The sequence below is a fragment of the Microchirus variegatus genome, assembly GCF_963457635.1.
Source record: "Microchirus variegatus genome assembly, chromosome: 10".
Lineage (NCBI taxonomy): Eukaryota > Metazoa > Chordata > Actinopteri > Pleuronectiformes > Soleidae > Microchirus > Microchirus variegatus.
The window spans coordinates 17,174,596-17,315,909 of record NC_139811.1 but is presented as its reverse complement, the minus strand read 5'-3'; the positions used below and the strand labels follow the sequence as shown (position 1 = coordinate 17,315,909).

At 41.6% G+C, this 141,314-nt stretch overlaps 14 protein-coding genes across 16 annotated transcripts in view; 6 read left to right on the top strand and 8 right to left on the bottom strand.

Annotated features, from left to right (window-relative positions):
* Window positions 1-17,268: 17,268 nt before the first annotated feature.
* Window positions 17,269-20,230, bottom strand: mrpl12 (mitochondrial ribosomal protein L12). Its single transcript, XM_083896753.1, has 5 exons — window positions 20,074-20,230; window positions 18,823-19,018; window positions 18,656-18,730; window positions 18,178-18,312; window positions 17,269-17,797 (listed from the first exon to the last, which is right to left on the bottom strand). The coding sequence occupies exons 1-5, from the start codon at window positions 20,130-20,132 to the stop codon at window positions 17,681-17,683; spliced, it is 582 nt and encodes a 193-aa protein (XP_083752879.1). The 5' UTR covers window positions 20,133-20,230; the 3' UTR covers window positions 17,269-17,680.
* A 555-nt stretch (window positions 20,231-20,785) lies between these two features.
* On the top strand, window positions 20,786-21,916 carry LOC310933304 (methyltransferase-like 26 B; the record flags this gene model as incomplete). Its single annotated transcript, XM_083896754.1, has 6 exons — window positions 20,786-20,985; window positions 21,143-21,305; window positions 21,392-21,451; window positions 21,541-21,608; window positions 21,713-21,791; window positions 21,869-21,916. The coding sequence occupies 6 exons, from the start codon at window positions 20,786-20,788 to the stop codon at window positions 21,914-21,916; spliced, it is 618 nt and encodes a 205-aa protein (XP_083752880.1).
* A 166-nt stretch (window positions 21,917-22,082) lies between these two features.
* Window positions 22,083-30,389, bottom strand: hgs (hepatocyte growth factor-regulated tyrosine kinase substrate). Its single transcript, XM_083896737.1, has 20 exons — window positions 30,251-30,389; window positions 28,977-29,061; window positions 28,782-28,857; window positions 28,570-28,662; window positions 28,207-28,324; window positions 27,913-27,965; window positions 27,696-27,764; window positions 27,432-27,556; window positions 25,993-26,107; window positions 25,805-25,903; window positions 25,625-25,720; window positions 25,478-25,516; window positions 25,230-25,397; window positions 24,901-25,114; window positions 24,650-24,822; window positions 24,424-24,564; window positions 24,141-24,324; window positions 23,853-23,989; window positions 23,588-23,770; window positions 22,083-23,487 (listed from the first exon to the last, which is right to left on the bottom strand). The coding sequence occupies exons 1-20, from the start codon at window positions 30,285-30,287 to the stop codon at window positions 23,374-23,376; spliced, it is 2,319 nt and encodes a 772-aa protein (XP_083752863.1). The 5' UTR covers window positions 30,288-30,389; the 3' UTR covers window positions 22,083-23,373.
* Window positions 30,390-32,854: 2,465 nt separating this feature from the next.
* On the bottom strand, window positions 32,855-34,805 carry cldnk (claudin k). The gene is made up of 2 exons (XM_083896751.1): window positions 34,670-34,805; window positions 32,855-33,799 (listed from the first exon to the last, which is right to left on the bottom strand). The coding sequence occupies exon 2, from the start codon at window positions 33,620-33,622 to the stop codon at window positions 32,975-32,977; it is 648 nt and encodes a 215-aa protein (XP_083752877.1). The 5' UTR covers window positions 33,623-33,799; window positions 34,670-34,805; the 3' UTR covers window positions 32,855-32,974.
* Window positions 34,806-35,382: 577 nt separating this feature from the next.
* On the bottom strand, window positions 35,383-37,572 carry btr02 (bloodthirsty-related gene family, member 2; the record flags this gene model as incomplete). Its single annotated transcript, XM_083896744.1, has 6 exons — window positions 35,383-35,927; window positions 36,439-36,465; window positions 36,563-36,710; window positions 36,796-37,044; window positions 37,129-37,206; window positions 37,303-37,572. The coding sequence occupies 6 exons, from the start codon at window positions 37,570-37,572 to the stop codon at window positions 35,383-35,385; spliced, it is 1,317 nt and encodes a 438-aa protein (XP_083752870.1).
* Window positions 37,573-39,333: 1,761 nt separating this feature from the next.
* Window positions 39,334-40,741, bottom strand: LOC310932515 (GTPase IMAP family member 7; the record flags this gene model as incomplete). Its single annotated transcript, XM_083895842.1, has 2 exons — window positions 39,334-40,358; window positions 40,723-40,741. 2 exons carry the CDS (start codon window positions 40,739-40,741, stop codon window positions 39,334-39,336), a joined length of 1,044 nt encoding a protein of 347 aa, XP_083751968.1.
* Window positions 40,742-42,294: 1,553 nt separating this feature from the next.
* On the top strand, window positions 42,295-51,466 carry rsad1 (radical S-adenosyl methionine domain containing 1). The gene is made up of 9 exons (XM_083897146.1): window positions 42,295-42,576; window positions 43,086-43,219; window positions 43,311-43,515; window positions 44,446-44,811; window positions 45,930-45,993; window positions 46,081-46,228; window positions 46,519-46,573; window positions 46,706-46,809; window positions 48,537-51,466. Exons 1-9 carry the CDS (start codon window positions 42,421-42,423, stop codon window positions 48,631-48,633), a joined length of 1,329 nt encoding a protein of 442 aa, XP_083753272.1. The 5' UTR covers window positions 42,295-42,420; the 3' UTR covers window positions 48,634-51,466.
* A 270-nt stretch (window positions 51,467-51,736) lies between these two features.
* On the bottom strand, window positions 51,737-52,902 carry rasd2a (RASD family member 2a; the record flags this gene model as incomplete). Its single annotated transcript, XM_083896848.1, has 2 exons — window positions 51,737-52,257; window positions 52,362-52,902. 2 exons carry the CDS (start codon window positions 52,900-52,902, stop codon window positions 51,737-51,739), a joined length of 1,062 nt encoding a protein of 353 aa, XP_083752974.1.
* Window positions 52,903-56,786: 3,884 nt separating this feature from the next.
* On the top strand, window positions 56,787-69,613 carry epn3a (epsin 3a). 2 transcript variants are annotated; one of them, XM_083897105.1, is made up of 11 exons: window positions 56,787-57,146; window positions 59,370-60,115; window positions 63,422-63,540; window positions 64,660-64,737; window positions 65,097-65,189; window positions 66,157-66,240; window positions 67,192-67,321; window positions 67,561-67,722; window positions 67,823-67,918; window positions 67,995-68,231; window positions 69,323-69,613. In XM_083897105.1, the coding sequence occupies exons 2-11, from the start codon at window positions 59,530-59,532 to the stop codon at window positions 69,601-69,603; spliced, it is 1,866 nt and encodes a 621-aa protein (XP_083753231.1). In that variant the 5' UTR covers window positions 56,787-57,146; window positions 59,370-59,529; the 3' UTR covers window positions 69,604-69,613. The 2 variants fall into 2 exon arrangements, with proteins under 2 accessions (XP_083753231.1, XP_083753232.1); XM_083897106.1 differs by having other exon boundaries at window positions 69,426-69,600.
* A 1,494-nt stretch (window positions 69,614-71,107) lies between these two features.
* On the bottom strand, window positions 71,108-72,697 carry arl16 (ADP-ribosylation factor-like 16). Its single transcript, XM_083897107.1, has 5 exons — window positions 72,586-72,697; window positions 71,825-71,880; window positions 71,607-71,726; window positions 71,403-71,518; window positions 71,108-71,274 (listed from the first exon to the last, which is right to left on the bottom strand). Exons 1-5 carry the CDS (start codon window positions 72,686-72,688, stop codon window positions 71,109-71,111), a joined length of 561 nt encoding a protein of 186 aa, XP_083753233.1. The 5' UTR covers window positions 72,689-72,697; the 3' UTR covers window position 71,108.
* A 181-nt stretch (window positions 72,698-72,878) lies between these two features.
* fn3krp (fructosamine 3 kinase related protein) lies at window positions 72,879-75,321 on the top strand. Its single transcript, XM_083895979.1, has 6 exons — window positions 72,879-73,101; window positions 73,275-73,426; window positions 73,549-73,640; window positions 73,744-73,826; window positions 74,207-74,329; window positions 74,416-75,321. Exons 1-6 carry the CDS (start codon window positions 72,961-72,963, stop codon window positions 74,752-74,754), a joined length of 930 nt encoding a protein of 309 aa, XP_083752105.1. The 5' UTR covers window positions 72,879-72,960; the 3' UTR covers window positions 74,755-75,321.
* Window positions 75,322-77,189: 1,868 nt separating this feature from the next.
* Window positions 77,190-102,674, top strand: tbcd (tubulin folding cofactor D). 2 transcript variants are annotated; one of them, XM_083896624.1, is made up of 39 exons: window positions 77,190-77,501; window positions 78,400-78,450; window positions 78,548-78,645; window positions 78,762-78,863; window positions 78,958-79,104; window positions 79,521-79,576; window positions 79,878-80,010; window positions 80,774-80,819; window positions 81,403-81,535; window positions 81,759-81,901; window positions 81,988-82,048; window positions 82,175-82,249; window positions 82,378-82,472; window positions 86,672-86,828; window positions 89,653-89,710; window positions 89,807-89,836; window positions 90,104-90,189; window positions 90,822-90,902; window positions 90,994-91,067; window positions 91,363-91,480; window positions 92,677-92,737; window positions 92,838-92,860; window positions 92,965-92,996; window positions 93,126-93,188; window positions 93,267-93,343; window positions 93,464-93,545; window positions 93,648-93,766; window positions 93,994-94,082; window positions 94,678-94,818; window positions 95,537-95,620; window positions 95,892-96,050; window positions 96,908-97,046; window positions 100,884-101,005; window positions 101,095-101,172; window positions 101,265-101,351; window positions 101,439-101,526; window positions 102,123-102,232; window positions 102,346-102,430; window positions 102,544-102,674. In XM_083896624.1, the coding sequence occupies exons 1-39, from the start codon at window positions 77,336-77,338 to the stop codon at window positions 102,562-102,564; spliced, it is 3,570 nt and encodes a 1,189-aa protein (XP_083752750.1). In that variant the 5' UTR covers window positions 77,190-77,335; the 3' UTR covers window positions 102,565-102,674. The 2 variants fall into 2 exon arrangements, with proteins under 2 accessions (XP_083752750.1, XP_083752751.1); XM_083896625.1 differs by having other exon boundaries at window positions 102,123-102,275.
* Window positions 82,863-86,155, bottom strand: znf750 (zinc finger protein 750; the record flags this gene model as incomplete). Its single annotated transcript, XM_083896400.1, has 3 exons — window positions 86,040-86,155; window positions 83,525-84,781; window positions 82,863-83,397 (listed from the first exon to the last, which is right to left on the bottom strand). Exons 2-3 carry the CDS (start codon window positions 84,772-84,774, stop codon window positions 82,863-82,865), a joined length of 1,785 nt encoding a protein of 594 aa, XP_083752526.1. The 5' UTR covers window positions 84,775-84,781; window positions 86,040-86,155.
* Window positions 102,675-134,664: 31,990 nt separating the features above from the next.
* The window catches only part of metrnla (meteorin like, glial cell differentiation regulator a), an 8,551-nt gene continuing 1,901 nt past the window's right edge, over window positions 134,665-141,314 (top strand). Inside the window, exons 1-3 of the mRNA XM_083896590.1 lie at window positions 134,665-135,009; window positions 137,583-137,971; window positions 141,221-141,280. Coding sequence (XP_083752716.1) covers window positions 134,897-135,009; window positions 137,583-137,971; window positions 141,221-141,280 — 562 coding nt within the window. The 5' untranslated portion in view covers window positions 134,665-134,896. The remainder of the gene's footprint in view (window positions 135,010-137,582; window positions 137,972-141,220; window positions 141,281-141,314) is intronic.

Here is a 141,314-nt window from a genome sequence, read left to right as displayed (position 1 = left end):
CTTCATGGTTTGAATGGATCACAGGTATTAGGAGGGTCCATGTAAATCCTCTAAAAACAATAGTTCATGAATTCATTTTCTCAACCTGCCTTTGCCTCTTCATGGGAAAGAGGGACTATTATTGTTTTGATATATTTTTGTAGAGCAAACACGATAGACCTGTTGTAGGTTTTAGCCATAACTTTTAATCTACTAACCAGCACTGCCTTGTGGCTTCCCTATTACACACACATACACACATATATATACACATATATATATGTATATATATACACACACATATATATATATATATATACACACATATACATATACATATATATACACGCATATATATATATATATATATATATATATATATATATCAGGATGTATTATTTATACATATCATGACAATTATGAGCCATGCTTGCCCAGTCCAGCCTGGCCAGTCTAAGAGGCTGGCCATCCAACCAGCTTGCCCAGCTTACCATCCGGGTTTTGCTGGTCTGTCCAGCTGACAAGCTAGACAGACCAGCTGACTCCAGCCTACCAGCCGGGCTTTGCTGGTCAGGCAGGTTGACACCAGCTTAGCCTGACTGGGTGACCAGCCATACCAGCTGGCCAGCGACTGACACACCAGCCTGGCCAGCTTGTCCAGCTTGGTAAACCAACTAAACCAGCCTAAGACCAGCTATGACCAGCTAAGACCAGCTAAAACCAGCTAAAACCATCAACCATCCTAAGCTGGTCTAAGCTGTTTTTTTCAGCAGGGACAGGAAGTGATTTTTATTGCACTAGTAAACCGAGACGGACGCAAAAGGTCGGTGCATGACTGAAAACATAGAGAAAGCATTCAGGAAAAAGTTTCAGACCTGATTTCCACTGCCCAAAATACCTCCGGGTCAAACACTCCCTCAGGCAGGTCTAATAGTATTGCAGAATAATAACATCAACAACGACAAAGAAATCCCCAAAGGTTACCGGACAAAACACAGAGAAGAACAACAATGCATTCCCACCTTCACACCTAGCGGCAATTTAGAACGTCCAATTAACCTCTGCATGTTTTTGGAAAGTGGGAGGAATGCACACATGCACACGTGGAGAACATGCAAACTCTATACAAAAGGCCTTTGGTTAGACTGGGTCACAAAACGGCAGTCTTTTTGCTGTAAGGCAACACTATTCCGCCATTTCACCTGTTGTCGAAACCTGCACCATGTAACTTCTGGTTTCGGGTCCGTGCCACAGAAAGAACAGCATTTTAATGGTGCGTTCCAGAGCCCATCCAAACCAGTTGGACATGGGACTTATCCTACCTCAACAAAAAGTGCACTAGAATGCCCGTCGAAGTGGGACCTCCTACCAGTGAAGTCGGGAGTGAGCAATCTACCCACTTCACCAAAATGACGTCGAAGAATAATGGCGGCGCTCATGGAGTCGCATAAATAGGCTGTAAACTTTACTTTTCTGCATGTAAAGTTGTTTTAAACATGGCAATTTTATCACAAATTGTATTTCATTATATGGCATGAAATTATGTTGTTGCTGACAGTCAAAATGCATTTCAAACATAAAGCGAAAGCGCCACGATCATCCGTTTTGAAGTAGGCACTAGTACAATTCAGGTAGGATAAGTCCAACATCCCATTTGTTTGGATGGGGCTCTGGAACGTACCTTTTACGGTAAGTGACAAAGTTACTTGAGTGGATGTCATGGCAGAGGCAGCACAAACTCAGCTCTTACTGTTGGATTTGTAAGTGTAAATAGTGTGTCATCTATATCTAGTTGTGAGGGCACTCAATCTTCCGGCTCTGTGAGAGTGGTGGGAAAATCAACTCACTGCAATCAGGTGTGTGTGTGGCACTGATTGGTGTTAATTAAGCCCAAGTGTGGGGAGTGTTCATATACCCTGAGTCTCCAGTGCTCTGTGCTGACTCACTGTCTCACCTTCAGAGGCAGAGAGAGGTTCTCCCTGTGGCTTCTTCAGTTGTCGGTGTATCTATAAACACCAACTCACAACTTTGTGTGTGTTTGATGTCAACTGCCCAGTGTTTCCCAGTGTATAACTTGTGGTGCTAGAGTTTGTTGTGACTTCAGCCTTTTGGGTTATTAAAGGTCTCCCGGGCAGCCGTTGCCTTACGTTTTGTGTTTTCTGGGTCTCCTGGACAATTCTGGTTTTGAGTCAGCTGCTTGGCAACGGGGGGTTATTTAATAATTTAGTGCTTTATTTCGAAGCCTGTAGTGGCTCAATACAGTTCCGTTGTTGTTTTTCCCCTTTTCCAATCTATCGCTATTGCAATCTTGGTAACTTTGAGACACGCTTGGGTCCATACCTGCGTTTGAGCTTGCTGTGTGTCAGGCTGTGTTATTGAAGCCATCTCATCCATAAACTAAGTCTACTATATCCTTGGTCTGTACACTATCCTTGTTCTGTCGCTTTTTCTGGGTTAGTTGTTGTAACGATGTAATCACATTTGTATAAAGCGCTATAACACAGGCTACTGTACCTACAGTATCGTTGACTTGTCAACAAATGCACATGTTACAATGTCATATATATTTACTGCAGTTGTAATAAATTATACCGTTTACCAACTGTGGTGGGGGAACCTGAGAGCTAATCCTACTGTGAAAAGCATTTCCTGCAGAAGGAGAAAACCACAAACCTAAAACCACATTGTCACCACAGCAGGAGAGAGCTGCCAGAGCTGACACTGACGCTCCAAAGTAACCAGCTACTGGAACTAACATTTCCACAGCCTCCAACCTCAACTCTTAGAGTAATGAGATCATGCAACATCATTTATCAAAACAGCACGCTGGTCAACAGCAAATTGTTTTTTAACATCGTCGAATTAAGTCAAGTGCCCAATATTTCCTCTCTAAGCTGATGTCTCCAAAATATGACGATAACAATAAAAGCAGGGTGCCAGTGTGTCAAACATCTGCAAGTCGTTCCTGTGGAGGAGCACTTGTAGTAAACCTGTCAGAGTCATTATTAAGTTGAATTTAATTATGTTTCACAGTTTAATAGTGCGAGTGAAGCCGCAGCTGTTTAATTGTTTTTCACTGTATTCCACCGAGTAAATCCGACCAAAACTTCACATTTTCTCGACATTGCATTAAAGCAATGGGCACACTGTTTTCAGACAATTATCATGCATGCTGCGTTTTCAAGACTTCGAAGGGAATTTATATGATTGGCTGTGGCTTTAATGTGAATCTCTAATGGCATCCCCTGAGGAATAAAACAAGAGAGAATAAAAAGCACAAGATAAACCTCCAGCCGTAACTGACTTTAGAGGAGCTGCAGATCTGCACGAGTGAGCTTTGCAAAGCCCAGTGCGACTGCAACTGAAATTAAGAGCAAAACAAGTTAATTGCACCACTGGAATGAGAGGTAGTTTTCACTCTATCATCATCATCAGGCCTTCATGATGAAAAAAGGGAAGGTTACAGGGTTCAGTTTCACTGTTATATGGGGTTGATCTTGATTGGAGCTGCTAAAAGACCTCACCAGAGCGGGTGGATACAAACGGAGACTTAAACCAAATGCCTGTCCGACAATTCTCCCACATAAGGAGCCTAAACACCCGCGTGAAGCGAGTGAAATTCGCGTTAAAAAGCGGCAGAGACAAGAGACGCTGGATGCTCTCCTGAGCAGACAACCCGCGTCTGCAGTCGCCGCTTCACTGTATATCCATATATGGAGACGCAGTTCCCGCACGTACACCACAGGTTTTGTCCCACTCTCGCCTCATCCCGTCTTTCTTGCGCTTCATTTTGATGCTCATTTTGTGAAACATTGTCAGTGCTTTCCTCCTCCTGTATGTTTCGCTCGGGTTCAAATTGAGAAGGCTGAACAGATGACATGTTTATGCTGAACAGTCACAACAGGGTCCCGAAGCCCCCAGTACAACCTTTATACGTCACTACCCAGAGTGCATTGCGACGTTGACAACAATGGCGACCTACGAGTTAAACTATTTTTACAAATTTTATAAAAACGAAGACATCAAGAAGGTTTTTTATATCAATTTATTATAACTGATACTAACATTTATCTTTTAAGAACTACAAGTCTTATAGCCGGGGTTCCTTTTAAACATAAGTGCAAACCCCCACATTCCAGCTATTGTTTTCTTCTGCTTCATGGAAATGTAGACTTAGAATATTTTTATGTAACACAACATGTCACCATCATTGCTGATATTACCATAGTAACACATTTTATTACACCATTTTAATTCCTGATGTGACAGACTTATAGATGAAGTGTTGCTCTCTCATGATTTTAGTTTTCACTGAGAACAAAACATGTTAGTTCTGACTTGTTTTTGTCTCTATCATTATTAATGGCAGCTGTGTGGTCTGTTTAGCTGTCTTCAGATGGCCACTAAATGCAATTTAATTAGAGAAAATAAAACGGACCATGAAATATGAATTATTTCATCTTTGATCTGGACATATTTCCATAAAGGTCGTATGACACATACTCCTGTCATATTTGGGACGAAATCAAAGACCTGCAGATTTGTTGCAGGATCAGGAAAAAAACAATTGTGCGTGTTTTTCTCTTTTTTTATTCATTTGTTTTTATGTGGCATATGCTTGCAAGGTTCTGGAACAAATTTTAAAAAGCCAAAAATCAAAAACAGACTAATGTTCTGGTTTGCCAGTGACAAGACTTACTTATTTGTCTTTAGGACATCCTCCCCTTTGGCTTTAGTTCCTGTTTGTGTGATGATCACTGTGCTGGCTGGCTGCAAGTGGCCTGAGGCAGGAGCACAGAGGCACGTAGGCCTAAAATCACAGTCAAACCTCAAGAGAAAAGCCTGGCTCACATAGTCCATCCCACAAACTTTTCCATAATGTGAAACCGTCGCTCATTCTCTCAATTTTGTTGTTGGTCCAAACCAAAGCACTGTTACCACCCACCAAGGAACAGACAACAAAAGGACTCATGAGAAAGAACGAGAGGCAAAAGCGATGGTGTCAAGTGACCCAATCTGGAAACTGCAAATTTGGTTATTTTCCTGTAATTATAATTTGTGTAATTCCATGTATTTACGGCTTCTCTGTTCCACACATTTGGCTCCAATAAGCTAATCTCAGATATTTTGGATAGGTGGAATGGCAGCGGCCGCTCTAGTTCCTGTTTGAAAGCTATTGTAGATGTACAACCTGCCAAGACTGGCCCATGAATGGTAGCCTACAGGTGTTGCCATGACATTTAAACTCTCAGGGGACTTTAATACAGAGAGGAGAATCGAAGATCATCTAGACTCTAGAGCAAAGGCAGTGGACACAGGTTTATGAACACAGAGGTCTCTGTCACAAAGTAACAATGTGTGTCGCCTTCATTGACCTTGTTGCCCCCACCTGAAAAAAGTGTAATGAATGCAGTGATAATGGTGGAAGATTAGCAAAATTGTATTTTCAAAATGTCAATTACAGTTTAAACAGAATAATTTTATCAGATTTGATCAGAGTAGAGAACACTTTATAATCACTTATAGCAGTTTGTAACAAATAAAAACCGAACAAAAAAGGATGGCTTTCCTTGTACAGTAATTTACAAATCGTCATCATATCTAATTAAGGGCCTACACCAGCTGATTTGTTTTATAGGAGAACGCTTTATGGTTTGATTTGGAAAACACTGGTGGCTAAAGACACAGCTGTCTTTTATGGCATGAGTAGGATGTTGTAGCTGCTGTCCAGGAGGCAAACTGAGCAAAGGAGCGTTCTGTTAAAACAGAAGGAATACCAGCGACAGCAGGTCAGGAGGTACTGTTTTTCCTTGGCTGGCTGCAGGAGGTGGAAAATAAATGCCTCCTCACTGCCCCCCAACTTAAAATAAGGCTCCAAAGTTTGAAATCAAATTCTGAGAAGTGGTGTTCCCCAGAAGAGACACCAGCAGAAGCTTAATAGACAGCAGTACTCAGTACTCAGTCATTACATTTATCTGCTTGAAAATACCAGCTGGAAAATGTCCGTGTTATTTTTGCTGCGCATCAGGTTTAATTTAGTGCCCAAGTATGTAATCCAATTAAATTCCTTTTCATTGCATTACAGTGGTGACAGCTATATGCAGACTGTGAAGGAAATACCATCCTGGTTAAATCTGTTTTCTAACACATTGTTTGACCCAGACAAATATGTGATTCCATTTAAGGCAACACTTGGTATAGATTAATGTTTAACCAACATTTTGGACCAGGACTGCTGAGGACAGGGTCACTGTTTAAGTTAACACACTGTTTTTTCAGTGTAAAGTTACCGACGACCTTCTCTTGTCCTCAGAAGGTCCCGTCTCTGTACTTGATCATAATATTTTATTACAGAGAATGGAGCACACTCTTGAGATCTGTGGCACTGCCCTCTGCTAGTTTGAATCCAACTTATCTGAAAGATTCCAGGTTGCTCTTGTTAATGATAATGCTTAGTGGCATGCAAAAGTTAATTATGGAGTTCCACAGGGCTCTGTGCTTGGGCGTATACTTTTTACCCTATACATGCTTCATTATTAAGAATCACAAGGCATATTACTGGAGCTGAATGTGTCAAAGTCCTAGATGACCTGCAACTTTCTACTCTTAAACTCAGAGAAAACTGAAGTTTTTATACTTGGCCCTAAACACCAGTTTTTGACATTTGATTGACACATAAAACTCATTTCCAGATCAGCCTCCTTCCACCTGTGGAACATAACGGAAATTAAAAAACATTTTGTCCTGAAAGGACACTGGAAAGGTAGTTCATGCATCTGTTACTCTAGATTGGATTACTGCAACTCATGTTCCAACAGGTCTGTTAAAACCAAAACCCTCCAGTTAATTAAATTCTAGTTCTGACAGGAACTAGAAAGAGAGACCATAATACGTCAGTGTTAGCTTCCCTACACTGGCTCCCTATAGAATTTAGAATTAAATTAAAATCTTACTCCACATGTACAAAGGACCTAATGATCAGGCTCCATCATACCCTAAAGAACTAGTTTTTCCTCATCATCCCAACAGATCACTTTGGTCCCTTTGGTTACTTGTGGATCCCAGAGTCTGTAAGAGTAGAATTGGAGGCAGCGTTTCCATTTCTGTTCAGTTTCCAGGCTCCTCTCCTGTGGAACCATCTCCCAGTGTCGGCTCGGGAGGCAGACACACTCTCTGTACTTAAAACCTTCCATTTCAATGAAGCTTATAGTTACGGCTGGCTCAGGAAAACCTGAATCATCTCTAAGTTATGCTGCTATAGGCTTGCCAGGGGAAATCCTGTGGTGCATTCACACTCACTCCTTCACACTCAGGGTATGAATATGACTTTATTACATGTCATTAACCTGCTTTCTCTCTTTAGTTTGTGCCTTTCCACGTTCAAGGCTTTTATTATTATTAGCAGAAGTAGTATTGAGATGATTATTATGCTATGATTAAATGACATTATAGTACTATATATATGTCATAACAGATTCAGAACTGCCTGTCTAAACATAACGATACAACTGTTAGATATCTGCTCTTCTGTTTCTACCTCACTTCTGTCCCTTTCTTGTCCTCTTGTTCTTTTCACCCCAACCGGTTGAGGCAGATGCTGCACAATTTGGTTTTCTTTTACAGAGCTGAAAGATAAACCCGATGTAATGGGCTTGAAATGGCACAACATGCATTTCATGTAGGTGTTCCTCCATCTTGACGTTGCTGTCGCTTGGGATTACCACATCTATCGCCACTGCCCTCTTCAGCTGTTTATCAATGACCGCTGTGTCCACTTTGTGTGTCTGGATCTGGAAGTCCCATAGGATCTTATCTCTGTCATTCCCAACCACCTTTGTAGGCTTCTTCAGTCTCAATCATGGGACCTTCAGTCCAAACTCTGCACAGATGTTTCTGTACATTATTCCAGCCACTTTATAACTGTATTCATCCCGTTGGGACATCGGGGGAAAAGTGCAGTCTAACAGTTTACATGTTTACCACAATATACAACACACTGTATATACATTTTTGCACCAAGGTTTGTGTATTTAAGTTCCATGATGAGAGAGTTCAGAGAGTGCAAAAGAAAAAATGTCTTGGGAACAAAGGTCGCTCTCCTCCTCTGGGTCCTGCAGTCCGGACACCGTAGCCTGCAACTATAATGCTGGAAAAAGAGCGTGGGAGGGGTCTTATAGGATCTGGGCAGCCATGCCACGAACCTGCTGTTCATGAACTGTGGTCAGGGAGCGAGTGGGAAGTCCAATGATCCTATGTACTACCATTTCATTTATCTGGTTTATTACACCAGGTTTATTCAAGGCATGCTTCATCATTAGATACACATGTTGTATTCAAATGCCAGTGCTCATAGTATTTGACAGATATGAAAACAACAACACTGGTAGTGCCCTGATACTTTTGCACAGCACTGTATATATCAAGCACCATATCAGGCTTAAGCTATGCATATTTATTCCAAATGTCCAGATATAGTCTTCAACATCTGCTGTGAGAATTATTCCTGTTTGAAATCTCAAACTCTGTTTTTGTACTCAGGACTGTTCCAAGATATTCAGTATGTCAGTTCTCAGCTTTAAACCAGAGGTTGAGGTCCCTTTCTTCTCTTTTCCCAGAAACAAATAACGTGGAAAAACAAGGAGAAAGATGGGCTGTTTTCATACCTGTGTGCGTGTGTTATCATTATCCACGATCCACTTTTCCAGAATTGTGGTCAATCTGTATTCTATCAGTGAATGGGAGACTTAAGTGGTGAACACACTAAGCCACCGTGGTAAGAAAATAACATCCACTGAAATAGGACTGACGCTCTCTCTGTGTATGTGTGCGTGTGGTGTTAAACATACTGTTGTGTCATTTGCCATTAACTACCTGCAGCATGTCATCATGCTGTTCTTCAGTCTTGGCCACTGATGATAACTGACTTAATGCTAGATGACGTTGTTATGTTATATAACCAACACTGTCATATTATTCAAGCCAAAGAGCTGTTTTACATAAATGCTTGCCCACACACATTAATATCTTCTTGATATCTGTCAGTCAGCAGTTTGGACTATGGTGAGAAAGTTAATCTGTCTTTTTGCTTTAGTTTTTATATCACAAACCCCAGAAGACAGCTATCATCACTCAAATACTGACATTGAAGCTGGCATTAAGTAAACTATGACACATGGACTAATATCAGGTGTCCTCTGAGACTGAGTATGATTAATTGTGCATCACTAGAACGTAAAACGTGGGAAATCAATAATACTTGGAACATCACCGAATAATAAGAAACCACAAACCCACACACTGCGGCTAAACCACCCACAATGACTTTCACAGAATTTAAAAGTCAAAATAATTTTATAAAAATGAATTTTGCTTCGCTTGCCATGAAAATACAGTCACTCTGTAGTAAAGTGTAGTCAAGGTTTTTCTTCATACTAGTAGATGCAATGCTCTTTGGAAACATAGATTTTTAAAAAAGGTTTTAAAACCAAATATCAGGGTTATATAACAAGCATAGTTATAATGTATGATAATAGTAATAGTTTTATTTTACAGTTCACATTCACATCGCAATAATACATTAATGCACAGAATCCAGAGATAATTTGGAGGTTCTGTGATTAAACCATTGACCCTCTGATTAGTGGAAAAACCCCCACTTTATCTCCTAATACACAGCTGTCCACACTGTTAATGTCTGCATCCACACAAACATGAGTCTTCTTTGTGCAGTTCATAATTATTGTAATACAACTGATATTGTGCCACAATGTGAATCATCTGTGTTTGTTATACTGTGGAGGAAAACAGAAGACATCGTCTGTCATTATACCTCGGTGCCTTATGTGGATATGTGAATGCATGCATGAGTCCCTTCTGTTGTGGGTTATGGTTGTGGAGAATGTGCAGTAACATAATTGTGTGTGTGTGTGTGTGTGTGTGTGCGTGCGTGCGTGCGTGCGTGCGTGCGTGCGTGCGTGCGTGCGTGCGTGCGTGCGTGCGTGCGTGTGACTTCCTCTGTGTTCTTTTTATTAGTGATACCTCTTGGATTCTCTTAGAGTTGCATTCATAATGCATAACGTTTCCTTATAATAACTCACAGGTGATGACCAATGACCCCAAAATGTTCCTCAAGGATAATGAAGGTGCAGACTACGTGAGGTACATGACGGATACAAATAATACCACTATTTTGGTGAATTAGAAGCCGAGATGTGGGACTCAAGTCTAAGAGTAACAAAGGTATGATGCAAATTTGAGGACTTGAGACTTACGACTAACGAGTATTTACATTTTTTATTTTTAGTATTATTATTATTTTATTTTATTTTCAAATATTGAGGAGTTACCTTTACAATTTGTTATCGAAACCCGGAAAACACTGGGTTGCTTCATCTTCTATATTCATGCGACTTGACTGCTTGCAAGAATGACTTCGGACTTGAGTCTTGCTTGTGTCTTGAAGGTTATAAGACGATGGTTGAGTCTTTAGACTTGATGGTTAAGACTTGAGAATCGCTTGAGACTTGAAGGTTAAGATTTGAGACTTGCTTGAGAATTGAAGGTTAAGATTTGAGACTTGCTTGAGACTTGAAGGTTAAGACTTGAGACTCGCTTGAGACTTGAAGGTTAAGATTTGAGACTTGATGGTTAGGGTTAGGGTTATGTTTTCCATAAATAATAAAATAATGTGATCATGTGGTGTAGGAGGGGCGACACAGATGTCCCTGGGAAACACAGATTACTGCCTGACTAACCTGGGGAAACATTCAACAAGAGTCACTGCAGATTACATTAAGGGGAGAGAGTTTGTCGTGGGGGAAGATTTTTCACTACTGTTTCAGCTGTAAAGCAGCAATCCAAAAGCAGTAGCTCCTCAGCCCTGGCAAAGGTGCAGCTCAGAGGCCTCTTTACGTGGCCATACAGCTGTTTCCATGTTCTTTGACTTCTTCTAATACTAACTACCTTAGCACTTTGGTTAGTGTGCACCTTCTGCTGGTTATACAATATGTGCAGTCCAGAGAAATGACACACAAACAAAATGATTGCAGGATCACTGTGCATCCCACTCAACACAACACACTCTCCCATGTGATCAGCAGACTTTGCAGTCGTTATGAGTTTTCAGTTTTAAGTAGGCGGTAATGAGGAGGTTACATGCTACATGATCTGTCATCAGGAGGAGCCCCCCACTGGAATGTCTTGTCATCACAACACATGTCACAAAAACAACACATTGGGAGTGATACAGGGAATGAATGATAGGTGACACCAGCACTAATTTCCCTGTCTACATGTCAAATGCTGAGTGTTTATTGTAGCAGTGACGTCTCTGATCTCATGTTTCAGATGACTTTTCTCTGGTGTCGTATTTTCGTTCAGGTGTCGGCTGTTATCGCCTCGTCCTGGTATTTGATTGGCCGAGTTTTTGCAGTTTTGGATCAAGGGTGTCAAAGGTGTCGGTGGGTCTACATTTCACAACTGATGATCATGAGCCGATTAGCGAGGGCTGTGAGTTGCAAATGTGGTTGGTGACCAGATTATTGGGGAAAATCATGAAATGTAAACTAGATCAGGTGTTCTCGTGGGCATCCTCTCAGCTCAGGGCCCTGGCAAAGATTGAAAGGATTGACAATGAAGGTGACGTCCGACTTGTCAAATGCCCTAATTCTCAACTTTGCTGTTTCTGTCAGACAGTGAAACATACCCTGCAAAGACAACACACATAAAACAATGGCACGCCAAAGACTGATTGTTTGGACTGGTCATAAACAAAGCTGCAGGGACAAATAGCTCACATACTGAAAAACAAGAGTTCTTTACCTGTCTGATGGGCCAGTGCACTTCTGGTAGAAGCAATTACAGTCCAAGGTTTTCTCTTTCCAGCTGTGTAAAAAAAAAAAAAAGAAAGAAAAGAAAAGCAGCTGAATGAGAAGGAAAATGTAGGCATTGTGGAAAAAGTGTTTATGCAATGGAATTCATTGGGATTCTCAGCATTTTTGCAACCACTGCATGTAACAAGGACAAATGGTGCCATCCCATAGAAAAATCATAGCCTGCATTTCAGTGTTGTGCTGACAATGGTGTTGTCCTCCATCACATAGATATTTCTCTTGTGTGATGGAACATAAGAACGGAGGTAATAGCAATGTCCAAGCGTTACTAATAATCGTATGGTCTGTTGAGTGCAGTGTTTCCTAATCCTGGTCCTCGTGGATCTGTCCTGCAGGTTTTAGACATTTCCCCACTCCAGCACACACCTGATTCAAATGAGCGGGTTGTTGTGAGGCTCCTGCAGAGTTTGATGACGAGGTGATTATTTAAATCAGGTGTGTTGGAGCAGGGAAACATCCACATGTAGGACAGGAGTCCCAGAGGACCAGGATTGGAAAATGCTGGTTTAGTGCATGAGCAAAACAGTTACTGTTACTGTGATTTAAATGCATCACAGGCAGTCTTTTATTTATATATATATATCAAATGTCTCTAATGTACTCTTTGTCCACCTTTTCTTAGTAAATCTAACTCAATGCATGATCTTCACCGGGAAAAAAGACATAAAAATAGGCTTTATTGGCACGACACAAGAGCCTTTTTGAATGATTTATTAGTTCAGTGCTGAGGAAGCAGATTTGAGGTCAGTTTTAGTGCAACTTTAAGGTTTTCCCATGAGAGGACTGCAGCGGTACAGTAACAGCCACTAAAAACAGCAAACCATAGCACACTGTGATTTTATTATGATTTTAAAAGTGTTACAGCTGCAGTGAGCAATACTATAACGATGTCTTCTACATTCACGTAATGCTGATTACGGCCTATCAGCAGTGTTTTTGATTTATTTTAGAGAATGGTTTCTCACTCCTGGTCCTGGGGGGAAACTGTCTTCCATGTTTTATACTCAACAAAAATATAAACGCACAAACTTGGTGAATGGAAAAGGTGAATAAAAGTAGAATGTCATGACATTTGCTCAGATTCTTGATGCATTTGTTTATGGAATTATTTGCTTTGCTCAAACCCAGTAGTCCAGTGTCACTTGGCCACTCCTATTGACTACAATCTCAGATTGAATATTTCAACTCATGAGTCATGGAGCATGGCAGAGTGGTGGTCAATATGCATGACCCTCCTTATGGTCTGGTCAATAAAAGGGCACACCAAAATGTGGACTTTTGTCACTTGTCAATATGCCACAGATGTCACAAATCATGAGGGAGCGTACCATTGTCATGCTGAGAGCTGGGTTTGAGCATTACAGCTGTGGCAACACAACTGAATGTGCATCATTCCACTGAACCGTGCACATGCTCGCCGGCCACGTGTTACCACGCCCGCTCAGGACCGGTACATGCAGCTCCAGCACCTCCCCGATCGGTTCCGCCCAGCGACCAGAACTGCCGGTGAGACTGTTGGTCTGCACAATAGGGCGGATTTCAGCACAGACAGTCAGGAACCACCTGCGGGAGGTGAATCTCCGAGCATGTCGACCACACCAGGGTCTCGACCTCACAGCAGTCCAGCAGAAATTGATCCTAATGCTCGCAAATTAAAGCCACTTTATTGATAAAGTTGTACTGTTATTTTTTTATAGTTTCTCTGTTTTGTCACATAACAATAACGACAAGTTTTTCTTTGTGCGTTTATATTTTTTGTTAAGTGTAGATGTTGCCCTGCTCCAACACACCTGATTCAAATGGTCAGCTGATTAGTGAGCTCTACAAAAGCCTGATAACGAGCCATTCATTTGAATCAGGTGTGTTGGAGCAGCCACTTAATATGAACTTATAATGAGTTATTTGTGGGGTTTTTTATTAATAGATTAGTTTTGCATGATAAATACATTAATATTGTGAACTATTTCTCATTCCATATCAAAACAAACACTTTTAATTTGAAATTATGTGAAATACTATCATAAATAAATATTATTATATCAAAGTCCTATTTTTCTTTTTTCAAAAAGTCTGACCTTCTTCACTTGGCCTGCTCCCTCATGAACGAACTAAACACTCAGTGAGCCCCCGGTCATTTGAGTTTGAGAAAAGAAGGAGCCTTGACTTTTAACGTTATACAAATGTCAAACAATGCCAGAGAACTGTGCAACGGAAAGAAGAAAAGGTAGAATTTAACATGTGAGTCGATTCCCACCTGCCAACAGAGGGATGGACTGGAGCCACTGTGGAGCGCGAGATAACCTTTTCTCCTCACCATGGTAACAGTCATAGTGTTTCCCGTCACCCTGACTTCCTGCTGTGTCTGTAACATTACACTACAAGGAAGCGGCAGAGGGTCGCTCACACCTGTACACCTTCTTGTACAGGGCATAAGGGGGTTGACTATTGTGATTAGATTACAGCGGACAACTTGAGTGCTTACGTCAGATTGAAACATAACCACAAATGTTCAGTTGGAGAGCTGAATTTCAGATACAAAACACAATCAGTGGGTCTGTGCTGAAAATGCCACTGAGGGAAGTAGTTTAGACACATTATTGCCAAAGTGAGTAGTTCAACTGAAACGTATGAAAACAGGGTAAATTGAAGCAGGGCCGTATAACTGGAAGCTATTCTCTAAGGTTATTCTCATCAGGAAGAGAGACGATGATACAATTTTGGAGGAAACAAAAGTTTAAAAAAAAACACACACACCCACGATTAGGTCAATAAAGTCCGAGTAGATCGTTTTCTTCATTTCCTAGATGAGAAGTTTTTCCTCCAGTGGCAGTTAAATAAAAAAGAAAAATAGGTGTAACTTTTACATTAATTAAAATGTAATGTATGCATGAAGAGGCAGCAGAGGTGGAGGAGACTCCACTGAAATGCCAACGATAAAATTGATTATCCTGCAAAGTGTTAGTATTGGCTTCTCAAAGGACTGTGGGACAGCTTTGTTTAGGGCTGCTCTCATTATCTCCCCTGAACGCTGACAGTGGACGGTCATTATTCATCTTAAATGTGCAATAGACAAAGTTAGTTAAATTTCCCCTCTTGTTTTGGATGGGAAATTGGAATTTTAAGGTTCTCACAATGAGGAGCTCGTCCTCAGCCGCTGCAATCACAGATTTCCTGACTTCTATACTGTACTGACTATATAGTGTGAAAGTATGTCAGCTGGACTGCTTCTGTAGTTGTGTGATTGTGTTACGCCAGCATTCCACGAGTCAAATTCACATCGTTCAATCAAATATAATAGTCACAGCAATCCCGTGTGTGGAACTCCTTACAGTTGACACAGACAGTAACCAGATACCTGATCACAGCCAGAGCGAAGACAAAACACGAGCAGACGGCTATAGGACATGACACGTGTGCGACGATCATATTGTTAATATGTACAATTCAACAAAATTACATGTAGAACTGATACATTCAGGAAGAGACACGTGACTCTTTCATCACTTGTATTTTGTGTTCTTCTGACTTCTTGTCATGTTTAAACTTTTTTTATTTTTTTATTTAACTTGTTTACGGGTTCACATGTCAGAATTTATGGTACAGGCCTGGCTTCTTTTGATACCACCAGGTTTATATACAGTATACTGTACTTTTATGTTCACTCATTAGCATGTCTATTGGAATAATGCAATTTAATTAGCAATCTTCCAACAGTGGAGGTCAGAATTAAATCCGTCAAAGTATATTTTGATAAAACCTTTTTCACAGCAGATATTTGTCAATAGGAGAACAAACAGGTTTTACCACTACCATTAATCAGGGTTCCAATCCAGGTTTGAGAGCCAGAGTTGTCCTATTGTTTGTCTGCTTCTGAAAAATGTGATATTATAATACTGGATGTGTTTTAATACAGTGATATACATCTGTATATGCAATGAGCTGAAACTAATGTAGTGTAATACAAATTCAACACTGACTTCCTTACAGTTATGTATTAGTACATTATTGCACCACACAGATATTTACCAAAGACAAATAGATATAAATGTGCAATATTAAGGAAAAACACTCAACACACTTTTTCTTTTTTTTTTAAAGGTGAGATGCGACTGCAGAAAATATATTTCTTAATGTTGTTTTTTTCCCCCCCAATCGGTATTGCAATGAGGTTGGTGGTTAGATTAGATTCACTTTACACTCTGCCACTGAAAGAAATTAGTTACAAAACGCTTATTTTCACGTGTCCTTGTTGTGTTGACGCAAAGCGACATCAGTGTAACATTAGTTTAGATGATATCACTGGATGACATCACATTAAACTCAATTACTCTTCCCAACACGTCACACGTTGGCATAAACCTCATCGGCTTCCCTTACAATTCATGCCCACATTCAGGAAATCACAGCTTCAATAAATGAAACATGATCATGTTATGAATTAATTAGTCGCCTACTAAAGGATTATTGTGGGGGAATAATCTCACAGGTGCCAAAAGTTTAGTTCCAGTTGTAGTGAGATCACACTTCTCTTTTGACAAGACTACGGATGTAAATCCAGACAGAGTACGCCACCTGGTGGTGATCGACACTCACTGGTGTCTTCAAGCGAATAAAGTAACAAGTAACTGGTGAATACAAGAAAATAGCAACTTAAACAAAATATTTGTTAGATTAAAGCCAATCAAATTAGGTCACACAATTCTTATTAAGCCTATCAGCTCCTCATGGCTACTGAAAACACAACATAATACCCACAAAAAATAGCTTCATAAAATTCTACAGCTCAAAAAATATGGTTGTTCTGCAGTTTGGCAGAATAAACACCTGCCCTGCAGGTGTATGCACACAAACACTCACTCAGTCAGGTCTGATAGTACTGCTTGACAGAGCCCATTTTCAAATAAAGGATAAGACGCACAAATAACTTAACATCAGGTCTGTTCACAAAGACCAATCAGAGACAGAACACTACAAATTCTCAAGTCCCACTGCATTTAGCTGCAGCACATCTAAATTGTAATAGAAAATAAATCCTCTAGCAACAAGTGTCTAATGTTCTTAAGACGTGTTTGTATTTTTTACCATGTAATTAATTGTATGAAACTGGTGCTTTTTACTTTCAGCCCGATTGCAAGTGAGGTAGCAGCCACTCACCCTGTGGGAAGTGAACATTAGAACTCTTATGACCTCTGCTGGTCATTTACAAGACACAACTGCACATTTAAAGCACAACAAACATTACATTCACCTTTCAGTTCATCTCTCATATCAGTTTTTTAAGTTTGCATATCCAGCATTTTACATAAAATCAACAAGAGGAAAGAAGGAAAATATGGAGATTTCAGCTTTAATCACATTATTAACAATTCTATGAGTGATATACAGACTCAGCCCTGACATCCCTCCAACTAAATACAGTAATCTGGTGGTTTTGTTTTAACAGAGACGATGCCTGGTAAACCACACAACCTTTTCTCCTGTGAACAGACAAAACCAGAGCACATTGACAAACTGACTTCATTGGTACACAGGCCGGCATTCCTGTAGCTTGGTTTGCTACACAAATCTGAGACGGACGTGAAAAGGCAAGCAGCAGGGCGGACATTATGTGGAGGCTGTATGCCTGGAAAGTTCAGTCCGAGTTGTTCCGCCCCACCTGACTTGACAGAGAGATTGTATCAATGTCATAAGGCATTCCTTTGTTTCTTTTACTCCTCTCTTCTTTGCCATGTAAAAAAAAAATACAATAATAAGAGAATGAAGGACGAAGTGCATGAGGAGCAAAGTGGTGAAACCATGGGCACACAGGTCTACTCCAACACCACAGTTCCACCTGCTGCTTCCAGGGCTGCTTTCAGTTTCTCAGCCTCTTCTTTGGGTGCACTGGCACGGATTTCTTGGGGAAGAGACTCCACTAGTTTCTTTGCCTGGTTTAGGAAAAGAGAAAAAAGTAAAAAGTTAGTTGCATGATGGAAAAAACTCCTCAAACCAGATGGTTAGACATGGTTTTGAACTTGCTTTATTCCAAGTAACAGATGTGAATTTGAAAGCTATTTTAAGGCAGTAGTTGCTCTATATTAATGTTACGAATTATCAAGTGCTCCAACTGTGTGTGCAGAAGCATCAGCTTGAATATAAAAACTGATTGGTACTGGTGAAGACATTACTTTCCGTGTGTCGTGTCAAATCAATCAAATATAAAGCTTAACTGTAAAAGATTAAAAACTACATTCAGTGTTCCATTAAGTTATATTTCTGCAAATAGGGACCTCTAAAGTCTACACTTCAGTCCTTTTAAGAAACTTACCTGAACCAGATTCAAGCCTTGAATGCAGTTCTTCACTTCCTTTATAAGTTTGACTTTGTCAGTTGCTTTCAACTCTGTCAGTTTTACTATAAAGTGAGTCTTCTCCTTAACTGGTGCCTCCTCCTCTTCTGCAGCCTATGTTCATATGGGGGAAAGCAGCATGTTATAATGTGTGCTATGAAGTAGGTTGGCATTACATTGTAAATTGAAATGACGTTACAATGTAGGCATTTACTGGTTACTGTTATATTCATATTGATAATAAATGGTTTAAATTTGACAATAAGGACTTAATGTGGTACATTGCAAATTAATGATGGTCATAACATCGGTTATGACACCATGCACACAATCGAAATGGGAATGAATAAGTTGAATAAGTTATCATGACATAAAACCAATAATCCTAGACTAAACTAGGCAAGTCTAAAAAGTGAGAATCGTGACACCCCTATTATGTTGTCTTCATAATTCTCACCTGAGGCACAGCTGCACCTGACGCAGCCATCGCCCCCATAGGCATCATTCCAATATCTTGAATGTTCAGTGTTTTCTACAAAAAAGAGAAGAAAAAAATGGTTACAGGATGATGACAACAACTGTCTGAAGAGGCAAACTGTGCACATTTAAAGTTTCGTCACAAACCTTAAGAAGCTCATTGAGATCTGACACCTCTAACAAAGTGAGGCTGGCTATGTCATTGACAAGTTGTTGGATTTTGGGGGGATACTGTTTTGGTGCTCCATCCATTGGAGGCGTGGCTATGGCATCTGACCGAGCTGTACTGGTCCCCAGCAGTCTGAGTGTACACAGGGCTGGTATTTGCCGCTGAAGCTGTTGCCTGGAAAATGAAAAATGAAAGAGCTGAATGGGTGGGAGTAAGACAAGAAGGACACCTCAAATCTAAAACGCATCCACAATGAAATTAGATTATCTACAGCTACGGAAACAGGAGAACATCTCACGCGCCAATTAATCACCCCACAAGTCGAGGTGCAGAAACCTTTGTTCAAAAACTAACAGCAGCATACGCATTCTTTTTATATTATGCATTATATTAAGAATGACACAAAAGAATGATTGATTTTCAATTGAACGGTTTCATAGCACCTCAAAATGTGGCTTGAATCCAATTTGGGAGAAAAACAAACAAAAAAACATCAGCAACCGAACCAGAAGTTTCAGAGACAATCTTTACCCACATCACCATCAGACTTTCGAAATGCTGACACCCCCCAGCTTTCTGTCTAATCGCTTTATAATAAAATCGTGACCCCTGAATCGTGATCACGATCGACTCGTGAGGCACCGCTAATACCTTTACATAAATAATCAAACCTAATTCCAACATTTTGAAGGGATCACAACTGCTCATTTAGGAACAGTACACAACGTTGTGAATGAAGCTGACTGTAGTTTGAGCAACAAAAACACAGATGTCAAGTTTCTCTTTTGTGACCTTGTCAGTCAAAACTATCGCAGCCAAATGGAGGATGGTTCATCTACAGAATTAGTTTTCTTTCTCTTTGATAACAATAAAGGTAACGATGACAAGTGGTTTCTGGAGACGAAAATGCAGTTTTTACTTTTAGGTGAGCATTTTCAAGCTAACTTAAGCACAGAGTGAATGTACCAAGCTAATGCTAGCCAACCTTCTAGATCTAGTAACGCAACTATTATACGTGACTGTGTTTAATCGCTGCAGCTAATGTTCACCCTCTGCATGTACACAGGCTACAAAGACAATTGCGAGTTTAACGACCACAGTCTCCCGCAGTAGTGACTGACGGTCTGCCCTTGAAGGGACAGACAGCCGGTTACTCATAGACCCCGTTACCGCTGCTTCTACACCGGTGTTACATGAATGGATGCTGCCGCTCGAAGGACGTTACGTACCGGTGTGTTGTCGCCGCGGCCCGCAACGCGGTCCGGAGGCAGCGTCGAGTGCAGTACATGCTTAACGTCAACTAGAGCCGTGAATGCCGGTGTTTGTCTCCTCTAAAACAGGCCAGCTTCGTCTCAGCCAGGTCTCCTTCTAGTCCCCCTGCTTCAAAAGCACATGGCGCCTGACCTACCCAGAATACCCTGCGTGTCGTGAACTGTTAATAGCAACGGAAACACACGAGGGTCAAGGGTAAAAAAAAATCAAAATACATACATCCATGATTCACAAGTGGACTGTACAAACTGTGTATGCACAAGTGAGATAATACTGATAGTTCCAGCTGTAATGACTCACAAATCATAATTAAACAGTTGGGTTATGGTAAAATAATTCCATTTTTACATTATTGCTCATAGGCCCCGATTACTGTATATAATCCCATACAATCTCAATATACTTGCAATTCTAGTATATAGACACACATTTGAACTGATTTCTGTATTATTTGCCAATGCTGGACATGGGGAGGAGCAAACAGAGAATCCTCTAAGCCAGGTAATCTCCACAACCATCTGCTGGTACAGTCATCCAGCATCCTCCAATATCCCATTTCCCACTTGACTTCTGTCAACAAGCACAAGAAAAGGTAAGAGGAACCCTCTGAGAGAAAATAATCAATGAAACAACTGGGGCCACATTATAAGAGAGTCTTTCTTCCAGACCATGCTGCTGTCTCCTCAGGCAGAAAGGAACTGGGAGGCTTTATATTCAGTGCTTGAAGATGTATTAGAGGACCAGTCCCACAGGCAGCTCTTTGCCCTAGAGCTGGGCTCTGGCACCGGGCAGCATGTCATACGCTTTGCCCAGAAGATGCCCTTCGTCACCTGGCAACCATCAGACATTAAAGAGGAGCTTCTGGGCAGGTTTGTGTCTTATGTGCATCCGAGTTACCCTAGTGACTGGCGACCACAGTGATACACCCAGCTGTGTTACCATGAGATTCACAGGCAACAGGACACACTTTCCAGCTCATTCAGTAGTTAAAAATTAAAGCTACACTTTTACATGCCTTGTTTACAGTATTAAAGCATACATCGCTGCAACCCATGCAAAGACGATACTGCAACCTGTCCACCTGGATGCCAGCGAGCCATGGGAGAAATGGGCAGGCATTCCTTGCAACTCCTGTGACGTTGTTATTGCCATCAACTTACTGCAGTACAGTTCCTTCAAAACAGCACAGGTAAGCCCGATCATAGAAGCACCAACTGAAGGTGTGGTGCTAATAAGCAATAAAAACAATTCTCTTTGTTTTACTGATTTTCCAAGGGTGTCTTCAGTGGAGCAGGTCAGATCCTCAGACAAAATGGCCTTGTCATAACATATGGGGTACATATGTGCCAACAGTAGTATTGACTATATTATAAAAAAAACTATGGTAAAAACAGCCTCCTATGATTCCCATTTTTTTGTTCCAGGTTTATGCAATTAATGGCATCATTACACCAAGTTGTAATGAACAACTAGATGCAGAGATTCAAAAAATGTGAGTGCAGTAACTATTTTACACAACTACATTGCAACAAGAGGCATTGGATGACTTTACTGGTACAGTATAAAGACACTGCCACATCTTATTCTGATACACAGGAATCCAGAGTGGGGTCTTCCAGACATTGATGTGCTGAGACAGCTGGCCTATGAGAAAGGGATGCGTATGGAGAGAATAGTGAGTTACATACTGTGCTTTGTTAGTAATTTGATTGTTTAATATTGCGTTTTACACCTGTGATGTTTCATTTCCAGATGGAGATGGAAGAATACAACAAATGCCTAATCTTCAGAAAAATGTAAACTGCATAAGGGTTTTGTTTATTGTTAAGTCCAATTTATACGAGACACGCGATACATTTAGGTGAATAAAGGTCATCAATCCAAATGTGTCTTCAAATTCTTTGAAGAGGAAATAAAAAATAAAAAAACAACAGATGACGCAATTGGACAATAAGAACCAGATATTTATTAAATATAATTTCAAAATTACTTTTAAGTCTGACAGATCAGTGTCATGGAATAAAGAATAAGAATAAAGAATAAAAGTTCACAGATGGCAACTGACCAGTTACAGAAATCACTGTTGGGTGTGTGATACATACATGCAACACATGTTCACCCTGCAATCATTCCCACGTTGCTGGAGACAGAGAGTACACTTGACAAAAAGAACACCTACCTGAACTTACTAAGCTGACACCCTCATCTGTGACAGTCACAAATGCACACATGATAGAGCATATAGGATTATATGCTCTTTTGTGTTTTCATGGTAGTCAATGTTAAGCAACATGAGTCTTTAAAAAAAAATAAAAGAGATGCATGATCCTTGGAGAGTTGCTGGGCTGCTTTAAAATGTATATATTAACGGTCTTTAGTTGATTTTTAAGATTTAATGTATTAAAACCACATTAACTGAGGATTTATCAACCATCCAGTTTCATTTGCACTCCTCCCACAATCTATAATCCCCGTTTCATCACCTCATACCGTACATCCTCATGCTCAGGAGTTCAAGCAGTGCACAACAAACTAATGTCATAGCAAATTCCGATGACCAATGTTTGTGTGGGCATATGTGCATAGATGGGATGGAGATGAAAACTACACCTGGAATGTGAAGCTGTGAACATGATGGAGATTTAGTGCCATTTGTTTCAGGGCTTTGACTGTGCTATCGCTGTAAATGTGTCACTTTTTACTCACACACCCATAATCTTTAGTCATAGCACATACTGGTGTCTCTAAATCACTCCCCACACTGCGATTATATAACTTCCATTCCAAAAAACTATTAAAACTTAACATGCAGATTTTGCTTTAGAAAAATATGAGGCAAATGATGGTTATGTCTTTTTTTTCTCCTCAATATCATATTTATTATATTTGTCTTTCACTTAATAGCACTGACTATTTCTGAGGTTAATTTAATAAGGAAGTTCTACATACATGTCAGGTGGAAAGAGGGAAAAAGAGGGAGGAAGGGTTTGGTTAATGGTGTCCTCCCTTGTATCTTCGCCTCACATTCAAATACTCCAGTGAGTGAGAGGCAAGGAGAGCAACAGTTTCGCAACATCACAATATTTCACGTTGCCACAACATCACAGCTAGGGTGGCAGGCAGGAGGTGTGTGTGTGAAGTGTGTGTGTGTATGTGTGTGTGTGTTTCTGGAGGGCATCTTCAGAGTCCAGGGACAGAGGGAAAAACCAAAGGTAGAGAGAGCGTGTAGTGTGTCAGACCCTGCAGTGCGTAGGCTTTCAATCAAAGGAGATGAGCTGTGCCTCCGCACTGCCTGATACAGCCTGAGGGCTCTGCTGCTGTACTGGCTGCTGTTGTTGCTGCTGCTGCTGTGGGCCACCAGGGGGAGCCACCTAGCAAGAAAAAGACCAAGTAAAAACAGGAATATTATTATTAAACACTGAAATAAGCAGATACATTAGGTGAAAATTTTTTTCTGTTGCTGCAACTGACCTGCTGGTACATTGGCGGCTGCCCTGGCATGTACTGCTGTTGGGGGGGCATATTGGGGTCCTGTCCTGGCAATGCTGAAATCATGTTCTGCATGTTGTATGGCTGGTAGCCCATATAACCCATACCATTTGTGGGTGCAGCCTGGGACATGGGAGGCAAACTCTGGGCTTGTGAAACCACATTCTGCACAGAAACCAGGACACAAATTAGTTTGATTTTATGACCAAGTATTTTGGCATAAACTGAAAATGGGTGTCAGCCAGACCTGGTAGCCTTGTGTGGGCGTGGGCTGATAGTTGGAGTAAGGTGGACTTGTCGTGGGTGGACCCTGACCAGGAGGAGGAACAGGCTGCCCATTTGTGCCTGCAGCCTGGTACATGTATGCATTAACCATATTTGGATCTGGGTGAAGAGACAACAGACATGTATATTTGAATAAAAAATATCAGGTACTCCTTGAATAAATATAATACAGTTACTAAAACCTGGAGCTACCAAGAGGATTCCAAATTTCAAACTATATCCAGGTCTATCTATCTATAAGCCTCCTCACCTGTGGCAGTATTGGGCATTGCCTGGTACTGTGGAGGTGCTGTCTGCCCAGGCTGGTTCATATAGATGTTATGCATAGGTGACCCTTCCACTGAACCAGCAGGACTGAAGGTGCCTGGGTAGCTGGGTGGAGCACCAGGCTGGTACACCACCCCTCCTGCCACATTGGGAGGCAAGGACTGCATCTGTGTAGCAGCACATACAGACATGAACATGTAGACAAATTTATGCTGGACGACTTATGAGGGGATAAAATATAGTGTATAAATGCACACGGTGTGTACCTGGGCATAGGGGAGAGAGAAAGCAGGCATCTGAGCTCTCATCTGGATTGTGTGCTTCTGCTGCTCCAGACGCATCTGCCTCTCCTTCTCCTGCTCCTGGAGGCGCTGAATAGCCAGCTGTCTTTGCATCTCCAGGTACTCCTGTATTTGAGTGACAGACATTTGTGAGCACACTAATTACTAGTGTAGCAATTGATGTTCAACTTGGAAAGCCTCATCTCGTTACCTGTTTTTTCTGCCTCATTATCTCCAGTTTTTGTGCCAGCTGAATCTGCCTTTGCCTCTCTGCTTCCTCTGCGGCGCGACGCAGCTTCTCTCTGTGTTCATCACGTAGGGCATTAAGAGCTGCCCTAGCATCGCGAACCTGAGCCAACTTGTCCTGCAGTCCCTCATAGTACACTGCAGAAGTCAAGGTTCAGAGGTTAGACACACGGCGAGACAGACACACACACACACCCCTGAGCAGCTGACACTCACATCTTTTCTCATCTAGCTGGTTGAGGATGTCCAACAGCTGTGGATGCATGTTGTTGATGGACTGGAAGAGGGAGAGCACGGCGCTGTCATTGGTGATGCTGCGACCACGCATGTGGTTGCTCTTCATTCGGTTAAGGAAGGTGGTGACAGCATTCTGTAAAGCCTTCAGAAACTGCTCATGGTTCTCCTCCGACTCCCCGTTCTGGTACTGCTGCTGGAGGCAAGGACGACAAGGAGGCAAAGAGCGTCATTTGTTAGCCCTTTGCCGGTCAACTATACATGAAACTTTAGCATCTTACATTAACCAAGAGTAAAGTATTTCAATATACCTCCACTATGTTGACTGGCTGAACAGCAGGGACATGACTTTCTACAGGCTGACTGATAGGTGGGAGGGGCTCAGCCATTGGCACAGGAGCAGGGGCTGAGGGGGTGGGGCTTTTACGAGTCTCTTCCTGTTTCTTCTCCCAGTATGTTCTGTTCAGGTAACGTGCCAGCTGGAATATAATCAGTATAGTTAGTATGACATAGAATTCCCATTAGTCTGGAGTAAAGCAATATGGAAGAACATTAGTACCTCAGGATCTACATCCTCAGCTGATGGAGCAGAGGAGTTCTAGAGAACAGTGAACAGTTCATGTTGTTAGGTAACAAAACATATTTCAATACAATCAGTCAAAACATATTTGCTAGTGTAAATCATTTCGCCAAAGTGAATTCCTACCACAGGGGAAGTGTAGAGAGTGCTGACTGGTGGTGCTGATGACGTCACTGGGGTGGGATCAGTTTTAGGATACACGGAGTACGAGTTCTTTTGCCTCTGTAAGAGCAAGCACGGTGGTGAGTCAGGTTTTTGTTAACAGGTTGCAAAAGAAAACAATAAAAATGTAACAGTGCAACCTACCATTCGATCCTTTTCTTCAGCCTCACTTTGGGAAAGGGCAATGGCCAGCTGCAGCTCCTCCTCCTCCTGCAGTGCTGCCTCATCTCTCTTGGGCGGCATCTAGAGACAGTAGAGCAGTGGTAAGAAGAGTCTAAAAAACCCATTAAAAAAAAGTGTTTTCTAAATCATTATTATTTCTGAAAAATAACCTGGGACTGTTGGGACAGTGGACTGGTCAGGTACTCCGGAGGCAGTTCAGCAGCGCCTGGGGGAGGGGCGGCTTTCCCTTCAGCTTTCCTCAGTGGAGGAGACAGGGTGGGGTGGCTGGAGAGGAAAGGGGATGAGAGAGGACAAAGAACCGTGTAAATTAGAGAGTATTCTTACTTCAAACACCGAAACCACAACAATGCAAAAATAAAAAGGGAAATCGCAAGTTGACACCACTGTCTGCACTCGGTAAACCTTTCTTTTTAATCATTTGTTATAAAAGGAAATCTTAGGAAGTTTTAGATCCTCATATAGCCGTTGTGTATTTAATCACAAATACTATACATATACAAGAATACATATACAGTATGAATATAAAAGCCCTGCTGGATTATTTGTGCAGAACTTAAATTTGATCAGACTCTTTACAACTGTATTACTGTGTGCCAATTAATCGATTTCACTCCATTTGAATGTTTAGCAATATTCATTTTTAATGAAAATCTATTTGTCTACTACCACCTCCATAGTTCATAGTGGTGCAGCATTGCAGCTCTGCCCCACCAGCACTTCCCCTGAGAGACTAACAAGATGGCAGCAAGCAGTGAAGAGTTTGTTCCTGAAAAAGGGTTTGGTCTTCTCAGTAGCATGCAACTGGTGCGGTTTTGCACAGGGTTTGTTTTGGTTTTAGACATCGAGCAAACCAACGACTTCTGCAAACTTGTTTCAATGCGATTGGAACTAAATGCAGCAGGCAGGTTTGTGTTAGGTTGCAATTTAACACACGAGGGGAATTCATGTTAAAATTTACAGATATAATAAATGTAAATTTGTTTTGAATAATTTATTTGTCCTTTGTATAATGTGATTTTTTTAAAAAGGGAAAAAACATGTAGATTTTGCATAAAAAAATAAAAATAAAAGCTGCCTTATTGTCCATCCGTAACTGTACTGTACACTTTATTTCTAAAATGGCATTCAATTTTGCAATGTTGTTTTTTGTAGGTAAAGCCCTGTATTAGCTTAATGGATTATACTAGTTAAATCATATAGGCCGTGACAAACCACTAAACTATAATCATATACTGGACCCCTTTAATAATAAACAGCGGTCACATTGTTGCACTATTCGCTGATGCTAGTCTAACTGATTAACTGATGGTAGTAAATACCAAGACAAAGTGCAGTTCAAAGTACAAATGGGGATGAATTACATGAGCTTAGAAAATGCAATCCACTATCTTTTAACTTTAAGATAAAAACGATCAAGTTTTCAAGTGTTTAAAAGAATAATTCATTAAAACATGAGCAGGAGAATTTGGTACAATTTCAAAAGTATCACACGACATCAACTTAAATATTTCCACTTTGCTTGAGATAAATAGACTGTTGTGCTGTCAAGGGCCGTCACCATAATTTACATAATTTTCACAGGACTCACTTGTTAAGCAGCTCAAAGCAGGGCTCACACACACGCACTTCTTTCTCAATGCCAAACTTTGGAATGGTGGAGTATTTAGACGAGCACTTTCCACAGAAAATCTGGCCACATGCTCGGCAGTGGTGCTGGAAAATCACAGAACACAAATAAATGTCAACTTCCTCACATGAGCTACAGATATACACACATGCATAAAACGCTGTAACTAAATGAAGGAAACCATAAAATCCACATGTGTCCTAGTTCGTAGAAGGCCTGGCCTACCTTTCTTGTCATAACTCCAAACTGGACTCTGCACCGGTGGCACTCCTCAGCATCAACCCAGTCTGGGGCCTAGACCACAGACAGACAGCAAATGAAAAAAACAATCAATAGCAGATAAAATTTTACGTTTATGGTGTATACTTGACTCTACAGAAAGCCCTTGTTTATTTAACACAAATCTGCAACAGTAAAATAAGAAAAAAACTAAATGTCTCACTCTCTCCGCTGCAAACATCGCATCACTTTCCTTAAACTCAGGGAAAACATGACCTGTTGAGAAAAGAAAACAACAGGTTGTCAAAAAACGAAGAAAAACACATTTTTGTGACAGGATTTATCAAGTTTCAGAGAACAAAAATGCATAATTTTGCATTAAAACGGAGTATTCATAAATTATAATTGGCAAATGCAGGTTATTATGATTATTTTTAATGGCAGTATTGGCCCAATTAATAGGTCTACCTCACTTGAGGTATGTATAAGAAAAAACAATACATGAGCATTCACATACCTTCCACTTTCATAATCTGGTAAGTGTCCTGAACCACCTTGTACTTGGGTTCATTACGGAAAGCGTGAGCCCAGGCCTGGATCAGGTACAGAATCTTGTTTCTGACATTTGGTTCAGTCTGTTGGTAAAAGAACCACAGTAAGTGAAGGAAATATCCATTTACCTTTAAATGATTCCTATTTTTTAATGTTCTACCACTCTGTCGTCACATAAAATGAACATATCTGAGCACAAATGAGTTTCATTTGCTGTTTTTCCTCCATTTACATCATTGTTTTTGACTGTAAAGCAAGAAAATCCAGGACATTATTGTGAATTGTAAAAGGAGTGTTTCTCTCGTCTAAGAAATAAATATTGAATGACCTTAAGCATATCCTTCAGTTCCTCCATGGTTTGCTTACTTGCCACCTCATCATGGATTGTCTGGCCACAATTCTTCACGACTGACTCAAGGACCTAAAAGGGAAAGATGGCATTAATATTCACCACATTTGTCATAAAAGCCATCACAACAAAACAGTGCATTAGTAAATATGGTATAAAGCAGAATAGTAGGTTAATTTTGTAAATCTTACCTCCAGTGCGTACAGGGCCACGTGGGGATTTTTGTCATTTAGCTTTTTCTTAATGGCCCCAATAGCATATTTTGCTCTGCAAGGACAAGATTAAATATTGCTCAATAGTTTTCTTTCTTTCTTCAAATCAAAAATAAACCCAAATTGTCAAATGAATTCGAGTATGAAGGCAGAAGATGGCAGAATTATACTCACTGTGTGTCTCCTTGTCGAATAAGATCACAGATCTGCAGAATGGATTCCCAGTCAGTTTCCAGCAGCAGCTGACTAGTGGCTTTATCTGTAATGAATAAAGTAGATGGTAGAAAAAAAACATGTTTGTGTAAGTAAATAATGCATAATTATTATTATGACACAGAGATAAGTTAAGGTGATCCAAGTTTCGAGTTTATGTCAGTAATGTGTAAAGTATAGTAACCAATATCAATATACTTTATTGTCCCATAGGGAAACAGAGACAAGTGATCAAACACAAGTCACTTTTTGTGTTGCAGTGATAAGAATACATTAAAACAATATTTGGACTTAGAGCATTTCACTGTGGTTAGTTATAAATAATTATCAAGCTGTCTGGACAACATTTCCACACATTTCTCAGAATTAACATACCTGTAATAAGTGTGTTTAGCCAAAAATAACATTGCAAGTTGCAGGTTTATTGATTTATTCACCACTTGTCTCTTAATCTAACTTCTTGTTTTTAACCATCTACACGTACACAATTATTTTTTATTAATTATTTATTACTCAAATAATTTTCAACGGGTTCGATAATGGCTTCATTACTATAGTTTTGTTTCACCAATTTACAAAAGAGCAAGTTCTGTGATTTCTTGGACGTATCACAAAGATGTCATCATTTCTGGGTTAGGGAAAACACCGAGTGACATTTCAGCATTCCCTAGTTCAAACAACAAACCGATTAATCGACAGTGAAATTATTCACTAGATGTTGCCCTACGCTAGATGGAAACATCGCCGACTAATATTATTGCTAGAGTGGCTACATAACACAGAATTAACCTGTTGTTGACGTTAAAAACTAATGACAACGTAATAACTATACAGTATACAGCTGTAAAATTGACGAGTTATTCAGTGTGTATTCAGGTGTGGATTAATAGAGATGAACCATTTGGGTTCTGTTTGATGCTGATATAAGGACTCGGTAGATTGATTTATTGACTAGTAATTCAAAGATTACACAAGTATCTGGTTCGATCGGCTGTTGAGAAAACAAAGCAAGGCCAGATACGACTGTACTCGCTAATTAACATGGTTGCTAAATGTAGGGAGACTTAACTGGGCCCTAAACAAACAATAGCAACGAATCTGTTAGCACGCTATAATTAGCTGGCCCGAGAGCCACAGCCCGAGCGTCTGTCAAAAGAATAGGCTGGAAGACGTCGCACTTTGACTCGCAGTTGGCTAATATATCATGGGTGTTGACGAATGTCCGCGTAACTTACCGAGAAGCCTCTCAAATGTGCCTCCACCTTTCCCCATTTTATACTCGAAGTGTCAAAGTAGCTGTCGAGGGGTCCCGTTTAATCACCGGAGCTTGGCACTTCCACCGCTGTTGTTAGCCTGTTAGCTTCTCTGTTAGCCACAGAGCACAGCTGGGCAGTTTTTCCTACTTCCTGCTTCCGCCACAGAAACAGCAGCAACAGGAAAATTCTTCCTCCAGCGACAGTTACGTGTAACTACACTTCAAAGGTACCAAGGTTAGTACAGCCACAACTCCACCTATTGTTTACAACAACTGGTAGTATTGTAAGACGATGATCAAAGCCGGATTTTTTTTGAATGAATACAAAAATGTTCCTAAAATAAAAAGAAATAAAGAATAAAATACACACACAAAAATATTGCAATATAGAACATTCAGTAATCAACAGGGCAGTGTGAGAATCAGTTAAAATCTTTACAGCCAGTTTCATGTGACTCTGGTGAACTCTTCTTGGTACTTATGTCACAGTGGAATACAAATGGAACAGGTGCAACAGGTGAAAAGACACACACACACAATTCCATTTATTCACAGGTTTGCCAGTGGCTGCCTGGAGCAGTACAATCAACCAAAATTGAGAGAGGAGGAGGGGACCCTATTCTTCACCATCTGACCGATCTGTTCAATGCAAAGGGAAAAGGACAGAGGTGGAAAAAGTATACTAAAATATTGTACTCAAGTAAAAGTACCAATACCTTGATGAACTATCACTCAAGTAGAAGTAAAAGAAGTCATCTGAAAATGTACTCAAGTAGAAGTAAAAAGTAGTTCATTTGAAATGTACTTTAAGTAAAAGTTACTTAGTCACTTTGCGTGGGGTGTGAGGGTAGTAGAAATATGACAAAGGGTTAGAAATCCAAAACTATTTTGGAGCCCACACGCCCGGCGCGACACAAGATATTACGTCACTTTTGGCGCACGCCCTCTATGTTTACGCGCCAGTGCTGGTGCTAATCACATCATCATTCGCCTGGTTCTGGTGTAAATAATTAAATGTGCTGGATTAACTGACATTAAAATTATATCTGTGGAGTAGATAAATTAAATAAACAAGTCCAACAGTGGTTCTCAAATGTTTTATACCAAGCAAAGTCAGCTACAGACTTTTTCCTCTATAAGATAATTTGCTCTCTCATCCTCCTCCTCTTCCTCACATAATACTTCAGACACTGGTATAGTGAAATTAGATTAAGATGGAGTGAGAAATAAGGTGACTCTAATTATTATCGCATTGTTATTATTAGTATTTGTAATTTGTTTAATACGCACTCCAATCAAAGTTCCTCAGCTCCTCTTCAGTGGACAATATTTCTGATTTTACATGCACTGTTTGAGAACCATGGAACTATATATCATATATACAGTATATATATACTTGACACTGTGTTAAATGTAACCCCTTTTTTAACAATGAAGATAGTGCACTTGTCTTACTCTGCTTTCCAATAGCACATATTGTTTTACTGTATTCACAGCTTTACTCAAACCAACACTGGGAAAAAGGCCTGCTTAGGTCATGAATGAGTCACTACCTGGCACATGGAACACTGATGCCCATTGTTACTGTGGTGCTGTATTGCTTTATAAAGTGGCATTGTGTTTCTCTGTCCTCTGCTGTCAGACGCAGAAAAGAGAGAGAGAAAAAACCCTGAAATATCTACAACTATGGTCAGATTTGTTGTTAACAGAAGACAGGGCATTTATTTGTAAGCAGTTAATGTAAATGTATGCATTTGGTTTGAAACACACATATACACACACACACACACAAAAACAATTTCATGTTAGCATGTACTCAAAGCAAACGTTTTATGAAATTGTGTTTCATTTTTACAGAGGATGATCATTTACTTTAGACTAATTGGGGGTAAAAATCTGAAGGATTTGAAAAATGCCTCATGAATAAAGATTTTCCACTTTGTCTTTGTAACATCCCACATTAACACTGATACTCTCAGACAGGCATGTGCACACACAGCACAGGACACATACAAATGGAGCTGTTTTAATATCATGTGATAATATGTATGACGATCGTGTAGCCTTTACCCTCCAGTGATTTCTTATCTTATGGTGTGAGCTGGTTTTGAAATGGTGCTGGGTCTTTATTATTATGAGACAGGGAATACTAAGATTTTAATATTATAAAAGAAGCTATATAACACACTGTATATACTGTGCCAAGTGCATGGACGCTGAGAGAGGGATAGGAGATGGAAAATAGTGGACCTCACACACTCATAATATGGCGCCACAAGCAAATGTACACACACTCCTATTGTTCTATTGTTCTTCTCAGCTGAACACATAGTTGCATTTACATAAACGAGACAAACAATTATTGGCCTTTTTACATCTCCTCTCATTTGGTCGCGAGAGTGTTTAATGGCATTTATGTACGTAACTGTAAAAATGTGGACGCACATTCTTTCACTAGAAGATTTGGACAATCAAAAACTTTATTGTATTTTACACTGACAGACAGAGAAACGTGTTATTTGAGGATATCAGGTATGGAATCATAGAATGAGTTCGGTTTTCCCTAAACAGCCTCCTGTGGCTTTTCAAAGAAAAAAGCAAAATAGAAGAATAACATTAAATATAAAATCATTACGGGTGGGGAAATGAATGGGAGAGAAAACAGGTTTGTCAGACTTGAAGGCAATCAGGTGTTTTGGAGGAATTAGACGTAACCTTTGACCTGTGAGGCAGGTGCCCTGCGAGGACTACTTTCTCCACTGCTAAAAGTGGGAGAGCCTGGGAGGCCGGGGGGACTTGACCCAGTGTAGAGCAGAGACCCTCCAATAAGGAGCAAAGCTGAAGCCCCCCAGCCGATGTAAAGGGCAGGACCAAGCTCACGCTTGTGTGGCGCTGCAACGTGTGGGTCATAGAAATCCTTGATGATGGAGTGAGCAGTCCAGCAGACAGGCACAAGGTAGAGGAACCCCGCGATAGCGAAAAGGGCTCCAGAGATGCGAGCAACGCGGGCTTTGAGGCTGTTTACGCCGATGCACTTGGTGCACTTGACTCCCACAACCCCCATAGACAGAGCCACACCACAGAGCAGGACGGAGAAGACGGTGAGGCCCCGGGCAGCCTGCATGTCACTGGGCAGAGCCAGTAAGCTGTCGTACACTTTACACTGGATCTGACCTGTGCTCTGCACAATGCAATTCATCCATAGGCCTTCCCAAATGATCTGAGCCGTCACTATGTTGTTACCGATGAAGGCAGTGACCCTCCACAGGGGGAGGGCACAGACTACTCCCCCACCCACCCAGCCCATTAGGGACAGGATTAGGCCCAGCAACTGCATACCGGTGGTTGCCATGGTGTTGTTTGAATCGGGATGGATTTGTCTTGGTTTTATATTTGTCTGTTGCAGAGGGCCCACTTATAGTCCCGTAAAGGAATGTGACAGTCTACAGTACTGCAAAACGTCCACAACTGGATCCTCAGTCTGGGTGCGATGGTGTTGATGAGTTCAGCTTGCGTCAGGTCAGGTGTCCTAAAATACAGAAAACACTTTAAATCAGTTTTTATTCAGCATGATGAAAATGGCTAGAACACATTTCACTGATTTACTGCATCACATTAGCTACGTATGAACAGACTAATGGGGCATATAGTTATCATAAATATTTGGAGACAGGCTGCGAGGCCCATGTTCAGTGGATTCCACTAAGAACCACAGAGAATAGCCGTCTTTGACACAGCTGTGGGTGTCCAGCTACGCCTTGTTGGGTGAGTGGATTATCTCAGGAAAACATGAGGAGACTTCGAACACAAGCAGCTTTCATGAAAGCTCGTAGAGTGGGCCAGGACGACCTGTATCATCTCTTTATCACAGCTCTCAGTCTCCACATTTGACCAATTCTGTGAATCAAGACCTACTCGTACAAGATCATCTCAAACAAAGTGCTTCTGGTTGACAAATGGACATCTTAGGTGTCCATATTAATAATTGATGATTTTATTATAATGTATTATAATGTAAAATAGGGCAGATGATATATGTTTTGTATAAAAATGAACATTCTGATTTGCCCACATTCTCCCACTGTTGCAAAGCATTGTGCATACATTCATGATAATGAATATTTCTCTAAATCCTTCAGTGGTTCCTGAAGGCCATCAGACATTTGCTTTAGAAAATCTTTGCCTTATCAGTGGTTCAACAAATGGCCAAGCCTATTTTGAGTAAAATACTCTTCAGGGAATAATGCAATAATGACAGAGCAATGTAAAAACAGGATAATTTCACAGAAATACAACACTTGCTGTGAATATTGTAATAAAAGGCACCACACATACTTTTTAGAACTCAAACATATAAAAAAAAATGTAACTAACAGAGGATATTGTTGGAAATATTTACCTCAGATGAAATACAGTGGCCTCTCTCTGGTCCCCTTGGTTCACAGGATATCGTCACTGGTCCTTTGTTTGTGTTGATCAGTTGTAGATGCTTGAAGTTGTGAATGGTGTCCCTGAGATTGCAGTTTTAGTCCACGGGAAGACTGGAAAGGAAGGACGACTCAGTCTCTGAGCGTAGCTGAACTACAGTAAAGGGGGTCGATCCGTTTCGACACCCAGGACTGGACTGGAGATGGGGCTGCCCTCCGAGATGCCAGCGCAAGTCTGTGTGGCAGTGGGCAGAAGCATGCGCTTGTGTGCACGGCAGTGTTGTTGTGTGAATGCATGGACGTGTTTGAGTGTGTCTCCCAGTGCCTGGTGTACGAGCACAATGTCCTGCTGTTTCTCTGTGCCCTCCCTCCCTGCTCCTCTTCAACCTCTGTCCCAGCCCTGCACCCCCTTACATCCATCCAACTCAGCAACCCATTTTCTTCTCTCTTTTTTTCAGCTTGCACTCACTTGTTCATTTATGAGAGTCTTCTCTTTTATTCTTTTCTTTTCAATCTGTTTATGGGTTTTATTGAAGTTTTTGAGTGTAGGGAGTTGGCCATCATACAACATCTTGTTCACTGTTCAGTGTAAATGTGGTTCATTGTATAAATTAATAAATATTTTTTATCAAACAGAATAGATATTGCACTGGGGGTTTAATAAATTGTCTTCTGTGTTTGATGTTCAGATACTACAAAAACTGGAAGAGATGATAAGGGGAGCAGCATTTTTACCACCATGTAGGCGACCTGGACTGAAGAATGGATGAAGCTTGTCAGTGAAGGTATCCGTGAATGTGTAAATATGGACACCAGATTCTGCGCAGTAGAAGGACACACGGCCCTCTGTGTGGTCCAGAAACACTCCCACCTTCTTTGGTTTCTGCTCCAGAGCCACTGTGGTGACAGGGGACGTGTTGGCGATGTACTGGCCTCCAGCCCTTAGGCTTAAAGTCCAGAAGCCATTTGCCGGGCAGACGGTGAACTTGCCCTTCCTGTTTATGGACTGCCTCACAACACCCAAGTTCCACTCAACCTTCTCCCCGACCTCCACCTCCCAGTAGCACCGCCCACTTTGAAGGCTTTCTTTGGCCAGCACGTTTGCCACCCGGTCAAACCGCTTGGGGTTGTCTGGTACCTCTTGATGCTTGTCTGTGTGTCTCACCTGTTTTCTGTCATCTGAGACAGACAGGAAGGGGTGAGCCGTCTTCGCACTCAGATTGACATCCACTGGTAAGAGACAGAGAGACGAAATATTTAAGGACAACACAGATACAAGCTGCATCAATATGTGTTGCAACACTCTTCATCTATTTCAAAATCCAGCAACTAAATAAAGCAAGACATTGTCATCCTTTAATATGGCAAAGGCAATTAATGTGGTTTGGGCCCACAAATAGCAGGTTACAGATTACATTAGTCCACAAAGACAATTTTAGGAATAACCGCTTAAACAGTATGACTACTGCATAGCATCATGGTTGAAGACCCCCTAACTAGACCCAGTGTCACCACTTGACTTTGGCTCAGTTTCAGTTTGGCTGCCCCAGGTTCCTTTTCCTTAGACGCCCAGTCTTTTGAATTGCCCGTGTTCATGACCTAATCACAACTGTGCATCTTTCATTTATAGTTATGCAATTCCTTCTTTATTTCGGTATTGAAACATTTTAGAACCTTTTCTGTTCTCCTCCAAAAAAAATCTCCTAAATGATCTGTAATTTTTGTGCAGACAAAGTCTTACCTGTATATTTCTCTGTTCTCTTAAGCTCTGTGGAGGAGGGGCAATTGGGAAAAAGACATGTCACTTATATATTTAGTTATGTGATTAGATAGATAATAAAATAAAATATTTTTATATTACTCACCAGATTTGGAGAGCCTGTTGACTTCTAGTTTAATCATATCCATCATGTCTGACAAGGCTCGTCTTGTGACACCAATACAGGGGTCAGTTTCTATGATAACCTTAGACCAGTCCTTCATGTCAGAGATGGAAAAAGTGGATCCGGTGCTCTGCGATGGCATAGAGAAGATTTTTCAGTGAAGTTAGCACTGCAGCATGATAGCTGTGTCATCTGTTGTAAATGAAGGTGCGTACCAGCGGGACCTGCTTTGTATCGTCACTCTGATCAGCATTTTCAGGAACCTGATGGTCAGACTCAGCGGTCTCCTTCCTCAGCTCCTGGACTTCCTGTTCCAGCTCTTTCACCAGTGTTTCTACTCTCTTCTCCTCCTCTATCTGTCGCTCCTCGATTGCAGCAACAACTGCTTTGTGACTCTTCTCCATGGCGTTCACCAGGGCAGAGAACACCTTCTGGCTGTCTCGCACCTCTCTGAGGTAAGAGCTCTGATTGGACATGATCATCATCTTTTAAAATCATACATTTTAAATATAGATAGTATTTGTTTTTCAAGGGGTTTTTCAACACACCTTCTGAAGCTCGAGAGAATACTTCAACCTTTCTATCTTCTGCAGCCTTTCTTGAATCATTTGCTCCACATCTATAACCTGAATGTGTGCAGCAATGACACAAGCATACACAAGTATACTGCAGTTATTCATTATTACATGATACCTTCTCTGATTATATGATTAGGTTAGTACCTTTTCTTCATCGGGTGGCTTCTGTGGGCGATTTTGCTTGTATTTGTCCGAGATGTCTGCCAGAATGCGGTTGACACTGAGGTCGGGCCTGTCACTGAAGATTCTCTTACAGTGGGGACAATATTTGGACAGGTGTCGTGTCCAGTAGTGGCCGAGGCAGGACAAGCAGAAGCTGTGTCCACATGGTATGGTAACTGGGCTGGTGAAGATGTCTTTGCACAAAGAGCACAAAAAGTGCTTCTCGTGGAGGAGGCTGATGGTGGAGGCCATTCTCTGAAAATGACAACATTATGGCAATGTCAACAAAGGGTTGGGGGTTTGTCCTTAGAACTGCTCATGGGAATCATTTGAAGACCAAGACGGTAACACTTTAGATTAGGGATCACAAATTCACCATTAACTCAGTGCTTACTAACGTAGCATGCTAGCCCTTTATTAGTAATCATTAAGCACGTACTAACACATTATTCTACATAACCTTATTCTACCTCTATTACAACATGAATTAAGATTCATAAGGGGTTAATACATGCTTAATATTTACTAATAAAGGGCTTGTATGCTACTTATATGCATGTTAGTAAGCACCTAGTTAATGGTGAATATGTGTTCCCTAACCCTTACCACAAAGACTATATATTTTATGACTAGCGGTTCCCACAACAAAAATCTGAGGGGTTGAGGGATGAAGAAACACAACATTCTGCTACTCAAATTCAACAGGTTAGAATTTAAATGTTGGAAAAGTCAAACTATTTATAGATATCTAAAACATTACATATTTTTTTTTATAAAGAATCAGAGGGCCCCAGTTATGTTTTTTTTTTTTTTAGGTTATTGTGTTATTTAATGAAACGTGTAATGTTATAAAGTATTAAGCCAATGTTATATATCATCCAGGGTGCAAAGTTCAATATAGTACAGGTATAACTTAACTGAAAATATCAATTTTAATTGAATGTAAAGACAAAGTTCTCTTTAGGTACACTTCTTGATGTATTTATCTCCCTCACTGAGTACACTTTCTGCCCTCAGGCTGAGCACTCAGACAGGCTTCATGTGAAGAATAGACGTCATGTACTTGAACACAACATTCCTCTCATATTTAAAGTGATGAACAAAGAGCATGCTTCTTTTTTTTTTTTTTACTTATCTTGAGTTCACGCTATGTCTAAAGCTCCCCACAGTGAAGTCCAGGCCTTCAATTGTGTTCTACCACAAACATTAGAATGAAACCAATTTTCTTTGTGATCATGAGAATGGAAGCAGCTTTGTGAAAGATGAAATGACAAGTATGTTGTCAAACAGGTGGCAAAGAAATGGTTAGTTACCTCACTCAACATCACAACAAATGATCATTACTGAATTCTTGAAGTTGTTCGACATGACATGTGTGATTCCTGGGTTTTGGAAAGCATTGGAAACAACCTCAGATTAGGTAACATGTGTCTTTGATTCAGAGGAACGTTTCCCAAAACTGACACAGAAAACAACAAAGAAAAGTTGAAAGAGCCAAGTGTGTTCTTACCGACACCAGTTGTTCTTATCCAGGCGTCACTGCAGTCGGTCTCTGTTGCTTCGGTTCACAGTTTCAAGGTAACATAAGGAATGCAATGGTTAACAGGTGCACTAAGGTGTGTGTGTGTGTGTGTGTGAGTTGTCGAGGACGGGGCTGAGTCTCAAACAATAGCACTCCCAGTTTTGACTCCACCCTGAATGTTATCTGAGCTACACTTTAACTACCAGCAAGACTCCAGGAAATGTTGGGGGATGGAAAAAAAAAAGCTATATGGTTACGTAACAAACAACAAAACTGCTGTCAATAATCATGACCATATGATTAATTAATAATACATTAATTTATTCAGATTGATTGTTTTTGACTATCGATAAAAGATACAATCCAAAGAAGTATGCATGGTAATCATATTTAGGAATTGATCATTACTTTGTCTTCTGAAACTACATAATCAACAATGAGATAGCAAGATTACTATGTTTTTGAAAAACAGATAAGAAGTCAGTGTCTCATCATCGTGGTCGAGGAGCTGTGAAGAAGCGGTTGATAAAGATTGAGTTGAAGTTGAGTCGGGCAGGTGGAGCCACTCTGTCTTCCATGTGCTTTATAGCCACCTGGGCCGTTCCCCCTGCTGATCCGCCAACTGCACCACCTATGATCCCATAAAGAACCATTCCTCCTGGACCCTCTATAGACCCAACCAACGCTCCCAGAAAAGCTCCTACAGCAAAACCTGTCCCCAGTCCTCTGGCCAAAGAGGTTCTCAGCCACTCATTGTCCATCTCTGCCTTAGCTCTTATCTCAACACCAACACTGGTTGTGTAGGCATCTTTCTGATGATACAACTCCTCTGCTATGCACTGCTTCTCCATCTCATTCCATGCCTTCTCTATCTCTGCCGCCCTCTGCTTTCTGAGCTTCTTCTCCTCCTTCATCACATAGTCCTCTGCCATCTGGAAGGTTCTGCTTGAGAAGCAACCCCCTCCCAACGAGGCCACCATCCACTCTATCTTCTGCAGGAGTGCTTGGTCCCGCCTGCGATCTCTCCAATTCTTGCTGAAAGTGTGAAAGCGTCCTCCATACTTTTGGATAAGTTCTTTCAGGTGCCAGTTGGTCTTCAGCACCTTGTCTTCCAACACAGCTTCCTCCAGATGTCCTTCAGAAGCCAGGAGGACCATGCAGTGCCTCAGACAGTGACACCCAAAGCGTTCCTTCATCAGTCTGGGAGTTTTTATATCATTCGGTGAAATATTCTCTACGTCAAAGACAACAAGAAAAGCATGGGGACCAGGGATACACAAACACTTAGACCTCCTCAGCTCCATCTCTCTCTTTGCTTGAGAAATATCCTTGTCATAGATGTTTGGTCCATTAACCACGGCCACTCGTCTACCAGCCAGCTCTCCAGAATTCTTCATGCTGCCAGAAATGATGGTGATATCCTTAGAAAATACCTCTTTCCCAAGTATGGCATTGGTTAGATGGAACTGAGAAGGTCCACTGCTACCAACCACTATAAGCCTCAGTTCAGTTGATCCTATGATTGAGAATTTCAGAAGAGAACTGAATTAAGTGTGATTCACTATCTGGAAAACAACCCCCATTTAAGATATTTTATTTGAGGTTTGACATACTGACCTATCTATTGACCTATTGTCAGTAGATGAAGTCGAAATAGAAATCATGGTTAGCTATGAAAAAGTCAATTCTCACACTGACGAAATGCGACTAAACCAGAAGTGGTAGAAACGCTGCAAAATGCCATGGATAATATATAATATATTATGAGAGTTAATATCGTACGACTAACCTTTGTAATCTTACAGCTTCATTTACAGTCATTTCCACTCAGTGTTTGTTTATCATATCTATACATAATTAATGAATACAAAATAGCTTACCTTTCTTCCTTTTATCCATTTGTCAAATTTATGGCACACACACTTTTAATTTTGAGTGTCTCAACTCATCACTGTAACTGTTATATTGTGAAAGTGCGTCTGATTTTCATCTCTCTCTCTCACTCTCTCTCTCTCTGTGTGTGTCTCTCTCCCTGTTGATGAGGTAACTGGGCAGCAGATTTAATATAAAGTGGAAAATGTCCTCAGGGTCAGAAACGGTCACATTCAATTGCAATACTGTTGTGGTGTGACACACACTCACACATGTATATGTGTGTGTTATCAGTGTTAAAATTAATCTAATTTGAAAGGTGATCCTTGCATGCACAAGGTTATTTCATTGTCAGTCCACCAGACCATGTTTTCACTGGGTTCGGGGGAAGAAATCAATAGCTCATTAAATTAGTTTGATCCTGTGTGAATGCAGAACAAATTACACTCTAAAATTAGACTCTGGGCTTCATGTGTAATCATTGCAACAGCAAATACCACTGTTTACAAAGGAGACCTGCTGATATTTGATGCAGACTCATTTATGAAGGTAATTATGAACTATCCACATATCCATGGCTGACACGGGTAACACAAACTACACAGGAAAAAAACACGTGTAGCTGCACTTTGTAACTTAATGAAGGTGGATGAAAGTGAGACTAACATTGGGTGCCCATTGGGACAAATAGGCTATTTACTTTAAAAGAAATTATTTAAAACTAAGAATAGGAGTTTTCATGTGTTTCTTTTGTTGCGCGGATATTTTCATGGCTTTTTTCCTGTGTAAAGAGTGCAATGTGTCAATAAATTGCTGTTCTGTGATGTTTACATGAGACGTTTTTAAACATTAAATACATTTGATGGAACATCTAATACACATACTATTAGTGCCAAGCTGCAGCAAATATAAATATTGAATAACAGATATGATAAGCCAGATATTAAAGTAATAAGTACTAAGTTGAAGTAATCTCAAAAAAAGGGGCAGAAGCACTCACTCATTGCAACCATAAAATCAAAATAAAACCAGGTTGCCTTAATATAATTATGACCATAAGAGGTTTAAATTCCCTATTAGTCTTTTATTCATTCATATATGAATTAGCCTGGATTGATTTGCTCCTTTTAGAACAATTAGACTGATTACTTCTCAGAATAATAACATTACAGTGCAAACTGTTGAATTTGATGAAGAGCGGAACGATTTTGAATAAATATTGAATTGCGATTGCGACATTATTTGTGATATCAGATTCATACACCATATTTGAAATGATTACTGCGTGATATATTTGCACATATCTGTGCGAAACAAAGATGTTCTTTGCTGTCTGTAGAAAAAGATGTGTATAGGATAAGACAATTTGCACATTTTGTCTCCTGCGATTTGAAAATTGCAGATAAAATCTCGATTAATTCATTTATTCAGCCCTAATTTGATCTGTCCACAATGATGTCCATTATCCCCATTGACTCGTACACTTAGTAAAACAGCGCCTCCGTGTGGCCAAACCATGTAACACACAGAAAGGAAACCACGTGCACGTGTTTCCTATTTGCAGAAGCCGAGTGGCTGAGGTCACGTGGACAGACTTCTCTGTTGTCATGGAGCCAGGCGCGTGCAAAACTCCTGTCAAGGTCACACGGGAGTGAAGGACAAGTGGATGAATGGACACAGAAATAAACGAGTAAAGTGTCTCCACAATGATCAGGCGCACGTGTCTTGTTGTGGGCAGACGTGTCCTCGGCCCTGGTCTGCGCTTCTCGTCGTCGGGCGGAGAAATAATGGAAGAAGAAGAAGAAGAGTGTGAAAGAACAAAGTCTTCACTGCTCACAAAGCAGGCGTCTCTCTATGTTCACGTGAGCTGCTTTCTACTCCACTTTACTTAATGAGACGTTAATATTGTAGCGATACACACACACGTATGGTTTCCAGTGTTAATATACAATTAGTGACGAGCACATGACGCTTTTGTGACGCACTGACTGAACCACGAGAGCCCAGTTGTTTCGTAAATGGGTTTATTTTACGCAAAGCTTCAGATAGAGTGACCTCTACTGGCGAAGTGCAAGTGCTGCAGTCAAATTAGGCAGCCTGGTTGGTGAAAACACACACACACACACACACATGATTTCTTCAGTAGAGTAAGATGTACATAGATCTAAAACGATATTGTCGCACAGATGTTGGCTTTAAAAATATTGCAATGCAGGAGGCGTCATTGTGATTTCTAGCCATTAATTGTTCAACCCTAATCTTATTTTCTATTTACAAATAATGATTGATAAATTGTGTATTGTGATTTTGCAATGTCATGTGTGGAAAGGTTGCCAGAGTGTTTCATCATTCCTCTTCTCCATGTTTACAGTGGCCGTACTGTCTCAAGAGGTGTTCCTACTGCAACTTTAACAAGTACATACCCAGAGAGAACAACCACCACACCATGACTGAGTGCCTGCAGCGGGAGGCCGTGCATTTGCTGCAGCTCAGTCAGGTGTCACGGTATGTCGATGTCTGGTGAAGCGTCACATTCAATCGTCCGACATACATCACAGCATCTAAAAACATCCCCTTTTTTTCTTTTGATTTGCAGCATCACCTCTGTGTTTTTCGGTGGTGGAACTCCGAGTTTGGCCAAACCGTCAACCATTGGCGCGATCCTCGAAACCGTTTCCAGGCAGGTGGGCCTCTCAGATGGGGCAGAGGTCACGCTGGAGGTCAACCCTACTCCTGAGGGACTGTCAAAGTTAGAGGATTACTGCCGTGCTGGGGTGAACCGGTTTTCCATCGGGGTCCAGGTGAATAGACAGACACGCACCAGACACAGCCACTTTATTAGGTACACCTGTTCAACCGCATCTTCTGCTGCTTTATCCTCCACATGAGGGTCACGGGGGTCACTATGTCAGCAAATCCTAGCTGACATAGGGTGAAAGGCGGGTACACCTGGGACAGGTCAACAGTCCATCACATGGACACATAAAGACAAAGAACCATCCTCTCTCACATATGGTCAATTTAGAGTATCCAATTTGCCTAATCCCCAAATCTGCAAGTCTTTGGACTGTGAGAGGAAACCCACGCACACACGAGGGAGAACTCCATGCAGAAAGACCCTTGTTTCCGATCGGGTCACAAACCTGGTTCTTAAGCAAGAGTGCTAACCACGACACCAACCGTGTGGTAATCTTATCAGCCAATTTCATAGCAGCATGTAGTCAAACTCTGTTCAATCTGCTCAGGTTCAAACCCAACATCGGAAGCAAAGAGAAAGGTGTTTTATGTGACTTTAAATGTGCTTTTGTTTAATTCTTACAAGTAATTCACAATATAACAATATTCAAGACAGGAAATTGCCTGTTGTTGTTATTATAGCACCTTACCGAAGCCAAAACCTATTTATACGAGAGGTAATGATGACTAAAATCATTGCTAGTTTTAACATATTCGTTAAAGATGTAGTGTGTGACCTTTAAATATATACTAATGAGTTCACACAATGCTGATTAATCCCATCAGCTTCCTGTGACTGTCTCTGTGTGTCTCAGTATAGCAGGGTTTTGTTTTCATTGTCAAATCTGTTAAAGTAGCTCAAGTTTAAAAGAATTTATCTCACAAAATAAAGTTCTCCTGCATCTTTATTAGGGGGATCCTGTGTGTCTAATAAAGAGTGTAGTTATTAAATACTGAGCAGTTACGTCACATTCTTCCCTTTTTCCATCCTTCAGTCTTTGCAGGATGATGACCTGAGAGTTCTGGGGCGAGACCACAGCTCTCTTCAGGCTCTGCAAACCATTGAAGAGGCTCAGAGGTTGTGCCCGGGGAGGGTGTCGGTCGACGTCATATTTGGGCGACCCGGACAGAGCGTTGAATCCTGGGAGAAGGAGTTGTCCGAGGTGCTGAAGGTGTGCGACGACCATGTATCCCTGTACCAGCTGACTCTGGAGCGAGGCACGCAGCTGTTCAAACAGGTGCAGCGAGGGGAAGTCACCGTGCCGGCCGATGATGTGACGGCAGAGATGTACCAGAGTGCAAGGAGGGCGTTCCACCAGAGCGGCTTTGTGCAGTATGAAGTGTCCAACTTCGCAAGGAACGTAAGTTCTCACCTAAATAAGTCTCCTGATTTCAAATGTAGTCATAGGAGTAATTTTGGGTACTTGAAGTGAATCAAAATGAAGCACGGGTCTGAAACGTAGTGACAGTGATTGCAGCACATGTAGTCCTGAGCAGTAGAGCAGTGGCTCATGACTTAATGATTTAATGTAGACACTTAATATGTAGCTGTGGGAATACGGCATACACAACTCCTTAAATGGACATCCTGGGGGTGTGTGTCTGTAGATCACATCTTCAGTCTTTCCGAAATGTGTTTCTTTCGTCTCCTTATGTCTTGTTGAGTCAAAGTTATGATTCATTTTAGGTCACATGTTTTATTTTTTAAATGGGAGTAGTGATAATTGTGTAGAAGTCACAAAATAGACAGTTTTTCTTTTCTTTTTGTTCATAAAAATGAGCCAAGTGGACTTTGAACTTTGATGTATTTCCAAATTAGGAGCACTTTTTGCTCAGGTGTGTTTATATAGTTCAGTGCTTCTCAATTATTTTCTGTTATGCCCCCCCTTAGGATGAAGAAAACATTTCGCTTGTTATAAGTACACCTCTGCATAACATTGTATGCTTATTAATATTAAAGAAAACACAATATAGATCAACTTACAACAAATAATAACTTTATTAACGTTTTTTAGTCTGTAACAGAAAATATTTAAAGTGCATCGATTTGTGGATGTGGATGTGCAATTACACTTTATTCTAGTACGGCAAAAACAGCATGTTACCCGGGGTCACACGTGCCGCCCCCTCCCAGGTGTGCCTGCACCCACTATTTGAGAAGGACTGATATAGTTGGTGAAAATAATAATTTTAAAAAAGCAGATTGCCTAGGTTGTGCTGAAAAAAGGGATATACAGTAATCGCACATTGTATTTGTATATACATTTTAACATAGTAATGGGAAAAGGCAGCCTAAATGCTCTGTGTTCGAAGGGTTAATAATAATAGACTTGGTTATTGTTACACAATTTGTATTTTGTATTCAATGAGTAGATTTCAGTGTTTTTACGTCATTCATGCGGCAAACATCTGTTCCTTTTAGCGCTGCAGTTATCCCTGGAATAATCACAACACATTAACTCTTAACCCTGTCGTGCAGAATGCAGTGAGTCATCACAATCTGAGCTACTGGAAAGGCAGACAGTACATCGGTGTCGGCCCAGGTGATATTTATCAGTTATTTATAGATAAATAGATTAGAGATTGGTTAATGTTTTACTGGTTTATGAAACGTTTACGTTGTGTAACAGGTGCACACGGGCGCTTTGTCCCTTTTGCGGAGGGAGGTGTCGTTCGCGAAGCGCGGACCCAGACTCTGGAGCCTGACGTATGGATGCGTGAAGTCCAGCAGAAGGGACATGGCACGCGGAGGAGGATTCGGCTCAGCCGCCTTGAACTGTGAGCTGTTGCACCTACAGGCAGCAGTGCTGCGATAATGAGTGTATTGAGCTGTAACGCACAAGACTCCAGAATTGTCCTGCTTATGTGGAATATTCCAGCCAGTTTACTCGGTCATTTAACACACTGTGACAAACATAGTGTCAGAGGCTGCTATAAATATGCGTGTTCTTTCAGACCTTCTGTCCTTCTGTCAAACAATCTTATCAGACACGTCCACTTTCCCCCAGTCTGTCCTGTCCTTGTCATTATCAGAGTTTAGTCACTGAAAAAACTGTGTTGTTTGGCAGTTTGGAGGAGGCGTTGGTGATGGGAATGAGATTGACCGAGGGCATTAATCACAAGGTGAAGCTCGCAACACTCGAAAGCCAACAGAATAGAAAACATTCTGTTCGACACATTCTCAGTGATGTTCCGTGTTTAGAGTTGATTTGTGAGTAACTGATGATGTTTTGTCCTTTTCTGGTGTTGTCACAGCATTGGGAGTTGTTCAGCCCTCAGCTCGGCCTCCATGACATCTTTGGCACTTCAGCCGACGTCCGAGAGCTGCTGAGTAATGGACGGCTGGTTCTCGATGACAGGTGACACTTCTGATTGTTACGCACACTCACCAGTCACTTTATTATGTACACAGGGAACTTATTCTACAGACTGAAGAGAACATCTTTGTTTCTCACAGAGCTGCACAAATATCACACATTAATTCTTATACATATGTTTTTTTCAATGAAAATGCGAATAATGATGTAAAAATTACCATTCACTCTGATATCGCAATTTATATCGCAATTGCATTTCCTTTCAAAATGATCGCAATAATAAGATATTTATTCAGAATCGTTCAGCCCTAGTTTGAACTTCTTGATCATGTCGTCTTTCTTAACTGCATTTACTTGCTGCCATTTAATTGGCTAATTCAATATCTGTGTTATCAAGCAGATGAACAGGTGTCCCTAATAAAGTGGCCAGTGAGTGCACTATCCAAATATATTATAATATAATAATCTTGTGATATTACAGATATAAATGAATACATTTTCACATGGAGTGACGCAGGGGCAGAGCTACGGGGGGCAGCTGCCCCCCTAACTTTTGTGTTTTTAAAACTTTACTTGTAAAAACATCTGCGACTATGTCTACAAGCTTTTCAAAGTAGTGAAACAAACAATAAATTGACCAAAAGTCAATAATTGTAAATATAATCTTAGGCCCCTGACTCACTTAGCTACGGCCCTGCATCAAACGTGCAGTGTGCTGTTCACAGTCTGGCTCAAACACAGCGAGTCTGCTGCGGTGGCTCTGCATCCCGGCACAGAGAGGAGCGACTGCGCGGCCCCCCGACCATCTGAAGGTGAAGTCAGCTTGATTTTAGTAAGGACAACAACAGCTGCATAAAATATATTAAAACCAGTCATGTTTTAATCCATAACGTTTACACAGGGTCGCCGTTTCGCGGGCGTTACGTCACAACACAGTGACGTAACGCCCACACACAGTTTTAGCTCAATGGATCATATTGATTTGATTAGCTAAGCAGTAGACCTGCTATAAAACCACTTACTGTCACCTATCACAGCAATGAGTTAAACCAGGTGACATCCTTTACTTTTCTAACTGGGAAAATAACAAATACAATAGTAGACATTACATCACTGTACACTATATTAAGTAGTCTAAACATAACTGTTGTGTGTAATAAATATCTTCTGATTTTAGATTTGTTATTAGCTACAGGCCCTACAGTGTAGTGATACAAGGATAACCAGAGCTTCTCACAATGAAAAAGAGAGCAGAAAGTGTGGCCATTGAAAGGGTTTTTGTAAGAAAAGTGCAGAACAGAAAGAGAAGGAGGGACAAATAAGCAACAAATAAGCGAAGGAGAAGAGGATGTGGGACAGAGGCAGGGAGTGACAGGGAGGAAGAGGGTCCTCAGCCTTTTAAGTTTGTTTTTTAATATTTTTGGTTATTGCACTTTTTATTTTAGATTTCAATTTTGATATTAATACTTTTACTTTTTATGAGATGCACTGAGCTTGTTCCTGTTGTTCATGATAAAACAGTAATTTGTTTTAAAGTATTGTGATGTTTGTTATGTTAAATCCATCCCATGCCACCCTGCCAACACCTCTTGCCCCTTGCCCCTTGCCCCCGCTTTGCCGACCCATGTAGAATTTTCTAGATCCGCCACTGGGAGTGAGAGGAGTTTTTGTTTGGAAAAATCAGTGTATCATTAACATAACTTCTCTTTTTTTTTTTCCTTTCAATCATGTTTGTGTTTCATTGTTTTTATCTCTTTTTCCCCCCTCAGAGGTCTGCGCAGCTCCTGGGATGGCCTGGCCTTACTGGACAGCATACTGCCAGCTCTACTGGTGGAGCTGGAAAAACAGACTCTCCAAAAGCTATGATGAGACAAACACAGAGGACCTCCAGCCAGCAGTGACTGTAATATTAACATATCATACATTTAATGTTACAATATTTATTTTAATATTTAATTTTACATTTTTCTTTTGAAATTATTGAGTATTTGCTTCTTAAAAACCACCAAAACCCAACTTTATGACAACTGCGACTGAAAAAAGCATTCATTCAATTACTCACTCGCTGCTCACCAATTACGCCCATGGTTCACATCCCCCACAGATTATATTTGCTAAGAAAAACCCTCGCAAACAGTATTTAGTAAACCTTTTATCACTTAATCATCATTTACGATACTTACATGTGAAGCCAGCACACGTCACAAGTCATCTGTGCCTCTGCACTCTCTGAGAAAATGAGTTTTTCTATATCTATATGGATTCATAATGACATAATGGATGTAATGTGATATTAATTACTGGGGTTTGGAAAGGAGCAAGTCTTTAAAATATTATTATCATACATTATCTCAAGGGACTTTACATAGTAAGGCCGAGACTATATAAAATTACAGAGACAAAGAGTTCATACATGAGCAAACGTCAGTGGAGGAAAAAAAAAAACCATGCCTTTTAACAGGAAGAAATCTCTGACAGAACCAGACTCAGAGAAGTGGCAGCCATCTGCCGCAGTGATTTGGGGTGAAAGATGAAACTGGGGTGAGAAAGGAGAGGTGGACTATGCCAGATTTACTCATAGAGCACATTTTTACTACAAAGAAACGAAAGACACCAAATAGCACGTGTAAAACAGAATGCCACGCACGCAATACGTCATAACAAGTGTACTCATTGTAAGATCGCACAAATGGTGTTATTATTCACACTCCAACACATACACACACACTAACCCAGTTTAGTAGTTTGGAAAAATGGAAAGGTCTGGTATTCAAGTATTTTAGGTGGGAAAAGAGATGGAGATGGATATATGTATAACATCAGATGTAAAAAATATTACAGTTTAGGCGAAAATTGTAGGAAAATAATTGATACGTGTCAGTTTGAAGAGCTCATCTGACCTTTATATTTCTTACAGTTTAGCCCAAAACTAGGTTTAAAGGTGAAGTAAGTAGTTTATAGTGACATCTAGAGGAGAGGCTGAAATTTACAACAAAGAACTGCTCCTCTGCTCACCCCCTCCCTTCCCTGAGCGCTACGGTATCCTCAGCTGGTCAAATGTCGTCCTCGTCGTCTTTCTCCGTGTCAGCTGATGAGGTTCGTGAGGCGAGGGAGAGGGCGAGCTACCGCGGCCGTAGCTGACGAATCGGAGAGAGAGGAGGCGGGACTTCCGCTACAAGTAAAGCGACGCTTGATTTGTTCTCTCGCATTTGTCCTTACAGGCTCCAGTAGAAACATAGCGTCTCGCTGCTAACAGTGGCAATGCAACCGCGGCCCGCGACCATGTTATTTTACATGACTTTTTGAAACACTACGAAAATGAAACACAAACTATTATACAGCGACTAGACCAGGGGTCTGCAACCCGTAGCTTTAGAGCCTCATGTGGCTCTTCAGCCCCTCTGTAGTGGCTCCATCTAGCTTTGAAGAAATGTTTCATGTTTTTCACACTTTTAAAGGCATAAATAAAAGTGTTTTTGATATTTTGTCCGTCACATCCAATTGAAACCCCCCCCCCCAAAGCCAATAAAGTAATGTGTACATGTGTACATGTGGAGTCTTGTCCATCTTTAGATCCATGTACTTAGGCCAGGCAGATTTTCTCAGACATAAACTACATAAAATTGAATTTCAAAGTCGTTTTTATACACTTTAGAGGGTTGGGTATCAACTTGCCACAAACTGTAGTGCTTTAAATATAGTATATATGTGTTAAAAAATTTGATTTTATCATAATTTTAAAGATCAAATAGGTTTTGCGGCTCTAGATTAATTTTATTTAGGTGGAGAGGGGACAAAATGGCTCTTTTTATTCTAAAGGTTGCAGACCCCTGGACTAGACAATGCAGAAGCACATAATATGTATAAAAAAGTGGATTTTGGGTTATATAAACCCATAAATACTACACAGTGTCCCTTTGAATGAAAGATAGGACATGCCCTCATAACTGAAGAGTAAAGGTCTGAAAAAGGAGCATAAATTAGGTTATGCGTGCATGACTGGAGGCCTATTTTCTCTATGGGGTAGTTAACTTCATGTGTCACAAAGCTACTACTACTAATTTTGAATTTGTACGTAGCCTTTTTATGCCATATACTCTTGTAGTGTCATATTATGTTATAATTATTATTTGTAAGACTAGTTGTTGTAATGACAAAATGTCTAGTAATATAAAGTTTATATGTGATATATTATGGACGGGGTCAGGAAACTCGTATACGTCAGCAAAGGAAGTGGCACAGTGAGATCCGAGCTCACTAATCAGTTGTCTCTCCATTTCCCTGACCTCATTATGCCTCTCTATCTCATCTCGCCCACCCACCCTCTTGATACAATAATTACTTGTTTCCTCAAAATGCCATGGAGCTGATTAGCAGGCATTGTCACACCTCACGCTTTGAAGCCATTCACAGCGCTGTGGGCGTTCAGGAATATGAACAGTCTTTCAATGCTCGGAGACCTTCACAGTTTGTTTGTTTTTTGTGCTGGAGTCATCGCTCTCTCCTACATGCGTAGGCAGTTGCCAGGTTTTTTATCGTCATCACTTCTCATGACCATAATCTGTTTTTGTCTCATCTGTTTCATGAGTAACCCTCACCTCTTAAGGGCTTTTGTGAATTCTGCATTATGTGGCGCAGAATGAGCTGCACGACTTGTCTCGACTCAGAATGAAGCAGGTTCCTCAAAACTAGTCATGAAGCTGGATTTTTTATGTCATGTTATCTGAAGAAAAAAAATGTCTTAATCTCAATGGAATTGTTTTAAAATCATTTAATAAAATAGCACAAATAAAACATTCTGAAATAGTACATTTTATTGCAGGATAATATATCACAGTTGACATGCGTCTATACAAAAAGATATGAAAGCACAGGTCCAGCCATGTGCTATATAGAGAGAGTATAACTCTTCACATGATATGACATTGCAGCATACTACTGCAATTGGTTTGTGGAGAAGGCTCACGATTCATTGAATCTGACACTTCTCCGATTTGTTTCGTTTGGTGCTTGATCCAAGCACCATCTGCAGGTCGCTGGTGAAGCTCGGCCTGCGCGCCGAAGGATCCACAGCGGCACTGGGCACGCCGCCTCGTCCCCACATGCGGCTTCCTCTCCTCCCTCGCTGGTCGGCGTACAGCGACTGGTAGGTGAGGATGGATATGAGCTCGTGCTGCGATGGACATGTCTCTTTGGGAAGTCCGCCGAGAGCAGCGAGAGCTCTGAACATGTCTGCCAGTCCGGACCCGTCTTTAGCCGACGTCTCGAAGAAAGGGACCTCCTCTCCGAAGAGTTCTTCCACTTCGGAGCGGCTGACGGTCCTCTGTGCTTCCAGATCGGCTTTATTCCCGCATATGACAGCTGGCACTCGCATGGGATGTTTGACTTTGTGTAGTTTTGCCTTCGCGGCTCTGATCTCCTCCAGCAGCTCACAGACTTCGTGGAAGGAGTGTGAGTCGTCCGAACTGAAGACGAGCAGAAACATGTCACCTGGAAACAAAGTGAGGATGAGTTAACTTCACAATACAATAACGACTAATATTTAAAACAACACAATACGAGCTCACATATTGTTAATTACCACACTGGCTCACCTGTCAGTATAGATAACCTCCGTTTAGCAGGGAAGGCCCTCTCACTTGAGGCATCCAGGAGATCCACCTGGTACGCTTCTCCTCCGATGTGGAACAGCTTCCTGTGGAAGTCCTCAGACGTGGGCTCATACTGCTCCTCAAAGTCTTTACCCAAGAATTGCTGGACGATGCTGGTTTTGCCTACTTTGGGTGCACCGAGCACAACTATTCTCCGACAGTTCGCGCGCTTGGTCAGACCCAACTCCAGCAGATCCGTGGACATTTTGGGGAGCCGGTCGGTCGACACGTGCCGGTTGCCAGAGCTGGCTGATCTACGTCGTGAAACTCTCTTTTCCTGTTGTCTCCAGTAGCCTTGAACCGTCTTGATGATGCCCATGCCAGTCTTGGACAACTTTGTGACTTTGGGGTGCAGGAGAGCTGGAGTGAGGGCTGTGCTCTGCAGGATCGGGTGCTTGAGGTGTGATTGGTGATGCCCGGTGAAAGAGTCGAACATTTCGAGGATGCCATCAACCGAAAGGTAAAACTTCTCAGTTGCGTTCATCTCTTTGTTCTTCCACTCGTCTCCAGGCTCCAAGAGGCTCTTGAAGTATCACCGGCCCAGTCTCTTCTCCATGTGTGCTCTCAAACAGAGCAGAGCGCCGTCTCTTATACTCTCCCACAGCCAGCGCAGGGTCTGCGTCACAGCTCGTCATACTGAACTCATTCCTTTTATAGAAGCACAAATAAGCTCTCTCTCTCTCTCTCCCTCTCTCTATGGCTCTGTTCAAAGTGTTAAAATTTTCCCTTGAAGATGAAGAAACAAGCATTAGAAACAGTCTGTATATATAAACTGTATATTTCCCTCCTGGTGTGGCACAGCTTTCAATATGAATCAAAAGTCATAAAAGCTGAAATCTGCTTCTGAACTGAGTTTATTTTTCGACAAACCTTTCAAAAAATACACCGTGATCGATTCACACCTCATTAAATGTGCCTGTGTCTATTTTTAGCACCTGGTGCAGGTGTTTCTTTCCTCATTATGGATAAGTGTGTGTAAGAGCTGGTGGACAGTGTCCAGGTAATTGCCCTAATCACTGTCACCATGGACACAAATTCAATTTATTCACCCTTATCTCTGAGATTCTGTCATGGTGTTTATTTAATGTTTTAATGAGGCCCTGTTTGTTTTTATCTATTTCCATGTTTGCACAATCTTTACTGTACACAGTGTTTTTTTTAATTAAAGTGCATACCTGCAGGGCTCAAACTGTACATCTGGGACTGTTCTGTGGGGCGAGTGCGATGTGAACACTGCTGCATTCTGCAGTGATCACGACTCACAGCCCCTGCTTCTGTGATTCACAAACCCTGTGAATTATTTCTTTGTTGCACCACCAGCCTCAACAAATGCCATCTGATATGAAGACATTTGAAAGGAGCATCAATTCAGGGCCATAAATCACTACTATTTTTTCTCTCCGAGGAGGAAAATTAATTATTTAGTCAGCGCGACACATGTATACTTGCCTCGGGTCTGCCTTTCAGCGAGGTAAAGTGATGAAAGATGAAGGACACGTCGTACAGAGACTGATTACTTCAGTGCAGGAACAAGAAAATACAACAGAACCGTCTTACCATCCTTTTCTCAAGCCAAGGACACTGTGGATATTCAGCCCACGTAATAGAGCAGAATATTATATTATTGTAAGTATATATTAAGCAATGCTGTTTTCAGACTATAATCAAGCATTTGGATGTGTTTTGAAATGAAACATACCTGTTCTACACAAATTCAAACAGAAAGTGTGTCATGGTTTATTTCTGGACTCCAGAAGCAACAGCTTTGTTGTAGATAATCTAGTCAGCAGCAAACATCAACATGAGTTTAAGGCCAAGTCAACTTTGTCCAGTTGTTTTCAGTGCACTGTTGTCTCAAAAGCCACTAAATTAGACATAAAGGACACGCGGTGACGTCTTCTGCTGCTCTACCATTAAGGTTCGACAATGTCACGTGTCCAGAGATGGTCATTGGTCATCTATATAGCTTGGTTAAAATTAGTGGTTCTTTTTGAGTTGCAAGTTCCTGTTGCCATTCTATTATTTCCAAACATTCTTTTCTGACCTCAACTTCCACTCACTGGCTATTTTCCTCGTCTCTGGGACCATTCTCTGTATGAAAATCCCAGTAGATCAGCAGCTTCACACTCACTCACTCACAACAGCCTCCCTGGCAACAGCAACCATGCCATGTGATTGGCTGATTGCATATTTGCATGTGCGAGTGGCCAGTGAGTGTGTGATTGTGCAGAGTGTTCAAATATAAAAGAAATACTAATATGTTGACTGAACTGGTGCAAATTGTAAAGAGATATACTTACAAACTGAATTCTGAAAACAACCGTTTAGGGAGCCACAGTTTGCAGCTGAATAGTGTTTTAAAATGGTTAAATACAATGGATGCAAGGTTTTATCACTTTTTGACCTACATCACAAATAGCTTTCAAAGAGCATATATGTTGTTTTATATACATTTACTCTCCATCTAAAAACAACATATTTGTCTATAAATCCTTTTTTCCAGTAAGATAGAGAATGCACTGTATATTATGTCATATGTATATGTATATGTATATATGTGTATATGTTCATATGGGTATGCATACTCTATTTTTTGTTGGTAATCGTTTCATGTGAAATCAAAAGATAACGCTCCATCAAATTTAAATCTAGATCTCACTGAATATTCAAATGAATCTCGACTCTAAAGGCAAAATCACAATTCCTCTATTGTAGCTGACTCATGGTGTGAGCCAGATTTGTATCATCACAGTGCAACGTCACGCTGGGCTAATAACGGCTGTCGGTTGTACTATCGTGAACATACAGAAGATATACTGCTGGATTAGTATTTATAGAAATTGGATTACAGCCCATTCCAGGCACTCGATGCGTTGAGGTTTACTGAAACCGCCGCACGGCCGTGTGAGACATAAACGAGTCAGAGGCACAATCCTGCCTCCTTCTCCAGGAAATGAACTCATGAGTCATGAAACAGAACATCCTGCTGGTGAAGGCACTGAGGGAGGGAGGGTTGATTTAGTCCCACTAGATGGCAGCAAAGAGGAGGGGGACACAGAAAAGGGAAAGTTTTTTTAACCTTGTTGTGAGCACAGTGAGTTAATCGGTACTCATTCATGTTTTCCATGACCCACCGCACATGAAAAAAACCCTCATTTCTCAATTGCAGCACATTAACAAACAGTCACATTTTCTCTTTCTGTAAAAAGCAGCCTGCATGGTGTTATTTCTCTCACCTCCTCCCCCTCTGCTCTCACAGACCTCGCCTGCCTGCATGACCCCCCCCCCCCCCCCTTCCCCTCCTGCAATGACCTCGCCAAGCCTTTGTTGGGAAACAAAGACTGTTCAGGCATCTGTTTTCAGGAGAAATAAAGACATAGGGTGGCATGGCAGAGAGGATGTGGTATATAGAGTCACAATGAGCAGAAAACACTGTACTAACTTATATTCCAAACCTCTTATTAGACAAAAAAATTGTTTCACTATGAACTTTTGATTCCTGTTCACTTTTACCCTCTTGTCATCTCCAAGACTCATGGCTTTTGTTCTCTCAAGGTGGAGCTGGTATTTCCTGTATATCCTGCTCAGTCGACTGAGCCTCTCTCTGTTGGGTAATCACTACACGCTCAACTTTTTTTTTTTTTTGGTGATATTATATGATCCCTGTGCACTTTCAAACACGCAAGTGTGCAGACGACAGGAGATTAGTTTGGGACCAAGCGGTGCACGTGAGCCCGCGTAAAGAAGACTCAGGGCTGGGTTGTGATGCACAGGCCTGTGACTTCAGACAACAACCCATTAGTGCTGATAAATAAGTAAAGAGCAGCGATGCAGAGATGAAGCTGCTGAGAAGGAAGTGTGGCACTTTGGAGAATCCCCTACGGAATAACACGTTCACTTAGTCTGCTATAAAATGTTACAGCATAGCCTTTTTTTCCCCCTATTATATCTCTATAGGGAAAGTGTCTGTTATAGTTTATGGAATGTATTTTTACCTCCTAGTGCAAATCTGCATTGTCACCATATTTGAGTCCATGTGTGTGTAGATTTAGATACAGGTATAGCCCAACTACCAGCAGGGGATCTACTGGAATTTATCACATAATCTGGGTTTCTTTAGGATATTAGACAGCAGATTGACTTAAAGGACAATACGCTGTTCTGCTTTCACAACAGAGTGTGTTTGGTTTTGTGTGATCACCTGCACAGATGCAACCACACACACACACACACACAGAGCAGGAAGTGAAATGGTTAAGTCTGACTGTGCATTCAGAGAGCAGGCCTCCCTCCCTTTTCTCTGCTCTCCATCTATTTTACTGTGTGTGTGTGTATATGTGTGTGTGTGTGTGTGAGAGAGAGGCAGTTTTAGTGGGGCTGTACCATCCGCATGCCCTGCGCTCGTGCACACACACACACAACTTACTTTGACAACAAATCAGCACGAGCCTCGCTCAAGTTTCTGGATTTTACTTTGGAAATCGGATGTTTTTTCCTTCTCTTTGCCCTTGGCGTTTTTTTTCTTCAACATACCGGTTCTCTCTCCGTTCTGCGCGAGCGCTGCGGGACATGACAAGAAGAGGCGTTTCTTCTTCTTCTTCTTCTCCGTCTCCTTCTTCTTCTTCTTCTACTACTACTGCCACTTCTTCTTCTTCTTCTTCTTCTTTCCTCCCTCCAAAAAAAACACCTCCACAAATTGAGACCAAACTGACGCGCGATGGCATAAAGGTAAGATACGATATGTTCTCGCTTTTGTCTCAACTTTTTGTAAACTCGGAAAACATAGCTGAGTCACCGTCACACACACACACACACACACATACACCGATCATCCCGTTTGACGCAGCGCGCATGGATATACGATCAGTGTTTGTGGCACAATCAGGACACAACAGAGAAATAACATAAACACTTTTTTTTTTGGGGGGGGGGGGGGCTTTGTTGTTTTTTGTTTTTTTTTCCACACACACACATCTGTGCGGCTGTTCTGAACATCGTGTAGGCCTTTTACTTCGCCTCCTGGAGGCAGAGGGAGGGAAAGAGTGTTGGGGGGAGATGGATCTCATAGCCAAAATATGTGTTTTTATTCACTGAATCATCCCAAAGTATATTATTTTAGAGGACTAACATGGAAAGTTAGATCTGGTGAGTGTGTGTGTGTGTGTGTGTGTGTGTGTGTGTGTGTGTGTGTGTGTGACATAAATAGTATTCATTCCTCTTGTACTGTCTTGACATATGATATGTGATGATCATATTTTAGTCCAAACCCAAGATACCAGATTATGTCCAGAGCATTTAATGATGTGCATTATGAGAGTGGGAGCAAGGAGGATAATGGAGATCGATTTAGAAATCTGTCCGCATGGAAAATGTAATTTCCACAACAAAAAAAAACAACCTTTGATCCCCCAGTTCTGTTCCAGTAAAAACCACCTCTGCTTCACCAACTTCCATTTTAATAATAATAATAATAATAATAATAATAATAATTATGATAATAATAATAACTTTGAATTTCTATAGTGCCTTTCACCGAATCCAAGGTCGCTGTACAAGGAACAGCAGTTTTGACAACAAACAACTTACAGTCACGTATTCATGATCCCATGGGCCCAGAGAGCAGCAGCAGTACAGATGCAGTAATGGCACTAAATGGTGAACACTGGTCATCACTGGCCACAAATATTTTGACCCTCACGCCCACTTGATAAACCTATTTCCAGCCCCGCTGTCACACATCATGCTCTGAGAGTGTGTTCAGGCAGTCACCTTTTTTGTTCATAATGCAACTCTCTCTATATATATATATTTTTAAAAGCTTTTTATTTAGATTTTCTTTCTTCGACGTAAAAAAAAAACCAGAACATAGCCTGGCATAGGGCCACACACATCCACCACAGCGCCTATAGTAACGATAGAGGAAATACCTCAACTGTATGTACACACACCTGCTCTCTTACATGCTATATTTAGTCCATAAATATAAGACATTAATAATCATTGTTAGAAATAGTAGTAGTTGGTAATGGTACGGTAATCATACCGTACCATCATATCTACAATTTAAAGGGAAACACTATGCATATATGATTTAAATGGGATTAAAACAATGTATCTCACACTCCACAGATCAATTTGCACATCCTTTAAATATATATATATATATATATATATATATTGCTCATGATACAACAAGGATTGATTCTTTTCATTCATCCACCTTAGAGCCTGGAAACATGAGACGGATCTGGGAGTGACAGGTTATCAGTTCAGCTGACTCACTTACATGACTACACGGTACAAAGTTCAATGGCTAAGTCAAATCAGTATATTTACTGTTACTGTGGTACTTTACTGCCTTAGATTTAGAGTTAGAGTACACATTTTATTTAAAAAAAAAAGAATGAAATTGTTGGGATTCTGGTGGAGCGTGTGCGCCCTCGTTACTGTTTAGTGGCACTTTTGTGTGTCTGCTGCTGTGGTGGTGATGTAATGTGGACAGAAAAACAGGGGGAGCTGGAGCCCCTCCCATCTCTGATAACACTGAGGTAAAACAAAAAGAAGAAAAACAAAGTACGCTGTCTGGTTGGTGCTGCTGTCCTGAACTCTAAAACAAATATTTGCCTTTTAGGTAAGGAAAAGCTGCACATTGTGAAAGTGGGAAATAGCCGAGGAGCTGCTCGGATGTTTGTTTACTTGGGAACGTCCAACTGAATGTTGTGTTAAGTTGTCTCGGGGAAACTGAACTTTGTTGCGGTGTTGTGTTTCACGTCGCTTCAGGTGCTTAGTTTTCCTTCCTCTTTCCTTCCAGACAGAGTGAAATAAGTATGCAGGTGTATTTGTTAAACAAGAGGAATATCTCTACTAATGATTTACACAATAGTCTATGTTTATATAAAGCTTTAAAGGTTTAAACCTTTCTAACAATGTCATTTGTGTGTTCCTTTCCAGCAGGACTGTGGGCGTGACTGAAGTTGCTTAAAAGAGGACGACTTCAATACATTTTTCCCCTGACCTTATCTTTAGCAAGTGACCTTGCCTGAGGCGACACAGCAGATTGGCCTGCTGTCACACACTTCCATTTTTCCACCTGTAAAACACTGCTGCCATCATGCAGACCTCATCACTGCGCCGGCAGATGAAAAACATGGTCAACAACTACACAGAGGCTGAGATCAAGGTCCGAGAGGCCACCTCCAACGACCACTGGGGGCCTCCCGGCTCGCTCATGTCTGAAATCGCAGACTTGACCTTCAATGTTGTAGCTTTCACTGAGGTCATGGGTATGATCTGGAAACGGCTAAATGACCACGGTAAGAACTGGCGCCACGTCTATAAGGCGCTGACGCTGCTGGACTACCTGATCAAAACGGGCTCTGAGCGTGTGGCCCATGAGTGCCGGGAGAACATATACACCATCCACACACTGAGAGACTTCCAGTACATAGACAGGGACGGACGTGACCAGGGCATCAACGTCCGGGAGAAGGCCAAGCAGCTGGTGGCTCTGTTGAAGGATGAGGAAAAGCTGAAGAGGGAAAGGAGCCAGGCGATGAAGACGAAGACACGCATGGGGGGCGTCACCAGCAGCCAAGGCTCCCGGTCCATGCCACCTCCATACTCGGGACATCAGAGTTCAGCGGGGGTTCATGGGGATGATTACAGGAAGTGCAGGGACTCGCCGTCCTCCATAAACTGTGAGTAGCAGGGACATCTCACTGTGTCAACCTGAAAAATATAACAGATGCATGACAATATATAAAAATGAAAAGGTTATACACTACCGTTCAAAAGTTTGGGGTCACTGAGAAATGTCCTTATTTTTGAAGGAAAAACACTTTTTTTTCAATGAATATAACATTAAATTATCCGAATATGGAATATGGAATATTCCATATATGTGCATAGGTGTATAGAGGCCCATTTCCAGTGTTCTAATGGTACATTGTGTTTGCTAATAGCATTTGAAGGATGATTAGAAAACCCTTGAAAACCCTTGTGCAATGAGTTTTGCTGGTTCTTTGACGAAAGGGCAATATTATTATTTTGAATAAAAATCATTAGTTCTAATGTTGTCAAAGTTTTGACTATATTTTTCTATTCATTTTGCAACTCTTTTAATGAATAAGAGTGTGTTTTAATGGACAACACAAAACATTGTCTAGGTGACCCCAAACTTTTGAATGGTAGTGTATATTTTGTTGAATAGTGCTTACATTAGCCAAAATGCTCTTCAGATCCATGGAAATCTATATTTGATTCAAGGTAATGGAGCACATCACTTAATGTTTCTCTGCTGTAATAAATCACAGGGCAAATCCCCCGTGAAACACCATGCACGAGGAATTTTATTGTGTATATATTGTCACTAATGGATGGTTTGATGGGCCGTTCTTCGACTCTCCCATAATGGGAAAATGAACAGGAAACCCAACAAGAACACAAATCCCACAATTCCCACGCCTGCTTCCTGCCGTCCTCATTAAACTAGGGCTTTTCTTGTTGTTGTTGTTATGATGGAGACCACATAGCAGCAGAAATTACAAACTGTGTTTTTTTAATATACGCCTTTCTGCGTGGAGTTTGCATGTTCTCCCCTGTGTTTGTGTGAGTGTCGGTTTCCTCCCACAGTCCTATATTTGGGAATTAGGCAAAAACTAGGTGTGAGAGTGGATGGTTGTTTGTCTCTATGTGTGACCTTGTGATGGACCCCACCTTTCAACCCACACTACTGTTCAAAAGTTTGGGGTCACCTATACGATTTTTCCAAGTTTTCCATTAAAAGTCACACTTTTATTCATCAAAAGAGTTGCAAAATGAATATAAAATATAGTTATATATATAAAAGATGAGAAATAATGATTTTTAGTCAAAATAATGATTTTGCCCTTTCGTCAAAGAACCAGCAAAACCGTGCTAGCATAATTGCACAAGGGTTTTCTAATCATCCAATAGCCCAAACACAATGTACCATTAGAACACTGGAAATGGGCCTCTATACACCTATGTACATATTCCATTAAAAACCAGACGTTTGCAGCTAGAATAGTCGTTTACCATATTAACAACGTATAGAGTGTATTTCTGTTATATTCATTGAAAAAAGAAAGTGCTTTTCCTTCAAAAAATAAGGACATTTCTATGTGACCCCTAACTTTTGAAAGGTAGTTCCCCCATAAAGTGGTAGAAGATGAGTGAGTGAGTCAGTGTTTAATATACAAAAATGTCTGGTATCTGAACGCTTCCTGCGTGTGGTATGTGACCTGTCAATGTCACATGTGAACGATCATGAGGTTTTATCAGCATTTATCAAATCAACGACCTATCAATCGGATCATCGAGAGAGTCTGTGTGATGACAGACGCTGTCAGTATTTATATTCCGTCTCTGTCCGGTGTTTGTTAAACAAGCACATTGATCACTTCTCACCTTTGATTTCTCGCTGACACAGGTGCTATTTTACTATCAGCCGCCAATCCGAGCCTGTATAAGTAAACCCTGCTAATCCTTTATGCTTTAGCTGGAAGAGTCAGAGTCGTACGCGCTGACTACTGTCAGTTAGACATCTGCATTCCTCCCATTCTCCTGTTTACATGTCAGCTAAACTGGATTTACAAAAGAGCAGTGGGCCGTTCCGTTTGTGCTGGTTTCACTCCGAGGTGAAACCACAAGTGGGTGCCATGTTTACTTGTGGTGGTGCTTTCTGCTAATATAAGGACTAAAATGGTCCCATCTTTGTGAGTGCTGGGTCAAATCAAGTCATTCATTTCTCTTTTTTTTTTTCTGCTTTTCAAACTCAGTGCGATCCATGTGTCAATTGGTTTTCACTGGATGATGTGAGTGAGCTGTGGTTTCATGAAAGCGCCAGTTCTTCTGCTATACTTTGATGCCTGACTTATGCACACAGATGTTATCTGACCATTTTATTACCACCAATCCCTCATTGGTTCCTCTTTTAACAAAACGAGTTTTCACTTCTTGAATGTTCTTTTTTATCTTTTTTTTTTTTTTTTGGTTTTTGGTTCTAGACCAAAACGTGTGCCAGTGGCAACATGTGGCCATTTACAACGCCTTGATCTGGAGTTTAACGATGCTGAAGCACAATGATGCCTTGTTTAACACGGATAAATCTGATAACGCTGCATGAACGTTTAAAGCCACAGATCCTCCGACAGAGGCTTGCTTTCATGACGGATAATCATAACAATTTCACACTTTAGCGATCATTGCAAGTAATTAAAATCACTGGGTCTTCATCCAAATTGGAACGGTTTAAAAAGGCTGTGGTGACAATGAATAAAAATTCATGCTGTAGGTGTTAAAATACTTAAAGCTGTGTTGTGAGTGAAAACAGTCACAGCAGCACAGCCTCTTGCTCTTCTTCTCTTGAATTTAAAGGCAAGTCAAGAGAACAGTGGTGGTCTGTTGGAGGTTCCCCGGACATCGGTGCATTGTTGGAGTGCTGAGAGATGGCATGGGTATGGGTCAGGAGGTTGGCACTGGCTAATTGATAGCAAGCTCTCCAGCTCAGATGGGGAGCCATTAAAGGGCAGCAAAGTGTAAATTATTGGTTTCTGAGATCACACTTTGCCAGTGTGTGGTCTGCTGCACTGTTTTAGCCCCGTGACCCACAGACACAGAGCCTGGCTTAGCCAGCAACCCACCCTCAACCCCCCCTCCACCGTTTCCAAAACCTGGACCTGAATCCTGGATCCCACCCAAAGGATTCAGGGTAGTAAGGTGGGCCAGGCTCCAACCCATCCATTCCTCTCCCCCCTTCACCACCCGAGGTCTCCACACAGACACACCATTGTTCTCAGTGCCAGCAGAGTAAGGCGGACCGAGGCAAGCAATGCCAGCGAAGGCCCTGAACAACAGGCAATGGAAGGAAAACTTAATATTCAATAGCAGTGCCAGCTCCATTTTGACATTAAAATCTCTCATAATTGTTTTTTTCTTTAGTTCTTTGCAGTCATGTCTGCTCTCCCTCTGTCTCCGTGTAGCCTCCTCTTCCTCTCCCCGACTTGCTCCTGACATGGAGCAAGCTCGGCCCGCGACCAGTGGAGAAGAAGAGCTGCAGCTGCAGCTGGCCCTGGCCATGAGCCGAGAAGAAACTGAAAAGGTACTAAGATAACACACACACAATCGCACACACAGGCACTGAGCTTAAAGCTCTTTCCCTCACAGCATTTACAGTCTGTCAGGAGGAGGCTTTTGCTTTCTTAGCTGCCCTGTTGCTGACATGTTATGTTGTAATTCAGCGGTAAAATACACGTGTCAGTCCTCTGCTACGCCACCATTTCCAAGAACCTTTCCCAGAAACTGATAGCATCCACTGTGCCTCTGATGTGGTCAGTAATGGCACTTTGACCAATCAGCGTGAGCACTGGTGAAGAGTCAGGATGCTGTGAGTGAAATGGTGAGAAGCCAGGCAGGATGTGTGCATTGATCCACTCCTAAGTAGCCACACTTCACCCTGGTCTCCATGGCAAGGGCAGTTGTGTTGCCCTCTGGGACTTCTCTTCGTCTACTAGGGAATTACACTGCCCGGCCACATAAAAGGTCACATTTTTATAGCAATGCCTTTAGCTTTAATTAAGACATGCATTTGCCGTGACATCGATAAGCTAATGCGTCGTCACAGCATTTATTTCAGTCCACAGTGGCTTTCATTTGGATGGAGTTGATCTCTGTGTTAAGTCTTCTTTAACACATCCCATAGACTCATCCCATAGACTCTCAATGGGGTCTCTCTGTATGGGTCACTAAAGTGGATAACCTGCTTTTTCAGGAATCTGCATATTTGTTTTGGCATGTTTTATATTTTTTTTATCAAATATGCCAAATTTTTATTTTTTATATTTAAATGTTTTATTTTTTTATTTTTTTCAAAATCGTCCCATTTATCCAGGCTTGGGACCAGCAGTAGGAGTACACTGGATGTGGCCCCCTGGTGGCTGGGGCCCATTTAGAGGGTCATTCAGTATATTTAGATGCCTGACCAACTGAATAAACAGGCATTGTACGATAGGCATTAAACAAATAAGTGACCCTTTTTTTTTGGCTTGGCAGCACTTTCCACTTCTCTAATCATCATCAGACATCAACTGGTGATATTGATGATCAAATGAAGATCTAGATTGTTATACTGCTCTTTCTTGAATTACCGCAAGTCATTGTCTTCTCTCAAACGTGATTGTACGTTTTCCTTTGATTCATCTTCCCCACCTTGACCGTATAGCCACCTCCCCCTGTGGACATTGATGAACAGACGCAGCTGCAGATTGCTATGAGTCTCAGCAAGGAGGAGGCGCATAAGGTATATGTACAGCAAGAGGTGGGATGCTCCTTCCTCTGCATCCTTTACCCTGTATCTTTATGCACTAAAACCAATCACACTCCAGATGAAAACGGCATATGCTACTCACTCCTCTGGTCAGCTGTGGCTTTATCCTTCTCCTCCACTAACCACTAAACATCTCTTGGTTCAGTAGTAGGAGATCTCAGCCAGTTTAACCACCTCTGGTGTTGGTGTCATGGAAGGGGAAAGGGTTTTTGTTCCCTTTACTCTACTTGGGACACCTGCACAACTGCATGCAATGCACTGTTTAGACTGTGTCCAGCAATTATTGACATTTCTAACTAACCAAACACTCTCCTCGGTTAACACCTGAACAGACGGTCCAACGTGCACCTGCTCCTGCACCGGATATGGACGAGGATACCCAGCTGCAGTTAGCGCTGAACCTGAGCAAGGAGGAGCACCAGCAGGTAGGTTTGCTCACAGGGTCACTGAAGGGACACTATCAGGGTTTTGGAACATTAACTAACACTAACAACATTTGCATTTACATGCACATACAATATACAACCAGCAGATGACCTACTTAAGATGCAAACAGACTACCATCGTGGAGCCTTAAGATTCGCAATTTTACGGGCACCATATCAGTTTTTGAAACCAGAGGTTCACAGACATCACCTGCAACATGGAACCTTGGATTGGATGATGCTAGCTGTCAATCTCACTGGTGTTCACTGTGCAGTACTTTTTTTTTCCTGTAATTGGAAACAAAATTGGCATCATGAGCTATTCAAAGTCTTGAAACTAGTGAATCAGAACATGGACGACTCAAACTTCTTTTTGTCACCAGCTGAGTCATCCTCTGTTGGCTAAAAGTTCCTTCCTTCCTACTTCCAAGGCTTAAATTTCAAACTGGAAGACTACCCAGAATCCAGTCTGAACAATCCCAAATTGAATCACCATGACCTCACTCGGATTCCAAACATGACGGCTATACACATCATGGTTTCCAACCTCACCCTCTGTGATCTGACTCATCCTCTCTTTTCTCCTATTTGCGATTAATCCTGATTATATGTCCCACAATCAAATGTTTAACTTAACTACCATGCTCCTCTGTTTCTGTCACTCGTCTGTCCACTCCACCCCCCGCTCCCCCTCACTGTGTCGGTAAAGTGCAGCACAATAAAACTGCTCTGTTAGAGAACACAATGATGCGCTCCCCTTTGTGACCACAGAATGTTCTGGTCCGTGCCCATTTCATGTGTCTATCTCTGGGTCATATGTTGCCCAGAGAAAAAAAACCCCCCCAAAATACAAACTCTCTTTTGTGCTTGTGTGCTTCCACTGACTCATGAATATGATGTGCCAATAATGTGAATGGAGCTCGAAGCCATTCCCAAAGTCAAACCATGTGACTTTATCTGTTGACAGGAACAACTCAGTCGTCAAGGAGATGAGTCGATGCTGAAGAAAGCTTTGGAGGAGAGCAAACGCGAGATGGCAACTAAAGGCGGGGTATGAAATATTGGGGTATGGAATACCTCAATGGGGTGATGAAATATAACCAGAGATTTGTGATCGGGCTTGAATCGCCTGAGGATCACAGTGAAATACACTTAATGATTTGACAATGAGGGTTATTATAGTGCTTTTGGGCTTCAGGATTTATTAGTTTAACCCTCAGAAAACAAATTGTGGTTTAAAAACCTCATTCTGGTTTGTTTATGAAAGTCATGAATAAGTCCAGTTTACTTGTGTGTTGTTTTAAGAGTTCAGCAAGGGTTTATTAGCTGAATTTGAATACACTACCCATAGGTATGTTTATTTGAAGACAGAATAATCCTTTTATATGTACTTTGGGGGGCCCACGGTTGGTGTAGTGGTTAGCACTTGCCTTTGCAGCAAGAAGACCTGGGTTCCTGGGTTTGAGCCCCATTTGGAACAACTTCTGAAAAAGGGCCTTTCTGCAAGGAGTTTACATGTTCTCCCCATGTGTGGTTTTCTCCGGGTTCTCCGGCTTTCTCTTACAGTCCAAAAACATGCGATTTGGGGATTAGGTGAATTGGCCGAGAGTGTCAGTGAATGGTTGTTTTTCTGTATATATGGCCCTGCGATGGACTGCCGAAGGGTGTACCCCGCCTATCGCCCAATGTCAGCTGAGATGGGCACAGCACCCCCCGCGACCCTCCGGTGGAGGATAAATCTGTAGATGATGGATGGATGGGTGGATGTACTTTGGGCTTTAAGGAGGTTTCCATCTTCTAGAGCAGCCAGAATGGACAAATCAGTGTGTGTGTGTTTCACATTTTAAACGGAAACAACGCAGACTGTAGCTTCCTGACAAGCTTCCTCAGTTTCATCATTAGATGTCACTAATTCTTTCACACTGCACCTTTAGGCATTAAAGGTGTAATGATGAGTACTGTATAATGAAAATATATTTTTCTTCTTTTTAAATATGTACAGACCTCTTTCATGGACCTGGTAGATGTTTTTGCAGTTCCCGCAGACCTGCCTTCTAGTGACCATCGCTGGAATAATGCTTCACACCAGGCAGCGGCTCGAATTGGCGGCACAGACCCGTGGGACTCAATGGGTGAGCCTCAAAGGGACATTTCACCCCCAAAAATACAGTTTTTTTACGAATTTTCAGAGATAAATGTCATCATATGGCCAATCTGAGACACACATTCCGACAGAGGAAGTTGGGATTGAAAACAATTATTCAACATCAAAGTCGCTTCCTTCAAAGAAAATAAAAGCCATACACTGGACATGAATATGGTGAATTAAATGAAATTATGAACTGAATCTCTTTCACCCCCGTTATTAAAGAAGGCAGCACTTACCCCTCAAGAGAGGATACGTCTTGGATGGTACCACCACCCTCTAGCAGCCCCCCACCACCATGGGAGCCCCCGACTCATCCTTGGGATGCTCCGCCTAACAACGTCTCCAGTGCCACAGACGGTGCCTGGGCTCTCCATGCAAACACAGGTGAGTCTGTGGATGTGCATGCACTCACACAGCTCCACCGAGGACAAACTGGAGATTGGATAAAGTGCATCACAATATCTAATCATATTTTATTTTATAGTCCCTTCGAGAGTCGATCCATTTTCTGGCCCATCAGAAAGATCGGTAATTGAGGGAGATGTTGGAGAAGCTTTTCTACGAACTGGAAGCCCCTCGGGTAAACAAAACGTTCTCTTACTCTTTATTTCGCCTTCTTTGAATCCGACAAAACCCTCTGTTTTTTGTGCTGTCAGATGGGGATCTGTTTGATGAGGCCATGGATGGAGGTCAGATAAACGTTAATGGTCGAGGAGAGGGCAGTCCTGAGCTCTTTGACCTGTCAGGTCTTGGGGAAAGCCTGGCTGTTTCCGGCCCTCGGAAATGCCAAACACCTGAATCCTTCCTGGGCCCCACAGCAGCATCCTTGGTGAACCTGGAAACTTTGATCCCAGGAAATCCCCAAGCCCAGGCCAAGAACCCCTTTTTATCAGGTATTGTTTTTTTATATTGTCAACTACAAATGGAAAGCATGTTTTTTTTCATGACCAGGAAAAAATGGAACTGAACCCTACATCACCCTGCTATTTAGCATGTTATTCTGTCATGTTATTCATATATTATGGAGATTTCTTAATACAAGCTCCCTCAAAGTATTTTTGAGTGAATTAAGGCATAAAACTATTGTGAGCAACTTAATTATAAATCACTGTATGTTATATTAAAACAATTGTCAAATTAGTTCACACAAGAAGACAGACTAAGGCATTATTGTCATGGTAATAGCACGATGGCTGCAAACAGGTTGGAGTATGAGCAAAAACACAAAGAAGTGACCACAAAAGGTTTTAGAGCTAAATTCTACTGGATAAACTTCAACTTGACCGAGTCTGCGCTTGCAACTGCACTGCTGTACTAAATGTTAAGTGTCTTATTTATCAGGTAAGAATAACTCTTGGTTACAAAAATAAGAATTTGTAAGTTGTCTCTGTCTTTTCAGCAGACCATTTTGCACCACTGAATCTAATAAAATGACATCCATTTTTCTCAATCAGGTCAGGTTTTTATGCTGATTTTGAAAAATCTGATCTTCTGACTAAATTCATTATATTTTTCTGACATTATCAGTTGATTTTCGTTAATATTTCTCATCCAAAAAAGGTTTTAGGAGAAAAAAACGGTTTCTAGCAGATCCCTGTTAGGAACAATGGTGTATTCACCGCAGATGTAGCAGAATAACGTCAGGCTTATTTTAGCAAGATCTTCTAGTCAAAGCCATTTAATTCACAAAAACAATTAGTCATAAGTTGGCACATGCGAAATCTTCAGAATTAGTTTTTTGCAAGAAATATAAAAGAATTTTGCATCATATGATGTGAAAATACCTGTATATGTAAACAAAAACAATACAAAACTTGTCAAAAAGTTGACCTGATTGAGCAAAACCAATGTGATTTTTGGATTCAGCACAACAAAATGATCCTAATTTTGCAACAACAAAAAAATTAAATAATACATTTGGTGTTGACCAGTTTAATTGGTTAAAATGAACCCAGTACTTTCATGTTTTATTTTGTCTTTCCAGGCCTGAGTGCACCTTCAGCCAACCCATTCCAAGCTGAGCAGCCCAAACTAACTCTAAACCAAATGGGCTCCACTCCTCCTCTCACCACTTCTCTTCCTTACAGTGCCTCCTTACCACTGCCCATTAGCCACCAGCCTGCCAGCCTCCCCTCATCACTGACTCACCCCACTCAGCACGGGTTGGACCTGCCGGGGCCACTCCCTGAGCCTCTGTTGCCCTTCTCTTCAGCCAGCACTCAGGAATCACTGGCTGCACAGAGTAGTCAGAACCCTTTCTTATGACCAACTAATAAGGAATGTTTTTTTTTGTTTGGTTTTTTTTTGGAAGGGGATTGCCAATTAGGTTATGCTTATGAAATAGCTCTAACGGCATACCAAACTATAGCCCCAAGGACTTGTATGAAAACCCAATTCTTGGTTGTTTTTACAATGTGGTATAATACAGTAACCCATAGACTGATGCAACACGGTTCTCCTCTTCCAAAACACAACTTCTCTAACAGGATATAAAAGAGTGAAAGTCTTTGTATCATGTCAGAATTCTAAACAAAAGCACAGTTTGATAATATTTTGTTTGTCTATACAGTACAGCACTAACAACCAGGCAAATGTTTTACAGCTTTTCACTTAGTCAGCAAATCGGCACACTGAAAGTGTTTATATGATCGGCTTAGCTGCACTACTGCTGTCATATACGCTTCTCCTGTAAAATAATCTTAATAACTGGAAACAAATTTCAGCTTTTGAAATGTTACTGCATTGAACATTAACTTAAATTCTTTGTTGGACCAGAATTGACCCGTGTGTATAGGATTTTACTATGGTGAAGTAAATTACTGGAGTTATGTGAATTAAATTATAACTTTGGAGGAATGGGCATATTTCATTATGATCTATGAGAGAGTCAACATTAGAATTGTCTTTGAATCATGAGTTTCCTTCATTTATTGTGAACTTTCAAACAAGGTTATTATCATAATAACACAGCATCATTCTGAAGTTTGAATTTATTGCCTTGCATTTTCTCATTCTCTTGATATCATTAGTCAATGTGAAAACACAACACAGGCACACGCCCAGTTCCAGTTTCAATGTTTGCTATGGGCCTTGTGCCCCCTGCTGGTTACATCTAATTTCCACCCCATTGCATCCTTTTTACAGTCATCTCACATTTGTTCATCGAACTTTACTGGTTATTAAAATTGAATACGAGAGGTTTCTTTATTCCTTACTTTTATTTGAATAAATGAACTTTTCTCCAATGTTACAATGTCCTATGACACCACTACTGTCATTCATGAATACCTGCAGTTACCTGGAATTATTTAGTAACCAGTGTCAATAACAGCAGGTAAGACAGCAGTGCTGATTTAACAACCACAAGCAAACAGGCAACAGTCTCAACAATAAAGTTCTTCTATAAACTGCAATTGTTCCTGGAGTTTTGACCTCTTCACACACTTCATTTCTTCATGCATCTTGAAAGTAGATGAGCTTGTGCCAGAAATGTTGCTTTTACTGTGTTAAAAAGGCCAGAGTTACTGCCACCCCATCCTGTCAGGATGTCACAAATCCATTGTTTTCTTTGTTTAATGGCACCAAAGATTTTTCCAGTTGTTATGTCCTATATCTTGCCACATTTTTAGGACGTCTTAACACTAAACACATCCTCTTGATAACGTTGCGTAAACAATCTTCACGCACTGAGGACACCAATGTTTTTTTTTTTGCCACAAGGCTTTTCGCAAACCATTCTCCAAAAATGCAAGATCCAAACTTATGATAGATCACTTGACTGTGATGGACTCGAGCCAGTTGAGAACCTCCGGAAGTCCTTGTCCAGAGCGGGCGCATGTTTCCAGCATTGTGATTGGCTGAGTAGCAGATTCAACAATGTCGTCCATTCTGAACAACGACTTCATCTCCACAAGGCTCATAGTGCTGGGCACGTCTCTGGAAAGGGTGGAAGACAAAACAAAATGAGAGGATACACAACAGATGAGATTTATGTTTTGTTAAACCTGAAGACACTTGTGTATGACAAGTGAATGTTAAAGACTGGTTCATATATAGATTGCTACCTCTTGTTGAAGAGAATCAGCACAGAAGCCCTGTGCAGAGGCTCAGCAGAGAGGACAGACAGCAGCTGGATGCAGGAGGCAGAAACCTGAGCAATGTTGGCCGAGTCCACCATAAACTATGAAAAAAACACAAGGGAACTTTCAGGTAAATAAATCTATTTTCTTATGTCTTCTGTTAGACAGAATAATGTGTACAAGACATACAATAACAGAAGAGCAGTCCTTGAAATAACTGTGCCATATAGGACCCATGCAGCCTCCCAGCTCTCTCACGGTTATCATCTTCTTCTTCTTCAGTATCAGGTCTGTCAGGTTTGTTCCAACCTGTAGAGGATCAAAAGGAAACAGAGGAATAAATGGGCTGTCACGTGAAAATGGAGCCGGCAAACTCTCAATTACAACTACCATTCATTGCCATTTACCGTAGGAAGAGTAGGAGGAGGTGGCTCCAGTTCACCTGCTCCATGCTCACTGAGCTGTGAACAAAATGTGTTAAGAGAAGAATCGCGTGGGATACGTTTGATTTTATGAAATAAAATGACATTAATTCTTTGTACCCCACTGAAAACACATATACAACTCAAACCACACAAATCACTGCCCCCAAAATTATTATGTACAGTAGGGCTTGAAAAGTTGATTGATTACTAAATTAACAAATTTTGATAAACAATAAATCACTTGGAGCCTTGGTCCTAAAACGGTGGTACGTGTGCCACCAGTAGTACGCAAGCTTCCTCTGGTGGTACTATATAATAATCAAAATAATTATAATAATCATTATAAATTAAATAATAATTACACTCACCTTATCTCTCACTACATCTTAATCTAATTTCATGATACCAGTGTCTGAAGTATATGTGAGGAAAAGAGAGCAAATTATCTTATAAATCTGCCTCCTGTGTAAAGTCTGTACTGATTTTTCCATTTACACCACTGTATTTTAAGTTGAAAACATTAAAACTAACGATTTCTCCATGTTTCTTTGCTTCGTTTCACTATACCACTGATATAATAAGAATAAGAATCATTAAAAAAAAATAACGTTTGACCACTTTCTTAGCCAATCAAGGCTAAATTAGCTATATTTAAGATACACAACACTTGACCAACAACACATTTTCTACAGCACCATTTTAAAGCTCTAGTTCAAAACACTCACTTGAACACAAAAGGATATTTTGCAAACGTTTGAGTAGCAACGTCTTTCCAACGCCAGTCGCCCCAAGAAGCAAACACATTTCACTTTTGCTCATGTTTAGCAGGATGGTTAGCATAAGCATACTGGTCGAGCTAGCACTACAACGGCACCATGACGACGTGGGTGACGCGTCAATGCGATAGGACAAAAAAGACGTCAATCATCCGCGCCTGGCCTCTGATTGGTTATCATTTCACTGGCGTCATCACTAACCGGAAGCAAAACAAGACGACAAACGGTCGTGTTGTTAATCCACTGAAAACGCCCCCACACGCCTGACTTGACGTGTGTGGTTGGTCTCAGCTGCTTCATTTGTTGTGAAAAAAACCCATTATTATTTCAGAGGAAATAACAATGGAAGCTAAGTTGAAGAAAGAGTTGGGGACAACCGTGCTGAAATCAACTGGTCACTCAGCAAGTGGATGTATCAGCGAGGGTCAGAGCTACGACACTGACAATGGGAGAGTGTTTGTGAAGAAAAACCACAAAAGCGAGGTAACTTGTATGATTTTATTGAAATTAGCGATAAGTTATGCATTGCAATATGCGCTGTTGTTTCACTTAACCTAACCTATGCCCTCTAAAATCCCCCCAACTTTTCAAATTTTAAATGATTTATTTACTGAATATGTAAACACACCAGCCCCAATCTTGATATTTGCTCTAAGGCCAAACTGATGTTTGACGGGGAGATGGCCAGTCTGGAGGCCATTTTAAAGACAAACACTGTGAAAGTCCCCAGGCCTGTGAGGGTGATTGAACTTGACAGTGGAGGCTGTGTATTTGTGATGGAGCATATGGACATGAGACATCTTAATAAGTAAGACTTCTCTTGTTTAAGTAGTTAAGTGCCACATCACTAATGTTATTACTGTTTATACACTATAGTCTATGCTAATGCATCAAAATGTCATTTCTTTCTTCCAAAATCCAAATTTGTAGGTATTCGAAGCACCTGGGAGAGCAGCTCGCAGATATGCATCTTCACAACAAGAGACAGTTAGAGAAACTGAATAAAGAGCAGCAAACAGTAGGTATGTCACCATTAAGTGACTTGCAAATGTTTAAATGTGACTATTAATGACATGAAATGAGGACAATGAAAACATTTGGATGAACTTAATCTGTGGTACACAGGAAAAGGAGCTGGACAGTCAGAGGCAGCTGCGGTTGAGAAATTTGGCTTTGGTGTAACAACATGCTGTGGATATTTACCACAGGTAAAACTAAAAAGTATATATCTAAACATTGCATTTGTGTGACCCGGGTTCACGACCCAGTCAGAACAAGAGTCTTTCTGCATAGAGTTTTCATGTTCTCCTTGTGTGTTCTCTTTGGGTTCTCTGGTTACCTGCCACAGTCCAAAAACAAGCACATTTGGTTATTAGGTACACTAAATTGACCGTGTGTGAGAGTGAAGGGTTGTTCGTCTCCATGTAGCCCTGGGTTGGACCTGTCCATGGTGTACCCCGCCTTTCACACTATGTCAGTTGGGATTGGCTCCAGCGACCCTCATGTGGAGGATACAGCAGTAGAAGATGCATGGATGGATTGCATCTGTGTGCTTGGCCTCATTGTTCTTTTCTCCTTGTCTCACCAGAGAAATGAGTGGCGGGATGACTGGGTGACATTTTACGCCCAGCAGAGGCTGCAGCATCAGCTTAACCTGGTGGAGGAATCATATGGAGACAGGGAGGCCAGAGAACTGTGGGCTAAGCTACAGGTGCGCCCTTCCTTTAACTCTCATAAGAAACATTTAATAAATAAGCTGACAGTGCAACTTACCTTTTATGTTGTTTTGTTTTGCAGCTGAAGATCCCACAGTTTTTCACAGGTGTGGAGGTTGTTCCTGCTCTCCTCCATGGGGATTTATGGAGTGGCAATGTGGCAGAGTTTGCAGAGGGCCCGGTCATCTTCGACCCTGCTTGCTTTTATGGCCATTCAGAGTATGAGCTGAGTATTGCGGGGATGTTTGGTAGCTTTGATAGATCTTTTTACTCTGCTTACCATGAAAAGATTATCAAAGCACCAGGGTTTGCAGAGAGAAACCAGCTTTACCAACTGTTCCACTATCTGAATCACTGGAACCACTTTGGTGGAGGATATAGAGGCTCCTCAATAAAGATAATGAAGAACCTACTGAAGTAACTGTAGAATGCACTTGTAACACATAACAGAATGCTGCACTTCTTAAACTTGGGCCAAGTATCATATGTGTGTGTATATATATATATATAGAGAGAGAGAGAGTTGGATGTTATTTTGACCAAAACTAGTCAAGTCAATTGTATTTATATAGCCCAAAATGAGTGTGTGATTGATTACTGAAGAGATTAAACATAACAGGTTAACACTGTAATATCTGTTATAGTGGGTTTAACATTCAGAATCAAATGACAAAATCAACGATGCCAGCTTGGTTTCTAAACTTAAAGAAAGATATGTATTTTCCAGCAAGAGTCTTAAATTGAACAAGGATATAACTTGGTTCATTATACATTTTATAATAACTTCCTACATTCATTTGTCTGTGTATCTACAATGAAAATTAAACCTCAATTTTTAATTTACATTATGTGGACACCTAATACATCATATCCTTACATTTCATTGATGTTGATGATACTGTAATGGAGATGAACACACCAGGTATATATATACATATATACACAGTATATATATATTAAAAGAAATATGCTTTTATGGTAACAAGTCCTTGCAACATATTCACTGCTTATTCATTAATAAATGCTGAGATGATCAAAAGTGTTTGTCGTGATCTATATGTCTTAAAAACTGCAGTATTAACCCATATCTTCTTTGGTAGAATATATGCCGATTCAGGATATTTCTTGTCCTAAAGTTTCTCTCCACATTAACTCTTGTTGAACTATGTATTTTGTCCTTCCCTTTCTTCTCTGTGTGTGAGGAAATCTGGCCACGGGTCCTGACGGAGTGGCATACCATGGCTTTGCAGTTTTCGAAATCAGACAAGGATCCATCTGATTTTGTGATTCGGCTTGTCGTGATATGCATTTATCTTAGAAAGGATTGGAATGGACAGGTTTGTAGTGTAAATCACATGTAGACGGTGACCCACAACCACACTTGACAAAACAGCGATGCATCACGACACTAAAATACACACAGCTACTTTCACCCTGTAATGATTGATATTGAAAACCTGTATTTATTGCCCTCTTTGTATCAATTAAAACTTTGTTCTTGTATTTTTTTTTCAGTTGTTCTGTGAGGAGTATGTTGACAAGTTAGTTATTTGAACTTTATTTAAAAACACATTGCATTAACATGTTACTCTAGACTCTGCATCTGTTGACACTCAAGTGTCAGTTTGATCCTAACAGAAAATTTAAACCTACAGGTCCTGCATAATCATTTTGACTATTCACCAGATCTCCTAGTTTTAAGATGATGATTGTAATACTACAATTAATAGTAGAAAAAAATGTGACCCTTGAACTCTGAATGCCTAATTGTGTATTAAGATTAAAGACAGAAGTTGTTTTGACCCTGAGGAGCAGTTTAACTGCTGGCATTCGAACCAAACAATGATCACAAATGCAGTTGAGTGTAAGAGTGGTGTGTATTGAAGTGCTGGACAAAGGAACCACATGCGTTTCCTACAGTAAAACTAAATTAAAGGCATATTAGGTAGGAGATGATTCTTCCAGTCTCAGTGTCCTGTGCATCATGACTCTGACAGGAAGAAGATATGATTGATGAAAAGATATGATTTTGATTGTGTGATGATGCTTTTGTGTAGAGGGGGCATTTTTCTTTTTCAATATAATCAATTCACCAGTCAATATTTTTTTTTGATTTGCTTGATCCAGGAAATGTTGATTAAAGAAAACTGGAAATTATGATTTGTGGACTAAACACAACATTTGATGTTCTGAATCAGTTTTAATGATTTGTGTCGTATGAAGCAAAGCAATTCAAAAAAATATATCACATTTAAGAAGCTGAAAAATCTGAGAATATAAAACGGATTACTGCCAATTATCACAATAGTTGGTCATTCTTTAGAAATAGGGCTGCAATTAGCGATTATTTCCCTAATCTATTCATTCTTTTCACTGTTTGTTTAGTCCAGAAAATATTGATCAGTGTTTCCTAAACTTGGAAATGTTGATCTTGAAATGTCTCGTTTTGTCTCATTACTATGCTTGTATTTTGGTTAAAAGTTTTTTGGATAGATGATTTACAAATAAAGCTAACTCGTCGTTATAATTACATAATGGTTATAATGGTTAATATAATGATCATAAAATATATTAAAAAACTCTTCAACTGTTTACAAAAATGTACATGATAACGGCGATCTGCTTCATTTCGAACCGAGCGTCTAACTGACTTTTAAGTCATCACTCCTTTTTAGGCACTTCTCGCTTTCCGTACTGGGGCGGGGTGTGGAAGTACGCAGAGTCGCAGATACATTGTTGCGGCGGCATCACAACAGAGGAACGTAATAGTACGGAACCAAGGTTTTGTTTTGTGGAATTAATTTTATTTCAAGCGAGTTAAAAATAATAATAATAAAGTTAAGATTCTATACACCATATAAACGTGTCACACCACGGTTTCCCGGACTAATTCTTACCCACACCCATCTCTTTGCTATGGTTAGCTAGCTAGCTGGTGCCTGCGCTGTAACATCAGACACTAAGGTTACTCATCTACAAGGACTTTTCTCGCGATTTTAGAAATGGCCTCACCGGACAACGGGGACGGAGGAGAGTCCGACGTGACTCTTGCAGCATGTGTCTTCGACAGCTTCAGTGAGAGCGACGAGACCCGAACTCTCATCGCTAGTCTGCCGGAGGTCCACGAGGGCATGGAAGCCAGAGAATCCGCCGAACAGAGGTTTCTGGGTGAGACTTCCATCAACAGAACTCCTAAAACAAATCAATGCTTTTACTGCAGACTCACCTATAAGTGTTAGGTACACATGAAGTGGCCACCAGTGCGATATCCTCTGGTGCTGCAGGCAATCGAAGCACAATTCTTCAAGATTTGACATGTTGTGTGTTCAGATATGGTTTCCTTCTCCCATTATTATTGCAAGAATGTCTTTGTTTTACTCTTGATCCATAGCATGGATATATGAATAGCATGGAGTCTATGGGATAATGAGCTTACTTCCTATCAGTATTATATCAGTATAGTCCAACAATCTTTCACTCTCACACCCACAGTCATGTTTAGAGTATCCAGTTAACAGTGAAAACATGCAAACAGGAAGGCCCTCAGTAGGCAACAATGCAAGCTACTGTGTAGACACATAATGTAGATGTTGTAAAATGTTTCCATTTCAGGGAAAATAGATGATAAAGTACAGCACATGAATATGAGTGGACCCTAGTGTGATTGACACTAGTGGACTACAGGTGATGCCTCTGAACTTCTAGCCAAATCAAGATTCTGGAGGCTTCAAAATGGGAGTTCAGACTCTTATGTGTGACATCACGATCCAGTCTGGTCATTCTCCTCTGATGCCTGGCATCAACAAAACAGATGCTGCTCACTGGATATTATCTCCTTTTCTGTCAAACCTAGCATTGTAGTTTTTATTTGCTAATACTGACTTTTTCAACTTTGTGATGCCATTCCGTATATTACTGTTATCCTATGTGTTTACAGTATAAGATGTCCCCTAGGCAAAGCTTTTTAAACATGGAATTGCATTACCTTGGGTACCTTGAGTGTATGTTTTTTGGTTTTCAATTTGCTTACAGTCCCTTATTTTTTCTTTGCATTTTCTCCCCACAGTGATAATGAACAGATACCAAGATCAGCCTCATCTGCTGGACCCACATCTAGGTACATGACAAAAAATGATCTGTGTCAGTTCTCTACATGTAATTTTGGAGAATATATTTTTTTAATAAAATGCCTCCACCTTCTGTTTTGGTATCAGAATGGATGGTAAACATGATGCTAGACTTTGTAAAGAATGAACAGTCTCCTTCTTCACTGGTTCACTTGAGCTTCAGGTTTCTCTACATCATCTCTAAGGTCAGTAAAAAAACAAAAGCAAAGAAAAACACATCGCTCTTGCAGACAGTTGCAGATTTCCTTTTTGGTGATACAGGCTCCAGGGTGTCAAAATATTCTTCTTATTTTCTGTCTAGGTAAGAGGCTATAAAATCTTCATGAATCAGTTGCCTCATGAGGTAGCTGATCTCCAGCCAGTTCTGGACCTACTGTCCAGACAGGACTCTACAGACACTGAGGTGAAACTGACTTTACTACTACTTACCTCCTCTTATGTATATGTTATGTATTATCTTTTCAGTTAACATTTTCTTTACTATCTATTTATTGCAGACTTGGGAAACTCGCTACATTCTGTTGTTGTGGCTGTCCATGACCTGCCTCATACCCTTTGACCTCTCTCGTCTGGATGGCCACCTGGAGTCAGATCGAGGCAGCGCGAGAGAGTCCACTATGGACCGCATCTTAAAAATTGCAAAGGCAAGTTTTTTGTATTCGTGTGAACAAAGTGAAGTAAGACGAGGCAGAATGATAATGTGTCACAGATAATATTTGGTGGAATTTGACTTTTGTAAAAAGTGACAGCCCTTAAGAGGAGTTTGTCTGTTCATGCTCAGAGAGCCGTTATCACAAAAACATATTGTTTATATTGTTTAAATGCCTCAGTGTTCAATAGCAGCATTGTTGGAAAAGGTTTGACAGAAAGTAACTTATACCAAAGCATCTGTTGCTGTTGTGTCAGTAATAACAGTAAAAAAAAAACTACTCTGAAACTTAAAACTACAGAAACTAGTGGGATTTTTAACACCTGAACTAAAATGTTGTGACATGAACATGGCGTTGTGTTATTAATGTTTTTATTTAGTATGAATAACAAGTGATTTGCTTGTTTGCAGTCTTATCTAGTCGTCAGCGGCAAACCCAGGGATGCTGCAGCCGTACTGGTATCAAAGTAAGTACAAAAACAGGAAATTATATTCATTTTTGTGATCGGTAAAAAAAAAAAACCTGTTATATTATCATATATTCACATACACACAACAGACACGTTGTCTAAAATGTGTGATGTTGAAAGAGTTTTATATTTGAATTAGTATACATTAACTTATAGCAACCATGAGAAGTTGTTAAACTGCGATTATTATTATACCCAATAGAGGGCAGTGTTTTGCTTATAATTACTGGTGTCTGCTTGTGTTTATCCAGATTAAAACTTGTATTTCTTTCTTGTCTTATTGTACATGACTAAACAGGTTCATGACACGCCCTGATGTGAAACAGAAGTGCCTCGGAGATTTTTTGGACTGGAGCCTCGGCATTATTTCCCAGACGGGTTATCAGTCACTGACGGATGTTAGGGTGCTGGATGGTGCCCTGCAGTCTCTGGTAAACACGCACTTAAGATCATACACAGTTTGTTTTGCATTGCACGCTTGCCTGCATGTTTGTTTTAAGCTAGTGTATGATTTGTGCACGGTGCTATTTCAACCTGCAGTGGGTTGTTTACAAGAGCTGACATGATTGGTATGTTCCACCCAACACTCAATGCTATTCTGGCAGGTGTATGATGCACCTGTTGCGTGTGTGAAATCGCCTGCTTGAAGTGGCTTATCTCAGTTTAATCCATAGCTTCGAGGTAAACGGTTCATCAGCAAATGAGAACTGGGTTGTGGGTACTTCATTCCAATGAAAAGCACCCTCCAATTACACCTGTTGCCACTGCCACTCTTGTTAATGAATGTTTTTTTTTTTTAACTCACTCCCTGTCAGCTGAGATGAGGTGATGAGTTGCCCCCCCTCCCCCGCAAGAAAGTACATTACAGAACTATCAGCAGCATATAAACCTGTATAACATGTTGAGAAATAACTTGAAAGTACTTGAAATCAATCTGAACACATCTTCTATTATGCTTAGGGTCTGCTCACTGTTCAGCCTTTATGTTTACTTGTTTGTGTGGAGATGGAGGATAAACCATTGGAAACAATATCTGAATTATATGGACCTAAACAACCAGATATGACTTACTATTGGCAGGATGTATAGTACTGCTGTGAACTATGGAGAACTCTGGAGAACTGATGCCATTCCATATGTTATCTTATGTATTTACAGTAGAAGATTGACTTGGTCATTTTTTGTGTCCCCTAGGCAAAGCTTTTTAAACATGGAAAACGAGATGACCTCCTGCAGTATGGTAGGTTCCTGTGTTTGTCTGTTTACTGACTGTATATAGTGAACTTTTGCCATTACCAGACCACAACCAGTTGGTCTCGCAGGCTTTTCCGAAAGACAACTGAGCGATCAGCACAGCCTAAATAATAATTCCAATATTAATATATAATAGGAACACATTTTTGGCAAAGAAGTGCCTTGTTTTGTCCATATCATATTCGTCATATGTGAACTTCAGCTTTGTGGCATCATAGTGAGTTTGAATGAGACAGACAGACAAACAAACTCCGGTGAAAACATAACCTCATTGGAGGAGTGTGTTAGTGTTTGTCTTAGTTTGAAGTGGATCACATGACATGAAATGCACTGGTCTGTTGTTTTTTTTTTTGTTCCCGAGGCTTGTTAATTTCTTTATGTAAATATTTAAATCTACATCTAAAAGACTTAGCTGCAAGACAGATCTTCAGAAATGTGTGTGTGTCGTTATCTCAGTATATACTGTAAGTAAGTGTATAATGTACTCTATTAGCTGCCCAAATTATGTCTGTATTTACATTATAGTATTACAACATTAAGCATTAATTGTGTCTTTGTTGGTTTCCCAGCTCCTACAGTTCTGCAATGCCTGGAGCAGAAACATCTATTAGAGAGCAGCGAGGCCATTTTGAGGAAGTTCAGTGTCAAACTAATGCAGAGACTTGGCCTCACTTTTCTGAAGCCACGTTTGGCTGCTTGGAGGTGAGTCATAAAACCATTAAATACATTGAATGTGTGATTCTCTAAAACCTAGCCTTGTTGCATCTGAACATATTTAATGTATAAAGTCAGTGTTTGTGTCTACCCATTCTTTGTTGTGTTCCTAGCTGCTTTTTCATGGTGATTAATGTTTCACAATACATGTTGTTTCCTTGTGCAGGCACTTTGAGGACATAAAGCGTTTTAAATATTCCATGTTTTTCAGGTACCAGAGAGGCAGCCGCTCCCTGGCCGCAAACCTTTCCATGTCCCAATCTGCTGTAACATCTGATGCTGCGACTCCTCATGTAGACACACAGGAACTGGAGGAGGACTTTGACATACCTGAAGAAGTAGAGACTGTTATTGGTGAGGTCTCACTTCCACTCAGTTTTTAAAATAAAAGGTTGCATTATGTCATGCTCAGTAAATCGTATTTGCTTCCTATTTTACAGAGCATCTGCTGGTGGGACTGAAAGACAAGGAAACAGTGGTGCGCTGGTCTGCAGCAAAAGGGTAACAATGTGTCCTAAAATGGCAAATTTACAGGAGCTGATAACATGTTGTCCTTGTTGCAACTTGTCTTTGGAATTATTCATGTCAAAAACACTTCCAAGGAATCTATTTTATTTACCCCTTCAGCATTGGAAGGGTGACTGGGAGGCTTCCCAAAGAATTGGCAGATGAGGTAGTTGGATCACTGCTGGACTGCTTGAGGTAGGTTCACGCCTTGGGTGTATTAGCTCTCGGCATCAGCAACGCAGTGCTTTTATCATTAGTTGCCTTTTTTTTCCTCCATTTCAAGCAGCTCAATATTCTAGAAACACATATAATTTGTCTTCCAGCTTCCAGGAAACCGACAATGCTTGGCATGGAGGCTGCCTGGCCTTGGCAGAACTTGGTAGGCGAGGCCTGCTGTTGCCTTCCAGATTGACAGATGGTATGTGTTCACATGTTAGAAGATACATGGTCTGTTTTACGCAAGGCTGTTTTTGTTATTTCTTTATTATTATTACAGTTTTACATTTACAGTGCATTAAGACATCTCACAGTGTAAACATTTACATTACAAAAGTGTACACATTTAAATAAAAAGAACCCTTTAAAAAGAAAAAAAAATGCTTTTCACCTCTTTAAATCAAGTGTAACAAAACATAATGTACATATACGTGTGACAACATTTTCAGTTTTTCAGTAGTTGTTCTTGTGGCAGTTGTGTCGATATGTTGCTTCTAGGTCAAATCTTTCAGTGCTTTATTCATACTTTTTAATATTGATATTCAATATGCTGAGGCTTATATTTGTCCAGGTGAGAGATACTTTGTCAGCATCAGCGAGGCCTCCTCCTCAGAACCCGTCGTGGAGCTCTTGCTTGCTTATTTGGTTTATGGCAGTGGTTTTCAGACTCACCCCTGTTTGCTCTTTTAACGCCTGCTGCCTTATGCTTCGTGTCATCAGGAGAGCTCTGGCTTCGAGCATCTGTGCAGTCATTTGAGGGCACGACTGCAGTGCTGAAGTCACACGATGAGATAGCAGAGCCCGCAGTTGCAAGCTGACACAGTGCCAGTGCTGCAGTCTGCCTCTGGTCACACGGCTCTTCATCCAGCTCATTCTCTGGCCTCAGCTGGTCGTCAGGGCTGCTGTAAGACGGTCGAAGACTGAGGTTCAGAGGCAACACCTCCCTCTTTAGTGTGTCTGAACACCTCAGTCTGTGGTCAGTTGAGCTATTTTCTTTATCCTGTTTTCTTGTTGAGAGATTGAGGGGAGCCGGATCTACTCTGCCGTCCTCATCGTCTTGTTCCGACATAGTTTCAGGACATGGCTCTGAGACAGACATGGACGAATAACTGCTACTCTCTGATGACCTGAAAAGGACAGGCCAAAACAAACATTTTATCAGCAAACTACCATGATTGCAAATATTATATAATGCAACACAGTTGAGTTTAGAAAGAAGGATATGTTTCTGGATGCATAAAAATATTAGCTTACCTTCTGTCCACATGCTGGTTACTTAAATGTGGCAAATTCTCTGCAGACTCATCTTGTCTTAAGTCAGTAGCTGTGTGTCCTTGTTGGGGGGTTGTTTGTGTCACACCCATGCTGGTATAGTTCGGTGCCTCTGTCCCTCTCTGGATGGTGTGTGCATGGCTCGGTCTGTCAGGGGAGCCCAAAGCTGAACATCCCTCTTTAGGGCTTTGTCTGGTTGCTTTGTCTCCACTCTGTCCATGGTTGCTCTGCTCTTGTGCGGATGTGTTGAAGCCGTTGTGCCTCGGTCCTGAATGCAGATATAAATCATAATCCTTGGACCTAAAACTTGGGTCATACAACTCCAGAGGAATATATCTGGGTCCTGTAATTGGCATGGGGAGTTCATGTGGTCTATACAGGGCATAATGCAGAGGGGTGGGCGGGTGAAGAGGGTGGCAGTATCTGTATGCGTATGTTGGAAAGAGGGAAGTGTGAGGGGGGGCAATTGGTTGTGGCATCACAGGCCTTTGGGGGTCCAGAAACTCTGGCTGAAAAGAAGAAGCATTTGGCTCGTTTGTGTGGTGATTTCCTGCAAAGTAGTAGGGTGGGTACAGGGACCGGTCTGGCAGGAGATAAGTTGGGTATTCAGGAACCATGGGAGGGGGTAGTGGTTTTAAGGGGATGGATGATGGAATTGTGCCCCATTGGAAACTTGGATGGTTAAAAGTTGGAGTTGGGGACTGTGAATCCTCTGATTGCTGCACAGGTGACTGGAAGGCATCTGTTCCATCACGGTTGGGTGTAACAGGGGAGAAGGCAGATGGGCGTGGCAGAGACTTGGATTCATCACTGTCTCTATTCTCACTCTCTGTACATGTATTTGGTGTTGTCACATTCCGACTGTCCTTATTCACCGGACTGTCACACCCCACGTCTATTTCTTCTGTATTTTCGCTGCTCTCCGCTTTGCTCTCCTCAGCGCCTTGTTTCTCAAGGCTGTCGTTCAAAGCTGCCTGCGCTGGGCTTGCGCAATCCTTGGATATGATGGGGACTCCCTTTGCCACAGTTTTGGCCTGTCGAGCTGTTTGCCCAGTTTTCTGTGACATCAGCGAGATCGAGTTTTTACACAAGTTGTATTTCATGTGGTTGAAAAGATGGGACTTTTCATTGCAGGTGAAAGGACACTGGAAACACTGGTACTTGAAGGGCTTGCCCGGTGGTCGTGGAATGTAGTGTGGCCTTTTTGGCTTGCGTTCCTGAACAGTCTCCATCTTGATTCTAATCCACGTTTTTTGAAAGGAAAAAAAAAGCAGCAGTTTTTAGATTTATTCCCTCTTTCTGTTGGGGAACATGACACTTAAGCATATAGGAGCCACTGGTGAATCATTGCAGCTTTTGTTCCAGATTGTCACTGAGTAATGAGGCTCATAAAGTTGTTTGACTGGTTCAGGCGGAGAGCGGTTCTTAAGATTGTCTCCAGTTTTTTTTAAGTTGCCTGGTCAGAAAATCTCTATCTGCACTAAACACTGCGCCCTCAGGCTAATGTATTCCTGCAACTGTTACTTTGCGCTGGTTTGGACACCAAGCAGAGAATTGTTAAAAATGGAAATCTATCTCTTGAATGCAAAAAGGCACCTGCAGTTTTGCATACATGTCTAATGCACCTTTCTGTGGCTCTGTGGTTGATTGACAGCAGCCTGCAAACGCTTCTCATGTGCACTCATCTGGCTATCTTTATGATTATCCTCCACTCATGTGTCCTGTACAGTTAGGGAGTTGCTAAGGCACTATGTCGGCAGTTGTTAAGCAGACTAGACACTTACTAACACAGCCCTGGAGGGCATGCAGAGACATGAATTATCTCTCAACCTTACTAATATCTGCTGTCGGCGTGGGAACTACCAGCCACCTGCTTCCCATGACTACACCTGCGGGATGTACTCGGCTCCCATTCATCATTTGATGAGCTCACTAGAAATAAGAAGACTAGAATAAATCTTTAATAATTTTATTCCTGGTTATGTAGCAACCAGCTAAAACAGGTGTAGTAGTTGGCATCCGAAACACTTCAGGTCCGCCTTTGAAATGAAACATCACCTAAAGCTGTGAGTCAAGTGTTACTGGGTGTCGCTCGGAGGAACCTGCTTGTCATGCGCTGTCGCAAGAAGTTGTCACTCAAGTTTCTGTCCAACTGTAGAAGCACACAACACCACACCCTTTCGCATGAAGTTAAATCTCTTTTTTAACGTGATATTATATTGGCTGTTTTTTCTTTTGACCTTATAAAACATATACGATTGGATTCTTTATAAAGAACATATGGTTGGATGCTTTGAACTCAGTTTAAATATCTTCAAAAACAAATCTGTTTAACTATTTTTGAACAGTTTTTAAAAGGTCCGCAGTGCAAGGCGATGCTAATTATAATCTACTGGCAACAGGTGCAACATACAAATATAAACCCCTTAATAGAACAACGGCTTTTTTCCAAAAATACTTAATTAGTAAGTAAACGATAATTAAGAAATTAGATTACCTTCTCTTGTTGTAGGAACAGTGTTCTCTCCCGAGTATGTGTTCTGCAGAGAGCCAGTCCGCCGTCCACAGCCAGTGTTATGATCTCGTCAGGACATTCACTTCAGTGCGTGTTTGTGAGCGTGTGTGTGAAGGTGCATGTGTGTGCTGCATTTGGTGATGGTAGTTGTGTGGTGAGTTCCTTTTTCTGAGGTGTTGTCTCAGTGGGTGGGGCTTCAGCCCAAACAGCAGGGCCCTCGGGCAACATTGATGTACTTGATATTAGTCAAGCCTCGAGGGATGATTTACATGATGAGGTCAGGTGGGCGCTGATTCTACTTCCTCCTCCGTCTCTCTTTTTTTGGGGAAATGACCGCACGGGTCTCACTCGGCAGATCCTGGAAGGAACATGCTCATTTACGTAAAACAAAGTTCAGTAGCATTTTTACATGTGCAGCAGGTGAAACTGTCAAACATGTTTTTCTCTGTTTTCCTAATATAGATGTACTCGCAATTTGATAGTTTCTTTGTACATAACCCTTCTGGTTTTGCTTTTAGTTAAATCTATATAAATTCTCCAAATTCTGCAGTATCTTTCCACAGCTTTACAGACTTTATAGCGTGCATCTTTTTTCTCTTTTTCATCACTTGCAGTTGTGCCACTCATCATCAAGTCACTGATCTATGATGAAAAGAGGGGAGCATGCAGTGTTGGATCCACTGTGCGAGACGCTGCCTGCTATGTGTGCTGGTCATTTGCCAGGGCTTACGAGCCCACAGAGCTCCAGCCTTTCGTCACTCAGATTGCCAGGTAACTCCTCTTCCACCCTGCAACGGTTATATGCGTAGGTGTCAAGAAATCCAAACCAACAACACAACAAATAATCTCCTAATGTCAGGGGTTTCAAAGGAAATGCCAGACTCCACTTTGAGAACCCACTGGTTTAAGTGATTTGAAAGGGAATCGTGTGTGTGCCAAATAGGGAATCTTGTAAGTGGAACAGAAATGGGGTTGTAACTGGAGGGTTAAATCTCAGGACACAGCGGTAAAGGGCTAAGGTGGCCCTTAGCAAGGAACCTGCATTGCTCCAGGGGCACAGATGTGTGCTGTCCACTGCTCCTGCTTACACCCTGTGCATCAGCTGTTTGACATCAGCACAATGGCATGACTACCCCCCTCAATATCTAAGTCCCATCCCCTTTCTGACAAGGTCAAATAGAAACAGGGAAATCTTTCTCAAAACAGTTGAGAAGGTTTTTTCTCTAAGCCATTACTTACTGCCTGAAACCAGTGTTTCTCTACTAGAAGTCCTCATGTAACCAGCACGATTGAAATACAATTTTAATTGAATACACATACTATTGCTATACGCTATAGGTGATCATCATATGTTTTTGGAATATAATCACTATAATGTTCGGTCTCTATGAACATTGCACTGCTGCCAGTGTATATGTGCATTTTGTGGCTCAGTGCCACTGGCACTTTTGTATAAATAAGTCCCTGTTGCTTCCCCGTATGACACAATAATGAGACACTCCTCAATTTCATAGAACCCTGCATCCTGAAATTCTTCCACGATCACTGCTATTGGGAAAGTCATTAGTGAAACCAGTTCAGTTTTGAAACATCAGTTAGGAGCCTTGAGGACATTTTGGGATTTGTCTGTTGTTTGTTTTTTACATTATGGACAATTGTGTACATTATATACTTTGTTTCAAATAAAAAATAAACATATTTTCATTGAATTTAATTGTATTATCATAGTGGCAGCTGCATAGGCACAGATTATGCAGTATTGTAAAAAAGACAATGAAATAATAACTTTCTTGGCTGCATGGAATTATACTATTAAAAACATAATTCTACATGAATGAGAAATAAAATGCAACACGTAAAAAGTGCAGTCCTCTGCTTTTTGATGTCTTTACTCAGACACAATGAGTCATTTACTGAAATGACCAGGATGCTTATTCAGACATAAGGCTGATGTATTATGAGATTAAAGTCAATGGGTGTATATGTGTGTACAGATAATCTCATGCAAATCTCAAGTCGATGACTCTGGGTTTTGACTGAAAGTCATCGATCTCGATGCTGGAGAAGCTACGTTGCAACGTCATCCAGTCACGTACGCGGCGTCTTTGTCAATAGTAACGGTTTACCTCCTCGCTCTCGGCGTGCATGTATGGACCTGTGGCCTTTGACTGTGCAGACCAGCTCTGCAGAGTCAGTTCGAACCCCTGCTGCCATTATGATCAGCAGTCGCGACAACACCCTCCCTTTTCCTAGCCTGCAGGATTGCCAGGTTTCGCCTGTTGCTGTAGGTTTCGGTCGCCGTTTGGCAGCAACAGTCAGACAAGCTGGTTCCTGCTCTATTCATCACAGTTTGATGACACAAAAAAAACATCACTTTTTTTTTTTTTGGGAATGTGGGACTAAGTGACTCGGGGGCACATACAGACACACAGTAGTGTCTCTACTTCCACAGTTGCAGATACTGGGATGCAGAGTGTAATGTTAATATTAATTGCACGCTTTTTTTTTTTTTTTTTTTCAAGCCCTCAGGCTAAGGGCAGTAACTGAAGGCAAAATGGGCCGGTTATTAAAGCTGCAGGCTTGAATCTTTCTGTTAGGAAACACAGAACATGGACAGTGAGCAAACAAAGCGAGCAGCAGTTAGTGGCAGATGGATATTTTGATGTTTAGGTCGGACATTTTTACCGTCACTAACTGACATTCGAATCAACCTCACCTAGAACTTCTAACGGTGTAAAGAAGCAAGGATTTTGAGATAAAAAAACAAAGAAAATATTGTGGCAGGGTCACTGTTAATTAGTGTTACAATGATTAATCCATAATCAATAATGAATTGATTATTATGAATATTTAAAACAAGCTCCCTGTAGTGTCAGCATCTTAAATGTGAATATTTTCTGATTTTCTTGCTCCATATAACAAGAAATCATTGCAACTGATTCATTCTGGTTTTGAGAACATCACCAAGGTTTGGTAAACGCACCGATCAACATTTTGGGGACCAAACAATTACTCAGTTAATCAAGAAGATATTCGACAGATTAATCAAATGCGAATATAATCATTGTTAATCATGTTGTGGTTGCATTTACGCATCGCTGCTGGGAAACAGTTTTGTTGATGATGTAACCCAGACGTCACGAAAACATCTTGAGTCAGTGATTCTTAACAAAGGAATAACTTGCTAATTCACATAAGACATATTTTTTATGCAGTGTTTTGGACCTACTGAGATGGTTATAATCCCTTTGTGGGAATATCTGCCACTTTTACCAAACTGTAAAAACATTTGCATAAACGGAGGACACACAATGGCCTTGAGTGCTTGGCAGACAAATATTGATATTGTTTCATATAAATATTGAAGTAATTAAAAGCAAACAGAACATTGTTGGATCAATTAATCCTGGTTTTTTTTACGCTCACTTGCTTGTCTCTCACTTTTCTGTCCTTTTGAACTGAAGTATTCAAGTTAAAGAAGTGTAAAAACATTTCAGTGTTAACAAATGGCCTTCTTCATTTGCATTTGGTGTTAACATCTTTTTTTTTTCATGAAATCTTTTATAATCAACACTTTGTGTGTCTCTCTCTGCAGAGCTTTGCTGATCACGGCCGTGTTTGACAGAAACGTTAACTGCCGCAGAGCTGCTTCCGTAAGTTCTCTGGTCGATCTCCTCCCTATCTTTGTATTAAATATGTACCGTTTAATGACACAAGTATTTAACTTTACTTTCCCATTTTTGTCCCAGGCTGCCTTCCAGGAGAATGTTGGCAGACAGGTTTGTGACTGTGCTTCTACATTATGACTTAGAGAAATACTGTGATTCCAATTTAATTTGCTGTCAAAACACAGGTCTTGCTCAAACTTGCCTTGATAGTGAAATCTTGTGAAGCGAAGACTTAGGAAGAGTGAGCTCATGAGTTGAATTTGGAGCCAAATCAGAGGCTGCCCATCGTTTGCTTTGGAGTTTTGAACATTTTAGACCATTTGTATGCAATGCACTGAAAACATAAGCGCTTATTTCTGCTGGTTTGTGTCTCGACAGGGAACTTTTCCTCATGGCATTGACATTTTAACTGCAGCAGATTACTATGCTGTTGGAAATCTCAACAACTGCTACCTGAACATCAGGTAAGAAAGTCTGACTGGACTCGCAGGGCCCGTGTTTAAGAGTTTGACCTTAGCTGTCACAGTTGCAGTTGCTTAGAACAGTTTCTACACATTCCTCCCTGACTCCGTTGACAATTAGTTTTTATTTTTTTTATTTTAATTGAACTTTTCTTCCTCTGATTCTCACCGACCAAACTTCATTTAAATATAAATTGAAGAATTTGCAACCATTTCAAGGAATACCACAAAACATGAACACCTTTGTTCAGTTTTATTCTTTGATTGTGGTACAAAATCAGTCAACAATAGGTCATAAATACCTTAATATGTCACTCATTATAGGCGTTGCTAATGTTTTACGTTGTTTATGAACAGCAGTACACTTTGCTTTGCATATATGTGACATGCATATGAAGTCCATCATTATTGAGCTTCAAACCTTTCAAGCATTTTCCCCTCTGGCAGAAATGCATAAAAACAAATATTCAAGTAGTGAAAATGGATAAAGATGCTTCCCTCAGGGTATGTTTGAATGCAGATCTGCGCTGAACATACACTAGAGTGGTAAGAGCTGGATGGAATTGTTTATTTTCCCACTGATAAGAGATGTGTCTGAAGCTGCATTCACTCTGATTCTGTTGTTGTTCTCACAGTGTTTACATAGCCAGTTTCCCAGAGTACACCAACGCTATGATAGACCATTTATTAGCCATGAAGATCAACCACTGGGACGGGTAAGTACTTGTTTAGCCCTCATGATTCCAGTACATAGGACTAAAACAATATTCACCTTTTTGTTTTTTTATCTTTTTATGCATTTTGCAGCGTGATCCGGGAGCTCGCGAGTAAAGCTCTTCACCACTTGACGCCTCAAGCGCCTGATTATATGGCAACAACAGGTAAACAATGTCACCTCACCTGTTCCCCAGCCGAAGCAGCGCTCTCGACAAAAGTAAAATGCTCATGAAGCATACCTCGTTTTGTAACCAACTGAAGCCTGTAATTACTTGTCATGAATACACACAGTGAAAAATGGAGTGAAACAAATGCAAACAGAAGGTTAGAGTTAGATGTAATAGAGTTAGATGTATAAACATGTTTGCTGGTTTGATTTACATTTTTTTTTCTGTTAGCTCACTTTGCATTTTCGTAATTTGATAAAAAATAAACATTATATCTCCTTGTTTGTTTCAGTTCTGCCAAAGCTGTTGACCATGGCTGTGGGCATTGAACTCCATGGTCGCCATGGAGCTATTCTGGCGTGTGCTGAGATCACACATGCTCTTTACAAACTGGGCCTTGAGACCAACAGGTAGACTCTTCTGTAAATCACTAAGCTCGTGGGTGGATGCTCAGTCTCAGCTCCATTTTGTGCTTCTCATGTATTCATTTTAGTCACTGATGGACATCTAGTGTCCAAATGATAAATACCCAGGGATATTAAAACCCAGATGCTTGTTTATCCTTTTTCAGAGGCATTTCCTTTAATTTGGGTAAAAGAACAACAACATATTTCTCTGTGTTGCAGCAGCAGCAGCACCTGCTACTGTCCGATGAATTGAGATAGTGGCTGTTTTATTTGTGCAGGGGGTATAAATGTTTTTTTCGAGTGAAGAATATTTAATACTCTTACAGGAGGTTTTTAGTTCTTGGTCCACATTCGTGACATATTCTACATTAAAAGGGTACATATTATGCAAAATCAACTTTTTAATCATTTAAATCCTTTTTATTTGGGACACTGCAGGTCCTATCAGTCTGCAAAGTGAAAAAAGATGACTCATGTTTTTGTGGTCCTCCTCAGTCTAAGCACAGGAGATGAAAACACACAATGTTGACTTCCGCGCTAATTGGGACGTCACAATGCGATAAATTCCTGGAATTGTTGTCTTGTGGAGCTCCGCTTTGTCCGTAAAACACGCAAGAGTAATGGCGAGGGCAACGGTATCCGAAAACCGGAAGTCCATGAAAAGTTCTATTCATGGCTCCACAGTGCAGCACATAGTCCTACACAAACTTCCAGCCTCAGAGGATTTATCTGTCGTGGATACATGTTATATATGATGATATTGTGCCTGCTCGAGTCTGCAAATGATCACTTTTCCAAATGCTAACTGCTGTTAGCTCCCAGTAGCCTCTGTGGCTGATGTCATTTCCTGTCCCTTAAGTTTTGTTTTACTTTTTTTTAAGATGGACCTAAATAGATACTACCGAACAGAGCGTTCTGAACAGGGCTGTTTTGGCAGGGTGATTGAACTGCTGTGGTGCTTCATTCTTATGTTATTTTGACCAAAGCATGTCACAGACATGTTCATTAGGACACTAGGGAACTAGTTTAACTTGGAGATATAGGGTATAATATGATCCCTTTAATATTGACATTCTCATAAAGTATGGTGTAATGTGAAATTTCTTTCTTTTGCCAGAAAGTGAAAACTTGGCAACTTAAAATAACAAAATGCAATACAATGGTAACATATGCATCTTCTCTCTGTATTTTTCCCGCAGGACTGTGGTGGACATGATTTCCTCAGAATGCGTCGATGCATTAAAAAACATTCACCAAAAGGTAAGAGTACAGCAAGGTGCAAAAAAAAGAAAAAAGAAATGTGTCAGATAGAATTCATTGTTAGAATGACTTCTGTTGCTTCTTTTTTGTTGTTGTTTAGCTACACAGCAGAAAACAATACAGGTACGTTTATTATTTTAGTGGATTATTTTATTAGTAGTTAAAACAACAAAAAAAACAAAGTGTCATTTTGGATTCATGTTAAAATCATGCTCTTTTTCCTCCAGGGGTTTTGGTGGAGAGTTAATGAGACCAGCAGGTAAGAGTATAAGTAAACACTAACACAAATTTAATAGTTTCTAATTTCTAAGTCTAAGGACTTGACTTAATTTCTACTACACAGTGGAGGACAACTTGTATGACTGTGATTTTTTTTTTTTTTCTGCAGTGTGCAGCCTAATAGAAAAGCTGTCCTTATCCAAAATGCCTTTTAAGAATGACCCACTTATCAGTAAGTTCATTATCTTTACACAATTAAGAGTCGGTATGGACACCCACACATGTCTAATGTTGTGATGCTGTGTTTCAGCTGAGTGGCAGCAGTTCATCGATGACACCATACAAACGCTTCATCTGGTTTCTTCTGGAGTGAAGGACAGCATGATGGTCAGCTTTTGTTTTGTCTTGTTTTGTTTTTTATTTGCCAAATTTCATTTTTCCACGTTTCACTTGACAGTTAAATGATTTAATTCACAATTCAAGACTGTTGGTTTACCGTCACTGCAGAATGCTGTGATAGCAGCCTTGTCTGCCTTGTGTGAAGAATACTACCAGATGGAGTCAGGAGAGGCTGACCCACAAATCCAAGGTAGATTGAATTCTCTAAACCCATGTGTGATACTCTTTCTGTCTTAGTGTGAGAATAACCTGTGCACGCTATGTGTATCTGTGTGTTTGTGTGTATGTGTAGATGCCCTGGTATTGCGATACATCGCCGGACTCAAGAGTCCACAGATGCTCATCCGTTGTGGATCCGCCCTTGCCCTCGGGTGTCTGCCAAGATTTATCATCAGTGGTAAACTGGAACAGGTGTGTTTGAAGTCATGTGTACATTTTCCTAAAACCTTTTCCTGAAACCTACATCTGTTCACGCAGTCACATTATGGGTACATTTTAAGGCAAAGACGTGTTGTATGGTTAGGATGAGGTTAGGTTTAGGGGTTGGGTTAGACCAGTAGTAGTTACGGTTAAGTTAAGAGTGAGTCTCCAGGAATTTAATGTCCTCAAACCAGACTCTGACGGTGTTTTCTTCACAGATCTTGGAAGGCCTTCAGCGGATGTGCACCATGACCCTGGAGTCGAGTTTTACAGAGGCGAGGAGAGATGCTGTCAAGGCAATTTCTCAGTCAGTATTCTTACTTATTGACCTCCGCCAGGAGATATATGTTTTCGCCGGAGTTTGTTTGTTTGTCTGTCTGTCTGTTAGCAACAAAACTCGAAAAGCCGCGGATGGATTTGGATGAAATTGTCCGCAATGGCACCAGGAACAAGTGATTACATTTGATTTAAAATTGGGCATGAGCCGTAGACCCTATCACTATTTTTATCGCTATTTTGTGGGCGGCTGAGCTGCCTTGGCGGAGTTCTGCTTCTTATTGACCCCCTATTACAGCACCTTCTGTCTCTATTATTTTTCTTTATTTGTATTTCTGTTATTTGTGAATGGTTTGGGCTTTGGTTACAAAGGCCCCTCTGTCTCTCCTCAGTCTTTTGTCCTGCCTGTCTGCTAGCTTAACAACATAGTCGTGTAGTCCGTAAAATAAACACTCGAGTGACGATACCTGCAGGACCAGAATGACGTGTTGGTCACTTTGGTCATCTATTTCTATTTTTATGTAATTCCTCTAAAATGTTATGTTTTCTACAGTGTTCATGTGATGTCCTATGAGTATTTTTCTTACCCCCACTATTTTAACCTTTACCTTTTCACTCTCCATCAGAGTGTGCGTGACGGTTGGTGTTTGCGCCCACGGTTCCCCAGACTCTGCTCTTTGTGGTGAAAATGTAGCCGGAGTGTATGACACGCTGCTCAAAAACATCAATGACTACACGACGGACAGCAGAGGGGACATAGGCGCTTTGTGAGTAAACAGAAGATATACATACACACACACACACTGATGATTAAACTTAGACCATAAATTTGCCAAAGGCATGAAGATCATTCCACTGCCTGAGGCCTCTGGAGATTTTCAGCCCCTCCACTTAAGGACATGTAGATGACACAAATGCCTCCCTCAGTAGTAGCCTTGGGCCATGCTTAGTTACTCGCCTGGAATGCCACCAGGCTTGTCACTTGTCCTCATAGCAAGGGATGGGCACTTTCTTTCTTGTTGTCAAGCAATGCAATCTTTTTCCTTTCCTTCATTCTTTATTTCTTTTTTTCCTCATTGTTTGCACATCCTTATCATTCCTGCCACACCCATACATGAGTACATTATTTATTATGTATCATTAATCACAACATAAACAATCTTTAATTTCCTTTTCCCTCAAGTTTGCCAACAGGCCAACAGTCGGAGGTTCCTCTTGTTGCCTGTGCACCTGTTTCAGGGCGTGACGTTTGAATGAATGCTTGTGATTTACATGTCACATAAACAAATTATGCCCTGCAGCCACAAAGCTGTAAAAGTTGTAGAAACCTGCAAAATCTAGTTTCCCTGTACGTGCGTGCTACACGAGAACCAAAAGCATAATTTTTATGACTTTATTGTTTTTATAGATTCTTGAGGCCATGGTGATCTGGTCAGTGAGTGTAAAGTAGAGTTAAATTAAGTCTCCACTGACTTTTGTCACCAGGGTGAGGGAAGCAGCAATGACCAGTCTGATGGATGTGACACTGCTGGTGGCCAGCACCGCTCCAGAGATCCTTTTTCCAGATCAGTGAGTAGAAATCTTAAAAAATCTTGACTGACATCAGCTCTTTGCTCATCTGTTTTTATGAACCTTTAATATGCACCTCGAGAAACTCAGAATGACGTCACCAGCTGCTGACCAGACATTATTTATTTGGTGTCAGACGAAGTCAATGTCTGTACTTCACCACTAAATCAGTCCAGTCTGAATCATTACAGCACAGAACTTGGTTTGGAAGTTGTGTGAAGTTTAGTTAAGTCAAGTTTTTTTCTCTCCCATCCTCTTACGTATGATGCAGGGTTGGGTCTATGATGTGTGGCCTGGCCAAGCAGGCAGCCGAGAAGATCGACCGATCCAGAGCTCACGCCGGCAACATCTTCTTGCGCCTCCTCCATAGCACAGAGCCTGCAGTTCCACATATCCCCCACCGGGAGGAGGTCTTGGTCATTTTTCCTGTGTGAGTAACTCCTGCTTTTCACTTACTCTAGTAGCTGCAGTGATTTGAACTGTCAGCTTTTCTGTTTGACTCGTCTTTAAATCAAAATCTGTTATCATCTCAAACATTTAAAACGGCACCATTGCTCCAACTATGTTCTGCATTAGCTGAGCTGTCGTTTAGCGTGTATGTGCTCGTCCAGCCACTGAGATCAGCTAATGGATCCTTTTTGGCTATTCCCAGTTCCCAGTATGTGATGAAAGGAGATTGAGCCTTTGTAATTCTCTTCACGTTTATTTTAAACACATCACATCCCAAGCTTCTTTTAAATCACTTCTTCTAAATGCCCTAACTCACTTTAAATCACTGTACTTTATGTTTTTCTGATACATATTTCATTTTATTGGTTTTATTTCAGTTTTTTATTTGTTTTCATTCATTCTGCATGTTTCTCTCTGTGGCCATGTCATTTTAGTCAACATACTACCTTGGTTTTACGTATTATTGAGCACTTTATTTGCACTTTAATTCTCTTGTTAAGCACTTTGTAACTTTGTTAAGTACAATAAGTGCTGTATAAATAAAGTTCAGTACTGTTAATATGTATATCAGATTGCATGCTCCAAGCGACTCTGACATTTTACCACAGTTGTATTTTCGGTGGATTTAGACTGTGTCAGAGTCTCTTTTCTCCTCTGTGATGAAACTCCATGTTCTTCTTGTTGCAGATGATAGTTTTACATGGATGTTTTATTCACATTATGAATAAAAGCCTCCCTTTTTTTTTTTGCTCAACACTGTACATAACATTTAACATATCAGCTTGATGTGGAGCCAGGTAAACGTAAGATAATTTAAAATGTTGTCATGTCTTTCAGTGAGACGATAACCAGTCTGAACTGGAACGCTTCATCCCAGTCATTCCACTATATCAGTCAGCTGCTGGGACTGAAGCAGTATCACTACCACACCCTGCTGGGGCTCACCGTGTCTGTGGGAGGGATCACTGAGTCTACGGTAGGTCATCTATGAAGGGAGTGACTTAGTCGAATGAGAGCATGATTTGTTACACTTGGGGGACACACCGAGGGACAAACCGGTTCAGTGAATAAATGTAGCCTTATTAGTCACGAGAGATCAACCCAGTTAAATAGCAATAGACAAATTGAGACTCACATTAGAAAAACCATTAACAAAACACCAATTTGGAATCATGGTCTTAACATTTTCCCCCCACCTTAAACTGCAATTTACATTTACATTTAGGGCATTTGGCAGACACTTTTGTCCAAAGCGACTTACAATAAGTACATTTGTCACAAGAAAGGAACTTTCCATAAGTGCTATGATACAAGTGCTGAAGGTAGGAACCTATTAGTACTTTAGGTTAGTGCTATGTAGGGTCGAGGTGAAGTCTGAACAAGTGAGTCTTGAGTCTTTTGCGAAAGATGGCGAGCGATTCTGCTGTCCTGACGTTGGTTGGAAGTTTCGTTCCACCACTGAGGTGCCAGAGCAGAAAAGAGTCGGGACTTCGTTGAGCTGCCTTTGTTTGCTCTCAGGGATGGCGGTACCAGACGGCCGACTGAGGTAGTAGAGCGAAGTGCTCGAGCTGGGGTGTGTGGTCTGATCAGTGTTTGGAGGTAGACTGGTGCAGTTGGGTTGATGGCTTTGAAGGCCAGCACCATGGTCTTAAATCTAATGCGGGCCGCAACAGGAAGCCAGTGGAGGTCACGGAGGAGGGGGGTCACGTGGGAGAATTTGGGTAGATTGAAAACGAGGCGCACTGCAGCGTTCTCGATACGTTGCAATGGTTTAGTCGCAGAGGCAGGGAGTCCCGCCAATAGCGAGTTGCAGTAGTAGAGGCGGGAGATGACCAGGGATTGAACCAGGAGTTGCGTTATGTGATAGAGAGAGTAGTGAAGCCCACCTTGTGGCTCATCTTATGTCGTTCTTCTTTGTTTGTATATTTAGCTTCTGCTTCAAAATGTGAAATGTGTAGTTTTTCCATTCGAACTGCTGTATATACATGTAGGTTTAAGATGGAGGTGATTAAAGCGATTATATACTTATACAAACAGACTTGGGTAGCATATTCAATTTCAAGTTAACCAGCCTCAACGACCATTAAGACATTCTGTTTTGTTTGACACAGACAAATATACGCACTTTATCATTGTTGTTCACATTGAAATAAACAAATAGGTTAATGAAATCATAATTATAATAGACATGTCGCTTGTCCTCAAGGATGGTGTAACTAGTTGCTGCTGCTGCTGTGAAACACAGTTAGATGATGTTATTATACAGCACTATTACAGTAAGGTTCATAAATATTGGGACATCGACACAATTCTCTTATGTTTGGCTCTATACACCACTTTTGATTTGAAATGAAATGAACAAGATCTGCTATAACTGCACACGTTCAGCTTTAATTTGAGGGTATTTACATCCAAATCAAGTGAACAGTGTAGGAATTACAATACTTTCTATACTGTATGTCCCAATATTTGTGGACCTGCCTGTACCTTCTACAGTTGGTTCCAAAGACACACATGTCGTCATTTTGCCTCTGTGCACTCCCACAATGAATTTGAAATGGAACAAGCAATCAAAGTGATTAAAGTGTGGACTCTCTGCTTTAATTTGAGGGATTGAACAAGAGAATTGCATTAACCGTTGAGGAATTTTTAGCATTTTTGTACGTTATTGTTCATTTTCAGGGTCTCAGAAATAATGGGACAAACTCAAATCATGATAAATTAAAGGCTTCTTTTAATACTTGGTAGAACATTCTTTGCAGTCAATGACTGACTGAAGTCTGAAACCTATGGACATCACAAAAAACTTAGTTTCCTTTATTATTCCTCATGTTTTGGGTCATTATGCACCTGTAATGTGAAATGCCGTCCTATCAGTTTTGCAGCATTTAGCTGAATCTGGGCAGAGAGGATTATAATCCTGCATCAGCAGTCACATCATCAATAAACACAAGTGAGCCTGGTCCACTGGCAGACATACATACCCATGATGTGACACAGCCTCCTCCATGTTTGACTGATGACGTGTGTATATGCTTTGGATCATATACACACATCATCAAGTGCATCTTTGTTTCATCTGTCCAGAAAACCTTTTCCAGAACTCTACAGGCATTTTTCAAGATATTTTCTTGCAAATTTCTTGCAAGATAGATATTTTCTAACCTAGCCTTCCTGTTCTTGAGTGTTATCAGTAGTTTGCACCTTGTTGTAAATAATCTCTTGATTGTAGACTGCTGTAAAGGGGGTTTTCCAGGTCTTTTTGTGTTTCTGAGTTCACCCGTGGATTCCTTCATCTTTTTGAGAATGAACTAAATTGTTGTTTTGGCCCCTTCTAATGTTTTTGCTGTCTCTATGATAGGATTAGTTTGTTTTCTCAGTTGAATGTCAGCCACCTTCACATGCATTGACATATCTTTGTACCTCATGTTGAACAATTCAGTGAAAAGCCACCAAATGCAAATTCAACACTTCAGCAGTCAGCTGCAGACCTTTCTCTGCTTGTTCTCACAGGGAATAGTGAGGCCAATAATGGCCACAAAACTACTTTTTAGCCCCTGAAAATGGACAATTATGTATAAAATACTTATAATTCCTCAATGGTCAATGATTATTTTGTTAAATTACTCAAAGTAAAGATGTTTGATTGTTTGATTTCCAATTAATTGACTATTTATTGGGGCTGCACATAGCTGGTCGTCCTGCTGAGCTGGTATTAAGGATGACTTTATACCAGCAGAGGGAGCCATTTGTTAATTCTTGTGCACTCAGCCTTTGTGGAAGCCTGACTTTCAGTGATCAGGCTGTTGACTATGATTCACTGACTCTTGCAACCTTTGCCAGTTTGCAGCCACTTGAGCACCAAGCATCAAACCGGATTCATCCAGAGAAAATGGAAACAAACGTGTCCCTCGTGGTACCAGCGAGACTTTCCGTCAGCTCAGATTCAGAGAATTGACGATGCAGAGCTGAATCACGTCTTAAAAAAAACATGTTTTCTGCTTTCCACTCCTGACCTTTCTCTCACCGTCACTCAGCTGGGGCCTCAAACTAGTGTTGATCAAGTTCTCCCTCCTCCTCTTGTGTGACTTAACTTATAAAAAAAGCACTCATTTAAAAAAGATTTTCCCATAAAGATTTGTAATGTTAGGTTATTTTTAACTTTCAACGCACGTAATAGCAGCCGCGAGGCCAGTTAAGTTGAACTCGTCTGCCAACGGAGGCTGTAAACATATTCCCTCGGAGACGATCTGGCTCTCGTCATGATTTTACCTCCTGCTCTTCAGGGCCTTTCTTTGCCACAGATTCATCCTCAGAGACGGGGGAGGCCTGGTATGTTTGCACAGGGTTGCGTTAAGGAAACTGAGCCGAGACTCGCATCAATACGTAGGCCAAGATTACCGTTCTCACACCACAGGCCAGAGAGAGAGAGAGAGACAGAGCGTCCACCAACTTTCCAGGAATTGCACTGACGGCCGGCATAAATGTAGAGAGAGAGAGACAGTATTCACATCAGCTCTGAAAAAAAAAAAACTGTCTCAGGTCGACAAACACATATTTCACAGCGTTCATGCGCGTCATGTTTATTCTTTAAATACAATTTTCTCGTCTGCTGTTCAATAAATCATTTCCATGTACAGTAGCTTTGTTTGTTCAGCACGTAGTCAGGGTTTGACTCTTTTGGTCTTTTCTGCAGCATGTTTGTCTTTCCAAGGCCTTCCTCGGTTTCACATTAAAAAGCCATGAGTACACATTTTACAACGTGCTAGTGATATAACTTAACTTTCTGCTGTTCTCCTCTGTCTCTGTTCAGGTAAATTTTTCCTCCCAGTCATTGCTCAACTACCTGAAAGGGATCCAAGACGACAATGTGGCTCTGACACAGTTTGGAGATACTTTGCTCTCCATCTTCAGAGACAATCTCCACAATGACAGGTAAACACCATTTTATATTACTGCAAATTTAAAAAAAAAAAATGTTGTGTCGTTTTTATAAATCCTCTTCCATTCATTTTTTTTCCTAGGGTAAATATTCCTTTTCTTAAGATGCTCAATCTATTGCTCACAAACGGCTGCTTTGAAATCTTCAACACACAAGAGAAGTAAGTAAAACATTCTTTAAAAAAAAAAAAAAAAAGATTGCATGCCATCTGAGAACTAACATTTTTCTGTTCTTGTTTTTTTTTTTTTTTAGTCATCAGTTCTGTGTGGATATCTTGAATCTTTGCAAAGAGCTCAGGAAATCCAAAGATGTCTCAAAGCTGAATGCCTGTGTAGCCATGTAAGTCTCAACATTATACACAGTAGCCAAATGAATGAATGAACTGTTGCTGGTGGTGATTGTGCTCGTACTCGTGTTTCCCCCCAGCTTCTGTGGTCTGATGCAGTTCCAGGGTGATGTGAGGAAGAAGGTTCTGTCCCAGCTGCTGATGCTACTCTGCCATTTCTTCCCTGTGGTACGTTCACATGATAATGGCTGCTCACATTAACACGTGTATGAACTGTGTTTTAGAATGAAAAAAATACTTGATTTCTTCCCCCATGGGTCCAATTTAAGGTCTGCAATCGACAAATAAACCATGTATAAACAACTCATCCACATACAAGTCTATTTCTGAAATATGTAGATACAAACTCAACAAAAATGGGAAAAAAATGTTATTTTAAAAGAAAGTACATTCATCAAGTAAACAGTTTCATGTCATTATTAACCTATTGTTATGTTGTATTTTATTGCTTTTACTACTTTTATTAATTTAATGCCTTCATTTGCTCTAACTTGCGTTTGCGTGACATTGTCGTCTTGGTTTTGTTTCTCCCCCGTTGTGTCCTGTTTTTTGCTGTGTTTGTCAAATCACTTTGTAAACTTGTGTTTAAAAAGGTTCTACGTGAATACATGTATCGTTATTTTTTAATAGTTCATATAATCTCTCAGCCATGCAAGTAACTCAGTCATACTGGATTGATTGAGGTTGACATTTGTGGTTTTGGGCAAAAACGATTGGATGATGATAAACAAAGACGATGAACTCTTCCTCTCTGACAACTCTAGGTAAGACGGACCGCATCGAGTCAATTGTATGAGATGCTGCTGACCTACGACGATGTCGTCGATCCAGAGGTGCTGGACGATGTGTTGACCCTGCTGGGTGATACTGACTGGTTAGTGGTGAAACTGGACGACGTATTTAAAATAGTCTTTCATGTAAGCACATGAATTCAGCTCATTATACAGTGTGTGTGTGTGTGTGTGACATGCTGGGTGTCTGTTTCAGGGGGGAAGACCTCGACACAGTACGGGCTCACAGGAATCAGCTGTGTGACTGGTTTGGAATCTCCAGGCCACGGGTAGTTGCCAAGGTAACTTAAAAAATGATATTAAAACTTGTGTTTGACCAGATTTCTGTAAGTAGATGCTTTTCCATAAACATTTGTTCCTTGTTCTTGAGCCCAACTACTGTCTTTGTCAGCAGAATCCTGTCCCTGGTCCCTGAGTGCCTGTGAAATTCAGCAGGAAAACACGTAGCCGGAGAAAATTAGGAATGGACCCAGAATAATGTAATAATGTACGTAAGTTTTATGTGACAATAAAGCCACAAAAACAAGTTGTTTACCCTTTTTTGTTGTTTTTTTTACCAATAAGAATGAGATTATATGATATTCATATTCGTTATGAGTTCAGTACTGTTAAAAATCACAGGAATGATGGTCCAAAAACTCTACAGATCACATACAATGAATGGTTCATGAAGCACGGGCTGTAAAAGACAATGCCACAAATGTCATGTGACCAGAATGGAAGATGCAGTGATTCTCACCTATTTAGTATTATTTTAAGATGAAAGAAGAAATGAGGAAAAGACAATATCACACAGATTATTTATTTCACAGGTGTGCAGATTTATTTAGAATTAGACTTTGAGAAACCAAAAAGCACTCAATGAATCATTTGCCGCCACTTTACCAACACTGTTTTTGCCCAGTGTTTCGTGTTTTGATAGAGGCAACGTCAGTGATATAAAATGAAAGTTTCTGTGTTTTTATTACACCTTCCAAACACTGAGCAAACCTCAGCACATGTGTGTTCCATCATGGTTTCCTGTGCCTTACGTTAGCGCTGTTTACTTACAGTATGCCCTGTACCTGGAACAACACAGATAGTAGAAACTGAAGAGTGCACTCTCATGAAAATGGGAATTTGGCACCAACACCATGGGAAGTCACTGGGGCCCTGCTTTCCCCTGGGTACCACGCAGACCTACTTTCTCTGCATCAGTGGAGGTGTCGGGAGCTGGCGGAGCCCTGATAGTGGAGCCTCACTCGGTCCCTGTGGACCAGATCTAGAATCTGATCGAGACCACATTGTTTTAGACAGTGTCCTGGTCGCTAACAAAGATCCAACTGTTGTCAGACATAGGTTAGCTTTGTTTATGTGGTTCAATTGTTCTAGTTGTTTATTTTTTTTGCCGTAGGAACTAAAGTGTATTCGAACTCTTGTAAAAACTGTATTTTTTTAATTAGCTTTTTAAATTTCAGTAGTTCCTGTAAAAGTATGTGCTGCCACAGCATCTGGCCCTCAGTGCCATGCACTTTATTCTAAAAGCCATAAAGTGTGTCTCTGCTATCTATTAAATTTTACCTGTTTTTTTTATGTTTTTTTTTTATAAATGGGAGCTTTTATTAGCGTGTGCAGATTTGTTTTCAGTGGAAACTAAATCTCAACACATGATATTGTTATTGTCGTCACAGGATTAGGAAACTTGATGCTAGCTTTTGATGAAGTTCTCCATGAAATCCAGACTTTTTTTTTTACGTGATTGTGTGCCGAGGGTTTTTATTAAAATCAGTTACTACAAATTTGCTCACATGTGACCACATGTGTCAATTATACTATTTTTAAATTGTGACACCATTATTTAGGAATACAATCTTTTTTTTTTTTACCAGCCTTTAGACCCTCATAGGTTGCATATTTACAAACATTAAACTTAAACAAACATTGCATTTCATTCAGCCTTTTCACTCAGTGTAGGTGTTGAGGACAACAGCGTCTGAGGAAGTGTCTTCACAGGCCCCTTTTTTCCACGTTTCTCATTAACAAGGCCACATTCACTTACCCTCCATGGGGTTGTTGAATTTGTCTAGGCGGCTCAATATTGCTGCAGCCCATAATTCGACTTTAATTAATTCCCGGCCAAATGGAAATTCCTGTATTGGCTAATGAAAGAAACGGTGTGTTTTCTCTCAAGGCGGATTGATGGTAAAGCGAGCAGCTTTGCTACAGTGCTCAGGGTCGTGAGGAATGCTAATAATTCTAAAAGGCTTACAGTTCATTGGCAGTAGCCATGGCAATTCTGCACATACAATGGTGGCCTTTTAGCCGAGTGCAGGAGAATGAGGAGGGGGAGGCTGCTCCCTCTCCCTGACTCAGTTTGGTGTGATATTAGGAAAGGCGTATACTTGCACTTCCCCGCTGTTCTGGCTCATTATGAGATTAAGTGGTGGCCATAGCACTGCCTCAGCTGATGATTGTGGAGCAGGGGAAAGCGAATAAATGTGAGATTTGTCTCCACATATAGAACATTAAAGATCATGAATATTATCATTCTTCCCTTCTGAAATGAAAATGACACAATTTGGTTCATTTTCTGTGTGTCGTGTCCCATGGCCTGCAGGAGGACAATGCGAGCGCTTGTGCACAGTTTCACCGTGAATCAAGTCAGGCTCTGTGAGAATACTTCTCACTCTCTCTCTCTCTGCTCGGAGAGAACGGTGTGTTTCTTATTTTCCTCATGATCCACCGATTGGTATCAACATCACACAAGCCTTTACTGTACGTGAGCAATCGAAAATCACTTCCTCTTTCGCTAGTGGAGGATTCGGTCGCATCATGAAACAGAAGTGAATGTTGCACTCTGTGCTTTTTTCTTTTTATGCATATTGTATATTTTTGTGGGTTAAAGGAAACAGAGGGCACGTCCAAGATCACGCCGCAACATTTTCTTGCCATAACCTAATAATATTGTACAAAAAAATATGCAGAACTATACACAGAGGCTTAATGTGACCACTGAATAATCAAGGAATCCCTGATAGTGACATTTATACAGCTGCAAACTGTTTGAATAATCATATTTTGAGAAAGCACAATGCAGGTCTGTCGTCGTTATATTCCAAAAACTGAATACAGCACTGAGATGGAACCATTATCTACGTAGAGAGTTTATTATGCCCAGGTGTTACTCCTGCTGGGACTTCCTGTGCATGGCCCCAACACCTGGTGCAACAGCAAATGCCCTCCTCCAGCTTGTTCGTCTGGTTCATTAGTGGAGCTCACGGCTTAATTGCCCTAAATTTATGGAGTGGTGGGTCCTGTGGAGCAGCTGTTGCTGCACTCCAGTTTGGGCTGAGTTGTCATGTTTTTTTTGTTTTTTTTTGTTTTTAAGTCTTAGCTTTTTGTTTTCACATGCATGTTATTTGAGGAGGAAAGCTACAGTACCGAGACATGGATCCACTGCTAATGCTCATGTAAAGACAGTTTCAGGTGTGCTTTTCCTCCACAGTCACAGGTTTTTTTGTATGAATAAACCACGTTGATATCGAGACGAAGCCTGAGCTGAAAATAGCGCGGACCAAAAAAAGAAGCGCAGGCCACACGGCACTAAAGCCTGCGTACGTCTTGGATCTTCGAACTGCACGAGGGAAATTTCCGACGCAGCGGCAGCGTTTAGGTAGAAAATACTGGAACTGATAGAAATAGCAGAGATATACGATAATTACATGATCGCGAGGAATAGCAGAAATGCTATAATTATGAATATGACAGCTGATGCGGTTTCCCTTCAGGAAACCACGCTCTTTATAAGTTTCCAAAAGCCATAATCAGCAGCACACCAGGCATGCGCTCTCTGCCGAGGAAATTACCATGTTGTTTGGAATTATAGTCATTTGAAAATGGAGACAGCTGGATAAGTTTGGGAATGCGGGTTAATTGCGAAGCCTGTGTCCTTTCATAGACCACAGGTTAATGGGCAGTGTGTTTTTATATCAACTGCACACACACAGATTCTTTTACATAATTTGGCTAATTCTAATTCTTGTGTTGGTCCTGTTTTGTTTTTGTTCCTTCCTCGGCGGTCACTTGGTTTTCTGCTCTGACCACTTTATCGTAGCAGTCAGAAGATTTGATTTAGACCTCTTAAGCCGTTTCCTTGGCTTATGTGTTGTCCGAGGACTGGCTGCCCTTGTTAGAGAGCAGGCAGCCTCCAATTAGCCTTCCTTATCGCTGCCGGGCCCTGCAGTGGACGACAGACGGCCAATATCAGCTCCGGCACCTCCCAGATTCCTCGCTCACTGTTCTGTGTTCTGTGCGCTCATATATTATGTGTGCATAGTACGCGTGAGCGTGTGTACAATATCTGTCTGACCTGTGAACGCCGAGAAGCGCAGTCGTTGTGTGAGGCAGCAGGGGCGGAGGCTGTCGCCCAGACGCTCTGTTTGGGTTAAAATGATATGAAGAGGCCTCCTGAGAGCTCCTCATGGTCGTCTGGGAAATGTCTCCCTCTGTGCTGTGTCTGATGAAAGAAGCTGACGGCTGATTACTCACCATCACCAGGAGCCATCAAGGTCTTTTTTTCCCCAGTAGCCTGGTTATTATGAGTATGATAAGAGCAAATTTTGTCTTGAAGACAAGCTGTTTTTTTTTTTTCTTTCTTCCCTTGCCTCTGTGCCCTCAAATCAGTGTATTTTAATGAAATGTTGCAGTATTTTTCTTCTGTGTTCTGCAAATCCAGTACTTCTTGGGCCTTTGGAGCATGCAGTTGGTTTCAGTCCAGTTGAGACGTTCCCCTCCTCTTCCTTTCACCACTCTGGCCTTAGATGAACCTCAGAAAGACTAATGTATGTGTGCAGAGACTGAGCTGCTTCTGCTTCTGCTGCTGCTGCTGCTGTGCTCAGAGAGTGACTTCATGATGAGAGCTCAGACGACACGGGGTCTGGCTCGCTTCTCGTCTGGACGTTGGCCAGAATGAGCTCATCCATGACAGCACATCCAGCTGCTCAGCTGGAGGAGTGCTGTTCATTTTTGACCTCTGCGCCCCCCCCAGCCCTGAACCCGGGAGCTGGCTTGTGCAAAGACGGGGGTGAGTGTGAGTGTGACTGTGACGCTATTCCCAGGAGCTCCAGCATGGACTGACCACTGGCAGCCAGCCGCCCTCTCGGCGCCTGCTAAGCAGCATGGCCTCAGGCCTGTGCCGTTCCCTACAGAGAGGCCCAGTTTGTTCTGGACACACGCCAGAACTGAGGAGCGGGGGGGGGGCAAGGCCAGGTCAGCTCTCACGGGTGGTCCTATAGTCGGAGTGTGAATGTCTGTGTACATCTGATGTGTTCGGAGCCATAATAATAATTGGCCTGTGTTTTGTTTCTGTGTGTGATTCTGTTATTTTTGCTTTGGTGTTAAGCCCTGGGGCTCGAAGAACTCTCTGTCTTCGTCGAGCGCCCAGCGCGCCCTGGGAATAGCAAGGAGGACAGCACATAAAAGATTATGTCTTTATCACGTTGGACTGTTTCTATCAAGATAAATGTTTTAATGGCTCCTGGTCCTGAGGGAACACTGTGTTAGTTAGAGGACGGATTAAGTTGCCAGTTCTGTTCTAAAGAAACCCCCGGAGGAGAAGTGCCACTTCCACCCTGATATCTGCACGAGTGAAACATCTCTGAAGCAGAGATAGTTCCATTCTGTCCAATTCTGTTAGATTATTCCGCCACTCAATCATCCCCTGGACCAACATAGTAAATTTGCTCCTAATCTATGGCGAAGCACATGAGTGCAGGGGAGCAGCCAAAGGTCAGAGCCGGCGAAGGAGTCATATCTCTTTGCTGCCTCCATGGCCACCTCCTTCAACTCTGCACCCACTCCTGCTCAAGCTCACCATTTGGAATCCATTATCTGAGCCGCTCTGAGTTTTCTGATAATTAAAAGGAGACGTTCTCCAATTTTCCCTCTCAGATTAACTGCTGCTCCCTTGAATCAGACAGTGTGGCGGGCAAACACAGCAGGGAGGATGGAGATACGCACTGTATATGGAGGAAATGCAACTCCAGCAGTGTAAGAAGTTTTCTTAAGTTAGCTGGGATTCAGGAAGGGTCCTTAGGGAGGATTTTGTGGGAGTGGAAGATAGAGGAGAGGTGTTCTTCTGGAAGTATAACTTGAAGTATAGGCCATAGTTGTGGTTGGCGAGGGAAAAAAAAAAAAAGGCGATCAAAAACATGTGTCACATAATGTAGGTACTATTCTAGGCTTTTGGGTCAACTCTGCACTCAGTTGGCTCTGCTTACAGCGCTTGACATTCAGGTCAAAAACACTCATTGCTACAGTAACATGCAACCATCCTTCCAGATTTGGTCAATCTGAGTTCATTCCACGTCCCTGAAATTGTGTTGGACAGAGTTGACTGTATTTTTATTATCAGGTCTTGGCTCAAAAGGGCATTTTACATTCCATCCCTTTCTCCCCAGACGCTGAAATGTAACCTGTTATTTCAACATCCATGTTACGGCATATTGGACTGAAAATCAACAGCTCTAATGAGAGCCACAGTTTACATAATGCATCTGTCCAAATGATCGCAAATGAAATCTTTGTGAAAAAGTTGTGGTAGACAAGAGATGATCTGTTGCGGCACAACGATTTATGTAAATCCACGCAGTTCTCGATTGGCTCAGTTAGAAAAGCAGCTGAATCGCATCAGATATGTCCGGTTCACAGGAAGTGCACCACTTTCAAGTTTCACATAATATGAGTCACTTTTCACTCTTCCTTAATCTACGTGCGCACATCTGCTGGGAACGGGCATGTGATCTTAGATGACTATCTGCCATGAATGGACTTTAGTTAAGTTTCGACTGGCAACTTTTTTTTAGGTTAACAATTAGCAGCATGAAGTGGGTCAAAGTCTGTCGCTGGTCTGCGGTCGGAGCATGTGATGAGGCTGCAGCTCTGCGTGTGGAGTGCAGACATTTTTTGTTTTGTTTTACTCTCTTCAGGGTAACACATTATAACCGTGGATGGTCGTGAAACTTCTGGCATGCAAACAAACGGCGCACTTCACCACCGCGGGGGCCCGAAGGTCGTCACTCTCAAATCAGATGATCTGGTGACTCTCTCTGTCTCGAACTTGACACGGTTCTATTCTTCTGTCATGTGATTCAGTCCACTGCCACCATATTGTTACTGATCCATTCAATACAAACAGCTGCCATCAGGTATAAAAACTCATTCCTCTATCAGCTGAGGTCCTAAATTCTTAGGTTGAGGAGCCTCTGAGATGTGCTTCCTGATCCTGAATGATTATGTATGCACTTCTTTGCTGGTAGATTTATGCCCTTTATGCTATTTTGTGCCTTGTATAGATCCACTGTGATCTGTACGTTGTTATACACTCTTAGAAATAAAAGTGCTCAATAGAACCATATTAGGTTCTTCGGCTTGTCCTCATAGGAGAACCCTTTTTGGCTCCAGGTAGAACCTTTTTATAAAGGTTCCACCTGGAACCCTTTTGGAGGGTTGCACCAAGAACCCGTTTTAAACCCTTTATTCAGGAAAGGGGTTTTAAAGTGTTATCTGGATCAAAAGGGTTCTTACAGGAACCATTAGTGTTACCAAGAACCCTTGAAAAGCCTTCTTCTGGGTTTTTCAGAAGCAAATGGTTCAAGGTAGAACCTCAGCCCTTGTAGAAGAACCCTTTTGGAACCCTTATTTCAAAGAGTGTACACATGTGTAAATGGTAAAGTTTTGCATAAGAAATTTCAGGTTGTTCATAATACGTTTTGTAAAACGATACTTCATTAAATGTAAAAAAACAAAGGGACAAATTTGGAGATCTTGTTGTTTATATGTTATTATGCTATTATTTTACTGGTCTGGCCCACTTCAGAGATCAAATTGCATTGTATGTGACCCCTGACCTAAAGCATTAAATCTACTGACACTTTGGATATTTGTGTATTTCTGTAAAAGTTGCCAGAAGTTTGTCCTCAGGTCTGTGCTCTACACAAAAGGTTGACCACGGGTATAAAAGAATGTTTGTGACGGTGTGGGACAAACATTTCGACCTAAGTTGGACGATCTCTTGGCATGGAATGAAGTGAGGGGACAGGTACAAATGTGTGGAATTACAAAAACAATGCAGGCTCTCACTCGTTGTCTACCACTTTATCCTCCACAGTAGAGTCACGGGGCGGCTGGAGCCAGACATGGGGAGAAAGGGCCTTGCATGGAGTTTGCATGTTCTCCCTGTGTGCACGTTCACAGGGTTCTCTGGTTTCCTGCCACAGTCCAAATCATGCAGAGATTAATTGGCCGTAGGTGTGTGTATGACAGTAAATAGTTGTTGTTGTTGTCTCTATGTGTTTGGCCTGACAAGGACTGGCGACCTGTCCACGTGGTACACCGCCTTTCGCCCTATGTCAGCTGGGATTGGCACCAGCGGTCCCCTCATGTGGAGGATAAAGAGATAGACAATGGACGAATGGATCAGAACTGTACAGTAATCTGAACACGTATGCAACTCTCTGTTGTAGTATGAAGAGTCCTTAACTCTGCTTATGTTGATTTAAAGTGTAGTCTCCATGGGATGTTGGAGTCACGGTCTCATACTGAGAGCGGTATTTAAATATGGTATAGATCATATCACCAATCAGGCCAATCACGGCCCATGGTAAGATTTTGTACAGCCCACAGCTTCGCTTTTATAATGCATTATTTATGGACCGTGACAGAGTGGGACAGAAAATTGGCTTCAGTCATGTGTCATCCCCAATAGTTCAGCTGGTAAAGAGAAACCAGAGAGAAGCATTTGTGACAGACACATACATACGTTCACCTCCTATTGTTTTATGACTCGAGATGTGAAAGAAAGGCAGAATTTCTTCTTTTTTTTCCCACTCCTGCGTGGCTTAGATTTGTTCACATTGCCATTTCACAACAATGAAAATAAAATGATTATAAAACTTTAAAAAAAAAAGGTCTGTCTGCCTGCCAGAAATCTTCACATTATCAAATCTGGCCCTCGTTACCCCCCGGTATAGATGATCACAAAGAGAAGAAAACGGATAAAAGGCTGAATCCAGCTGACACTAAGTGGAAGACAAATATAAAAACAAAGAGCAGTGTCATCTCGTGACATTCAGTGACTTTTGATACTTTCTTATGAAAGTAGAATAATTGTTTACAGCAGTTCCACAACTGTTTTCAACTACATCCTCCATTTCTCACAGGGACTATACACAGTCCAGCCACATACTTGGTTTTCATCTTGTCTTATTAAGTGACAAGTTATGTCGTGATGGATTTGTTTTCAAGGTTTTGGAACCAAGGAGTCTTTTAAAATGGGGAATCTTTTTTTTTTCCTTTTTTGGAAGGACACGATTACAAGGACTTGTGAAGCTCATCTTCAAGAGCAGATCCAAGCCACTTCAAATGCAAATTGCTTTTGTGGCTTTGCTGCGTCTTTTTGCACCATGCTATTAGAGGTGGCATCAGAAGTCAAGATCTGACTCAACAACTGACCTCTGTTACACTTCTGGAGTTTACATCACCCTAGTGAGATTTTGTATTTCCTGCACTTCTTCTCAAATTTACTAACCCTGTTTGTTTGTCTGAGTAATACGAGTTTAAGCGTCGGAAATGTGGACGCGACCGCTGTGTCGTATCACGTGGTTAACCTCACCGAGATACATCCGTGTAGCTCTGATAGCGCCGCAGATTTGGCTTTGAAAAACACCAGAGTCGTATGTGTTTCCGACCCCCTCACAACTCTTTCCTGCTGTTATTGCAACAATCAGCTTGCCGTTTAGCAGTGGTCCAAATTACCGGCCTGACAGCTGCGAGTACGGTTGCAGTGTGGATACTCGGCGTAAACCCTCACTTCCTTTGAAACTCTCTCACTTGCTTCATGCCTCATTTCCTACCAGCCGTCAGCGAACACAACACAACCGGAGCGGTGACGCTGTGCCAGACGTGTGTGGGTTATTAACAGTGTAAATAATCACACTACAGTTACAACGGCTCCAGCTCCCAGTTGTGGACTATGGCCGCTCGAAAACACATGTTTCATATAAGCGAGCGCTACACACAATACATGTGTAGAAATACCGGACCAATCCAAACATGGACTGCTTCAAAGACGCTGCCTCGTCTATTGTTGCTATAGATGTGGGTGAACGACGCGAGAGTGCACAGCACTGCTTGTGTTTACGTTTGAATGTAAGGAATGTCTTTGAAATCAATAAAACACATGGAAAAGAAGAGGAAAAACCACAAGATGGCAATAAAACTTTCTTGCATGAGAGAGGGGGGGCCTTGGCCCTTTTCCCCCACATGGCAGGCCTGCTGCCGTGACCACAGGTCGACATCACCCTAATAACTAGTTGCTGCTTCGTTCCAATCAGCGGAATTCAGACATCCACCAGGACCAGCCACCCCTCGATTTCTCTATTTTAAGAGCCAGACCGAGGGGGGTAGAATTACACTCCAATATACTTAATCATTTCCATCAGCGATGTGGGACGAAAAAAGTCAGGACTGAACCCCGCTGCTGCTCTCGGGGCTTTTTCCATGAGGCACGTCCCCCCCCCCCCCATTAATGTTCTCAAACAGATTAATGGAGATCACCACACAGTCGGCCATTTTGTGGAGCCTTTGAAAGCCCTTGTGATTTGCGTCACTCATGCTTTGACCCGGCGAGAGCCCAACTGCCGAGCTGAGAAAATAGTAGAGCTGGGATGAGTATAGACGGAGGAAGAAAGGAGGACAGTTGATGCGGTTGCGGCGGTCTACCAGGAACTGTCGTCCGCAATGAGTGACTCAACTCAAGGAAGTGACTTATGACATAGAGTCTAGAGCAAAGGAAGTGCTCCGATCCTCTTAGTTTGCATTGAACTGTATGTGCCCTATGCAAAAGTATAGCAACACTGTCACCGATGCAGCCGAGTAGTGTCATTTTTCGGAGACAAGGACAAAAGTTGACAAAATTGCAGGATGTGGTTCCCCCCCCCCCAATCCTTCTTCCCTCTCGCTCTCTCATCTGTGTGGTTAAAGGAAAAAGAGAGAGACAGAGGAGGCAAAGGAAGGAAAAGCGAGCTTGCATGCTGTTTGGGAAGATCAGAAAGGCTTTTCAGTGGGAGGACGGCTGTGATGTGGCGGTCTGCTGACACACACGGACACTGTCTTTCTGTCCCTGGGTGGCAAAAGTGGAGTGCTGATCACTGGAAAGCCCCAGTCTTTCTTGCTGCATGACACAGAAAGCTGCAGGGCGTGTGACTCCTCTGCCGTCCTGCAGGGCTCTGACGGGGGAGAGGCAAACAAAACAACTCTTATGTGATGCAACACACACACACACACTTGACCCACTTGATGTATTGACTATGACAGCATCACTAAAAACGGTGCTCTATTGTTTGTTTTGTTCCTGACGGCGCGTTACAGTAAGCCATGATTGTCACACAGGTACAGTCACATGTGTGGCAGCTGTCCAGGTTCATCAGTTACTGGCTGTCGCTCGGTCTCCTCCCACATGCACAGACACTGACTCACGATGAAAGGTTTCTTGCGTGTGGACGTACCAAAAGTAAATGTTTGTCATGTTGGCAAAACATTGTTTAATAAATACAGAGTGCGGCAGGTTTTTTTTTAATGGTTTACTTGAAGTCTTTTGTTCCACAGTGTGGTGCTTTTCTTTTCTTTTTACTCTTCACCTTTCTGATATTTTGTTTGTTTGTTTGTTTTATCTGCTGTATCTTGAAGAAACAGTCCATGTTTGCCAACTGACATTCTGGCAGCGATGGGAGTAAACCATGGGCTCTTGACTGTGGGTGCAGCACCAGGTCAGATTTAGAACAATAGATAACATGTGAAGTACTGGATCAATAGATGGAAAAACAATATCAAGGGATTTATGAAGTGAGAAACTGCCAGAAGTAAAAAAAAACGACTGTACTGTTACTGTTACATAAGACATTTGGTCATGATTACAAATGGCAGTGGCCGAAACGGCTCCTGGCACAAATTGTAATTACAGTTGTCCACACTATTATTTATGTAATTTAAAATAAATGTCTGTTTTTGATATTAATACATTCATTTTGCATCATAAATAGTATGTGTGTATCATGATGCAATATTGAACAGTGAGGGTCAGTGAACAGTTGTTTTTTTCCCCCACTTTTTGCTCTCTAGGCCGGCCCCCTCTTGACCACAATAGATAGAGTTTGAGACCCCTGATCTACAATGTCAACAACAGCTATGGGGTTAGATATGAAGGCAGCTATAAGAGTGTAAGAAATCTCCAGATTATTTTAAATTATTTTATTGAAAAACATCAGTATGTACTTTAGAACACCAAAATGACTGAACGATAATAACTTACATGGTATTGTTGCTTGTGTGCAAGATATTTAATGTGGAACAAAAAGAAAAGAAAAAACTTATACAGTAGTTTACATCTGAACACATCTGTACACCTTGTGTCGTGTGTTGTGGTTGAAGGAGCAGAGAAGTTGAAACAGTGGGCTCAACATTTTGGAGAAAGAGTTACAGTGTTTATTTACTAAAAGTCAAGTGTAAAGGATAATAAGTTAAAGGTGCATTATGTAATAAATCTTAAGCAACTGGCTATAAAATCCTCCTAATATGTCACAGAGACTCAGGAATAATGTTCATATAACAAACTGAACTCACCAACAACAACAGTACAGCCAAAATATTTGCATTAAACAAAATCTTTTGCAGACTGCAAATCGTGTTTATGTTTTGAAATCATGTTTTGGCATGTGGCGCCACCTACCACCGTCTACCAATCATTGCAGTGAGCAGTGTCTCTGCCGAGCGACCGCGGGTTGCCAGTTACGTCTGAGCTACAATGGCGGAGAGATAACGAAACCAAAAAGACCTCGGTATTTTGAATTTGAGTGTAGTAACCATTTTTGGCCACATTCTTACATATGGCACGTTTAAAACGCCTTAAATAACTAAATAACAAAAAAATAGAAAAGTGAGAATGGTTTGAAATGTCCTTAAACCACTGGCATAATGAACTGTATGGGAAAGTTTTATGACAATATTATTATTTTTGTTTGTTAGAGTATAAAATAACATCCATGCTATATTAAGGAGCTCATCACACATCACAGGACTACACTGACTCTATCTTCTGATTTTATACTATTTCAAACTGCTTCTTCTTAAACCTTTAACCACTTAATATAGTGAACTATCTGTGGCCAGTGTTTGGATAAAGTCAGCAGCGTTTCTGCTGAATGGATGAGTCATTAACAAGGAATTATGAGTGAAGTTTCAGGCCTTGTTTCCCCCCTGAAGAGCAGTAGTCATATTATGACTGCTCGACTCTGCTGTTTACAGTCTTCAATGGCCTTAGACCCCGACCCACCCAGCCCCTGCCCCCCTTCACTGCCTCTCTCCATCAAAATCCTGTATTTATTAAACAACTCCACCACCTGTCTGTGCGAGAGGAATGTGTGTGTGTGTGTGTGTGTGTGTGTGTGTGTGTGTGTGTGTGCTGTGAGGCCCCAACATCCACTGCTGCTGCTGCAGGAGTCAGGAGAGAGGAGAGGCAGTGAAAGGTTAACCGCTGGACTGCTGTGGTTATAACCCTGCCTTAGCGGACCATGCAGCCAGCTGCTTCTCTCATTAGACTTTTCCCCTCTTTCTCCTTCCAAAATCCCACTTTCCCCCCTCATTTCATTGTGATGTGCCAGTGTTTTTTTTTCTTCTTTTTCTTGTTGCTTGGAATACTGAAATAGCCTGTGTCTTGTTTTATTTGTCAGGCATTCAGTGAGAATTCCCCCTCCAACCCGCAGCTGGCTCAGGAATGTCCTGCGACTCCCCTTTCAGGTCTCCACTCACTTCATCACCTCCCTGTCCCCCACTCGCTCTTTATTTTTTCCTCCTCTCCCTCACACATTCTCTCCATTCCCCCTGTTTCCCCCCCCAAAACATCACATTTTATCTCCTTTCCGTTATCGTGTGTCCCCCTTCGATCTGTCCGCTCGTCTTTTTCGGGTGGCAATTAGGAAGGGGCTATAGCAGGGGGAGCGGAGTCGGCCAGTGCCAAAGCTCACAAACTGCTCAGTGCAAACACAAAGAGTTGCTGTGGAGATGGGATCACATACGGCTAAATTGGATTTGCTCACTTTGTCTCCCCTCCTTGCTTTTATCAGTTCCAGCCTCTTGTGCTTTTTAGTGCTGCTGCTTTTTTTTTTGTGTGTGTGTGTGTGACTCTGCCTCGCTGTGAATCTCATTCTGCATATTAACCTTTCAGCTGTCAACCAAAGTGAACACAATGAGTCATACAGTGCGTACCTGCCTCTACGCACTCGGCTGCTTTAAAGGAACAGTACGTAACATTTTAGATTCAATTATTTTTCATTTGGCAGAAATTGAATGTTTAAATAATTGTTGTTTTTCATTACCCCAGGATGAGCCGGGAGTAGGGATCAGCTCTACGGAGGCCACCATTAGCGCATGGTGCGTTTCCATGACGACTGACCAGAAAAAGACGTGCGTGACTTCCTGTTAACGTGACTCCCGATTGTTAAAATTAGTCTCTAAAGCAATGCAGTTTTTTATGCCGCGGCATCAGAGTCCAGGCACCGTTTACCAGTTAGCTCTGTTAGCTTCTTTAGCGTCGTTAGCACGCCTACAACTGGAGCAGTCTGTTAATCAAACAAAAAGAGCAGCACTACAAATAATCAGCGTACCTGTGTACTGCGTATGTGTGCCTCTCGTTTTTAAAGTTTAGCGTAACTTTATCGTGAGTCACGTAAACACGACATCGCATGCGTCTTTTTCTGGTCAGTTGTCATGGAAACGCATCATGCACTAATGTTGACGCCGTTAGTACCGTTAGCACTAGTTTTTACAGTACAGCCACAAGATTCTGTGCTTCAATTATCTTCATCGTATATTCTTTACGGTGTCTGACACACGCAGAAGGAGTAAATCATGCTGCATCATGTTCTCCGGGCCTTTGGGGGGCGCTGTCGTGCAGCTCTACGACCAGCCGTTACGATACGATCGGGGACGACTTAATTCTTACTTTATTAAAAGGTCTTGTCATGTTGAACAAGAGGATAAAAGTTCTGTAACCCCAAGTTTTTTTATGATCAGTGTTTTAATTCGGCACTCGTTTGCTCTCTGGTAATGCGGTCGTCACGTGACCGTGCTAATGCTAATGCTAAGGTTGCTGCTTTTTGTAAACACAATCAAATTTGGGAAAATAGTAGCGAAGATGAGGAAAATACTCAAATAATAGTCCGTAAAAAGTGATCGGAAGGGAATAACAACGCTGACGTTTGCATGTCACCTCCATGAAGAATGACCAGCCAAAGTGACAAAAAGGTGGACTTAGAAAAGGTATTGTGTGATATGTTTCAGGTCATTACAGTGCCTTTTTGTCCTTGTCGAATACAGTAATTCTTCCCTGGGGTAATATATAAGAAATAATAAACCTAAACACACTGGCATGTCTTTGGGACACAAAGACCTGAATGACCAGCAATTTAAAACTGGAGGAACACATTGTGTAAAAGTCTGTCTAGACAGCGCTTTGCTCTGTGCCTCCAGCGCCACTGTAAGGGATTCCTGGTGATATTAGGATATTGCATGTCCTTTAATTCCCACATGAAAGAAACTTCAAGGACCCTTTCTTTTTTCCTCCCTTTGCTTCTGTTGCCAAAAACTTGCTCATGGGGGAAATATTTCATCTCTGTAACTAATACTGTGAGTGTGGTTTAGGCCTGGCTCAATATGAAAAAATGCTCCTTGATAATGATTATGTGCCATATACTAAAATAAATGATCCACACAGCCATGAATCCTCCCTCTTATTAGGTGTGTCTTGGAAATGAAACGAACAGAAAGGATGACGTGTTTATTTAGAATATGAAGAATTACTCCATTAAATATGAGTATACAAGACAATAAGGAGATGATGGAGCAAATTAAAACCATGGGGAGAAAAAGAGAAACTCATGTGTTGTTGTTTTTTGTTTTTTTTTAAGCTGCTGACTTCTCTGCTGTAACTTATTTGCATTTTAGTTTTGAACAACCTTTTTTAAATTGTTTCGCTGCAGCAAGACACTGTTTTATTTTTAAAGATGTAAACATTCCTCCCTTTAAAAAAAATGAGCCGCAAGCACATTTTGTCACCAGTCACTCATCGGCTGGAATGTACGGGCAGATGTAAAGCAGCATGTCTGACTGGAGATCGTTCACAAACTATTTTGTGCACGCTTTTGACACGTCGCCGTCAGCTCTTGCTTGCTGCCAAGCCATATACCTGCTATGTTGCAATGTACGGAACGTGTTGGGTGAATTCCAATTCCTTGCTTAACAATCTTAATCTCAAAAATGCGCGCTCCCGCTAGTGCAAGTGCTGTCCCGATTCTCAGAAAAATTAAGTTGAGGGGCAAGTTTAAGGGCTGTATCACCCTCAATATTGAGATTTTCAGTGACCACCCTTGGGAGCAAGGGCTACCCAGAATGCAATGCGTGTTTTGATATAACAAAGATGGCTCCGAAAGCAGCGAAACGAGTACGCTACAAATTAAGTATTTTTCTTTGTTAATAGAGATATAAAAATTATAAAAAACCATTGTATTATCTTAGTTTAGGCCCATATTATGGATTACTGACGTCATTGTTGTGTAACATTTATTTGTATTTGATGATCTTTTGTCAATAGCCGGCCAGTGTGTGACAAGCAATCGTTTTTTTTATTGTTTACTTTTCAATAAGCCTTGGTGTGTGGTAACTGTCAGCTGAATATGTCCATGGTTGTGGTATTTGTATGAGTATCATCTTATAACTAACTGACAACCTAATAACTTGACTGACAAACGGATCGTAATAAATAATCGTGACGTAAATGTGTTCTTCTTCTTCTTTTTTGGAGTTGACAGACTGGACGCAGCTTTCGCGTTATTCTGCCCCCTACAGTCTGAAGACGTAACTGCATTTAAGGGGTCTCCCATTTCTAAGTGACAAAATAACAACACTTGGTTTTGAGGGCCAGTTAAGATTAAGGGTTGAGCTTGAGGGTTAAGATAGGAATTGGAATTGGCCCATTGTCAGTCAGCAGTTAGTTTCACATCTCTTTTTTTTTGATGTTCCTACACATCATGGTCTCTATAGTGAAAGCTTGTGTTTTTCCACCTCATGCTGCAGTATCTTCACCCACTGCATTCAGCCTCTGCTCTTCTTTCATCCAAAACTTTATTCTTTCATCTTCTACCGCTTTATCCGGTGGGGGTACACCCTGGACAGGTCGCCAGTCCATCACAGGGCCATGTAAAGAAATTCCTCAGAAACGTTCATGCAAATTCCTGCGCAGCAAATCACGTTATACAATTATGAATGCAGCCCTCGGCTGAATAAAGAGCGTTTGTGGGCTCTTGCAGACTCAGGGGGCATTTCTAATCCTCCAACACTATGCCATGAATCTATTGTTCAGGTCTGTCTCCCCTAAACAAAACAGCAGAGTAGACCGGCGTGAATGATATGGCATTTAATGCCTCATGAAATATACATTGGGTGCTATGCTGTCAGAGTGACCCACAAAGCTTTGTGGCACAATCGTCCTACATGATTCATATGTGTGTCTGTGTGTGTGTGTGTGAGAGAGAGAGGCTAAGATTTAAAAACAAGCTGCAGCACTGTGAAAGTGGAAGCACTTGTTGATGCTGAAGCTAAAGCGAACCAGATGTAGTGGATGGGGCACGGCGCGTTGCTCTGCGCTGAGGTAATTCTTGGGCTCTCGTTTGGCACTGGTGTATAATTTCCACACTCCGCGCCGGTGTAAACTTTGAAGACAAACAAGGAAGCGTTTTGCGCGCAGGTGTTGACGAAATAGCTCCTGGTGTCAGCGTGTGTTGAGTGATCTGAAGGAATGGGATCACTCCAGTTGCAGCAGGAGAAGAGGACGCACCGTATAATTGAGGAAGCAACGCGATGGAAACCAGAGATAGTCTTCAGTCTTTTGTTTGGCAGCGTCCCTGGTGCTGTGCATTTGAGGTGCAGATATAAAAAGCAGGTTTTTTTGCTCCAGCATCTCCTGAAGGCTCATTTAGGGTGAGATGGAATGCAGTCGTCCCAGCCACTTTTTAACCGTGTCAATCACAGACGCTGCGCAGCATCGCCAATTTTTTACGAGATGTGATGAGAATATAAATAGCTTATTTATAAATTACATGTTTGAGATGGCGGAGAATGCAGTGTCACTCAAGGGAAAAAAAAAACATGGATGGTGAATGAGTAATGATGATAGTTTGCAGATTAAGGCTGTAAATCCTTCGGTGTGAGGCCTTGTTTGGATTTTCTCTTTCTTTCTTTCTTTCTTTCTTTCTTTCTTTCTTTCTTTCTTTCTTTCAGACCACAAGATGTTACTGTGCCATGTTCTCCACGAGGGAGGTGATAAGCACAAGACCTTGACTTCAGAACGAGACATTCACCACCAGAGTTTGAGCCGTTCTAACATGCCAACTGTATCGGTGTACACAACACACGATGGAGTATCAACAAACATTTGGCTTAAAACCCCCGATGCTCTTCCTTGTATGTAAATACTGTTTGGGGTTAGCTTTGCATATTTATTGTCTGTGAAGGTTTTTATCCGGGTTTTATCGTCCGTTTAGCCTCTGAAGGCTGGGAAACTGTCTGGAGAGTTGTTCAGACGAACAATGCAGATTGTTCAACCCTCTGACCTAGTTTCAAGCTGTGAAAGGTGTGAACGCGCGTTTTAGATGCAGAGATTCTGGGGTTTAAGTGGGTTGAAAACGAAAAGAAAAGTGGAGAAACATGGAGAGTGTGTGTGTCTGTCTGTCTGTCTCCCAGACCGAAGTGAAAGATGGTTCCACAAGAGACAAAGTCTGATAGCTGAGGCCCTCCCCAGAGTAAGAGCCCTGTGACTTATCTCATATCTTATGTTTGAATTATGATGCCGCACAGACATGTTTATAGGCTTTTTATAACTTGTTTTATAAAAAAAACCTTGTTATGTTACCATCTTCAGTGAATCTTTGCTGGAGATACAATTAAATGAGTAACATGCAAAGAGCCACATGTCTGACATACTGATCTTGTTAGCTGACTATTGTGCACAGTTTTTTTTGTTTAATATCACATATTAAATACTACGTGGCTAATATTAATGGATTGAGGGGGGTAAAAAAAATCATACCCCTCTCCATTCTCTGACCTCCACTTCACCCAATATCATTTGTGTAGAGTAACATGTTGCCTTTAGAGTGAGCTGTTAAAGCCAGCTGCAACAGTTACAATCACAAAAAGAGGGCAAAGAGAAGCTGCATTGTGTGTGCCGCAGGTGAGCAGAGTCTGTGCTCCCACACTCTATTGTTTGGTGTTAAAAGAGAACATTGACTTTCCATCAAGACCTGCACGTCTAAAAGATACAAACAAGCCAACACGCTCCACATTGTGCCATGCTCCATAAATCTGTTTAGTTTTTATCTGGGAACAGGCCTCACCTCACACCAGTGCGTAGACAAAGACGCTCTTTCAGTTTGAACTCAATGACAACGCAAACACAATGCAGCATCTTTTCTCATCAGATCTTCTGCAGACGACATGCAGGTCCATTATTAGGTACACACAGGAGTTGCGAGAGGGGCCGCCGCTGTCCTAGTCCATTGTCGGGGGGCCACAGGCATGCTTGGACACATCATCCGGGGATCAGATTGCTTTTGTTGGGCCAGTCCCAGGTCCACGCTGCTCTTCATGACTTCAAAGGCCCATGTCAGTGTCTGTTAGTGGAGATGAGACGCGGTATGAGGGCCGCTCGGCAGAGTGTGATCAACGGGGGCCACGGTGCACCCTCAGGACGACACCGTGTTGTCTTAGCAGGCGGGGAAGTCACGCTGTTCTGACAAAAGACCCACGCACAGGAGCTGGGCTACACCATGACAAGTGAGCAGAGAAAGAGAGCGGAGAGAGGAGAGCACGGGGGGAAGGGGAAGCTGTGCATGTACTGAAAGATGGAACAGATACTGCGCCGTGATTCAGAAAAACAATTATGACAACAGAGACAGGCTGCTGTGATGTGATACAGAGCCAGTGTTATCTCCCGCTCAGGCCAGTGGACTGGATGTATGTACAACATTCAGCTGTTTGATAAGAGTTACAATAGGACAGAGGTCGCACAGGTTAGCAGAGGATGGCGGGGGGGTCAGGGGTCACCACACAGGAGGCAAAACATCCTCCCCAATACTCCCAAAAATCACATTTCCCCCGGTGTCATCTCAGCCAGACCTGAACATCCTCTCCCTGGTCCAAACACAGCAAACTCTCTTCCCCGCACACACCTAGTCTGCGACCAATAACACGGCACGGACACAGTCAGCTGTGAAAACATTTAGGTTGTACCGTCTGACAGCGAAGTCTGTTATCTCCGTGTATTTACACACTCTGCACATGAAAAACAGAGGGAAAGATCCTCGCATGATATTGTGTTGTGTGTATATCGTGTTAGAATGAGTGACATCTGACCACCCTACACCTCTGTTCCTCACGTTTACGTGTAGTTGAGGGTGTCCTAATGTTGTTGAGGTTCATGTAAATAAAGAGTGAGGGCTCGTGAGCAGCCTCATGTACATTCCATCAACTTCTATTCCCGCACACTGAAGCACATGATAGTTCGGTCCAGTTGACAGTTCACACGTTTTTATTCTATATCTTAAATTTACGGCATGTTGAGTCTCGTGCAAACGTAATGAATGGGGTGTCCCATTTCATAGGGGGTATATTTTACCCAATAGCCCTCTGTTCTAAGTCAAGTGGTAGGGGTGCAAATGGGAAATGATGCTTGGCTACGTAAATTAAACTATTTTATTTTAATTGTACATCAGTAATTCACTCATAAAAAACATACTTATGGGAACTTCGTGCCAATAAACCCTCCAGAACGTTACATACTGGTCCTGTCTTGGGTCTTTTACACATTTTTAGGCACAGGACTTTCACCCTACACTCTTAGATATAAAAGTGGTAAGTAGAACCATATGAGGTTCTTTGGCTTGTCCTCATAGGAGAACTCTTTTTGGCTCCTGGTAGAACCTTTATACAGAAACCCTTTTGGAGGGTTCCATCAAGAACCCTTTTAAAACCCTTTATTCAGGAAAGGGGTTTTAAAGGGTTCCCTGGATGAAAATGGATCTTACTGGAACCATTCGTGTTACCAAGAACCCTTTGCCATTTGCTTCTGAAAAACCCTTTCCTCAAATGGTTCCAGGTAGAACCTCAGCCCTTGTAAAAGACCCTTTTGGAACCCGTATTAGTAAGCGTGTATAGCTACACAGCACACACACTGCAATGTTTCTTTTTTTTTGTTTTTGGTCTTCCAGTCTTTGGATGAGAGAAGGATTTAACGTCTTTGTGTACAGGCTGCACGTACTGTCAGTTAGTTTTGGGGGGGTGGGATGGTTTGGGTTGTGCTCTTGTTCCCTGAGGTGAAGACACCTCGTGTGCAGAGAAAGAGGTATTTTCTCGACAGGTGTGACTCCTGACCCTGCCTTCGTCTGTCTCTGTCAACACAGCCAGGCCTGATGAAAAAAACCCACAGGCTTTGTCTGCTCACCTGCTCGTGCTGGATACATTATCCACTCTGTGGAACAGCAACAGTATACAACTGTGCTTTGACTATCCAGCCTCTGTAATCACTCTTTTCTCTTTGCAGTCTTTTCCTTTAGAAGTCAAAAGCCATAGAAAATGATTGAAATCGTGGCGTGCGTGATGAGGAGGAGCCTGACCATAAAACTACTTGTTGATGTTCGGCTAGGAGATGGGAGATGATGTCACGGCTCTTGGCAGCCCACCAGACATTTCCTTAATTTATTTTCTGGACTGCGAGGATGATCTTTGCACTGTGATAACATTCCTGGCAAACCTTCTGCAGGACACACACACACACACACACATATACGTGCACACTTTCATTCAACCGGCAGATGATTCCAGATGTTTCCTAAACGGATGAAAGGCAGGGAAGCTCCTCTGCAGGACTGCGTTAGACTCAACTATTATTTGGAAGCTGACCAGCTGGAACCACCCAGGCCTCCATACTGTTCCCTCCTCAGTGGCCCCTCCCAGCAGCAGGCCTGTAGTCATGATTTATCTCCTCAGGATGTGTCCGGCGCGTGGGGAGAACAAGTAGGCGGACATCCCTATCATTATGTTTAAATCCCTACGATAAGAGATGGTCAAGAAGAATAAATAAATAAAGAGGAAACGCAACGTTTTCAGATTCACAGAATGATTGAACTTCTCCAACAGACCGCTCTTTCATCACAGATCTCAGATTCACCTTGTGTAAATATCAGGATGTTATTAAATCTGTCACTCTGGCTCCGCAGAGCTTGTGGCCTCGGCTTACTCCGGCATGCACGAAAAAAATCCGGCCACAGCCTCAGGTGTGTGCGAGCACGTTCACATTCTCCTTCATTACATCTGATTAATGCAGCAGCACTGTAAGCCACACATCCTCTCAGAATGTCACAAAAGTGGGTGTGCTTTTCACCTGAATGGAAAGATTGTAACAATTATGGTGTTACCTCAGCACACACACAATGGAACCATTGATTCCCCAGGCTGCTGGTGGTTCTGAGGCTTGGCGAGAAAAAAGAGAGCGGGACAGGGTTGAGGTGCAGAGCGAGCACCCGCGGCTGAATCGTTGGCTTTGTTTGCAGACGTATCCTGGGATTTTGATCATACGGTCGAAATGAGTGGAGCTCAAAGCTGCTTAGCTTGTGCTTGCAGTCTGGGCTGCATGTGCACGCACATCCGACGTTTGCCATTCATTCTGTCAAATCACTTTTTAGTTTTTACGGGTTTCCGGCCACACGAGAATGATTATGTTAATCTGAGTTAAATTATAATCTATAATGTGTAAAACTTGTATAAATGATGTGTTGCACAATTTGTATTCTGTAATTATCTGAGCCACATGCCGAGCAACAGGCAACGCTCTGTGCTCGGCGCTCAGCTCGTGCCTCTTTTGTGTGTGCGTGCGTGTGTGTGTGTGTGTTATGTGTCACCTGCCGCTGCTCTTTCAGCTGGCCGTGATTCACCTGCATAGACGCATGTCTCGTCATGACAGACTCTCCCGTGTTTCAACAGGTGTCTGCTCGCACAATAACATTAACCGCCTCACATCGGGGCACATTCAGCAGACGGATTCACTAACAGTTCATCAGTGTGTCTTTAACATCGTTTGGACATTCTATCACTGTTATTATCATTAAATTAGTGGTATTGGGCCTGGTTAAGTGGTTTCCAAGAATGGAAACAAATTAAAACTGCAGTGCATGACTTTTAAATATAAAACAAATGTTTGTTAGATTCAAACCTCGGTCAAAAGAGTTCACACAAAACTGATTAAGCTCCATGTGTCGCCGTAATGTCGCTAAGGAAGTGATTTGTTTAATGTTTTATGTCAGGACAGATGAAGGCAACAGCAAACGGACTCGAGTGAGACTGAAAACACACAGAAGTGATTTTACTGCTCAAAAAAAGTGCTGAATGCTTCCTGACCTCTGCGCTGCTGGTGTATACACACACATGCTCCCCCTCAGTCAGGCCTGAATGAGGACATGAGTCTCGGCTCAGGACCTCAGGCACTTGCCTTCTTTTTTTTTTCTTTTTTTTTCCTACTCTGCTGCGATGCCTCTGCTTCAATCAGACGATTGTATTTGTAAATGTATGACTTTGTGTCTTCACATCTGATAACGCTACCACATGACTTTTGACCTGCTGAAGCGTGTCTGGGGCACATGATCCGAGGAGTGTGTGTGGAGTGTGGCAGCCTGGAGAATATGGTAGGACGCATGATCACTGTAAACATGTGTATGTGTATGTATGTGTGTGTTTGTGAGAGAGTCAGACAGGCAGACAGACACACAAACCGGCCAGACAGCTTGCTGAATCATGCCGTAAAGGTGTGTGATTGTGTGTATCTCTGAGCTCCTTCAAGCTGGGTTCAATACTGGAGTCCAGTGCTGACGAAACACAAACTACAGTATCACAGTGTACAGCCTCATCGCTCAGCTCCCATGATCCCTCAGCTGATCGCGCAGCTGAGCGAAAAAAGGCCCTTCATGTTCCACTCAGTCAGCACATCGGCCGCTTTCATCTCCGTCCAGCATAGTGAATACTTTCACTCTTCTGACTTTCTCTGCGTCCAGGAGCACCTGCTTAGCCCCTGCAATAATCTCTCCATGTGAATGTGGCCTTTCAGCACAGTCTAACTAATGCAGGGTGAGTGTAATAATGCGGCCAACCCCAGCAGCTGATTTCCTTAAGAAACTCTCTTACCTGCTCAGTTTAAAATGTGTCCTAATTATACAACAGGCTCTGTTGGTTTTGACTTCAGGCTGAATGACTTCAGGCTGAATTTCGGGAACACGCAGATCCAACAGGTTATTTTTGTTTTGCTTTATTAGTGCCATGCTTTCATGTCTTGGCACGCCTCTGATGTTTTTCACCTGAGACCAGAAAACAAAATAGAGATTTGCATATTTAGCAAGCACTTTGCGTTACGGTCCTTTAAGCTTTGTCTTACACCGAGGAAAAACATGATGTTAAATTCACTGTTAAAGCTTTTTTTTAAAGTCCTAACACTATTACCCTTTCACTGTTTACTTTAGTCCGTGGCATTTTCTTTGAAACACACCAGTATGTGACAGTTTTGCAGTGGTGGTGATGAAACATCTGCTCCGCAATTCAGGAAAAGCAAATTTAATGAAACTTAATGCAACAATCTGCACATGAAGCCAAGCTCTGTGCAGACGCACGACTATTAAGAACTAAGAAAGAAAAAAAGTAGTGATTGTTCCTCATGGAAATGTACAACAGAGCTGCAGTGGGTGATTAATAACTCCTCATCAGAGTCCTGAGGAGTGTCACCACATCCTTTGTCTTCTCCGCTGAGCTAAGATGTGTTTTTGTTTTCCCGACCTCTGCTTCTCCCATGAACCTGTCACCTCCTGTCACCCCGTGTTTACAGCTGTCACCGGACTGTGAATCAGCGGATGAGGCGAGAATCACCTTCAGCTTAGACCGCGCTGGTGTCAGAACCCTGGGTTTCCGAAATCCAGCTCTCGTTACTGGCAGAATGAGATCCATTCAGAGGATCTCATAAAGACTTCTCTGTATGAGCACTCCAAGAACGAGGCCACTGGGTCAGAATGTCTATAACCAGACATCATGCTTGGTTTATACCGAGATTAAACCGATTGTTTTGTTCGGAATAGTTTATTGGTTTTTTTCTTAAGGCAAACCATGTGCTAATATAAAACTTTGCATGTGGATGGACACAATAGGGCGACTGTTCTCCTCTCCTGTGTTTGCTTCTCTCATTCTCTCCTTGTGTAAACACATGGCCTTGTTAATGGAAATTGTATTGAGAGAACTCTCTGCTTGTTGGCTGGTCGTGTCAGCTGTGCAGTGTAGCCGGAAAACATATTCAGATATGTTACAATGTGACATTATTCTGCAGATACATTATCAGCTAAGTGAACATACAGTGTCCAAAGCCAGAATAAACCAGAATGAATATCTGTGCAGCAAAATAAGTATATCTTTTAAAGTAAATTGTATGAAGAGGTGTAGAAATAGAAACTGAAAACACTGAAGTAAAGACATCACAGTAAATCAAAACTGCACTTCAATACAATACAAAAGTAAATACACCCAGTTTATACTGTTAACATCTGTATGTATAATGTGACAAACAACAGAACAACAGTAAAGAGTAAAGATCACAGATAAAGAAACCTAATAACTGCATTTATGGAGTTCCTTTCCCCCAAAGCCAACTTCTGAAAAGAAAAAAAACAAAGCCCAGTAAGAATAAAATGTATTAGTGGGATAATCATCTGTGTAAATGTCCCAGGAAGAGGCCAAAGTATTATTCAGGAAATCTGCCAGAGACTGTGGATAAACAGGAGGAGCTCGTCTCCCCTATAGGAATTCAAGAAATTGAGAATTAAAAAAAAAAAGAAGAGTGCTCTCAATTCTTAAACTCCCCCTGCAGCCTCTGAATCTATCATGGCTGTCACCTGGTATCAGCGAGCCTAATGGATGATGCTCTTTGTGTGCAGCATTCCAGTAAGACTGGGTGAACTGAAGAATGAGTGTGCCCATCATGGAAAATCTCTTGTCACAGGGCCATGAAGAAGAGGAAGGGACATGGGCTGTGGAAGGAAGCCATGAGAATCACATCACTAGAGCTAATCTGGAGAGCGGACAGGTTACTGGGACTACTCTCCTTAGAAAGTCACGTTTGCACCTTGAAGGCTGGTTCTTCTTCCCCTTGTTCAGTTATGGTCCTTATGTTTGGTCACTGATTTCACTAATCCCCGAGCTTCAGAATGGCTCAGATTTGCAGGCCTAAGCCATATCTGAGCTCTGTGAAATTCAAAGGCAGAGCGGAGTTGAGTTCGCTGTGCTGAGTTGTCCACCTGCCTCCGAGCGCCCTGTCAGAACAAACTCTGACCCACATTTTTCTCAAGAGCCCCCCAGTGCAGACGTTCCTTGAGTTTCTCAGCGCTGTTGAGAGATGGATACGAAGGAGCTGATAGTATGGTGTTGAGAACAGCTTGAAGGCATCAAGGTCTAATTCTGCATGGACTTGTGCATGTCGCTGTGTTGAGGTCCAGCCAACATCTAATCTCTTCTGCCACCCCGAACAGCTTAGGAGCACAACCGTGACATTTTCTGGTTTTCTTCACTTTGGCCTCTCTTTTCTCTGCATATCAGAATGTTTTTTTTCCCCTCTCTCCCTCCTCTAATTACACACATAGTCTATATAAGCCTATAGATACATCACCATCAGGGCTAAAACAAAAGACAGGCCTTGTCTCTATGGCTTGCAAAAACTTCAGGGAATTTTGAGTGAGATGTGCCAGTTGCTGCATACTTCAAATTTGTCACTCACTTCCCACATATTTCCACCCTGACTGGATTTTTTTGAACTTTACTATATGAGCAACGCAATCACAGGATGGAGCTGATGACTGACGCATTGGAGCCACAAAGAAGGCATGCATTATATGTTTGTTGCCGTGTTGTTCAAGCAGGAGAAAAACACTGTCCAATCCGTGCGAGGTGTCAGAAGACACACAAACACCATGTCTGAGCTCCTGATACGGCCGACATGTCAAAATGACAGGGTTCTTGTTAACTGAGAGGAATGTGGACGCAGGTTTGAGCTCAGCTGCATTTCTGACGGTCTGGAAAGAAGCCAGAGAGGGATGATGACAGGCAGACGGCCTCTTGATGGTATCAGCACCTTGCAATCTGCTCGCGCATTCCTCAAGATATCGGACATGCGTGTGTGACTGCAGTTTACAGTTTATCTTCCAGAGATAGCAGGCTAAATGAAACAGGTCGGGTCTGGCTCAGCAACAGTTTAGGCATCCATCAAACGGAGGTTGAACGTTGACTAGAAGGCGATTGAAAATTAACTCAACTTTCACTAACAGTGAGGAACAGGGAGCCAAACAGATCGATGAAGTGTACTTTTAAACCCAGAGGAGGAGGTGGCACTGTGAACAGTGCCTTTGTTCACTACAGCTCTCTTCACAGGGATTTGTTTACCCATAAAGGAGTGCTGTTTCTTGGTTTACCACAAGTACTGAGCATGAGGAACTGCGAGGACAAGCAACAGTAAAAATCACATCCTGTCAGTAGCCTAATTTGTTTTACGACTGCTTTTCCACCTGGAGGCGAGCTGCTGGCATAAAAGTGAGTCCCACTCAGCAAGAGGTCTGGACAACAGGCGTGACAAAGTGAAAATAAAAAAAACTCCCCTCCCCCCAAAAAAAGTCACCATTTTATAGACCTTACTTCAACCTCACTATCCCAGGCAACATAACACATATTTACCCAACGCACCTAATCCCCTACTTTAAACTGCTCCTCACTGTTAAATGTCAGCGCTCCTCTGCCAAGTTTAAATCCAAAAACCAACAACAGGAGCACACCATCTGATTAACTTTGTGTTTTTCACTCTCCTTCAATCTGTCATCGATTTGCTCTCTCTCCCCTCGTCGTGCTTACACTCCCACCGGCAGTGAAACCTCCGACAGGTGGAGGGGTAAGTGCTTAATTTGCTTCCTTTTAAAGCAGCAAAGACAGTGAAAATAACAAACAGCGAGTGATTGAGCAACTGGAATAACAAGATGAGGACAAATGTGCTCTTCGTGTTAAGCAGATGAGATCCAGTAGTTGTACTCAGTTTTTTTTTGTTTCAGCCTGAAAAGTGGCAAATCCTCACATTAACTTAAATCTATATTACATTATCACAGTTATGTAATGTCATTCAGATGAAGTGCACCAATATGCATACAAAAAACTAAAATGCAGTCATTGTCACATTATTTATTCACATATAACACTATTCTAAATACTCAAGGCTACACAAACGATTAATTAATTTAATTCTTGATAATAATGCTATTGTTTTTTTCATGGTCTTTTCAAGCCCCTTATGCATATAGCATGAATGTTATTTAGTATGAAAGAATAGTCTTTTTTGTATTAAAAGAAGAAGTGGATTGTGCCATTGTTCTTTACTGTTTTAACTGCACTCCTACAACATTGTCAGACTCACAGTGAACAACTGTATCAAAAAGTGTGAAAAGTCATCTTTTTGATTCCACACATCATCCTTTTCAAAACCTGAAGCCTTATGTATATTTATGTATTATCCACACTGCAACTTTGCATGCAACACGACAACCAGGTGGCAACTGGTCGTGACACCACCCACCCATAGGAATCTGAAGTACCGCACTGAAGCCTTGCCAGCTGTCAGTCACACACTGATATGCAGTCATATGAGCTGCCGTGCTTTATTGTCTGTTTTGCTCAAAACGGGAACATCATTTACAAAATCAACATCATGTGTATCCAAACTAGATGCTTGAGTCCATGAACTCCTCAGAAAAATGTTTACTGACTTTGTAAATCAAGTGAGAATAGAGTCACCCCCCCCACCCCCATAAAGGTTGCTGGTTCATGTCCCAGTGTGGAGTTTGCATGTTCTCCTTGTGTGCGCGTGAGTTTTCCTTGGGTTTCCTTCCACATGTCCAAAATTGAACACTCTAAATTGGCACCAGCAGCCCTGCGGCCCTCATGTGGAGAATAAAGCAGTAGACCAAGGGTGTAGAACTGGCCCACCATAGGGTCCAATCTGATCAGAATCTAATCATAGTGTCAAATACTATAGTTTTCAGTTCCAGATACCTGTGACTAAATGTTTTGTGCCTTTGTAGATCCACTGTGATCTGTAAGTTGTAATGCGCATGTGTAAATGGTAAACTTAGGCACAATATTGTTGAAATTGCACTTATTTGTCTCAAGAAATGAATTAAATTGTTCATTTTGTAAAAAAGATACTTCATTAATTGCAAAACAAATTAATTTAAATTGCGCCTTATGTGGCCCCTAAACTAAATGAGTGACACCCCTGCGGTAGACCATGCATGAATGGAGTCGCCCCCCCTAGTGGCTATTAAATATATTCTTATTTCTTGGTTGGCTTCAGGAGGAAACTTGAGAACTGCATCCATTTTTCATACACAGTCTATAAAGGTGTGGGTGTGTTCTGCTACAAGCTCAAATTCTACAACCTCAACTAACTCTGACTCTAGCTGACTCTTAAAGTTTCCTTTTAGTAATGAGCGGTACTTACTCGAAAGACATATAAACAGATTTCAATGTGCCACGCTTCAATCTTAAACTACAACTCAGGGTGGAACTCCTTCATTGACTTCATTGACAAACTGTTACAGGTGTAGCTCTGGTGAAACAGAACAGGTGTCACCGTGATTGATCCTCACACATCATGTCCTCACTCGCCTTGCGGTTGTTGCCTCATTTAAAAGTACAACTCCCAGACAATACAGAAACTAGAGCGCGCACAGTCTAATCCAGATTGCTCACATCAGACATAAGAAGTTGCTCAATATGTAAGACAGTTACGAATCAACGCCTATCTGCTCTCACATCTGGAGGGTTCGTGGGGGCCCACTGGTGGCATGCAGCCCAAGCCAGGACATGTACCCTGCACGTCAGGGCAGTAATCCAGACACGTCGATCATCAACCTGTTCCAATGTACCAAGAAACCAGAGAGGAACAGTTACAAACTGCTCTGGTTTTCCTCGTCAGACGGGTTTCTTTCCCCAAGCCCAACACCAGGCACATGCAACACATCTAAAAAGTAGTTCTTGTTTACAGATGCACCCATCGCTAACGGACCCCACCGCTCTACAAGTCCCTGCAGCTCTTGGAGCTGTACAAACCACAAGGCCCGGGTTAGTACTGTTTGGGACTGTAGATGAAACTTTATTATGAAAGTAGTGTATATCTTATGTGTTAGATTTCTCTAAGAATGACTCTGTGACCTGAGGTCTTTTTTTTGGAATCCACAGTTTGGTGGTTTCCTGAATTCTACTACTAGTTTGGCATTATTCAGTATTCACAGACATAACCATTAATATTTCAGAAAGATGTCATTACTTGACCATTCTTCACCACTCATTCATTCATTCACCTCTTGATGTGGTTTTATTTTTTCTGCAGATTGCTGTGGGAGAGCAGAGGAACAAACCATCATTTTCGACATCAGCTGCGCCTTGTGTTTAGATGTAAGTGAAGTAGTTCTCTGCATGCATTAATGTTCTGCCAAATGTACTCTTCATTGCTCTTTATTAAACAACTAATAACCAACCATTAAAGTTCCAGTGTGCAACAATTTACTCCTCCACTCAGTGTTCTTTTCCAATTTCCTCCTCACTGAGCCATTTCCTGCCTCTCGTTTGTTGCTTTATGCATTAGAATCATCCGGGCGGGGCCGCCTCTCTTCATTTGTGTTGCAAACTATCGTATCAAAACATAAAATGCATGTCCCTTAGAGCGCGAGAAACATGCCAGCCTCCGTAAAGTTTTTTATTTTATTTTATTTTAACGTGGTTACACACATATGCAATCACACAGTACTTATGTGTAGTGTGTATTAAAGTACAGCTGGTAAACGCCCACTAACGTTACACATTGTTAATCCTTAAAGGTTTTTAAATATTTTACGACTGCGGATAAACACTTGCAAATTAGTTAAATTTGATTTGATAATGGTGCCAGATTATGACTTAATGACACTAATTAAATTCAATCTGCATGCCAATACAAATAGGTAGGTAATTAGTTACTTCTTCTTTCTGTACTCAAAGATAACAATGACCCGCTCTACCTCACAAACAAAATCCTTGACTTTGATGCTGCCTTCAAGTGCTGCCAGAACTTTGCCTTTCGATGTCAGATGAGCAAAAAGGGGTGAAAAAATGTGCATAAAATTGATTGACAAATGATTTTAAAGCTGGACACTATATTTATATATCCAGTGATCAGTGTGTGTATGTTTTTGTCCGTTACATGAATTTATAAACTTTCCTAAACACATCCCGATACAACGTTGAGGGAAGTTAACTTGCTGTACAATACAAATGTCCACAATAAGTTATTTCAGTATGTTTTTGTTTCATTGATAGATGTTGCATCATGCATACATTTATATTGGGAGCTAGTCATCATTCCATATCAAAACAAACACTTTTATTTTGAAATTGAAATATTATTATAAATATTATTATTACTTTTTCTCTTTGGACTTTTTTTTCCCCACTCATCTGCCCCCCTACTAGCCAAACTAGACACTCAGTGGCCCCCAGGTCATTTGAGTTTGAGACCCCTGAGTAGCTCAGTGTTGATGATTTGAAAGACTCTTTAACCTATTAAAATGGAATTCTGTGGTTCTCAGACGTCCAAGGACACACTTACATTATTTGTTTGTAAAAATAGCACAATGTACATATTAAAGCATGTGAGTGCAATTAAAGAACATTTTCTGTGATCTGAAGTATTCACATACATTACTTGTTACTACCAAATAAAATCAGAAGAAGAAGAAGAGCTGGTAATGGTCTGTATTTATATAGAGCTTTTCTAGTCTTCATGAGCTGCTTTACACTATAAATAACATTCACACACTTCAATGTGGGGTTAAGTGTCTTGCTCTTATAGACTAGCAGATCCAGGAATTGATCCCTCATCCTTCCAATTGAAAGACAACTCACCCTACTACTGAGCTACCATGGCTCAATCCTAACTCCTCACTTTAAAAAAAAATAATTTTACTTCCAAAAAAAATGTATATCTTAAAATTACGTTTGATACTATATTAGTAGAGTAAATGTCATGTACTGTAATTAAGTGAAATAATAAAAAAGTGACTTCAGCTATTACCAAAGTCATTTTCTGGTGGGTTACTTTTGGGTACTTGGGTAAAACCTTTTTTTATAGCGTCATTTTCTGAAATCCGAGCCTCGGCTGAGTACTTGAACGCAGCACATTGAGCTGCTGTGGACGGGGTGTGACGTGGAGAGCGTTCACTGCTGCTGCTACTACACACACACACACGCACACAGTCGGAGTCGGAGCTGAAGTTTTTCCACATTCACGGACACAGATGTCGGCGAGGTTCCCCCACGACCGAATGCGATAAATACGCGAGTAAACTCATCTCTATCTTGCGGGAACAGAGGTAGCGTCTCCGGGTGGGAACACAGGCGCGGAAGGAGCGGTCCGGGGTCACATGGAAACACTATGTAGCTGGGAACACGGTGGTGGACTTTATCGCAGTTTCACTCGAGAGGAGGCAAAGTGAGAGGCAAGAGTCGACATGCTCGCCCCGGCGCCGATGCTGATCTCCCTGCTGCCTCTCCTGCTCCTCCTGCTCCGGTGTCGGGTGATTTCCAGCCAGTACTCCAGCGACCAGTGCAGCTGGAAGGGCAGGTGAGTTCACTGAGCCGTGTGGATGTCCGCTCCAAATCAGATTTTTTTTATTTTTTTTATTTATTTACATTTTTTATATATAAATATATATATATTTAACATCAAATTAATTTCACTTCCCTCAATGTTGTTCAGAAATAAACAAACGCTTTTCATTGTAAACTGACAGAAAGTAAATCCAGCATTTGTCATTATTACATTTATGCAATATTTCCCCCTTTTTTTTTTTGTTTGGCTCATCTGACCTGGAATTGCAAAGTTCTGGCAGATCTTGAAGGCAGCATCAAAGTCAATGATTTAGTTTGTGAGGTAGTCAAAAAAAGTAATTCTTTATCTACCTGTTAATATTGGTGTGTGGATAGAATACAGATTGTAATACAGATTTTGTCATTTTAATTTAGTTATTACTTTGGGCAACTGTTGTTTTTAAAAGTGGATTATTGTATAATCTAATCTTGAATGAGCTTCATTGTTTTGTATTTCACCATTGGTCTTAACTGTCTCTGCTGCTGTGACACTGTAAATAAGGACTAAATTATCTTATCTTATCTAAACCCTCACAGATACTGAAAAACACGTGTAGACATTTAACTCCAACAAGAATACACGCTGCATCCTTAACCCATCCTAAAACTTGAGGCTACGCTGGAAAGTTTTCACCTCTCATTAAACATCTGCCCAAATCTGTTTTGCACTTGAGAGGCTGCTCTTCAAATGGTGTGGTTTTTGTTTTTCATCCTCCACTCAGGAGGGGTGGACGACATTCAGCACTTTGAGCTCTCCACCAATAATCTGTTGTTCATTAGTGAGACTGTTGACTAATCTCCTTTAATTGCATGCAGACGTGATGAAGTTAGAAAGGACTTAATTAGAGGCGTGCTGAGGAGAGCCTGGTTATGAGGCTTTTCGGCTGCATATGCTCAGCATGTGCCATGGGTTACTTTAGATCTATGGCAAATTTGAATTTCAGCATCTCATTTTCAGGAGACTGGGCGTTTCTGCCTGAGAGTCAAACCGCTAGCTTGGCATGCACATGCTGGTAGACTGCTGATGGCTTCCTGCCTTTGGCTTTGCCACAGAATGACTGACAGACTGGAGCTTTCAAATCCTGACCAGGCATTAAGTTCTGGAGGGAGTCATTTGGTCATGCTGGCGCCACAGTCCGAAGTGCTGCCCGGACAAGTCTCTTCCAGTCTCTTTGGTGGCTTGAAAGCAAGGGGAGGTTCGGTGCGTGACCTGCATTTGCACTTGCATGCAGCAGGCCCGGCTACTGTTGCCGCTCTTGTCTTGCCCAGAAGCCTCTGTGTCCCTTCATTCATCCATCTCGGCCTCCAAAGTCTTCCCAAAGGGGCAGCCTGCCAGTGGTGCGTTTTTGCCAAAGCTGGGGCAGGAACAATGCGGCATGGGGAGTGTGTGTTGGAAGCTGAGGTCATTTTGGCTGCTCCGGCTCGTGACTGGTCATGCAGCCAGTCTTGCGTACAGATGGCCTTTAATGCCTCAGGAGGAATGCAGTCGATCGTTCTTAGCGTCTGCCTGAGGTCTTCAACTTGGTCAGTTAACTATAGGGGTGCAAAAAAATATTGATATATTAAAATATTGCAATATTTCATCATGGCATGATGCTGTATCCATTCTTCAGAACCCGTAATCACTCAAGTAATAATCTTGACAGTGGTTTTGAGTTATATTTAAGCCCTGAACAACTAATTGGCAGCATGCTTGAATCCCTCCCCTCTCTCGCTTCTCTCATTACACAAAGAAGATTGTATATTATTCATGCACATAATGTTACTACGAGGGATTGCAGTATATTGCCTTGTTAATAGTATCCAAAAATATCACACTATATGGCAGCAGGACTATTCAATTACAAACTCAGTAGGGCTGCATTTTCAAACCAAGAAATTTAGCCGGGCCAGACATATACTGCAGCAAGTAAAATTTAATCAAATCAAAAAGTGCATTAAAAATAAGTGCATTAAAAATAACAAAAGAACTAGCAATATGTTTATTTTGGTCATCCCTGTCCTTCCCACACCTTAAAGTGCATTAAAAGTACACAGTATTAGCTCTAACTATTTTAAATGTGTCATATCACATGCATAAAGTGCATAAAATCAAAAAGGTGCACAATATTAGCATTTGTTTCTCTTTGAAATAAGCCACAAACATCTCAAAGTGCCTTTAAGAGAATACAAAAGAACTAACACTGCTATCAAACCTTCATCAGACTACTGTACGAAGTGATGTAGGAATATTTAGGGACAGAGAAAAGTCTTTCTCTAGTTATTTCTTCACTTGTTTCTGGTGAAACTACAGGTTGGAACTCTATGAAGTTGTTATGGGCCGCATGTGGCCCATGGGCTGCCATTTGAATAGACATCGCGCCTGCATCGTATTATAATGTGTATTGCATCACCAGATTCTTGCCAATTCACAGCCTAAGCTAATTCAGCCTGGAAATGATGGGGAAATAATTTTTTTATTGACTTAATAATCTCGTTATTCTGTGCTGAAGAGCAGGTTCAACATGAACGATGTGCTCTGATTTTTTTCCTCCTCTCTTCTAACAGTGGTCTGACTCACGAAGGCCACACAAGGGACGTGGAGCAGGTTTACCTCCGTTGCTCCCAGGGCTCTCTGGAGTGGCTCTATCCCACGGGGGCCATCATCGTGAACCTGCGGCCCAACACGGTGTCCCCCGCTGCCGCTCGCCTCTCCGTCTGCATCAAACCTTCCGCGGACTCCAGCGGCACCAACATCTATTTGGACCGTAATGGGAAGCTGCGGCTGCTGCTGCGAGAGAAGGACCAGGCTCAGGGCAAAGTGCACTGCTTTAGCATCCGGGAGGGGGCGCTCTTCATCGAGGCCGTCCCCCGCCTGGACATCAGCCGGCGGATCACGGCGTTCCAGTACGAGCTGGTCAGCGACAGGTTGGGAGCCGTGGCGCACTCGCTGGGCGGTAAGATGCAGCTCCTTTATTATTCTACAACACAATGTTGGATAAATAACTTTGGTTTTATTCTTGTAGACATTATAAAGGCATCCACATTAAACCCCCTCTTCAGCTCCGTTCCTATGTGCTCTATCGACTGTGGTGTGTGATGGGAACTAAATGCAGCCATCTACTGGTGGAAACATTGCTGACGTTGGACTTTTAATAGTAGGAAAATCAACATTTGCTCCAACACAGTCTCGAGGCCAAAGTCCATTTCTCTCGTAGAACTGTCTGTACACTTTGGTTTTGAAGAAGATATATTCCCTGTCAAATTCTTTCGCTGTGAGCTTTAAAGAACTGAGGCTTTATGGAGCTTTCTTTTTTCTTTTTTTTTTTTTTGAGGATAAAATATTGAAATGTCAAAGCCATTTCACAATTATCCACACTTGACTTGAAAACACCGCAAAGGCCCTGAACTGCAGTAGGTTTTTTTTGGACAGCTGTATGTTATGTGGCACAGCAGAACAGTGGGGCCTCCGTTGAAAAACAGCCATGTATTTTCACGCTGCGTACCTGCCAAACCTGCACAGCTTCAAACTGTGTGAGCCTTATGTGTTTTTTTCCACCAAAAACAAAACATGAGCAGTATCAGGCCCGTGTTCTGTTTTTATGGCTCTCTGGGTTCACATATTATATTAGCTTCATTATCTGCCTTAGCAGGAGGGGGGGGGGGGGGGGTTCAGCTCTGGACCTGATGACATTTAGTGTGCGTTCAGTATCGACCTGAAAGATGTATTTCTGTATATTAGCAGAATATTCGTGATGTAGTTTTTGAAATTGTTTGAATTGTGTCTGTGAGACGCCGTGTTGTAGATCAGACAAGAAAAAGTGGCGTCACCTCTCTAATGACAGGTCATTTTTTACACAAAAATATCAAAGTTTCCAGTGCCCAGCCCTAATGGCCTCACATCACACAGGCTTGATTCACAAAGACAGTGGTCTCGTGTCATGTGAAGCCAGGATTAATGGATTGATTGCTCCTTTTCTCCCTCTCATCTTCTTCTTCTTTTTTTTCTTCTTCTCTGCCGTCTCTCTGACCCGCTGTGCTGGGATTGAGTTGCTTACCATCAAGCTGGAATGTGTCTCCAACCAGATGTTGGGAGGAACTTCTGTGAACATATAGGCTTATTTCCCCCCCCACTACTTCTTCTCTCGATGTCACTCCCTCAGCCTTAAATTATCCTCCCCTTTTTTGTTGCTCCCCCTCCTGCCATTTCCTACCTCTTAATTTCTCTCTTGTCTATTTATCATTCTAGTATTTTCCTTTTCATTCCCCTCCCTTCCATACATCTTCCCACTCTCTTCCTGACCGTTTGAAGTGGTTTTTTGTCTTTGCCGAGTGGTATTAGCAAGTTGTGCTCCATTACAGTGGAATGCATCAGGCCCCAGATGTTGCAGGGACACCATGTGCCCCTCCTCTCCTCCTTCACCACTCCTTCCATCTCTCATCCCCCTCTCCTCCTGTGAAGTGGTTCTGATCAGAGCGACGCTGCATGTGCACGAGCCAGAAGAGAGATGCTGACTCAGCTCTTGGCCCATTCCTGTGGTTCTGTTTCATGTTTGACATGTGAGCCCTGCTCCGCTTTGGAGGAAAGAAAAAACACTGCTGGATTTTAGGCCTCGGCTCGCTGCTCTGCCTGATGCCATGGCAGCATGAAGGCTCACTTCAAAGTGCCTTTTGCACTCTGCTACGGGCTCAGGGCGAGGTCGGGCCGCTCTGAAGTCTCCCGGCTTTCCAGCTGTTCTGAAACCGTTCCAGGCTTGGGGCTGATTGACCTCTGACCTCTTTAGTGGTCTGGCAGTGCTTCCATGTTGCTACACACGCTGACCTAAGACGTGCTCACCCCCTCACCCTTGCACACCAGCCTGCTAAAAATAAGCTCCACCCCTGACACACATCGCTTCTATAGCAAGTATTTTGAGTTAATGATCCACACACACACACACACACACACAGTTTTCTGAACAGTCAGCTTCATGACCAGATGTGTAAATTTAGGGCGTTTTTTTTAAATTCCAACAATTCTGCTGCACCCTCCGCCATCATGGCGCTTTCAACCTGGATACAGGATTTACACAAATCTGGTCTGAAAAAGAACAAACTGAGCCTGACCCAAATGTTGTTATAAGTTTAAAGACAGGCTTTCGTTTTGACCGCATGCGGCTGTTTGTTTAAGTTTGTACTTAGTTTTCACAACTGGAAAAAAGGAACTGTTAAGTACCAGCACTGAATTAAAGGTACTGATACTGCTGCAGGTCCAGGGCTAATGAAGCTGTTCAGGTTAGTTTAACTGCGCGACCACCTGAGTCAACTAATTGACTTGACTGCTCTCATTTAAAGTCCTTTCTCCAGCCATAAAACTCAGTTTGGGGGGTGGGTGGTTACAGTGGGAGTTGCTGCTGTGTAGCCTCCAGTTAAAGGGCCATTTCTTTTACTTCACTTTTTCTTTTACACCTGGTTATTTGCCCTCTAGTTATTAGATAACCTGCATTTATGGTTGTGTCTTTTTTGGAGGACAGTTTACAGGGTAATTATGTCCCACTTATCTGCCACTTTAAGTTCTGCTCTAAACTCTAAAACTCTGAACTCTTAACTTTTACGTCGTAGTCGAGTTTGCCCCGACGGTTTCAGTCCTAACGAGGCCGCTGAAGTGCTAACAGAGCTCAGGTCAGACATGGAGCCTCTGCTTGTCTCTCTCCTTCCTTTATCCTTTTCATCTGGTCCTTGTTTGTCATGGGGTGTCAAGGGTTTCCTGTTGTGGTGAGGGGAAGCTTAAGGAGCAGCCCCCTTTGAGCATCAATCACACACACACACACACACACATGCCCACTTATGAACATGTTTCTTAATGTGAGATAATTAGCTTCAATTGAATCCTCTCTTTCTGTCCCTTCACAGCCCAAAACTCTGTTGATGTATTTAAAAATCAGTTAAAGACTTTTTGTTGGGCAAGGATTTTTATTGTTTGATTCTTTTTATTGTGTTTTCCTGTTTTTAAAGTATCATGTCAGTATTGTACTTGTATTGCATTATGAAGCACTTGCGATTCTATATCTGCGAAAGGTGCGTTGTGGTCACATCAACTAGATCTTTTTAATCACGCTGCATGACCTCGAGTGCTCCAGAAATCACTGACATGTCCTCTTTCTGTTTGTAATTCTTGACCAAATTTCCACCAAACTCACCAGCTCTCATCTTTCTCTCTTTCTTAGCTCCCTGTCAGCCCTGCAGTGATGCTGAGATGCTTCTCGCAGTCTGCACCAATGACTTTGGTAAGTAACAGTGCTGCTTTGAACAAGTATACTA

Bases quoted from the DNA above. Each gene is read 5' to 3' on its own strand.
- epn3a (XM_083897105.1), top strand. From the start codon at position 59,530: ATGCAGACCTCATCACTGCGCCGGCAGATGAAAAACATGGTCAACAAC. The intron at 64,738-65,096 runs GTATATGTACAG...ACACCTGAACAG, and splicing joins GCAAGGAGGAGGCGCATAAG to ACGGTCCAACGTGCACCTGC. The intron at 68,232-69,322 runs GTATTGTTTTTT...TTGTCTTTCCAG, and splicing joins CAAGAACCCCTTTTTATCAG to GCCTGAGTGCACCTTCAGCC.
- mrpl12 (XM_083896753.1), bottom strand. From the start codon at position 20,132: ATGTACTGCACTCGACGCTGCCTCCGGACCGCGTTGCGGGCCGCGGCG. The intron at 18,731-18,822 runs GTTTGTGACGAA...TCTTTTTTGTAG, and splicing joins ATCTCAATGAGCTTCTTAAG to AAAACACTGAACATTCAAGA. The intron at 18,313-18,655 runs GTGAGAATTATG...ATATGAACATAG, and splicing joins CAGGTGCAGCTGTGCCTCAG to GCTGCAGAAGAGGAGGAGGC.
- hgs (XM_083896737.1), bottom strand. From the start codon at position 30,287: ATGGGGAAAGGTGGAGGCACATTTGAGAGGCTTCTCG. The intron at 25,904-25,992 runs GTTATTTTTCAG...TACTGTCTCTAG, and splicing joins CACTGTCCCAACAGTCCCAG to ATGCCGCCCAAGAGAGATGA. The intron at 25,721-25,804 runs GTAGGTTGCACT...TTGCTCTTACAG, and splicing joins CTGAAGAAAAGGATCGAATG to AGGCAAAAGAACTCGTACTC.
- arl16 (XM_083897107.1), bottom strand. From the start codon at position 72,688: ATGCTTATGCTAACCATCCTGCTAAACATGAGCAAAAGTGAAATGTGT. The intron at 71,881-72,585 runs ATATCCTTTTGT...CATTTTGTTCAC, and splicing joins GCTACTCAAACGTTTGCAAA to AGCTCAGTGAGCATGGAGCA. The intron at 71,727-71,824 runs GTAAATGGCAAT...GATCCTCTACAG, and splicing joins CTCCTCCTACTCTTCCTACG to GTTGGAACAAACCTGACAGA.
- cldnk (XM_083896751.1), bottom strand. From the start codon at position 33,622: ATGGCAACCACCGGTATGCAGTTGCTGGGCCTAATCCTGTCCCTAATG.
- tbcd (XM_083896624.1), top strand. From the start codon at position 77,336: ATGGCCTCACCGGACAACGGGGACGGAGGAGAGTCCGACGTGACTCTT. The intron at 90,903-90,993 runs GTAAGTACTTGT...TGCATTTTGCAG, and splicing joins AAGATCAACCACTGGGACGG to CGTGATCCGGGAGCTCGCGA. The intron at 92,738-92,837 runs GTAAGAGTACAG...GTTGTTGTTTAG, and splicing joins TAAAAAACATTCACCAAAAG to CTACACAGCAGAAAACAATA.
- rsad1 (XM_083897146.1), top strand. From the start codon at position 42,421: ATGATCAGGCGCACGTGTCTTGTTGTGGGCAGACGTGTCCTCGGCCCT. The intron at 43,220-43,310 runs GTATGTCGATGT...TTTGATTTGCAG, and splicing joins CAGCTCAGTCAGGTGTCACG to CATCACCTCTGTGTTTTTCG. The intron at 46,574-46,705 runs GTGAAGCTCGCA...GTGTTGTCACAG, and splicing joins CCGAGGGCATTAATCACAAG to CATTGGGAGTTGTTCAGCCC.
- fn3krp (XM_083895979.1), top strand. From the start codon at position 72,961: ATGGAAGCTAAGTTGAAGAAAGAGTTGGGGACAACCGTGCTGAAATCA. The intron at 73,427-73,548 runs GTAAGACTTCTC...CCAAATTTGTAG, and splicing joins GACATGAGACATCTTAATAA to GTATTCGAAGCACCTGGGAG. The intron at 73,641-73,743 runs GTATGTCACCAT...TGTGGTACACAG, and splicing joins TAAAGAGCAGCAAACAGTAG to GAAAAGGAGCTGGACAGTCA.